Source organism: Hyperolius riggenbachi, chromosome 5 (assembly GCF_040937935.1).
Source record: "Hyperolius riggenbachi isolate aHypRig1 chromosome 5, aHypRig1.pri, whole genome shotgun sequence".
In the NCBI taxonomy this organism is placed as follows: domain Eukaryota; kingdom Metazoa; phylum Chordata; class Amphibia; order Anura; family Hyperoliidae; genus Hyperolius; species Hyperolius riggenbachi.
In genome coordinates this window covers 371,178,657-371,322,835 of record NC_090650.1, presented here as the reverse complement: position 1 = coordinate 371,322,835, position 144,179 = coordinate 371,178,657, and the positions used below count along the sequence as shown (strand labels likewise).

Genomic DNA, 144,179 nt, shown 5'->3' with positions numbered 1-144,179 from the left:
CCTGCCTGCCACGGGCTGGAGGAAGCCCCAGGTAAGTGGAAATTGATTTTTATTTTTTACCCACCCTCCCTGAACCTTCCCTTTAAAGGTTACCTGCCCTTTCATATGACATGATGAGATAAACATAGGTACATACAGTACTAGCTCTACTATGAAATTGTCTGAAGTCCCTATTTGTTCTCCCGTACAGCAAGTGTCAAAAAAACTTGAGTTGTTATCTATGCAAATGAGATTATCAATCAGCTAGTCAAATTTAAGGTAGCCATAAACCTGGCGATTATCGGCAGACAAATTGATCTCTAATCAAATCTGATTAGAGATAAATTTGTCTATTGTCGAAGCTGCCCATGTACTACAGACCGATTCAGCATGAAATCTTCAGGGAATCGTTTGATCCTGCCATGGCTACACCGCCGCTGCCCCAAAGTATAAATGTGCCCCCCCCCAGTGTGTACATTTATACATTTCCTGTCCTGTAGCAGCCTCCACACAGTGACCGTCCATCTAGCCGGTTTGCTGCATACAGGCTAGCGGCGCAGAGCATCTAACGCCGCTAGCGTGTATGAGTGTATGCGGAACCCCGCGAGATGGACGGACACTGCATGGAGGCAGTGGCAGCAGCGGGGGTTTTGTCATTTCGTCGCTTATTCCAAAATCATCCGTACCGCCACACACCTGACCAACTAACATCTTTCAGCATACGCGATCAACAATGCAACCAATTTCCGTCCTGAAATTGGTAGCTTTTTCAGTCGGGCATGCACTTGGCGGTACTGATTTTCATCCAATTCGATTATTATAATCGAATTGGATGGTCAATCGGCCGCCAAGTCGCCTGATGTATAGCCACCTTTAGTCCAGTTTCCTGGAAAGTAAATAAAAGGCAAAAGGCTATTAATCTGGCAGGGAAAAGGCTGATAATAAGGTATTAAGGAAAGTTTTATTACTTCTGTTTGTTTTGCAGCCGAATTAAACAGATTTTGCATCAGACCAGTGATTACTGTACAGACAGGCTTGTTTGGCTCTCTTCTCCGAGCAATCTGTACTATTCCATGGAGGGAAGAAGGAGGGTGTGAAGACCAGGAGCAAAATGCTGCTGGAGGCTACAGTAGAAGTCATAAAAAAAATCCAACTTACAGATTTGTCAACAAAAACGTGGCAAATCTAGACAGATGTTTGCACAGACAAAAGACTGTCACCCATACTGATTACAGAACAGTAGGTGTATAGGTTCACCATAGTGATTGATTTCATAAATCTGCATTTGCAGGTCCCATGAACCCGCATGTTTTCGAACGCTCGCACATGAGTTCATCGTTCGCCCAGTGAACAATGTGGCAAGAAGTTTATCCTTGACACTGCTGGACCTCTGATCCCCAGCTGGCATCTATCTGCTCTTTTCCCTGTTTATTCACTCACCTTACATGGGAGGTGGACTGACGTCACCACCAAGGACATGCTAGCGATGATGGAACAGAGGCTGGATGGGTGGTGTGCAGGAGAGCAGTGCTGTGTTTGAAGAGGGGTGGGCCAAGGTAATCCATGGACCAGAAAAACACATGGGAGACAAAACCCAAAAGCCAGTAGTGCAATATAGTAAAACACCAGAATAACATGTATAAAAAGGGTCATAAAAAGTGCCTCCAGGCCACTGATGTTTATCAAGCACCTCAATCACTAGCCAAGAGGCACGTTGTGATTTTTACTGACCTGATGAAGTGAGAAACATGTTGTCTGACCATATTTTAAGCAATAAAACTCTTGTAATACTCAATTGAGTTGCATTGGCTGCCTTGGCTGCTTTGTCATCTACAGGAGAGAAAAGCCAACTACACCTATCTTTTTTAGACAATTTTTACTTATTTTATATATTTTTGGGTGCCTCCACCCACCAAATGTCAGCCCACTGTTTGGCTGAATTCACTGAGCACATGGCCAACCAGAGGGCTGCTCTCCTCCACACTTCCCTTTCAGCCTTCCTTTCCAGCTCTCGGGTGCTCCTCCCACATGTCCTGGGTGGTGGCATCTTCCCATCTCCCTGTGAGGTGAGTGAGCTGTCAAGGAAAGAAGCAGAGGGATGCTGGCTTGGAATCAGGAGGCCCAACAGCGGTGAATTTGGCGAGCCAGCTGCGAACCACACTGCAAGAAGTTAGACCCATCACTACAAAACAATCATTTTGAGCAGCAAAAGTCTACTATACATAAGTGAATGTAGCATAGAAAACAACTTTACTTACAAAGTAAAGCTATGCTAAATTTCCCCCTGAGCCGCTCCCAACTCTTCCGTGACCTTAAGCACCAGAGGTGAGTCATTTGAAAAATTGGAACCAGGTTTGTTTAGTTCCAGTGCTACCATTCTCTCCAGCCACTAGAGGCACTATTGCATAGAAACCAAACATCTTCTCTAAGGGCCCTTTTCCACTAGCGCGTTTGCGCTGGCCGAATCGTGAAGTCGCAAACCGCTAGCGATTTTACAATCGCTACGGTTTGCTTTTTAACATAGGAATCGCGGTAGGTCATTTCCACTACCGCGATTCGTTTTTGACGGGAACGCGAAGCGGAGCGATATTTGCCGCGATTTTGCTATGCAGTGCATAGCATAGGAAAATTGCGGCCGCAAACGTCGGGAAATCGACGGAATTGCGATTCAGCAATCGCTAGCGTTCAGCGTGAACGCTAGCAACTGCTAGTGGAAAAGGCCCCTAATACTTTCAATGTAGAATCGGTTTACTTCCTTCTACCAAGTAGACCCAGTGGAAATGGTAGTACAGTGTGGAGCTGTATGTACAAAAAGTTGCAGATTTCCAGATTGTTTGTCTATGGGGCAGCTGATGTGGAAAAAGGAACTGGGGGTCTCTGGTGGATTCAGAAGGCTAAAGGGAGCATTTTGAATAACTGTACTCTGTAAGTGCAGTTATTATTTAATGATTATTGACGAACCATGGCACGAAACGCTCTAAAATAGCAAATAAATCAACTTAAAAGCTGTGGTGCTTTAAGATTTTATGCTTTGCAAACTGTGGAAGTAAAAGTCACACTACATAAACTTTAATTAATCTTGTTAGCCCTTTTGCAGTTTTAATCTTGTTTAAAATCCAACTGTCAGATTTAATGCTTAAAATATCAACGAGATTAGGCAATTGAGAAATTATTAAATTAAAAGCTATAATTCTGCAACCTGGTTCATTTAATTAACATGTCATACCTTCATATCAAATAAATAGGTAGCTCTAGACGTTTATGGCACATCCCTGTGGAATATAATATAGCAGAGCATGGTTGGAATACTAATTTAGAGTTATAGTTGCCCTAAAGTTACAGGTAAATTAAGTTAATGTATGATAATCAGTTGGCCAGAGGTCTTAAAATACCACTGGGGACTTTCAGAGGCAAAAATTGACTTTTATACTTGCTAGTACTGTTTTAATCCGACTACACTAGGGAATTTATTTATGGTTGTTTAAAGTTCTGTAGACTGTGGATAACTTTAAAGCAAACAACATCATCCTCATGACCTCCTACATCCACTTATTAGCTTTTAAAAGTACTTCCTATTAATGCATTACTAATATTTAAATTTCATGTTCAGGCACAATTTTTCTATACACTTAAAGTGACACCAAGTCAAAAAAAAGTATGATATAATGAATTGTATGTGTAGTACAGCTAAGAAATAAACCCTTTGTAGCAAAGAAAATGGTCTCATATAATTTTTCAGTACTGGAAGAGTTAAGAAACTTCAGTTGTTATATTCAAAAGAGCTTCCCTGAGCTTTTTCGACCCAACTTGGGTCAAAGACAGTCCTGTTTTCTGATGCACTAATACATCAAATAATCAGTGAGAGGCAGCTTCAGATGACGTTTTACTGCAGGGAAGTTCAAAGGGTCATTAGAGTGTGTAAAAAAGGGGAAACACCGCTCTACCTCTCTACCTCATTGGAGGTGCCGGAAACCAAGATGCTTGAGAACCGTAGTATGGATGAAGTCCTCACACTCCCAGGTTGGAAAAGTCCAAAAAACTTTATTCACGAATCACAAACACAGCATAAAAATGGCTGACATGTTTCGGACCATATTTCCTTACTCATACTCATAGCACTGACATCTTGACAAGGCATATATACTCCATGACACACTCCCTGAGGGCGTGTGCCCAAGAGAAAGATAACAAGCATTTAAAATGTTAAAGTTCATACACCCCTAACCTTATACTTAGCCTAACCATTAAGAGAATTCATACAAAATATTTATTACAATGCATATAACTGTAAAAACTGTAGCTAAAAAGATATCAGTAAATAAAATTTAAGCCCCACCTCGCATTTAAGCCACCTGGATTCCTAGGACCTAGCTGCAAAATCCAAAACGCTTCCCGCATTCGCAGTCTCTTATAAGTGTCGCCTTGTCTAATAGGAGCCATGAACCTCTCAGTCCCCTGAAAGCCAAAGCCCTGCATATCCCAGCAATGCGCCTCCCGATAGTGTTTAGCCACATTGCTAATATTGTCAGTGTTCCACGAGGCACCATTGTACTGTAGGCTGCATCTTGTACAAGTGACTACATAGACAACCAACCTAGGGCTTGATTCACAAAGCGGTGCTAACCTACTTAGCACGTCTAAAGTCTTTAGACGTGCTAACCAGGGTGCTAAGTAGGTTAGCACCAGATTTCTCAATCAGATCGCGCACAAAGTTTTGCGCGCGCAAAGTCCTATGCGCGTGCTAAGTCCCCTAGGCTTTAAAGAGACACTGAAGCGAAAAAAAATATATGATATAGTGAATTGGTTGTGTACTATGAATAATTACCAGAAGATTAGCAGCAAAGAAAATATTCTCATACTTTTATTTTCAGGTATATAGTGTTTTTTCTAACATTGCATCATTCTATAATATGTGCAGATTACACAACACTCTGCATTCAAAATGAGTCTTTCAGAGCAGTCTGTGAAGTAATGACCTCTCCTCTAGCAGAGGAAAAGTAAATAGTCCAGGAACAGTTGAGATAATAAAAGTCAGATAACAGCTCTCTCCACGACTAACTTAGTCGGAGAGCTTAATGGCTTGTTTGCATATAGATAACAACTGGAGTTTCTCAACTCTTCCTGTACTGGAAACAATTACACTGATGTATCTGATCTTAATGTTTTATTTCTTAGCTGTGCTACACATACAAATCATAATATCATCATTTTTTTTTCGCTTCAGTGTCTCTTTAATGGGCACTTCACGTGGAGCGCCCTGCGCTCTGTGCAGTACACGCGTAAAGTTTTACGCGCATAAAGTTTTATGCGCGAAAAGCTCGTTTAGACGTGCTAAGGGGGTTTTCACAGGCGTGCTAACAGTTAGCACCTCTTTGTGAATCAAGCCCCTAGTGTTGCAGTTAATACTTATTAACTGCCATAAAGGAATCGTTTTCTGATTGGCCGTTGAAGTAACATGACAAGAGAAGCAATGACAAAAACAATATTTACATGTTGTGAGACCATATTTATATGAAAGCCACGTAGGCCGTGCATTTCTAGCTGGAGACTGGAAAAGGCTGGGAGAAAGGGTCGCAACCAAGGAGGAAACTTTTTTATATGCAAATTGAGTAATTTTTCATTAGCATACAGAACTGGTATGCTTCTTAAAGGATACGTCCAAGGAGTATAAAATACAAAAATCCACTTACCTGGGGCTTCCTTCAGCCCCTGGCAGCCGCCGCAGCTCCAGTGGCTCCCGGTCTTCTCTGCTGCAGATGCTGACCTCGCCAGGTCTGATTCCAGGTCGGTTTCTTCTGCGCTCCACCATGCTGCTCACGTGGTCGCGCTGACGTCATCAGGACTGTACTGCGCAGGGTGCCAGGGGCTGGAGGAAGGTAAGTGGATTTTTGTCTATTATTTTCCTTGGAGGTATTCTTTAATAATACTGATAACCTGGTCATACTGCTGACTATATGTTGTAATAAAGCTAACTGGTCTAGTTTACAACTGTGATTCAACTTCACTATGTGAGTTCACTCGCAATAGTGCACAGTGGCGTAGTGGTTAGCGCTTTCACCTTGCAGCGCTGGGTCACTGGTTCGAATCCCAGTCAGGTCAACGTCTGCAAGGAGTTTCTAAGTTATCCCTGTGTCTGTGTGGGTGTCCTCCAGGTACTCTGGTTTCCCCCCACATCCCAAAAACATACAGATAAGTTAATTGGCTTCCCCCTAAATTGGCCCTAGACTATGATACATGCACTACACAATATATACATAGACATATGACTATGGTAGGGATTAGATTGTGAGCCCCTCTGAGGGACAATTAGGTGACAATATACTCTGTACATCGCTGCGTAAGATGTCTGCGCTATATAAATACTAAATAACAATAATAATCTCTATCCCTAGACATAGCAACATTATGTGCTCTTAGTAGATGTCTTAAAATAGAGTGTGCTTTATAAACTGTAAATATTTCAATATTTACCCGTCACACACACCTTCTAGGCCTATAGCTAGACCTCCATGCTGGTGCTCACCTCCTGCAGGTACACCACTCCTGCACAACTGCAGTACAATGGCACAAATGGAGAGGGCACACAAATGGCTTTAGTAAAGAACTGTATTGGATAGCATGCAGAGGCACACATACGACATGTTTCGTGTGGAACCCTTCCTCAGTTGTGGTGCACCTGAGGAAGGGCTCCGCCCGAAACATGTCGTATGTGTGCCTCTGCATGCTATCCAATACAGTTCTTTACTGAAGCATACCTCCCAACTTTTTGAAATGAGAAAGAGGGACTCGTAAGCCACGCCCCTGCCACATCCCTGATCACGCCCCCGTCACACCTCTAGTCACGCATAACATAATGATTTCATAAGAAAAATATGTTGTTTTATAATTCAAACCACACTGGTCCTTTGTATACTGGTTAATTTTTTTTTATATTAACATTTTAAAATTAGTAATATATCAATTTAAAGCTAATGGGAACCGGGGTAAAAAAATAAAAAGTCAGATACTCACCTAAGGAGAGGGAAGGCTCGGTCCTAATGAGCCTTCCCTCTCCTCTCCCGGTGCCCGGTCCCGCGCAGGATCCCCCGTAGCAGTATTCGACCGTTTCGGTCAAATACTGTCACTTCCGCCGCTGAAGGGAGGTTTCTGAAGTCGGAAGAGCACTCGGGCTCCCGAAGACGGGCTGCTGCATACTGCGCATGCGCGATTGCCCTCTATGACGCGAAGACTTCCAAAGTCCCCGCAGCGGCGGATTTGCACGGAGGATCCACCGGGCACCGGGAGAGGAGAGGGAAGGCTCATTAGGACTCGGAGCCTTCCCTCTCCTTAGGTGAGTATCTGACTTTTTTTTTTACACTGGGGTTACATTAGCTTTAAAGCATGGGAATAAAGTTTACAGTCAAACACATTTTTTAGTAGAGAAATACGTATATTTACATAGAAAGAGGGACAAAGTCCTAAAAGAGGGGCAAATGGGGAAGAAAGAGGGACAGTGGGACAGGGTTCCCAAAGATGGACTGTCTCTCCAAAAGAGGGACAGTTGGGAGCCATGCTGAAGCCATTTGTGTGCCGTCTCCATTTGTGCTATTAAACTGTAAATATGACAGAATGATGCAATGTTATTTAAAAAAAAAAAGAAAAAAAGCTATATAACTGAAAATAAAAATATGAGACTCTTTTCTTTGCTACTTATGATTAGAGAGAGATCTGTTGGCTGCCCATAGACCACAGGCCGATTCCAGATCAATTTCAGCATGAAAACTCTTGGAAATTGGCCCCAGTGCTGCTCGTAATGGAAAAATCTACGCTTACGGATCATTACGCGTAATTTTACGCTATTACGCATTACGCAATTACGGTTACGGCGTAGGAAATTATCTACGGTACATCACTGTAATTACGCGTAAACTTACGCAATTACGCGTAAGGATACCGTAATGAAGGCGCTTACACTACGATGTTACGCGTAGTGCCGTAATACCCATTAATGCGTATTTTTTGACGCATGCGGACGATATGTACGCAATAGCCGTCAATGTGACAGTTATTGCGTACATATCATTCGTATGCGTCAAAACGTACGCTTATACTGAAGGGCGGGAGAAGATACTATTGGTTGCTTAGGATGTTGACTGATTGGCTACTCTTAGAAAATGGGAGATTTTACGTTAGTAATTACGCGTAAAATTACGCGTAAGTGTTCGTAAAACTACGCATGCCTAGCAATTACGGTAGACAGTGTAATTACGATACCACTTACGGTCTTACGCGTAAATAATTACGCGTAAGACCGTAAGTTACGCGTAACGCTTACGCGTAAATTTACATTGAATTACGATGCGTAATTACGCTCATGCGTAATTTCGGCCCAGCACTGCTTGTGACGCCACCTCCGCTGCCTGGCCACTGTCCGCCCAAATGTTATTGAAGAATGGTCAGTTGGGCTACAAAATCGATCAATGTATGGCAACCTAGTTTTTCCAATAATTTATATTATTTATGAGTTTCCTGAGTTTCCTGAGCAGCACCAAAATATGGTCCTGTTTGCGTCAGTGTTTAAGAAAATATTAAAGACAGGGATGTAAAAGCGAGACAAAAAAACTTTTTATCGAAAGGAAATGTTTCACTTCTTGTTTTCTTTAAGGCACATAAAATCTGATTTACTAAAACAGGTGCAAAGAAAACTGGAGCAGAAGAGGAGCTCCTACTCAGCACCACTTCCGAATCTTCAATTCATTCAAGAGCTGAAAAGTGTTTGGTTGCTTTCAGAATCCACCTCCTCCCTCCAGCTCTAGTCCTCGCATCTCCCAGGCAGCTTCTGACCTGGTCACTAGAGCTCTGAACTCACTGTCATGTGACTGCAATAATCCTGGAGCTCTAGTGGGCAGGTCAGAAGCTGTCAGGGAGACATGTGGATGCAAGCTGGACCACGGACAGGTAGACATGCATAGGGCCCCATTCTTGGTTTATCACCTTCACCCGTGGATAAGCTGACCCCCCTTTCCTTCCGCACTTTACATTCATAATTAAAGTCAGCTCATCTGCGCTGATATTTGGTGAAAATAATAAATGGAGATCTATACATAAGACCAGAAACCAGGAAGGAGTATTTGCTTCAAAAATGTGTGTGTGTGTGTGTGTGTCGGGGGGGGGGGGGGAGGGTTTTTTTTTTTGCTACCTTACTGGCACCCTAATATCCCACATTAACCAATATTTGTATGGGCATGGCACCCAATATTTTTTTTGGGGGGGGGGGGGTGGCGAAGGGATGGTTAAATTATGTGTCAGTGGGGGGTTAAGGTTAGGCATAGAAGGAAGGGTGGTTAAGGTTCGGAGGGGGATGGTTAGGAATAGGCATCGGTAGAGGGAAGGTTCTGTGTGAGAACAGGGTTAGGTTTAGCTATAGTAAAATATTGGTATAATTTACTGATACTTTACTATCAGAATTTGCATTGCAAAATAGTAGAATACTAGTCAATTTTACTAATATATTCTATTAGCAGCTATTTAGAGTGCCCAGATTTCCGGGCGCCCTTTTTACATGTACACATTTTGACCTATGCCTTTATCTCTGCTAAATAACTGACTTTTTCTGCCACATCTCTTGGCTAGTCTTATATGCATGTCGGCACTAAACGTCAACAGAATTCTACAGCACCGATTTTATTTCACCTGACCGGCATTTGAGGTTTATCCGTCCCAGTTGTAAATTTCGGTGGGAAACCGGCATCGGTTTGTCCTTGCTGCAACTTGTTACTCCATAAAGCATTGATATTTTTAGCACCTTGACTCATGGGTACAATATTGATACCACAGCTTTATATAAATTTAAGCAACGCACAAAACAAAATGAATGGCAAGCAGCGGCGATGTCCTAAAAATGTGCGGTATTATGGCTGTAATATATCACAAAACAAGGTGCAATGTCATCCTCTACACCGAACGTAAGATGATAAAAATGCCTTGTTTTATGCCAGTGTTGTAATCATATAAAATATTTAATGCCGGTTTTGTAGCTGGATCGCCCATTCGACCCGTTTGATTTAAAGCCCCACAGTTCAGGTTATACATCTACAATTACGTACTGAATGATTTTTTTTAATATGTTATAAAGTAATATGGCTAATCAAATACAGCTAGAATGAAAAAATCATCTTTTGTGGTTTGCGTTCCTATATTTTATTTATAAAGGAAATAGGCACACATTTATCACGATTCCTTTGCCAAGAAGCCTGGCATGGCGCTTGTGTTTAATTAAATTTCTGCAATTGATTGGTTGTACGTTTTATTTTTAGCATAAGTAGCATTTTGTAAGCATAATAAACTTGCTCCTTATTTTTTTGTGTGCTTTTCTTGAGCTCTTAATATCAGCTACATTTATAGTTGGCTTTGAGATACATATTGGATTCAATATCACAATCCAAAATATGTAATTATGATATAAACTGCAGAGTCTTACCAGTAACTAATTTCATCAGTGCAGAATCTGCATTTTTTTCAACCCAGTTCTGAAATTTGTAAAGTTTATAAATTGAAATTAAAAGAATTGAGGTTATTCAGTTATACAAACTTTAAGATGGATTTTCGTAATGTTTGTGCTTTAGGCTACGTTACCACTAGCTGCTGCTGTCCTACGAGACGCGCGGCGGCACTTCCTGTTGAGCGAGTACGCAGCCGAATCCCGAAAGCCGTGCCATGCATGTCTATAGGATTCACTGCCACTCGCACGTAAACTTGCTGCAATGGCGATAAAAACACTATGGCGAGCAATTTGGACGGCTGATGCATTATCCCCTATGGCAGAGTTTCCCCATGCGGGGCAACTCTGCGGATTTGGCCTGCTTTCGGCACCAGTGGAAACAGGCCCTGAGACTGGTGGTTATATTATGTCTGAAGCTGTGTTTGTAAAGCTGGTCAGTGGGGTGGCACCATTAGAATTGTCTGTTGTCACAATACCAACGTCACTACACCAGTGACAAATGTATCAGGCATTCAAATTACTGATTTAGTTGGATGCTACTGCACTGTAAGGACTTCTTAAAGTGTACCTGAGATGACCTAAAAAAGAAAAGCAGGGGGCTGGAGGAAGCCCCAGGTATGTATACATTTTCTTTTTTAGGTCATCTCAGGTACACTTTAAGAAGTCCTTACAGTGCAGATATTGCTGTAGCAGGCTGATCGGTCCCTCGTCGGCCTCCTCTGCTGCCTCGATCCTCTGCTATGGGTCCTGTTAAGCCCAAGGTATGTATACATTTTCTTTTTTAGGTCGTCTCAGGTTCCCTTTAACTTCCACTTTTGCCTTAAAGAGACTCTGTAACAAAATGTTCAGCCTTATTTCTTCTATCCTATAAGTTCCTATACCTGTTTTAATGTGGTCTGTCTTACTGCAGCCTTTCCTAGTTGCACAGTGGCTGTATTATCTCTGTTATATAGTCTAATCTTCTTTCCTCTGGCGGCTTTGTCGGGCTCAGGCACTCAGGCAGTAATTTGTTGCTTTGCTTGTGATAGGATAGAAGCTATACACACCATCTCCACGCTCCCTGCAGGCTCTGTGTGAGTCACATACTGAGCTCCTCTCAGCCTATCACACTCTGGTTAGCAGCCATGTCTTTTGTTTGTAAAATCTGCCTAAAACTGGCAATTACAAGCCAGGATCGCAGCAGGGAGTGGCAGAAACAGCACAGAGGGGCCCAGGAGAACATAATAAATAGATAGGTATGCTTTTTATTGTAAGAATTTTAGAGTACAGATTCTCTTTAAAACAAACTTGTACTTAAAATGTATCAGATATATCAAAACAAACTTGTACTTAAAAAGAAGTAGGTAATTATTTTATTATTATGTTCCTCATGCCTAGGCAAGCATCTAATGACCATTTATCAGACATTGGCCCATCTTCTATTAACTTTTCTCCTGAGTTTTCTCCAAGGAGATATATTCAATCCTTACCAATAAAATACCTTTAAATCTCCCACTATGCAATAAAATACTCAAAATCCATTTGGTGTTACTTTTTTTTACCAATGTTTTAGTACCTTTTCAATTACTAACCTCGACTCAACTTTGCTAGTTTTCTGCCACTGCCAGCCCTGACCTTTGGCCCGTGACATTGACTCCGCTAATTATCTGCCAGTCCTGACCTTTAGCCCTTGTTCCTGTCTTGTTTCAGTGTCCACCTGTTTGACTTCGCTTCGCAGTATATCCGGTTTTTCTCCGGCACCAGCAGTCACCACCTGAATGACTCTGCATCACAGTATATCCAGTGTTCCTTGGGCACCAGTGGGGCAATCCCTTAGGTCATGACCTGGTTGTCACCAGGCAGCATAGTAGTCCATTGTTCCCTAGGAGTCACAGCCATCATCCCTTGCATGGTGTGTTGTTGCAGATCCATAGGCATATAGACTGCATGTCTTGGAAAAGCCCACACCTACCACTTGTTCTGAGTGGGTCCACAGAGCCTACCCTAATATACCTCATAACAATACCATAATCAAGGCACCCTGCTAGATATACTTTCTTGTGAAAACCTAAAAAACCCAAAGTCAATAATTAGTTCAAATGTTATTTATTATGGAGTTAGAGGAATGCTGGCCATAGCTGGGTCACAAGGTCACAATGTGTAGCTCTGTTTAGATGTTAGAGGCTCAATTTAAGGCTCTATCTCTCATGCAAGTTGTCTACCATTGCTCTAGGTACAATATTTTATATGTTGTCTAAGTTAACCTTAGGTTTACTGTTTGTAACCTGGAAAAGCTAAATCTTCAGCATTTTATGTAGTGGATGATGTGAATTATAATATGCTACTTGGACACAAGATGTCCTCGTAGTCAGTAGCCAAACCAGCAAGCAAAATGTCCATGTTAGAGACAACTACAAACAGGAAGTTGGTGTAGGTTTGTGCTTCCTCTTCAGAAAGTGAGTCAGTCAGTCAGTCCTGGGTGAAAGTGCCTGAGCAAGGATATTTAAAGCTGGAAAGTTAACACATGAAGCTGAGGGAATGTAAGGTGCATCTTCTTCCCTAGGTAGTGGCTTTTGGCTCCGAGTTCATGCTGGGCCAGCTAGACTGAGGCATATTTGGAGTGTCTTCATGACCACTGATGGGGAAACACTGGCCATTGCCCGCCTGCTGAAAGACTACTCTGCTGTGATTTGTGTTGTGGCTGTGTGTAAACACCTTGTGTACATCATCATGGTGGATTAAGGTGTTCCTGTAAGGTTATGAGAGAGGCGTGTGCTTATTTCTTGCATCCATCATGACAATACATATGGGGAGCTTTTGCTCAGTCACCCTGAATGCCGAAGAATACAATAGTGATACTGAAGAATAGACACACTGATATATGCCATTCAGAAATAACAGCATTCACAGGCCTTCATTACAAACTGGAACAGTTTGAATACTTTTCAATCAGCTCTTGAATATGGGGGAGGTTTGACAATGTCAAGCTTGGATCCTTGGTAAGTAGTAATGCCTAGTGTCACTGGAGCTCCGCTTCGGGTCCCTATGATTTGTAGTTACACTCTGGCGGTGACTGATTATAATCATGGGTACAATCAGCAACATGAAGACAACACTTGCTTCATTGTTATTCTAGGTGTGAAGATGTAAGCTAAGCATTCACACTTTGAGGAAGTGATTACTAAATGAGATGTTTAGTGAAGAGCTGTGAAGTGATGCTGTGTACTTGTCAAACACCCAACGATGTGCAGAGGAGAAGTGTCTTTTTTCCAGATCAGTTCTAAGGAACCATCCTCAACCTCCATATTGAATATGTCACTAGATGAGCCAGAATACAAACAATTAAATACCATTTTCGCTTCCTAGAAGCACAGCAATCATGGCTTCTGCAACCAGAGGCTGGCCTGTGGTGTGCCCTGCCCCCCCCCCCCCCCCAACTGCTTCTGCACCCACTCTCCAGCTTCTGCCTCAGTCCCGCCTTGGTGCAGTACGAACAATTTTCAATATATTTCCTGTTAAAATCTATTGAAAATCGATGTGCTGTGTGTGGCAAGAAATGATCACAATCTAATAAGATTCGGATCAGAAAGTGGTCGATCAGTTTGCCATAAAGGGGGGGGGGGGGATTGATGCACAGATGGGCACATTAATTATGAAAACGACAAACAACATTTGTGAAGTGCTTATCTCGTAGGACTCAAAGCGCATAAGCATGGCTCAGACCACTAATTGGTTGATTGGTAAATGTTCTTACATAGGAAGAAGTCCCCAAATGCCAGGCTAAACAGGGGGCTTTTCAGCCTGGATTTGAATAACTCCAGGGATGGGGCTGTCTTTACTGGGTATGATAAGGAATTCCAAAGGGTAGGGGCAGCATGACAGAAAGCTCTTACTCCAAATGTTTTGAGGTGCACTCTGGGAGTGACCAAGTTTATGTATCCTGCTGATTTGAGGTTGGGAGAGATGTGGTGCAGTTTCAGCAAGTCCTTCATGTATCCAGGGACCAAATTGTGCAGGGATTTGAATGTCAACAGTTCAATCTTGAAGAGTGTTCTCCATTTTACAGATAGCCAGTGCAGTGAGCGAAGAATCGGTGTAATGTGACAGGGGTGAGGCTGGTTTGTTAGCAATGTGGTAGCAGCATTCTATACTAATTGCAGTCGATACAGGTCCTTGTTTAGGAGGCCTGCATAGAGGGCATTGCAGTAGTCTAGTCGTATTGTGATGAGGGAGTGAACTAGGGTTGGAATATCTTCTGGGGGAATGAGATGTTTAATTTTTGTGTTCCTCAGATGAAAGTAGAGATATAAGACTACAGCTGAGATTTGGTTTCTGAAGCTTAATTCCCCATCGATTAGTACACCAGAGGCGGAAGTTAAAACTTTTTCTAAACTTGCACATAATGGCTTGATTCACTAAACCGTGATAACGGAAATATCACACCTGATCAAAGATATCACACCTTATCAAAGTTAACATGCCTTATCAGAGTAGCATAGCGAGCACTACGAACCTGCAGGGGCTCAGGGCAGAACAAGTGCCATTGCCAATTAGTTGGCATAAGTTTGTAGCGCTCGCTATGCTACTCTGATAAAGCGTGTTAACTTTGATAAAGTGTGATATCTTTGATAAGGTGTGATATTTGAGTTATCACGGTTTAGTGAATCAAGCCCAACATCTGAAGGCTGCCTTCACTGTTAATAATAAAAACTTGTCATGCAAACATAAGGCAGTATACATCCTGTTTCTTTTCAGTATACTTCCTGTTTCGGCAGCCATCTTTACTGTTTACAAAACAGTTTATAAAACTGTTATTTTATCGCCAATATTCTGCCGGAGAGCGGCAAAAATTTCACAGAGGGGGCTAGGAGATATCCCCAAACAGGCTGATATGTTTATTTATATAACATTTATTCAATACAGATTCTCTTTAAGGAACAGAGACTGCTGGCACCAAACCCTGGTGCTCTTTGACATTACGCCACATGAATTCGCCACTGCCGCGATCACACTGCTCACCCGTCACCCCAGTTCACTCATTCTGCTGTTGCTTTGACCGCAGAGCTCTGTGAGTCGATCAGGAGGGGATTTCATTGGCTCCTGATCCTGTCATCAATGTGAGCCAATGTGATTGGCTCACAGTGATCACGGGGTCAGGAGCCAATAAAATTGGCTCTAATGAAATCGGCTCCTACCTGGCTCACAGATTTCTGCCGTCATACTGACGGCAGAACGTGTGTGCTGCGGCGAGGGATAGAGGGGCGTGATTGGCGGTAGCGGGGAGAGTTGCGAGTGCGGGCGTCGGTGAGTGAAATCGACGCCCTGGCAGGGATAACAGCTGCCAAACAGGGTGTAGATTCCAATTAACGTCGTCCAAAAGCAAGTAAGTTCACTGTTGCATATTTCCCTTTGTAGGGGAGTGGCGATCATAATCTATAAACATTATAAAATCAAGTCCTAGCTTTTTAGTTTTCTTGGTTAGTTTCAGCTGATCCATAATCTCCTCACTCCAGGCTTTCAAATGGAAGTAAGTTTAAGTAATTCAAACTTATTGCACAAATAAACACAATACAATATTTATGTGTTCTTTGTGAAATGCACTTACCAGCAAGTGTAAATAATGCAGTGTATTAAAATGTTCTATTAAACCATCCAAAAGGTATAGCAGAGGTGAACAGCAGAAAGCAGAAACATTTCTGGAATACAAATTCATAACAGGAACTAGACACTGCAAAGGTCTCAATGCCACGTTTTACCCCAAAGGCAATTTACATTTGTGGAATAACTAATTCTAATTCATAAAGCTAGTGGCCTTTGTTATGCTTAGTCAGCGTCTTCAATAGTCATTGAGAATTGGACATTTAAACCTGGATATGGATAGCATGGCTGTTAGTGGTCTTTAGCTCTCATTCTGATTTCTGATGCTGAAATGAGAACTGCCAACTAGATGTTACAGCGAAAATACATTTATTTAGTATTTTTTGTCTAACAACTTTACTATGTCCATTACCAGAAAAAATATCTCCTTTGCTTTTGATTAAATGTTATTTTCATTTTCTAATAATTGGAGTCAGTAAGTAGTGCTCCAAACGACCTCCAAGTCTTTGAGAAAAGCTGCAGTGGTCATATCAGATTATAGAGCACAGTCAGACATGACTATTGGGTACATATTGCGGCGCTGATATTTTACTATACATTTACCAGGCACCCATCCTGACTTCAACCCTCCCATCTCAGTGCCTAAACTTACCTCCCTCCCCCCACCACAGACACAGTGGCGCTTTTGCTGGCTGAGATTTGCTGACAGTTACTCCTATTGATTGCCTGATGAAGCGGGTTAATTCACATGAAACTTGTTGCATTTTTGGAGTTTTTGGTTAAAGAATTTTTCAACTTGTTATTGAAAGTTTGAGTCTCTTTGGGGAGGAAAGTCCACCACTACCTCCCATTTTAAACTGTTTTTAAGGTGTTTTACTCTACTCTGGCGCCTCTGTTCTATAACACACACCTAGTGCCTAACACTAACCTCTCTCTAGTGCCAAAACTACCACTATTGTAGCTGAAAGTCTACAAATAGACGCTCCCCTGTCTTCTGTGTCTGGGAGAGTTTTGCACCTGTGCAGTACAACTGCGCAAGCACAGATCACTTCCGGCAGGGCCGGCTTTAGGGGGGGGGCGAGAGGGGGCAGAGCCCCCTCAAACAGACTCACTGCCCCCTCAAATCAGAGCCGCTCTCGCTATGCCGCTGGCTGCTTCCTGGTCCGTGGTGTGGAGCGCAGAGCGGTCATGTGATCAGTCACATGACCGCTTCTCCCTCGGACGGCTCTCCGAGACGAGTCTCTGGCTCTCTGCTGTGACGCAGGCAGTGGCGACCGTAAGAGCCACCCCGCATAGAGGAGGAGTCGATTCTCTCCAGGCCCGCCATCAGGGGGGGACATCCCCGCCGCGGCCCTGGCGGGTGTCGCCCGGCCGCCGCTCAACCCCCCCTGGCCGGTCGGGTCGCCGCTGATCTTGAGGTCTGACGCTGCTGGCAAGGTAGGGGAAGCAGCGGCGGCGGCTGGGGGGGGGGGGGGCGCCTCCCTGTCACTCACTCACTAGCTAAAGGGGCTCCCTGTCACTCACTCACTAGCTAAAGGGGCTCCCTGTCACTCACTCACTAGCTAAAGGGCCTCCCTGTCACTCACTCACTAGCTAAAGGGGCTCCCTGTCACTCACTCACTAGCTAAAGGGGCTCCCTGTCACTCACTCACTAGCTAAAGGGGCTCCCTGTCACTCACTAGCTAAAGGGGCTCCCTGTCACTCACTCACTAGCTAAAGGGGCTCCCTGTCACTCACTCACTCCCTAAAGGGCCTCCCTGTCACTCACTCACTAGCTAAAGGGGCTCCCTGTCACTCACTCACTCCCTAAAGGGCCTCCCTGTCACTCACTCACTAGCTAAAGGGGCTCCCTGTCACTCACTCACTAGCTAAAGGGGCTCCCTGTCACTCACTCACTAGCTAAAGGGGCTCCCTGTCACTCACTAGCTAAAGGGGCTCCCTGTCACTCACTCACTAGCTATAGGGGCTCCCTGTCACTCACTCACTAGCTAAAGGGGCTCCCTGTCACTCACTCACTCCCTAAAGGGCCTCCCTGTCACTCACTCACTAGCTAAAGGGGCTCCCTGTCACTCACTCACTCCCTAAAGGGCCTCCCTGTCACTCACTAGCTAAAGGGCCTCCCTGTCACTCACTAGCTAAAGGGGCTCCCTGTCACTCACTCACTAGCTAAAGGGGCTCCCTGTCACTCACTAGCTAAAGGGGCTCCCTGTCACTCACTCACTAGCTATAGGGGCTCCCTGTCACTCACTCACTAGCTAAAGGGGCTCCCTGTCACTCACTCACTCCCTAAAGGGCCTCCCTGTCACTCACTCACTAGCTAAAGGGGCTCCCTGTCACTCACTCACTCCCTAAAGGGCCTCCCTGTCACTCACTAGCTAAAGGGCCTCCCTGTCACTCACTAGCTAAAGGGCCTCCCTGTCACTCACTAGCTAAAGGGGCTTCCTGTCACTCACTCACTCCCTAAAGGGGCTCCCTGTCACTCACTCACTCCCTAAAGGGACTCCCTGTCACTCACTCACTACCTAAAGGGGCTCCCTGTCACTCACTCACTACCTAAAAGGGCTCCATGTCACTCACTACCTAACCTGGGGGTCCCTGTCAGAATCCAGGTGAGAGGTGTCTACCATAATAAGGGGTCATTCTGCCTATTTATGTGAAATGCTGTCTATTTATGTGCCTCATGACTGCTGAATTTGTCTTGTTGGGGGCCTCATGATTTGTTGGAGGCCTCATGGTTTGTTGGGGGCCTCATGATTGCTGAATTTGTCTTGTTGGGGGCCTCATGGTTTGTTGGGGGCCTCATGATTGCTGAATTTGTCTTGTTGGGGGTCACATGATTGCTAACTGCGAGACTATGGGAAAAGCTGAATCATTACCATATGAGACAATAGCATTAAACCTACTTTTTTAGCTTTTTTAAACAGAAAATAAAACTGGGAGGTTCTAAAAAAATGATGGAGCACTTCCTCCTTCCGGCTTGAAGGAGGAAGTGCTCGATATCGAGGCTTGCAACGCGTCCATTCGGACACTTGCACCTCGTTGAAATGCTGGGCGGAGAGCGGCGTTCTGGGTAATTAACCCCACTGCATCTAGCCGCTCAGCTGTGGCAATTAGAGCTAACTTGAATCACGAGTATCCACCGTGGTTATTCGTGATTAATTTGTTAGCATTTGAAGAAAATTATTTCTGTGTTACACCTGAGAACATTTTTTTGATAATCTGCAGTGCGCAGAACTGTATTTGTGGTAGAAAAAAACACGCAATATCAGCATATTAGCATTTGACGAAAAATATTTCTGTGTTACACCTGAGAACATTTTTTTCGATAATCTGCAGTGCGCAGAGCTGTATTTGTGCTAAAAAGAGCAGAGCTCAAACTTCCCTGGCAGACCTTTAAAGGACTTCCGAGGCCAAAAAGAAGAAAATGACACTATACCTTTTTATTATCAGAATCCATGGAGGACGTCCAGCGCGTCCTCCGCACCGAAAAGGGCTGCAATGACGGCGGAACGGTGCGGAGGACGCGCTGGACGTCCTCCGTGGATTCAGATATTAAAAAGGTATAGTGTCATTTTCTTGTTTTTGGCCTCGGAAGTCCTTTAACACCACTGTAAGGTCATGACATGTTTATTTGGCCCCACCCATGACCACGCCCACAGTCTGCTGCATGACCACGCCCATTTTTTGGCGCGCCGCGCTACGCGCGGCGCTGGGTTTTTGTATGCCCCCTGCACATTTCTGTCTGCCCCCTCATATGTGCCTGTCTAGAACCGGCCCTGACTTCCGGCGATAGGAGGGAGACAGGAGAGCTTACTCGGCTGGACTGCACCTTTGCCGACTGGCCCCGACGGGACTGGGGCAAATAGCGGGCAAACGAGGAGGCGGAGGATGGAGTGGGAGCGATAACCTGGAGGGGGCTGGAGGAAGCCCCAGGTATGTATATTTTATAAGGACCCCATCTTAGGTACACTTCAATCTGACCACAGATGGGTTCAGAGTTCAAATCCATAACTGGCAAAGTCAATACCTTAGAACAAAATCCCCATAATAAAAAGGGTGACATTATCATGTAAAAACATATTTTACTCAATGCCCACGATACTGTTTACTTTCATTGAGCACAACATACCATGCATATAGCCATACCATGTGCAGTAGTTAATGCAAGAAATACTGTGAAAATATATGTTGAGCAGATGGTCATTTTACTGCAGAAAGCGTATGAAAATTTGTTCTCCAGGACTGCGGTAATTCTAATGCAGATATATACAGTTTTTATGTTCCCATCTGGATACAGCAGTAATAGCCAGATATAAATGTAAGGTGATCCTTTTATTGATGGCAATAACTGCCCTGAAATAAGTACTTTTCTATAAATAGAATAATCTGACACTTACATGATAACCGAAATTGATTATTGTCCCTGACAGATTAACAGATTATTAACACTGTGAATAAGATCTCCCCTTAATAGTCTTTAAGCCAGCTGACCAGAATAATAATTGTTATTAGAAAGACATGATACTTTATCTAAAGAAAAACTGCACTCATACTGAAGACCAGCTGTAAATATACCGGATTTTACAGTGTTATGCTGTGTTCATATTTATAGCACACTGTATATTGAGAAAATCAATAAAATTTGATTAAAAAAAAACTACAGTACAGTGTGTGCTAATATCTGTTTACAAAATTCTCTTAGAAATTGCTCCAACTGATTCTACAGCATCTACATCAGTGATGCTCAGATACCACCAATCACGGATTCTAGTAAGTCTGGCCAAGACAGAATTTAAATCCGGATACGCCGTGATCATGATCCGGATTTCAATCAGCGCTCCGAATTCGACTTGGATTTTAGCCATGATTACATGTAGAATCCGTGATCATGGTCATGATCACGGATTTGACTTTAACGTTGATAGCAAAGCCCCCATACATGCTACAATCACCAAAATTGCATAGATTATAAAAGTGATCAGTGGCTACAACTTAAAAACATCTTTTCAAAAAGACCTTGGAGGAAAAACATTTTAGCCATTTATTTAGGAAAGGGTTCTTTACAGTAAGGGTGATTAAGATGTGGAATGCATTGCCACAGGAAGTAGTTATTGCAAACTCTATACCTGCATTTAATTGTAAGGGTTTTTTCGCCTTCCTTTGGATCAACAGGGATATGTGAGGGAGCAGGCTGGTGGTGTACTTTGTACTGGTTAAACTCGATGGACGTATGTCTTTTTTCAACCAAAATAACTATGTAACTATGTAACCTTATAGTTTTTGAGAAAATCGAATTTTAAAGTTTCAAAGGAAAAAAGTATACATGTAAATGCGGTAAATACATTAACGGTAATTGCTGCATTTAAATGTATACTATTTTCCATTTAAAATTGATTTTCTCAAAAACTATAAGGTCTTTTTGAAAAAATATTTTTCCCCTTGTTGCCACTGTTCTACTTACAATCCTGCAAATTTGGTGTTTATATCATGTAAGGGGGCTTTACTATTAACAGCTAAAGTCGCCAGGTTTTCAGGTTATAGTCATGGCCGAGATAAATCCGTGATCACGAGCCGGATTTGGCCTCGATCCCGAGTGCATTCGGAACTGAATCCACGATCGAGAGGCAATCACAAATTCAGAATCTGACCTCGTGATCAGGAAAAACAGCTTGTGATCACGGGTTACCCCATAATCTCGAGGCCGTGGAGAGCAACACTGTTCTACATTTTTAAGTTTACCCTCTCCACTCATTATCATCCCTTTGCTAAAGTGCTGCTCCTCTCTGTCAAGCTTTTCATTGGCTGCCAATTAACAAGAGGATCCATTTCAAACTCTTAACCTTAACCTACAAAGCTCTCTCCTTACTAGTTTCCAGATACCAACCAAACCACAATCTCAGATCTGCACACAACCCTCTTTTGTCCTCCTCTAGAATCACCTCCTGGCATTCATGTATACAAGACTCTGCACTTGCTTTACCCCTCCTCTGAAATCCTATTCCACAACACAACCGTCACTCTCCAACCTTTGAAATCTTTAAAAGCTCCCTCAAAACTCACTTTTTCTGACACGCATTCTCTCTAACTTCCCCTTTGACCTCTGGCCAAGATGTACTTCTTACTAAATAACCTAAAAACAGACTGCCTCTAGGCTCTCTCACCATTTTGAATCTTGGAAGTTGTTATACATTTTATTAATGTTACTTTTGTCACTGTAATTACCAATTCTGTATTTTGTACCAATTCTATATTTTGTATATTGGTGTATGCCATTGTCTGTATTGTTTTGTACCCATGTTTCTCGGGGTCCGTTAAAAATGGCGCCAGTTATCGTAGTTAAAAAACGGCGCCCCATAGAGAACCATTATCACTAGTTATTTTTCGTTTTTGACAGCTAAAAAATGGCGCCGGCTTTAAAAACGATATTTATCGTTTATATTTATATTGCTCCCAAACGATATTTATCGTTTTAACCCCTGCTTTGCTGCCGTTTGGAAAATATCTGCCCGCCGGCTTTAATGTTTAATAGCAAAGCCCCCTTAAAAGCTAAAAACACCAAATTTGCAGGGAATGTTAAGAAGAATATTGTGAACAAGAGGGGAAAAAAATCTTTCAAAAAGACCTTATAGTTTTTGAGAAAATCGATTTTGAATATTCTTCTTCTGACCGTGGGAAAATTAAACGCCCGCCGACTTTAGCGGTTAATAGCAAAGCCCCTTTAAATGCCAGAAACACCAAATGTGTAGGGAATGTTAAGAAAAATAGTGGGAACACGAAGAAAAAAAAATTGTTCAAAAAGACCTTATAGTTTTTGAGAAAATCGATTTTAAATCTTCAAAGGAAATGTATCCATTTAAATCGCGTACTGACATTTCGTGGAATCTTTTTCCGCCGACTTTAGCAGTTAATAGCAAAGTCCCCTTAAATCCTAGCAACACCAAATTTGCAGGATATGTTAAAAAGATACTGAGAAACAATATTTTTTATATTTTTAAAAAAAAATTGAAAATATATATATATTTTTTTTAATTAAATTTTTTGGGTTATGTTCAGAGCGTGGGAAAGGTTTTGAAAAAAATGACGTGGGGTCCCCCCTCCCGAGCCTCTGTAACCCCTTGTCTCCCATGCAGGCTGGGATAGCCAGAATGCGGAGCCCCGGCCGACTGGGGCTTCGCACCCTGAGCTATACCAGCCCGCATGGTCCATGGTATGGGGGGGGCTTCGGGGGGGAGGGGCGGCCAAGCCTTCCCCTCCCCCCCGGAGCCCTTGTCCAATCCATGGACAAGGGGCTCTTCCCCACCTCCGGTGCCCCAGGAGGAGGTGGGGGCGACGACTCCCTGGGGGGGGGGTTCATGGTGGCATCTGGGAGTCCCCTTTAAGAAGGGGAACCCAGATGCCTGCCCCCCCTCCCAGGAGAAATGAGTATAGGGGTGCAGGAGTACCCCTTACCCATTTCCATAAAGGGTTAAATGAAATAAAAACACAACCACGAGAAAAGTCCTTTAATGTTCTAAATTAACCAGAAATACTTACCTGTACCTTTAAGAAAAAAATCCCACGTCAATTAGGTCCCACGACAGTATCCTCTATCTTGCGACCTTCTGTTACATGTTGATTGAAGATCTCCGCCGCCCCGACGCCACACACGCCGCCTCCGCCACCGCACTGCTCTTAGCTATACTTAGTATAGCTAAGAGCAAAAAGCATCTTTAAATTTTAGCTCCAATGGTCCCCATTGGTTCCTTAACAGACCAATGGGGATCAGGAGGATCCCCATTGGTCGATAAGGAACCAATGGGGAGCCTTGGAGCCAAAATTTAAAGATGCTTTTTGTTCTCAGCTATACTTAGTATAGCTGAGAGTTGCGTCTATGCATCTATACAGACGCGTTAGCGCTAGCTGCCGCTGCCCTCCCTGCCTCCCCCCACCTGTCACCCTCACTCATGCTGGCACCCATGGGTGCATTGGGTGCCAGCATGGGTGAGGGTGACAGGTGGGGGGAGGCAGGGAGGGCAGCGGCAGCTAGCGCTAATGCGTCTGTATAGACGCATAGACGCAACTCTCAGCTATACTTAGTATAGCTGAGAGCAGTGCGGCGGAGGCGGCGTGTGTGGCGTCGGGGCGGCGGAGATCTTCAATCAACATGTATCAGAAGATCGCAAGATAGAGGATACTGTCGTGGGACCTGATTGGCGTGGGATTTTTTTCTTAAAGGTACAGGTAAGTATTTCTGGTTAATTTAGAACATTAAAGGACTTTTCTCGTTGTTGTGTTTTTATTTCATTTAACCCTTTATGGAAATGGGTAAGGGGTACTCCTGCACCCCTATACTCATTTCTCCTGGGAGGGGGGGTGGGCATCTGGGGGACCCCTTTTTAAAGGGGACTCCCAGATGCCACCATGAACCCCCCCCAGGGAGTCGTCGCCCCCACCTCCTCCTGGGGCACTGGAGGTGGGGAAGAGCCCCTTGTCCATGGATTGGACAAGGGCTCCGGGGGGGAGGGGAAGGCTTGGCCGCCCCCCGAAGCCCCCCCATACCATGGACCATGCGGGCTGGTATAGCTCAGGGTGCGAAGCCCCAGTCGGCCGGGGCTCCGAATTCTGGCTATCCCAGCCTGCATGGGAGACAAGGGGTTACAGAGGCTCGGGAGGGGGGACCCCACGTCCTTTTTTTAAAAACTTTTCCCACACTCTGAACATAACCCAAAAAATTTAATTTAAAAAAAAAATAAATAAAATTTTTCAATTTTTTTTTTAAAATATTGTTTCCCAGTATCTTTTTAACATATCCTGCAAATTTGGTGTTGCTAGGATTTAAGGGGACTTTGCTATTAACTGCTAAAGTCGGCGGAAAAAGTTTCCACGAAATGTCAGTACGCGATTTAAATGGATACATTTCCTTTGAAGATTTAAAATCGATTTTCTCAAAAACTATAAGGTCTTTTTGAACAATTTTTTTTTTCGTGTTCCCACTATTTTTCTTAACATTCCCTACACATTTGGTGTTTCTGGCATTTAAAGGGGCTTTGCTATTAACCGCTAAAGTCGGCGGGCGCTTAATTTTCCCACGGTCAGAAGAAGAATATTCAAAATCGATTTTCTCAAAAACTATAAGGTCTTTTTGAAAGATTTTTTTTCCTCTTGTTCACAATTTTCTTCTTAACATTCCCTGCAAATTTGGTGTTTTTAGCTTTTAAGGGGGCTTTGCTATTAAACATTAAAGCCGGCGGGCAGATATTTTCCAAACGGCAGCAAAGCAGGGGTTAAAACGATAAATATCGTTCAGGCAGAAGAAAAAAAAAGTTTTAAAACGATAATTTTCGTTTTTAAAGGTCTGCACTATTTTAACCTTTAAAACGATAAATATCGTTTTAAACATATATCGGGCAGAAGGGGGCGCCATTATTTTGCCGGCGCCATTTTTCACTGGACGCTGTTTCTCTCTTACTTTGTACAGCGTCAAGGAAATATGGTGGTGCTTTCTAAATCAATAATAATAATCACCTAACCCTAACTGAAAATATGAAGTAAATAGAGGCTTATCTCACAACACCGGTCTCATTAACCACCCTGGCGTTCTATTAAGATCGCCAGGGCGGCTGCGGGAGGGTTTTTTTTAAATAAAAAAAAAACTATTTCATGCAGCCAACTGAAAGTTGGCTGCATAAAAGCCCACTAGAGGGCGCTCCGGAGGCGTTCTTCTGATCGCCTCCGGCGGCCAGAAGTAACACGGAAGGCCGCAATGAGCGGCCTTCCGTGTTTTGCTTACTTCGTCGCCATGGCGACGAGCGGAGTGACGTCATGGACGTCAGCCGCCTCCGATCCAGCCCTTAGCGCTGGCCGGAACTATTTGTTCCGGCTGCGCAGGGCTCAGGCGGCTGGGGGGACCCTCTTTCGCCGCTGCTCGCGGCGGATCGCCGCAGAGCGGCGGCAATCAGGCAGCACACGCGGCTGGCAAAGTGCCGGCTGCGTGTGCTGCTTTTTATTTCATCAAAATCGGCCCAGCAGGGCCTGAGCGGCACCCTCTGGCGGTAATGGACGAGCTGAGCTCGTCCATACCGCTAAGGTGGTTAATCCTTCGAGGCTCTCTTTTCGTGGCCAGCGGGAGAGAAGAGTACATTCTGGGCGCTTCAGGTAGTGGGGGATAAGCCAGCTGGTGTTGTCACTACAGCAGATGGAGTGGCTTATGCACCATGCACCCCCCTCTACCTGAAGCATCCAGAACGTACTCTCCTCTCCCGCTGGCCAGTGGCCACAGAAAGAGAACCTCGGAGGATTGATGAGACCGGTGTTGTGAGATAAGCCTCAATTTACCTTTTATTTTTCTAAGCATTACTTGCGCATATTGCATTTTGACATAAAGGTTAATACACTATGGTAGTGCTCCTCTTTCATGTGTTCCAGTGAATATTGCCAAATCCCACTGAGTGAGCTGCATCCGAATGAATGCCTAAAAGTGAACAAAGTACAGAAACTTGAAGACCATTGAAGACTGGGGAGGTAAGTCCACCCCTACCTTCCATTTTTAAACTGTTTTTGGTATATTTTATCTTCCTGGTGCATCTGTCTGGTCTGTGTAAACACAGGATGTTAACAATATCTCTGCTTCCACGGAAGCAGAAAGTAGACACACTGCAGCAGGCTCGGACAGAGCCGCCGAACCACCGACGGTCCCATCGGTGGGCCCCGACCCGACTGCCCCTCCTCCTGACCTGGGGGCCCCTAGAAGGCGTGCGCTGCATGGGAGAGCCGGGGAGGGCAGCCCGACTGGTTTTTTTTTTTTTTTATGTCCCTTAAAAAAAACTATTTTCCCCGGGGGGGCCCCCTCCTATCCTCCCCCTCCCTCACCTCGGAGGGCCCCCCTCCTGTTACGAGCGGCGGCGGTTACAGCAAAGTTCCTGCGAGGTATAGCAGAAGATAGAGGTCCAGCTGCCTCCCAGTCGCTGTCTCCTCTATGCCGCTCGCACTGCTTCCTGGTTTAGTGCGAGCGGCATAGAGGAGACAGCGTAGCCCGGGAGGCAGCTGGACCTCTATCTTCTGCTATACCTCCCCGGAAGTTTGCTGTACCCGCCGGCGCCGCTCGTAACAGGAGGGGGCCCTCCGAGAGTCCGAGGTGAGGGAGGGGGAGGATAGGAGGGGGCCCCCGGGGAAAATAGTTTTTTTTAAGGGAAAAAAACCCCCCAAAAAAACAGTCGGGCTGCCCTCCCCGCGGCTTGTAAGGAGGGGGGACACCCAGGTGAAGGGGAGCATAGGAGTCGGGGCCCCCACTGGCTACCCACCCGGCTACCTAACTGCCTACCCTCCCACCCTTCTGCCTACCCTCCCACTCTTCTGCCTACCCTCCCACTCTTCTGCCTACCCTCCCACCCGGCTACCTAACTGCCCACCCGGCTACCTAACTGCCTACCCTCCCACCCGGCTACCTATCTACCCACCCGGCTACCTAACTGGCTGCCCACCCGGCTACCTATCTACCCACCCAGCTACCTATCTGCCTACCCTCCCACCCGGCTACCTAACTGCCCACCCGGCTACCTAACTGCCTACCCTCCCACCCGGCTACCCTTCTGCCTACCCTCCCACCCGGCTACCTAACTGCCCACCCGGCTACCTAACTGCCTACCCTCCCACCCGGCTACCTATCTGCCCACCCGGCTACCTATCTGCCCACCTGGATACCTATCTACCCACCCAGCTACCTATCTGCCCACCCGGCTACCTAACTGCCTACCCTCCCACCTGGCTACCTAACTGCCCACCCGGCTACCTATCTACCCACCCAGCTACCTATCTGCCTACCCTCCCACCCGGCTACCTATCTGCCCACCCGGCTACCTATCTACCCACCCGGCTACCTATCTACCCACCCAGCTACCTATCTGCCTACCCTCCCACCCGGCTACCTATCTGCCCACCCGGCTACCTATCTACCCACCCAGCTACCTATCTGCCTACCCTCCCACCCGCAAACCTAACTGCCTACCCTCCCACCCGGCTACCTATCTACCCACCCGGCTACCTAACTGGCTGCCCACCCGGCTACCTATCTACCCACCTAGCTACCTATCTGCCTACCCTCCCACCCGGCTACCTAACTGCCTACCCTCCCACCCGGCTACCTAACTGCCTACCCTCCCACCCGGCTACCCTTCTGCCTACCCTCCCACCCGGCTACCTAACTGCCCACCCGGCTACCTAACTGCCCACCCGGCTACCTATCTACCCACCCGGCTACCTATCTACCCACCCAGCTACCTATCTGCCTACCCTCCCACCCGGCTACCTATCTGCCCACCCGGCTACCTATCTACCCACCCAGCTACCTATCTGCCTACCCTCCCACCTGGCTACCTAACTGCCCACCCGGCTACCTAACTGCCTACCCTCCCACCCGGCTACCCTTCTGCCTACCCTCCCACCCGGCTACCTAACTGCCCACCCGGCTACCTAACTGCCCACCCGGCTACCTATCTACCCACCCGGCTACCTATCTACCCACCCAGCTACCTATCTGCCTACCCTCCCACCCGGCTACCTATCTGCCCACCCGGCTACCTATCTACCCACCCAGCTACCTATCTGCCTACCCTCCCACCTGGCTACCTAACTGCCCACCCGGCTACCTAACTGCCCACCCAGCTACCTATCTGCCCACCTGGCTACCTAACTGCCTACCCTCCCACCCGGCTACCTAACTGCCCACCCAGCTACCTATCTGCCTACCCTCCCACCCGGCTACATAACTGCCTACCCGGCTACCTATCTGCCTACCATGCCATGGGCGTCCCTACATAGGGCAAAATGGGGCATGCGCACTCCCCTGGCTAGCTGCTGCCCCCCCTAGCTACCCGGACTTGGCTGGCCCGCCCGCCCTGGGGTGGCAGCGGAGAGAGAAAAGAAGCGGCAGGCACAGCGGCGCTGCCTGCCGCATCACTTAATTCTAAAGGGGGGAGCGAGAGAGGGGGAGCCCCAAGGTGAGGGAAGGGGGAGGGGGAAACGTCCTCCCTTCCCCACCGCTTCTCTTCTCTCTCCGCTGCCACTGAGGACACCTATAGATCTGGCTATTTAAACTGGGGACACCTATAGACCTGTCTATCTATACTGGGGGGCCCTGTCACTACCTAAACTAGGGGCTCCTGTCACTATATACACTGGGGGGGGGGGGTCCCTGTCACTGCATACACTGGGGGGCTCCTGTCATACCTAAACTGGGGGTACCTGTCACTAACTGAACTGGGGGGGCGCCTGTCAATACCTGAACTGGGGGCACCTGTCACTACCTGAACTGGGGGGCACTGTCACTACCTAAACTGGGGGCTCCTGTCACTACATACCCTGGGGGGCACCTGTCACTACAAACACTGGGGGCTCCTGTCACTACATACCCTGGGGGGCACCTGTTACTACCTTAACTGGGGGGCACCTGTCACTACAAACACTGGGGGCTCCTGTCACTACCTAAACTGGGGGGTATCTGTCACTAACTAAACTTGGGGGTCCTGTCACTACCTAAGCTGGGAGGCTCCTGGTGCTACCTAAACTAGGGTGCACCTGTCACTACCTAAACTATCCAGGCCAGCCCAGCATCACCACCAGCCAACCAGCCCAGAATCACTGTCAAAAAGGCCACAGCATCACCACCAACAGTCAGGCCAACATTTACTTCAACCAGCCAAGTACAGCCCAGCATCACCGCCAGGCCGGCCACAGCATCACCGCCAGGCCTTTCAGCCCACACATCATCCCCAATCCAGCCAAAAACAGTATTGCCAGGCACAGCAGCCAGTAGAGGAGAATTCAGAAGCCAGGTGAGAGGTGTCTACCATATTAAGTGGGCATTCTGCCTATTTATGTGAAATGCTGTTTATTTATGTGCCTCATGACTGCTGAATTTGTCTTGTTGGGGGCCTCATGGTTACTGAATTTGTCTTGTTGGGGGCCTCATGGTTACTGAATGTCTTGTTGGGGGCCTCATGATTGCTGAATTTGTCTTGTTGGGGGCCTCAAGATTGCTGAATTTGTCATGTTGTCATATTTGTCATATCTAACCTATGCTGAGGGAAACTATTCTGGCTACCTATATTAGCCCACTGCCTTACTGTTACAGTTACATTACAATTACCCCCCACCCATGTGATGTCATGTCCACACCCATTTTTTTTGTCGCTGCGCGCTTTGCTTTTTGGGGGGGGGGGGGTGTTGGTAAATTATCCGCACCGGGTGTCAAACACCCTAGCTACGCCACTGGAGGGGGGCACAGCTTGGAAGGGGGGGAATTGGGCACAGAGCGGCGGGGAGGGGGGGAAGCGTCCCCCCCTCCCTCACCTAGGGCCCCCCCCCCTTCCGCGCACCCCCCTCCTCCAGAAGTGCAGCCAGCAGCGAGCGGAGAATAGCTACAGAGATGATGCTATCTCCGCTCCGAGTCCGCATGCCGCTGCCCTGCTGGTCTCTGACTGTAGTGTGTGACGCTGTCCAATCACGTTCTCGCAGTACTTCCTGCTAGAGCGTGATTGGACAGCGTCACTACAGGAGACAGAGACCAGCAGGGCAGCAGCGGCATGCGGAGCGGAGATAGCATCATCTGAAGCTGGTAAGCTATACTCCGCTCGCTGCTGGCTGCACTTCTCGAGGAGGGGGCTGCGCGGAAGGGGGGGCCCTAGGTGAGGGAGGGGGGGAGGCTTCCCCGCTGATCTGTGCCCTCTGCCCCCCCTTCCAAGCTGGGGGGGACTTGCATTGTGTGGGGGTATCTCTGCCACCAACCTGATTGCATTGTGTGGGGGTATCTGCAGCCAACCTGATTGCATTGTGTGGGGGTATCTGCAGCCAACCTGATTGCATTGTGTGGGGGTATCTGCAGCCAAACTGATTGCATTTTGTGGGGGTATCTGCAGCCAAACTGATTGCATTTTGTGGGGATATCTGCCGTCAACCTGATTGCATTTTGTGGGGGTATCTGCCGTTAACCTGATTGCATTGTGTGGGGGTATCTGCCGTCAACCTGATTGCATTTTGTGGGGGTATCTGCCACCAACCTGATTGCATTGTGTGGGGGTATCTGCCGTCAACCTGATTGCATTTTGTGGGGGTATCTGCTGCCATTTGACTACTTGATGAATTATCATGAGGCATGTAACTACTTGAATATACAATGTATCTGGTCGGACCTAATCTCTGTGAATAACGCCGCTACTTATTTTGTGTTTTGTATTTTTTTTTTTTAAGTCTGCCCATGACTCATCATGACCACGCCGATGTTCCAGTGCATGGTGACACCCATTTAGTTTCGCATTTAGACATATCCCTATTGGAGACTGTCCTCAGAATTGCTCACAATCTATTCCCTACCATAAAGTCATGCAAAATTTCTAAAGTACATGTGTATGTGAGCCCAAAATGGGGGGGGGGGGGGGGGGAGGGAGGAGGAGGAGAGGGGGGGTGGGCCCCAGGCTGAAACTTCCTTGGTGGGCCCTTGGTGTCCCAGTCCGACCCTGCACTGCAGTTTATTGCAGGATTTGTATCAGCTGTAAGGGCTGGTGCACACCGAGCGGCTTTTTCCGCGTTTTCAGATCCGCTTGCGGCTGCAGATCTGCTTGGTCAATGTATCTCAATGGGGTGGTGCACACCAGAGCGGCAGGCGTTTTGCAGAAACGAAAAATGCCTGGGTGAGGCATTTTTTGGATTTCGGATGCGTTTCTACCCCAATGTTAAGTATAGGAAAAACGCAAACCGCTTTGAAAAACGCCTGTTCAGAGCGGTTTTGCAGGCGTTTTTGTTACAGAAGCTGTTCAGTAACAGCTTTACTGTAACAATATATGAAATCTACTATACTGAAAACCGCAGCAGCAATCCGCAAAACGCTAGCAAAACGCCTCATAAAAATAAAAAAAAGCGTTTAAAAATCTGCTAGCGTTTTGCGAAACTGCTAGCGGGTTTTGGTGTGCACCAGCCCTAACAAAGAAATGTTTTACTTTAAAGGTTATTATGCTGTTGTGTATCTTTTAGAGTAGAGAGGAAGTTCTGAGTTCAGGTCGGCTGTAAACATACTACACTATTGTGGGCTCTCGATTTCCTTTCGTTTTTATAGTTACAGTACAGGAAAGAAAAGAGAAAGCCTGAGAATATCAGCCCAGACATGGTTGCCAAGAGAGCCTCTCTAGATCTTGTCAAACAACTAAGCAGCACTTTGACACACCTCTGAAAATCTTATACGCTTGTCCATTTCTGTTATTCACAAGCTGGCGATGCTTAAAAGCAAATTATTATGTTTAAATTCAAACGGCCAGACAAAAAAGCTAAGATCTGGGCAAAATTTGGTGTTTTCATCTGAAGCATCTGTTGAGTGAAAATGTATTGAAATGCTTCCAGGGCCGGCGAAGTGAAGCTTTGATTCCTCATAATATGCGCCACAATATGTGGTTGATGAATGTACTGCAGACACAGTTGTAAGTCCCAGACAAATACTGGCATCCAGAGCTGGTGCAGGTGGTCTGCTGCTACCTCACATGAAAGGAGAGCTTTCAAAGTTTTATACAGGCCTAATACATAATGATGCACTCATCTAGTGCTACCGCTAAACTGCCTGGGCTATTGATATTTCTAGATTAGATCATGAGAATGGAAGGCTTGGATCCTATGTCATTATATTGTCCTGTCGTAATTTCACAGCTGTATGATCTATAAAGAAGATCAGCGGCAATGGCAAAATTGCCCATTTCAAAGCAAACCTGAAGCGAAAATAAATAAACTTATGAGATGAATTGTATGTGTAGTACAGCTAAGAAATAGAACATTAGTAGCAAAGAAAAGAGTCTCATATTGTTTTCCAGTACAGGAAGGGTTAAAAAAAAACTTCAGTTCTCTATGCAAATAATTAAAAAAAAGCTCCTCTGAGCTATTCGACCCAAATTGGGTCGAAAACAGTCCTGTTTTCTGACGCACTTATACAGCCAAGAAACAGTGAGAGACCGCTTAAGATAAGGTTTTGCTGCAGGAAACCTTTGCTGCTTTGTTTTATAGCTTAAAAGACAAGTTTAAAACTGCAAGTATGACAGTATGATGCAATGTTATAAAAAAAAAGCAATATAATAACTGAAAATAAAAATTGCTAATAATTTTCTATTCTTTATCTGAGCTACGCATACAATTCATTATATCATAATTTATTATTTTTTTTTGCTTAATGGACACGTTTCCATAGGACAAATGTACCCTCCACGAAAGAAGAACCTACAACTAAAACTGACAAAAGTGATTTGAAATCATTGTTTATTCTATATTTAGCAAAATTAAACTTTGTTTTAGGCCTCTTTCACAGTAGGAAGTTGCGTTTCAGTGCGACGTTAAGATCGCACAACTCGGCTCCAATGCAACGCATATAGACTTTAACTTGGACGATTTCTCTATGCATCTCTTGGTGCGCGTTTTGGTCGTACAGTGATGGAACGAAAACGGCACATGCTTACCAATTTTTTTTTTTTATAAAAAAAACATTACTGAGCATGTGCAACACAAATAACGCAGCAGATTCATTGCTAAACGCACAGCATGCAGCACTATCTAATAACACTACACGTTACACACAAACGCAACGTGCGCACTGTGAATGTCGCACAGACTTAGTATTGCTGTGCGTTAGTCTGCATTGAAACATTTGCTAACGTGCGACTTTAACATTGCGCTGTGAAAGAGGCCTTAAGGTAGCCATACACTGGTCGATTTGCCATTAGATCGACCAGCTGACAGATCCCTATCTGATCTGATCAGAGAGGGATCGTATGGCTCTCTTTACTGCAAACAGATTGTGAATCGATTTCAGCCTGAAACCGATCACAATCTGTTGAGCTACTCCTGCCGCTCCCGGGCATCTTCTCCGCGCTGCACGGCTCTGTTCCGGCTCCATCCCGGCGCTTCCTGTGTCACTCCGTGACCAGGAAGTTCAAATAGAGCGCCCTCTATTTGAACTTCCTGGTCACGGAGTGACACAGGAAGCGCCGGGATGGAGCCGGAACAGAGCCGTGCAGCGCGGAGAAGATGCCCGGGAGCCAGCTTCAGGTAATGTATACCTGATCGGATCGTCCGCCACTAGCGACGCGCTCCCTACCCGCGGGCGATCGAGGGTAATTTCCCGCACGGCGCGATCGACGGACCGATCCGATTTCGGGAGGAAATCGGATCGGCGGGTGCGTTTACCGCGAACGATTGGCAGCAGATTCGATCCCAGGATCGAATCTGCTGTCGAAACGGCCGCGAATCGGGCCAGTGTATGGCCACCTTAAGTGTTCTATAGAGTTGGGCCGAACGGTTCGCCGGCGAACGTGGTTCGCGCGAACTTAGGTGGTTCGCGTGCGGGTACCGCACTCGAACGTTTTGCGGAAGAAGTTCGGTTCGCCCCATAATGCACCTGAGGGTCAACTTTGACCCTCTACATCACAGTCAGCAGGCCCAGTGTAGCCAATTAGGCTACACTAGCCCCTGGAGCCCCACCCCCCTTATATAAGGCAGGCAGCGGCGGCCATTACGGCCACTCGTGTGCCTGCATTAGTGAGAGTAGGGCGAGCTGCTGCAGTCTCTCATATAGGGAAAGATTAGTTAGGCTTAACTTCTTCCTGGCTGCATACCTGTTCTGTTCAGTGAGCCCTCAGCCCACTGCATACCTGTACTGTGATCCTGCCACTGCATACCTGTTCAGTGATCCTGCCACTGCATACCTGTTCTGTGAACCCACCCACCACCACTGCATACCTGTTCAGTGATCCTGCCACTGCATACCTGTTCAGTGATCCTGCTGCCACTGCATACCTGTTCTGTGAACCCACCCACCACTGCATACCTGTTCAGTGATCCTGCCAGTGCATACTTGTTCTGTGAACCCACCCACCACCACTGCATACCTGTTCAGTGATCCTGCCACTGCATACCTGTTCTGTGAACCCACCACTGCATACCTGTTCTGTGAACCCACCCACCACTGCATACCTGTTCAGTGATCCTGCTGCCACTGCATACCTGTTCTGTGAACCCACCCACCACTGCATACCTGTTCAGTGATCCTGCTGCCACTGCATACCTGTTCTGTGAACCCACCACTGCATACCTGTTCTGTGAACCCGCCACTGCATACCTGTTCTGTTCAGTGGAGTTTGGTGTGTCAGTGTGAAGCAGTACCTTAATTACACTACCTGATTGATGTATACACATGCAAGATGTTTTAAAGCACTTTAGGCCTGTCATTTAGCATTCAATGTGATTTCTGCCCTTAAAACGCTGCTTTTCGTCAAATCCAGATTTTTCCCGGGGACTTTTGGCATGTATCCCACTCCGCCATGCCCCCCTCCAGGTGTTAGACCCCTTGAAACATCTTTTCCATCACTTTTGTGGCCAGCATAATTATTTTTTTTTTTCAAAGTTCGCATCCCCATTGAAGTCTATTGCGGTTCGCGAACTTTAACGCGAACCGAACCTTCCGCGGAAGTTCGCGAACCTAAAATCGGAGGTTCGGCCCAACTCTAGTGTTCTACACAAAGAGACATCTTTGGCAGAGTCAGAGGTGGAGAAGCCTCGCATCAGCCCTGCTTACCTAAAGCTCACAGCTTTTTGAATTGCATTTAAATAGCATATAAAATCTTTACAGTGTGCATAAAGAAGGAGCTCTGTTCAAATGTATTGTAAAGGTTCTCTCTTATGGTGGCCATACATGGTACAATAAAAACGTTTGATTATCCCGTTTTTTCGATCTAAATGATCGAATCGAATGAAAGTTGAAAATATTTTTTTTTTCGATCAAGATATTCGAACGATTATCCCGTTTTTTCGAGAAAAATCAGATCGGACATGCTGGAAAAATCGTTATATTCGATCTAACTGAATAATCGAACTAAATTATCTAATCGAAAAAAAAATTAAAATTGTACCATGTATGGCCACCATTCTGTTCCGTAATCGCATTCATCACTGGAAGAGGCATCACTTCTCCCTCATTTGCATTGCTCCCCATCCTCCCTTCCTCCAGTCTGATCAGTGGCTAGAATACTGCTATGGGCAGCTATTATCATTATTATTTAGCATTTATATAGCGCCAACATCTTCCCCAGCGCTGTACAGAGTATATACAGTATTGTCTTGTCACTTAGCTGTCGCTCAGAGCACTGATGAGCGAAAAATGCAAAAATTCTTTTCGCCAAATTTTTGCCTAATTTCGTTTCAACAGGCGAATTTTCGATCTAAAATTTTGCGCGTAAATTTTCGCCTAATGTCGTTATTTTTGCGTTACATTTGTAGTTTATCACGTACGTATTTCCGCGTAGTCGTAGTACCGCTATGCGAAGCTTCTCCATGCATGTATTAGCAGATTATTGTGGACATTTTTCCGCATAAGAGCATAAGCGTCCGCATATAGCGACCTTTCTTGCGGATTATTGCGGACATTTTTCCGCATACGGGCATAAGCGTCCGCATACAGCGAAGTTTCATGTGGATTATTGTGGACATTTTTCCGCATAAGGATATAAGTGTCCGCATACAGCGAAATTGCTTGCGGATTATTGCGGACATTTTTCCGCATAAGGACATAAGTGTCCCCATACAGCAAAATTGCTTGCGGATTATTGCGGACATTTTTCCGCATAAGGGCATAAGCGTCCGCAAACTTCAATTTTCGATGCTGGTCGAAAACGCGAATATTTCTGAAGATTACAGAGGGGCTCACACTCTAATCCCTACCATAGTCATATGTCTATGTATGTATCATGTAGTGTATGTATCACATTCTAGGGCCAATTTAGGGGAAAGCCAGTTAACTTTTCTGTATGCTTTTGGGATGTGGAAGGAAACCAGAGTGCATGGAGGAAACCCACACAGACATGGAGATAACATACAAACTCTGTGCAGATAGTGCCCTGGTAGGGATTCGAATCGGGACCCAGCACTGCAAGGCGAGAGCACTAGCCATTACGCCACCATGCTACCCATAACCTATAAGGCACTCTGTTTACTCCACTACATTAAAGGTGTGTACACCTGCTCGAAGAATGTCACCCACAGGGATCAGGATTCAATCCCTTGAGTGATATTTTGGTGATGAGTGCTGTACAGACTCATCGTGACACTACATCATCTCACCTGTCACATGACATCAAATACACACCACTCCTTCCTCTCTCTACATAGCAACATAGTGCATCATCAGCTACACAGCTGACTCCACGTCTGTACAGCCCAGAGCAGCAATGTCGCCCAAGGGATCCCACTCTCTGATGGCCAATATCCTCCATCATAGTTGTGTACACACGCTAAAGCGGGATTGTCAGCCAGAAAATCAAATTCCATTTACCACTGCTCTGTGTTTATTATGCAGCCTACAACCTGCCCCTGCATTGCAAGTATTCCAATATAATCATAAATGTTTCTGCAGTAATACATTTTGCGCCCTATGCAATTACCAAACTCGCCAGCGCTAAGTGCTGGCGAGTTCTTAAACTAGGCGTCAGCAAGGTCGCCTAATGCAACTGCATTTAACACCCTCCAGGGCGGAAAAGAACTCACTTGGGCGATATAATCGCCCAGCAAGTTCATTTTCCCCTATGCAATTGCATTTTGCAACCCCCGGGAAGCGATGCTTCCCGCTAAACATTGATGTTAACTCTTCACCTGCTCTGAGCAGGCGAAAAGACCTATTGCCGGTGTCTGTGGGCTGTTTTTGGCATCTGGGAGCCTCCTTTACTAAGGAAACCCCAGATGCCAGGGATTTAAATAGGTAAAGGAGTCAGTTTTGACTCCTTACCTATTTAAAATGTAACAAAAAAAATACCTCCATCGTTCCGGCTCGCCGCATGTCCCACGCCGCTCCTCCGCTCACCTCTGTCTCTGTTATTCTTGGAGCCTGGCAAAGCATCTTTGAGTCTCCCGCCTGGGCTCCCCATTCGTCCACTAGGTGGCCCAATGAGAATCATCCTGATTCTCATTGGTCCAATTAGAATCAGGATGATTTTAAGTGGGCCACCTAGTGGAGGAATGGGGAGCCCCGGCGGGAGACTCAAAGATGCTTTGCCGGGCTCCAAGAATAACAGAGACAGAGGTGAGCGGAGGAGCGGCGTGGGACATGCGCGAGACGGAACGATGGAGGTATGTTTTTTCAGAATTTCCCAGCAGCGACAAGCGGCAGGAGGCGATGGGCGGCGGATATGAGCCTTGCGACGATGCGCTGGCTCTTGCGACGATGCGCGTGCATCTCCCGGGAAGCGAGGCTGCAGTGGTGTGGTGCTGAAGAGCAGCTCCCCAGCACTAATGCCTCGCTCCACATCGCTGGCCACACCGGAGCATTGCTCAGCGAATACCTAGTATTCGCCTGAGTTATGCTCCTTTACACAAGGACATCGCTCAGGTAAAAATTTGCCGAAAATCCTGAGCGATGTGAGGAGATAAGGAGCTCGCATGTTTTCAGCTTCTTATCTCCTCGAATTGCATATGGCCCTTTATCTCAGTCAGACTTGCTCTGTTTGGTACATTGGTGAGGGAAGGAAGCTTGTTATCTCACTGATTGGCTGAGAGCAGTTTAGTGTGACCCAAGGCTGCAGAAGCTGCTGAAATAAGATCTACGCTGTGCTCACATGTTTACAAAGCAAGCTAGATATGACAGTGCAGTTTCTAGGAGGAAAAAAAAAGTTAAGGTAGAAAATTACATTAGGATTGGCTTCAGTCAGAGGTAGTAAAGATGGAAAATGCCTGGAACCGGTTTCTCTTTATTTACTATATGAAATTAACTGAAATCAAAACGTGTACAGTACAATACATATTTTATGTAAGCAGAACAAGTATCTATCTATCTATCTATCTATCTATCTATCTATCTATCTATCTATCTATCTATCTATCTATATATCCCCTGGGATAGTATAGCTTTCCCTGCTGCTTTAACATTACATACATACATACTTTTTGCTGCCTGATTTTAGTTTTTGCCCAGAGATATAATTTGAACTAAAAGAGAATTAAAAAGTTTACAACTCATAATGGTAGCATTACTTTCTAAAATGAAATGTAACTGTTATATCTATAGCCATCTCCATGGCTGGGTACTGGAATTCAGCGCAACTGAGGTCTAAATTTATGCCTAGCCACAAGTCACACAGCACAGGCCAATGAATAATTGAACAGTCAGGTATGCTTCCATTTTATTTAGTAAACACCAGGACAAAGCTGCAGTCAGATTGTACCCATAAAAATTAAGCTTTCTGTCCTGTATGAATACATTTTTTTAAATGGAAACTATGGTAAGTGGTAACTGATGTTTTTTTCCCTAATAAAGAGGGGAGATGATATGGTATAAGATTATATTGTAAAAACAGAGATGGGTTTGAGGAGCTGACTGGCAAATGATTACATTTGTGATGCTGTTGTGCTTTCTATGTACCAGGCCAATGCGCAGCATGTTATGGAAGCTGGCATCATTGTTATGCTTACCGCCGAAGATGGTGCGTTTGGGTAAAGCTGTGTGCTTGCAAATTTAATTACAGGAGTAGAGGAGATGGAACAAAACCTAGAAGGGGATCTCTCATCCCAGCAAGGACAACTAAAATGGATCAGAATTTAGTAAAGTAATTTCACTTATTAGCTGTTTATTGTAGAAGTCAACACAGGAGTCAAACAGGGGTGCACCCTCTCCCCCACTATATTCCTGATAGTAATGGATCTGGTCATGAGGAAGACATGTCTTGGAAACAGAACTGGACTACAATGGGGGCTGACACAACATATAGAGGATCTCGACTTTGCAGACGATCTTTGCTTACTCTCACAAAGTTTCCAACATATGGAAATAAAGTTAGCCCATCTACTAGAGGAGAGCAAGAGGGTAGGTCTGATGATTAACTGCAAGAAAACTAAAGAGATGAGATTAAACAGCAACGTTGATCCTAAACGAATGTTCCAGGTGTATGGAAAACCTATAGATACTGTGACTGAGTTTCAGTATCTGGGCAGCCTGATGACAATGAATGGTGGTGCCAGTGCGGATGTCAAAAGTCGAATCAAAAAGGCAAACGCAGCCTTCGTACAACTGTACCACATTTGGAGATCCCATGATATTTCCACGAAAACCAAACTGAGAATATTCCAAAGTAATGTGAAGACAGTCCTCCTGTATGGATGTGAGACGGAAGGTGACAGCAGAGATAACAAAAAGACTCCAAACCTTTATAAACCGCTGCCTTCGAAGAATACTAAATATCTGGTGGCCAAATGTAATTTCAAATAAAGAGTTGTGGGAAAGAACCCAAGAACAACAAGTGGACTTGCAGATCAAACGCAGAAAGTGGAGATGGATTGGCCATACTCTTCGCAAGGACAAGTCAATTGAACAAAGAAGCCTTAAACTGGAATCCTCAAGGCAGCAGAAAAAGAGGAAGACCAAAGATAACTTGGAGAAGAAGTGTAGAGGAAGAAATAAAGAAGGCAGGGGCAACATAGACTGAGATAGAAAAAATCACCCAGGACAGAAACCGGTGGCACACATTTGTTGAGGCCCTTTGCTCCAGTGGGAGACACAGGATTAATTAAGTAAGTAAGTAACCTGTTTATTGTATGTAATGCTTGGTACATGTGAAGGTATGCTCTCAAGGCCCCATCAGCCGGGCACAGGCTCACCCTGCTGCCATTGAAATAACAGGCACCTTGAACCCTTTAGCAGCTACCGTAATTTATTTAGAGGCTTGCAAGTGTTCCAGGCCACTTTTAGCACTTTTTTTTAATTTCTTATTTTATTAGATTTCCTAGCTTCTAATTAGTACTGCTGTAATGTGTATTTATGGCCACTTGTCACTAGGGGGCAGAGTGAGACAATAAAAGAGGGCTTCTGCCTTCAATTTCTATATTTTCAACTTGGTGTTATTAAAGAAAGCCAAGAATTTACAGCACGAGTTCTGCAAGCTGAAGTCAAAATCAGTGCATTATCGTAAAGTGAAATAACAGGTTTGTGGCTGTTAACAAGTTAAATACTATTCCCCCTTCAAGTCGTAGCAGCTCAGAGGGAGATGTAATTACAATTACCTGTGCGCGGGATGCTGGCTATAGCATTACTGCTATAGCTGTGCTGCCATTTGGCACTACGCAGCTGGCATCGTGCACCCAGATGACCTGCTTCGTGGTACACACCATGCAATTTCCTGTCAGATAGATGGGTCAAATCGATTATTTCTGACAGGTCCAATCTGATTTCCAATCATTTTTCTGATCGATTTTCCAACCACTTCTATGCACAATTGATCAGAAAACGATCGGAAATCAGATTGGACCTCTTGGAAATAATCGATTGACCCATCTATCTCAGGGGCAAACTAGAGATGTTGCGAACCTCCGATTTTCGGAAGGTTCGGTTTGCGTAAAAGTTCGCGAACCGCAATAGACTTCAATGGGGATGCGAACTTTGAAAAATAGAAAAAATTATGCTGGCCACAAAAGTGATGGAAAAGATGTTTCAAGGGGTCTAACACCTGGAGGGGGGCATGGCGGAGTGGGATACATGCCCAAAGTCCCGGGGAAAAATCTGGATTTGACGCAAAGCAGCGTTTTAAGGGCAGAAATCACATTGAATGCTAAATTGCAGGCCTAAAGTGCTTTTAAACATCTTGCATGTGTATACATCAATCAGGGAGTGTAATTAGTGTACTGCTTCACACTGACACACCAAACTCACTGTGTAACGCACCGCAAACAGCTGTTTGCGTAGTGATGGCCGTGCTGGACTGGTGCGCAACATGGCCAGAGTGCAGGCCGTGGCAGTTTTCCAGCCCATATGGTCGCCGGGCTGTGGTAGCTCAATGATAGAACAGTGACTGTCCAGCTGATCAAATTTGGTCTGTCCACAATGAAGCAACGACCTTATTATCTTCTTATATGTAGGTAGGCATAGGTAGGAGTCCCAGTATAGGTAGGTAGGCATAGGTAGGAGACCCAGTATAGGTAGGTAGGCATAGGTAGGTGCCTCAGTAGTTAGCTAGGCATAGGTAGGAGTCCCAGTATAGGTAGGTAGGCATAGGTAGGAGTCCCAGTATAGGTCGGTAGGCATAGGTAGGTGCCTCAGTAGTTAGCTAGGCATAGGTAGGAGACCCAGTATAGGTAGGTAGGCATAGGTAGGTGCCTCAGTAGTTAGCTAGGTATAGGTAGGAGTCCCAGTATAGGTAGGTAGGCATAGGTAGGAGTCCCAGTATAGGTCGGTAGGCATAGGTAGGTGCCTCAGTAGTTAGCTAGGCATAGGTAGGAGACCCAGTATAGGTAGGTAGGCATAGGTAGGTGCCTCAGTAGTTAGCTAGGTATAGGTAGGAGACCCAGTATAGGTAGGTAGGCATAGGTAGGTGCCTCAGTAATTAGCTAGGTATAGGTAGGAGACCCAGTATAGGTAGGTAGGCATAGGTAGGTGCCTCAGTAGTTAGCTAGGCATAGGTAGGAGTCCCAGTATAGGTAGGTAGGCATAGGTAGGAGTCCCTGTATAGGTCGGTAGGCATAGGTAGGTGCCTCAGTAGTTAGCTAGGCATAGGTAAGAAACCCAGTATAGGTAGGTAGGCATAGGTAGGTGCCTCAGTAGTTAGCTAGGCATAGGTAGGAGACCCAGTATAGGTAGGTAGGCATAGGTAGTAGTCCCAGTATAGGTAGGTAGGCATAGGTAGGTTCCCTAGTATAGGTAGGTAGGTAGGTGTCCCCGTATAGGTAAGTAGGTGCCTCAGTAGTTAGCTAGGCATAGGTAGGTGTCCCAGTATAGATAGTTAGGCAGGGCCTGGCTGGCACAGTAATAACAATTACCAAGGTCCAGCTGCAACAGATAGGGCTGTATAATGTCAGTGTCAGTGACAGTGAGCAACACACAAAAAAAAACACATCAAGGGAACATTAGCTCTCAAAAGAGCTGTTGAGGGGTGCTATTTCAGCAATAACAATCAGCCAGGAGCAAGCCAAGAGCCTAACTAATCTTTCCCTGTCCCCCCCCCCTCCCCCGCCCCGCGTTTGCCTATGTATCTGATGGGAAATTGCATGGTGTGTTCCAGGCATAAAATATGCTTTTGTGTGAAAGATCATTTATAGTCCTTCTCTGGTATACTTCTCTCTCTATCACTTGCTCACTTTCCCTAATAGATGAATATACAGATCTCACACACTCTAATTTGGTACATATCCCTAGAACAGTCCTTGTTTTTGAAGAAAATTGGTCTGCCTTTGCTCCTCAGCTGTCCCTCCTTTAGGTCTTAAAGAAAGCTCAAAGTGGATTGTACCATAAAAAAGATACTTACCTAGGAAGAGGGAAGCATCTGTATCCTCCAGAGGCTTCCCGTGTCCGCCTCCAGACCACTTCTGCTGCCCAGGCCCCCCTTGAAATTTGTGTCTGACCGCACTCCTCTTCATGGACAAGCAGCTCACAGGCACAGTACGTGTGTGTTTGTACACGGTGGGGAGCGCAGCCGTGATAACACATCCGACAATCTCTTGTCAGATATGTTCCCAAGGTCTACGCTCTGCAACAGTGGAGGCGAGAAGGACGTGGGAAGCATCTGGTAAATACAGGGGTTTCCACCTTCCTAGGTAAGTATCCGCTATTTTAAGGTGCATATACTGTCCATGCACAAATACTGTCTCCAGCAGGGTTTGGGACTCAGTGCCTTGGACAACAGTTCAGGGCCGAGTTCTGTACTGATACATTGTTAGCCTAGAAAATGCGAAAGAACGATGTCATTCTCTTTCCTGAAAATACATGACAAATCATTTTAATTAAATTTGCTGGCACCCAGGGGCAGATTTAAAGCTCTGGATCTCTTCTGACAGTTTAAAAGGTCCCTATTTCCAGTTTCCCCATTGGCTACCATGATTTTCATGGAAATTCCACAATTTTACAGAATAATGGCGAATCCCATGGTAATTCTGACAGAGTAGAATTTGCTGTTTCTGCCCATTCCTATTCCCATGGCCGGTTCTCTCATGAAGCAAGGTGAAACATTTGCCTCAGGCAGCAAAAAATCTTGAACTGACCAGTCCTGTCATTCCAGCACACAGCAAGGCTATTAGCTGTGAGCAGGGATGACAGGGCAGGTGCCTGATCAGTACATTGCACAGGAGGAAGAAACAACCAGCAAGCGGGGACACAGCAGTGTAGTACAAATCAGGCACTGGTCCTGTCATCCCAGCACGCAGCAGGGATGACAGGTCAGGTGTCTGATCAGTACAGTAGCATACCATCAGATTCAGCAGAGGAAGAGGCACAGTGACATACCTCCCAACTTTTTGAGATGAGAAAGAGGGACACCTAAGCCACGCCCCTGCCACACCCCTGACCAAACTCTCGCCACACCCCTAGTCATGCATCCCATAAAGATTTCATAAGAAAAATATGTTATTTTAAAATTCAAACCACGCTGTTCCTTTTTATCCTGGTTGATTTTCTTCATATTAACATTTTAAAATTAGTAATATATCAATTTAATGGATGGTAATAAAGTTTAGAGTCAAACACATTTTTAGTAGAGGAATACATATATTTACTTAGAAAGAGGTACAAAGCCCTGAAAGAGCGACAGTTGAGGAGGAAAGAGGGACAGGGTTCCCAAAGACTTAGAAAGAGGGACAACGCCCTGAAAGAGGGACAGTTGAGGAGGAAAGAGGGACAGGGTTCCCAAAGACTTAGAAAGAGGGACAAAGCCCTGAAAGAGCGACAGTTGAGGAGGAAAGAGGGACAGGGTTCCCAAAGACTTAGAAAGAGGGACAAAGCCCTGAAAGAGGGACAATTGAGGAGGAAAGAGGGACAGGGTTCCCAAAGACTGTACCTTCAAAAGAGGGACAGTTGGGAGCTATGCGGTGGGGTAAGCAGGAGGACAAACAGCACAGGAACTCAGGAATTGAAGAGTTATGATGATGTTCCAGAATGTGATGAAATTACTGTATACAAATAAATTAAATGGAAAAAAATAATGATAGAATTCAGAGCTTGGATGATATTCCAAAATGTGATACCGTAACATTTGATTTTGGAGAGTTTTGTGATGTTCCAGAATGTGATATTTGAAATAAATTACAGAATACTGTATTTGTAGTTTGTTGTTCATAGTGTTCATAGAAATATAAGACATCCCCTGAAAATAAGCCCTAGCACATCTTTTGGAGCAAACATTAATATAAGACACTGTCTTATTTTTGGGGAAAACATGGTATATGGGGATTTTTTTCAAATAAAACAGAAGGATAAAGAGTAATAATTGTAATGACTTTTTCAATTATTAATTCCACCAAACCATCAAGTCAGCTACACCAAAAACTTTTATATAATTCCATTAGGCAGCTAATAATAAGAAAGTATTCACTTTCCAGCTGCGTCGCAGTCAGTTTCTAGCTCTGGACGCTGGCTGCTACATAATTAATGCCACGTATGAATCTGAAATATTCTTTCTGAATTTACAAGGTAGAAAATAGTAAATCTTTGTCGCAAAAGCTAAAAAGCAAAAGAACAAAAATGTTATATTATAAGCGATGTCAAATGTGAAAGGGAACACTGACACCATGTGTATGAGTAATGTGCATAGCTGATGAGTAATGTGCATAGCTGATGAGTAATGTACATAGCTGATGAGTTTGTAGCAACCAATCAAAAATACTCAACCACTCATCTGACATCAGTAAAATATAATTTAATAACAGCAGAAAACAAAGCAAGCGCTCACCAACACGGGCCGCATCTGAATGACTCATCACCTCATATGCACCGCTTAAATAGCTCAAATACACACTCAGCAATCAGACAGATGCAAAACATATGCAAAACTAAATACTTACCATGCAAAACAGGATAGCACAATGGGTGCTGCTAGCCTGGTAGTTACAGAACTGTGGAAACAAAATAAAGGTAAAAGGCTGCGCATCCCTGACCCAATACTGTACAATTGAATGGTTAATCGCTGTGGCGCACACCGCCCCCCCTGGACTGAAATGTACGCCCGCATCCAAACAATGCAATACTGGTCTATGGAGAAATTTTAGCTTCCATCATAGTTTTGCATGCAAAAATATAGATATACTGGACATCTGCACCAACGTTGAGGTAAATCTCCAAGGCAGATGTCCTAACACTAAACTGACCTAAGTTAAAAGCAAATGTCATTGCCCTGGCAGCAGCTAACGCTAAAATGTGTAACTTACATTCAATACAGACAGCAGAAAACAAAGCAAGCGCTCACCAACACGGGCCGCATCTGAATGACTCATCACCTCATATGCACCGCTTAAATAGCTCAAAAAGCTAAAATTTCTCCATAGACCAGTATTGCATTGTTTGGATGCGGGCGTACATTTTAGTCCAGGGGGGGCGGTGTGCGCCACAGCGATTAACCATTCAATTGTACAGTATTGGGTCAGGGATGCGTAGCCTTTTACCTTTATATAATTTAATAAGCTGCTATCTTTTTTTTACTGCACTTTACACATTTAACCACTTTACCCCCGGCGGTACGAATTTCTCCGCCCCTTTTTTCCCTCCTAAAAAACCAGGGACGGAGAAATCCCGCCGCTGTCCGCGCTACCGCCGCTCGTGCGCGCGCACCCGTTCGTTGATCTAAGCCCCCGCAATGATCTGCTGCTTCTTTCAGAAACAGCGCGATCATTGTGATTCTCCAGCCTCCTACTGCTTCCTGTAAGCTTCCTTCCGGACGCTTACAGGTCGCATGTAAACAGACTCACTGTGGCCATCTTGTGTCCAAATAGTAAACTACACCCTAATGCATTTTACACATACAAATAAATTGTTTTACATAATAAATTAACTCATTACCTCCCACACTCCCCAATTTTTTTTTTTTTGTAATTAAAAAAATAAATAAATATATACAATAAAAAAAAAAACATAAATAGTTACCTTAGGGACTGAACTTTTTAAATATTTATGTCAAGAGGGTATAACACTGTTACTTTATAAACTACGGGCTTGTAATTAGGGATGGACGCAAAACTGAAAAAAATGCAACTTTATTTTCAAATAAAATATTGGGGCCAAACATTGTGATAGGGACATAATTTAAACGGTTTTATAATCGGGAATAATGGGCAAATAAATTTCATGGGTTTTAATTACAGTAGCATGCATTATTTAAAAACTATAATGGCCGAAAACTGAAAATAATAATTTTTTCCCACATTTTTTCCTATTTTTCCCATTAAAACACATTTAGAATAAAATAATTCTTAGCATAATGTCCCACCTAAAGAAAGCCTAATTGGTGGCGGAAAAAACAAGATATAGTTCATTTCATTGCGATAAGTAATAATAAAGTTATAGACGAATGAATGGACGGAGCGCTGAAAGGTGAAAATTGCTCTGGTGGTCAGGGGGTAAAACCCCTCAGTGGTGAAGTGGTTAACGGATTTTTTTGTTGTTGTAAGAGACACTGAAGCGAAACATTTTTTATGATATTATGATTTGTATGTGTAGCACAGCTAAGAAATAAAACATTAAGATCAGATACATCAGTGTAATTGTTTCCAGTACAGGAAGAGTTAAGAAACTCCAGTTGTTATCTCTATGCAAAAAAGCCATTAATCTCTACGACTTTCAAAGTGGTGGAGAGGGCTGTCTTCTGACTTTTATTATCTCAACTGTAAGTGAACAGTTTTTTTTTATCTGCCAGAGGAGAGGTCATTAGTTCACAGACTGCTCTGAAAGAATCATTTTGAATGCAGAGTGTTGTGTAATCTGCACATATTAGAGAATGATGCAATGTTAGAAAACACACTATATACCTGAAAATAAAAATATGAGAATATTTTCTTTGCTGCTAATCTTCTAGTAATTATTCATAGTACACAACCAATTCATTATATCATTTTTTTTTTTCGCTTCAGTGTCTCTTTAAAGCACCATTATAGTGAAAAATGGTCAATGTAAAACAATATTTTTACTTATGAAGCTACCGGTAATTGCAAGGAAGATTTTTGTCATGTCTGTGTCGCTGATTTGCTAGCTCTGAGTTTTAGGTAACTACTGCAGTAAGCAGGTTAAGTTGGCTGGATATAGCACAGGTGCATGCTAAATGATACATTTTCCAGTAAGGGTGCGGACAGTGCCACTAAATGAAAAATGTACTGGCAGCGATGAGGCTGCGGCTGAATGAAAAATTTAGCAGTGGCGAAGGCATTGATAAATAAAATATGTACATGTGCACAGCAGAGGATGATCATGAAGCACTGATGTTTGGTTACTGTACATCCGAAACACTGGTGCTGAAGGTGAATGGATGGAAAGTACATATGGCACAACATGAACACACCAGAGGACCCTTTCACACTAGGGCAGTGTAGTGCAGTAAATTTACCGCATCACGCCCCCGGGAAATGAAATTCTATGGGGAAGTTCACACTCCCCACGTTGTGGTACGCTGCACCGGAAGTGCCCTATCTAATGCGCTGCCATAACCATGTTACCATGCGGCTCCTGTGGCGATCTGCGGCGGACGGGAAGACTATGTAAGTCTATGGCGACACAGTGTTTTAAAAAAGTTGGCGCTGGCGGTGCAGCATGCATGCGTGGAAGCATATATTTTTACAATACACTTCCATGCACTTCCTTATATTCCCAAAACAGGAAGTAACCGCAAACGAGTGTCACTTCCTGTTTGGATCTCGGCCAGCAGGGGTGCAGCACGCCGCAACGAAAAATGGGCGTGGCCAAAATATGATGTGGGTAGAGCCAAATACTAGCAGTTTCTAGGCTAAATTGCACCCGGCTTAAAATGCGCCCCCAACGGGGAGACAGGTATAGATCCCCGCAGTATAGGTAGCCAGCTATAGGTCCCACCCTAGTATAGGTAGCCCATATAGTTGCCGCCAGTATAGGTTAGATAGGTAGGTGCCCGATATAGGTTAGATAGGTAGGTGCCTCCAATATAGGTAGCCAGTATATTTGCCCCAGTATAGGTTAGATAGGTTTATGCCCCCACTATAGGTTAGATAGGTATATGCCTCCAGTATGTAATGGATTGCGGAGACACTGCCGCGCGGTCTGACAGCGAGGCGGCTGGTTCCGCGTTCAGACCGGCGGTTTCTCCGCAGCAGCATGCGTCTGGTTTGTCTGAGCCTAGTAGTGCACACAGATGGAGAGCTACGCGTGCGCGCGCTAACAGGCAGGCCCTTTATGCCAATAGGAGAGGGATCAGCTGATCAGGACAATCAGCTGATCCCAGCGCAGTAGGTGATTGGCTGAATGGGACTGGGCGGCGCTAAGGAGCGCTCTGCTATATATACTTCTTGCCTGTCAGTTGCTGGTTGTCTGCCGTTGCGAATGCTTATGTGTTAGCACTCAGACCATAGTCAGATCCCTCAGTGTGTTAGAACCAGGTGGACCTGGGAATTCACACTTAGCCAGATTACTGTGTTATTACTGTGTTATTACTGTGTTATACTTTAGACCAGTTCCAGGGTGTTGAGACCACGGACCTCACACCCAAGATTAGGGATACTGTGTCATTGCTGTGTTATTCGTTAGACCAGTTCCAGGGTGTTGAGACCACGGACCTCACACCCAAGATTTGGGATACTGTGTCATTACTGTGTTATTCCTTAGACCAGTTCCTGAGTGTTGAGACCACGGACCTCACACTCTAGACTAGGCCTCTGCTTGATATCTGTTATGACCTATTGCTCTCTTGACCCTTCTCCTGTTCTCTGATTCGGTACCTTCGCATATCTGATTACCTGTTGCCAACCCTGCCTGTCTCTGGTTACCGAATCAGCCTTCTGTCTCTGTACCTTATCTGCTCGTGTGTTGCCGACCCAGCCTGGCCGACCCTTCTACCTGTGACACACCCCCCCCCCCCCCCGGTGGGGTGTCCAGTAGCTGCAGGGACTTCCTGTCCCTCAGAGGGACCTCTCTGCAATTCAGTCAGGGACTCTATCTCATAGGAGTTATTTGACTGCAGTAGAGTCTGACTCCCAGCAGTTCAGCGAATCACTGGCTCTCTGGTTATCTCCAACCTTAACTAGGAGATACTCGTTATACGGCCTAGGGTCACCTGCTCCTCAGGTGGTCCAGGCTCATATACTGTTGCACCAAACACTTACACTTTATCAGGTGTCCAGAGGTTAGTTATACTTGTATTATTGGTGATTCTGCAGATCATCAATAATCAGGTATATATCTGTATTCTTGGTGATACTGCAGATCACCAATAATCAGATTCTCTCTGTGTGCTTTCGCCGATCGTTACACAGCATAGCTTAGATAGGTATATGTCCCCAGTATAGGTTAGATAGGTATATGTCCGCAGTATAGGTTAGACAGGTATATGCCTCCAGAATTGGTTAGATCGTTATGTGCCCCTAGTATAGGTTAGATAGGTATACGCCCCCAGTATAGGTTACATAGGTATATGCCCCCAGTATAGGTTAGATAGGTATATGCCTCCAGTATAGCTTAGATAGGTATATGTCCCCAGTATAGGTTAGATAGGTATATGTCCGCAGTATAGGTTAGATAGGTATATGTCCGCAGTATAGGTTAGATAGGTATATGCCCCCAGTATAGGTTACATAGGTATATGCCCCCAGTATAGGTTAGATAGGTATATGCCTCCAGTATACGTTAGATAGGTATATGCCCCCAGTATAGGTTACATAGGTATATGCCCCCAGTATAGGTTAGATAGGTATATGCCCCCAGTATAGGTTAGATAGGTATATGCCCCCACTGTAGGTTAGATTGGTATATACCCCCAGTATAGGTTAGATAGGTATATGTGCCCAGTATAGGTTAGATAGGTATATGACGGACGTCCTGAATGACGTCACGCTCATGCGCAGAGAGAGCCCGGCAACAGGAGCGTGATCTAGGACGCGCTCCGCCGGGCAGCGCAGGCGTACTACTCCGGGTCAGAGCGACCCGGAAGTAGTAAACCCCCCAGAGATGTTCGCCCGGCGAACTGTTCGCCACATCTCTAATGGTCACGGTGTAAACCCAGCATTACAATGAATACTATATGTTCAGCATGTCATTGTTGTTCCTCCATATAGCATGTGCTCTCATGTAGTAAAATAATACAGCTGTGTGTGTATGTATGTACTGGGAGCAGAGCTGCAACGAGGGACTTGTTGGCTGCAAAGGGCTGGAGGAAGCCCCGGGTAAGTAGATCTGGGGGTAGCATAGATTGCCTGACATTTCCTTTAAGTCTAAGTGTTTTTATCTGCATGGGGAAAACACATTGGTCCTCAGTTTTCCTGTGCAGAAAGCGAGGGGGGTGGGGGGCCCCTTCCAAAGTTTCTCGGGGGGTGGGGGCCCCATCCAAAGTTTCGCAGGGGGCCCAGTGATGTCTACTTACGCCCCTGCTGTTGACGCTGGATAATGGGGGGGGGGTTTCTGCAAATTTAGATGACAGTAAAAACGTTTGGAGTCTATTAAACACCCCTTTCTTTAGAAAATTACATATATTTACATAGATCTGTGTATATCAGTCCTGAAAGAGGGACAAATGAGGTAGAAAGTGGGAGAAAGGGATTTAGTGCCCAAAAAGGGACTGACCCTCTGAAAAGGGGACAGTTGGGAGCTAAGCATATCAGCTGGTGATACAGATCAAATTTTACTGAAGGAGGAATAATTTTGGATTTATCAGTGCAGCTGTTTGCAGTTGTACCCTTAGAGGGTTAAAGGGTGTTTTTGATGGTATGATCTGTCTTGCAATCCTCTTTCCCACTATGGAGAGTGTGTGCATTGAAATGCATATTGCTAATGCCACGCAAGTATTTGTCGTGTGACAGCAGTTCACAGGTGGAGTGCCGCTTTAGAGTTGTAACACTCTGGTAAGGGCGGAGTCATTCAGTTCAGTGGATGTGTATGTTTACATGGCCCGCAAGCAGACAGGCGCAGCCTATGAAGGAACCCGGGCAGGGTCAGAGCGCGTCATGTGACTGGTGACGTCATGACGCATGGGACTCTGTGTTTAGTGCCAGCCCAGCGCCGCTGTTGCCCACTGCTGCTGTAGCCACCTGTGGTGGTGGAGGAGGTAGCCATGGAGCCTCGGAGAGACGTAGCCGGAGCCCAGTGACCGTGCCCCGCAGCCGTGAGTGCCGCTCTTGCCTGTAGGTAGTGATATGGCCGGAGACTCGCTCACTTTCTCTATTGGTGCTGCGCTGTAGCGGTGGAGTTACCTGGAGGTCCTCCCATGTAGGTGCTGTTTGTGCGGGGTCACTCTATGCATGTAGTGGGGGGATGTATACACTCGTGACACGTGTCTACAGGCATCTCTGGTGGGAGTTTGAGGTGAGGCTCTACATTGATCCAAGTGTCCCTGAAGTGAGGGTTTGTGATTGTGGGCCTGAAGATAACTTTATTTGTTTTCCAGTCTGTTACAAGGAGGGTCATAACACCATACAATTTTTTGGCAGATTTACCTGCCAGATTGATTATTTCCAGCATGTCCAATCTGAGGATCGATTTTTTTTTATTTATTTTTTTTTGTGATTTTTCTGATAGATTTCCATAGAAACTAACAGAAATCAATCAGAAAAATGCTCAAAAAATTGATCGATCCTCAGATTGGACATGCTGGAAATAATTGATCTGGCAGGTAAATCTGCTAAAAAAGTTTTATGGTGTGGATTCAGCGTAAAGGTGGCCAAACACTTGGGAATTTTTAATGTCACTATCCAGCTGATTTGATTGAATCTGTTATGCCTGGTACACACAATGCAGTTTCCTGACAGACAGGTTGAAATGTTTGTCTTGACAGGTCTGATCTGATTCCTGATCGCTTTTCTGATTGATTTTGTATAGAAGTGATTGGAAAATTGATCAGAAAAACAATAGGAAACCAGATCGGTCCTGATGGAAATAATCGATTAGACCCGTCTATGTGATGGGAAATTGCTTGGTGTGTACCAGGCATTAGTAATCCGTGCCCCACCATAGACTGGTGTTCGGTGGCAGTGTTGGATTACATCAATACTACAATACTACAGTTAGATTGTGTGTGTGTGTGTATGTGTATATATGTATGTATGTATGTAATAAAACATATGTAAAGGGTTTCGAGAAAAACCTCATACTGTGTCTGCGCAGGATGCTTTCGCTGCCGTGAACACATGCAAGACCACGTAGGCGTAGTGGACTGCCAACTGATCAGTTGGCAGAACTGAAAATGCGCTGTGCCGGGGTAACGGAGGATGGCTGAGGACTGACGTGGGACAGGACAGCGGCGGGGGGGCTGCTGGTAGGTCAGTGAAACTCTTTTTTTTTTCTATGCGACGGTTAAGGTTCCCTTTGAATCAGAAGGAATTTGTGATTATTCAGTTTGTAGTGAGCATATGAGGAGTCTCACAATGCCTCACTGCTGTATATGCAAATCATTCGTTGTTGTTCCTGAAAGCTAAACTCCTCCGGAACCGCTGGGATGCAATCATGAGTCAACTTGTGAATTGTACAGAGCCGCAATAATCCAAAATGCATACAGACTGTTTCAGACTGGCTGGTCCTCATCAATGTATGCCATGAATAAATGTGGCAGCAGTGATGCATTGTAGGAGACCTCATATGCTCACTTTAACCTTCTCTTTTGGCAAATTTCAGTTTTGCCTGCGTTATTTTTAGTAAGAGGGCTTTTTGGTCCTTTTTAGTCCCTTACACACTCGTAGGAATTCTTAAAGTAAACCCAAGACCAAAAGAGAAAGAAAACATACTTACCTGGGGCTTCCTCCAGCCCCCTTCAGGCCATTGTCTCACTCACCATCCTCCGGGCCACCTCAGTCCTCCACTGGCCGTCCAGGTATATCTTCCAATTGCCGCCTTTCGCCACATACTGCAAATGCGTGGCATGGCTGCGTGCGCTTCTGTGACTGGGAGGGCTATGTGTCTGCGCAGCCGCATAGCGCTCCCGTTGTCAGGTGTGCACGTAGCTGTGCCAAGCATGCGCAGTATGTGGTTGACTGGAAAATTTTGCTGGACCGCTAGCAGAGAATCGCGGTGGCGAGGGAGCCAACAGCCTAAAGGGGGCTGGAGGAGGCACCAAGGTATGTATTTTTAAAATCGCTAATCAATCGCAAAACGCTCAGAAAAGAGCTTCTAGTGTGAATGGGCCCTAAATGTGTTTTGGGGTTTTGTCTCAGGTAAAAGTTAAAGCAAAAAATTCTACCATATGTGCAGTATGTGAAGGGTTTTGATCGATTGGACACTTTTGTGCAAGCACTGATGTCTGTCTATTAAAGCTTTACAATCCTGGACTACCATTTCTTATGGGTTGTACAGGTAGTGCCCGGTTAACGAATGAGATGGGGAGTGTAGGTTCATTTATAACCTGAATCTGCCCATAAATCGAAACACTGTGCCATTCGTGTCCCGTTTCCACTCTGTGCCTTCAGTGTCCCCCCATACCCCCCCCCCCCCCCAAGTGCCTTCACTGTCACCTCTGTCCCCCTGCGCCCTAAAAAAAAAAATCACATTTTCAGGTTGTTCATATCAGCAGGTCGTTTGGAAGTCAGGTGTTCGTTGGGGAATACATGTAATGTGTTCTCAGGGAGAGGGGGGGGGGGTATTTGATCATTTGGCTTTAGTACAGTCTATGTGGTAGTAGGAAGTAAAGTTGTTGTATTTATTTGATTGTGCTTCCTGTCCTGTTTGTTTGTCACTGTTGTTTTTTTTAGCTCTTACAACTAGCATGAGTGCATATTGCATTGGGTCTCTTGTCTTTGAACCTAGTAGGCTTGCTGCTGTAAAGAGACATTTTCACTTTTGACGTTATTACATTAAATTCAAAAAACATTTTTTTTCCCTCTTGACTACAATTGGATAGTTGATAAAATAATGAAAGGGTAAATGGCTATCTTTTATGGCTTCAGGAAGCTACTGAAATCCCAGTCTCCCGCTCTCTGAAAAGTCTGCCTATCGTAAACTATTAAAGTGAGTGGTGCAGAAAATCGGATGGAGCCATTACCAGTGCATATGTTTTATACTGTCCTATAAAGATCTTGTGATGTCCACATCTCAAGAAGGTCAGGGAATAAAAGTGTCCTTTATAACAAGGCGGAGATTAGAGGCTATTGGTAAACCAGAGGCAACCCAAAAGTGTGACGTTCCAGCACTCACTTCAGATGCAAGCTTATAGTTAAGAGATGCATCACAAATTGCACCTTTTTTTTGCTCGTAAAGGCCTCTTACCAACATCCACGTTTTTGCTATGTATTTCGCATCGACATTGAAGTGCATAGACTGCGCTGTCTGGTGTCCACATCCATGTGTTTCAATCACCGTGGATTTGCGTTGCATGGTTGTTAACAAATTCCCGCAAACATGGCGATTATAAATGAATGGAAATTGCAACTGCATCGGCCAAAATTGCAACACAAGTGCTGTGTGATACGACAGCACTTGCATTTCCTGCAGTGTGAATATGTGGCAGGGGCCTGAGTGTTTGCAGCCTGTGATGTGCCACCTATTTGCAGTATTATCAGTTTGGACATTTTTTATGATAATGCTGTTTGTTTTCATGCTACATAGACATGCAATAAAAATGCTGAACAGTTGTGTGGCGGTTGGGATAAATGGCTTTTACTGATGGCTGTTCTGTAAACCAGCAGTTTTGTTTGCACAGTTGGCATCATAAAGGGATTAATTGCAGTAATCCACATTCTATTTCAATGTAAGGAGTCCACACCATGTGTTGTGCATGTGTGATGTTACTGATGACGGGCAAATACCTCTAGCTGCCTTTCACCAAATCTACATTGCAGACATTGTTTTTCTTTACCACAAACCTATGACCGATTCAGGATATGGCTAATATATGCTGTAATCCTAAACTATTTTAAAGCACTAATTAAGCCTCACGTTTTTCATTTTTAATGCATGGTAGTAAATATGTAATCATTAGCAACACACAAGGTTTTTGCATTGCACATACTGTATGCAATAATTTTTTTTAAAATACTTAGCTGGCTCAGTCCTCTGGTTACATTTCCTGTTGAGATGACAACAGTACAAATTTATTGGACAGTCAGATGTGCAAACTCCTTCCTCATCCTATCATTACACAGTGGGATAGTCAGGAAGCACGGTAGCTGATGGGGCACTACTACTCAGTCTTTATCTGTGTGCACAGATCCCCTCTTCTCTCTGTAGAGTTATCTCCCTTCCCACAATCTCCCCAGTGGCTTTTTTTTTTTTTAAGGGGAACTGAAGAGAGAGGTATATGGAGGCTGTCATGTTTATTTCCTTTTAATCAATACCAGTTGCCTGGCAGCCCTGCTGGTCTATTTCTCTGCAGTAGTATCTGATTAAAACCAGAAACAAGCATGCAGCTAGTCTTGTCAGATCAGACTTATAAGTCTGAACCACTGAAACACCTGGTCTGCTGCATGCTTGTTCAGGGGCTATGGCTAATAGTATTAGAGGCAGAGGATCAGCAGGGCTGCCAGGCAACTGGTATTGTCTAAAAGGAAATAAACATGACAGCCTCCATATACCTCTCTCTTCAGTTCCCCTTTAAGGGTTAAAGTGGACCTGAACTCTTGCACAAGACAGAAGAAAAATATAGAGAAATGCACCCTGTATGTATTTAGAGAGTTTAGCTTGTCTAATTCCTCTTCATCTGTGATTAATCACAAGTGTAATTTGATCTTTCCAATGTTTCACCTGACTGCTATGGCAGATAAGCCAGGTAATCTCATTTGAAAGCACAGGATGTTAATATGTCTGCTTCCATGAAAGCAGCAAGTAGAAACACTGGAGATTTATTTTAGGATTTGTATCAGTTGTAACAAAGAAATGTTTCTCTTTAAAGAGGAACTGTCGCAAAAATCTTAAAATTTAAAACACATACAAATAAAAAGTACATTTCTCCCAGAGTAAAATAAGCCATAAATTAATTTTCTCCTATGTTGCTGTCACTTGCAGTAAGTAGTAGAAATCTGACATTACGGACAGATTTTGGACTACCCCCATCTTCTCATAGGGGGGTTTTCAGGGTTTTCTTTATTTATAAAAGCACTTAGTGAATGGCAGTTGCTCTGTCCATCTGCCAAAATGGTGTGCAACGAGCAGGGAGCCTGGCCAGCATCTTTATATAAATCTTTTTCAGGAAATGTCTTTATAAAGAATAAAGACCATGCTGAGAATCCCCTATGGAGAGATGGACTAGCCCAAAACCTGTCGGTAATGTCAGATTTCTATTACCTACTGTAAGTGACAGCAACATAGGAGAAAAGTAATTTATGGCTCATTTTACTCTGGGAGAAATGTACTTCTTATTTGTATGTGTTTTTAAATTCTAAGATTTTTGTGAAACTTTCTCTTTAAGGCTGTATTCACAGCGGGATGTTGCGTTTTAACGCAATGGTAAAGTCGCAACGTGTCTGTGTTGAGAGGTAACGCACTGCAAGCAGTGAGTTACCGCAACGCAACATTTTTTAACGCGACTTTAACGTCGCACTGTGAATGGCCCATAGGATTAGCATTGCAGTGTGGTAGCCTGCGTTATAAGACTTTATAACGTGCGACCATAACGTCCCACTGTGAATGCGACCTAAAAGGCTTTCGCATATCTTTTAGAGCAGAGAGATAGAGAGTGATAAATTGCTTCTTATTGCAGGCAAAGGTATGGCTTTTATAAACACCTGAGGAAGGGTGTAGGAAGAGTTATGTTCTTTATTACAAACGGAATAAGGAAGAGCTTAAACTGCAGTGCTGGCCGCAGAGAGTTCATCTATCTTGGCACACAGGATTGTGGGCTAGATCAGGTGATCTGCCCTGTGCTATCGAAGCTCAAGAACCAGCCACCAAATTCTTTAAAAAGGAGCTGTCAGACATACTATTTCAGAAAAAATAAAACAGAAGTAAAATACTTGCTCTACTTTCATGACATAAGTATTGCACTGTCCACGTTTTGATTTTAGTGATTTTTGTACAGTAAAAAAGAGAAAATCCTTCTTAGTGTTTCCCATTTTAAGTGTTGCTATTTTGAAGCCAATCCTGGTTTCATTTCCTCCCTTACTCTCCTCTGCCTGATTGTGTATGCATTGCCCGCCCTTCACTATAGAAAGTGCATCGTCTCAGCATGAGAAATATTGGCCAATCAGAGAGGAACAGAGGTGTGGGAAAAGAAAACAGGAGGGAAAGAGGCTTCAGCCATTAGTTAAAGTGAGTGTTTACCAATTTAAAAATAAAAAGTCAAATACTCACCTAAGGAGAGGGAAGGCTCGGTCCTAATGAGCCTTCCCGGTGCCCGGTCCCGCGCAGGATCCCCCGTGGCAGTATTCGACCAGTTCGGTCAAATACTGCCACTTCCGCATGCCGAAGGGAGCTTTCGGAAGCCTTCGGGAAAACTCGGGCTCCCGAAGACGGGCCGCTCCTTACTACGCATGCGCGAGTGCCCTCTATGACGCACTCGCGCGTGCGTAGTATGGAGCGGCCCGTCTTCGGGAGCCCGAGTGCTCCCGAAGACCTCCGAAGTCCCTGCGGCGGCGGACGCGAACGGAGGAGCCAGCGCAGCACCGAAGGCACCGGGAGAGGAGAGGGAAGGCTCATTAGGACCGAGCCTTCCCTCTCCTTAGGTGAGTATCCAACTTTTTTATTTTTAAACTAGTACCCATTGGCTTTAAGTCTGAGGGGAAATAGAGAAGCAAAAAAGGACAACCCAGCATGCCCTGCTACTTCCTTTTTGTGTACCAAATTTTGTGTGTACCAAAAAAGTCTGGTAAACTGGAGAATGATCATTTATCAACAAGAAAATTAAGTGATTCTAGCTTTTGGATTGCCTGGTCAGCATCCTTATTACTTGTTTTCCCAGATAAAAATAAATAATTGATTTTCGATTGTATGCCCAACAGTTACACTTTAAAGGACTTCTGAACTGAGAGGGATATAGAAACTGCCATATTTATCTACTTTTAAACAATGCATATTGCCTGTCTGTCCTGCTGATTCCCTACCTCTGATACTTTTAGCCGTAGACCCTGAACAAGTATTCAGATTAGGTGCTCTGACTAAATTAGCTGCATGCTTGTTTCAGGTGTGTGATTCAGACATTACTAGAGCCAAAGAGATCAGCAGAACTGGTGGGCAGCTTGTGGTGTTGAAAAGAAAATAAATATGGCAGCCTCCATAGCCCTCTCACTTCAGGTGTCCTTTAAATACATTTATTGCGGAAAAAAAAGCAGTAGTGCAGTGCAAAAATATGATGTGCATTGCTAATTAATGCAGGTTTACTATCATCTGTATATATTAAAAAAAAATAATAATTGGAAAGCAGAAGTAAAAGTATTTTCAACAACTTAAACAAGTGTTACGGAAGGGGAAGGGAGGACCCATTAATTTAATAGAACATTTGACTGGTCAGCACTGAAATCCTGGGACATTTCCAGGGACAAATCTACCAGAGCAGGGGGTGTCTACAAACTTGCTGCTTGAAGCACAGGTTTTCCAGAATCTAAAGGCTTGTACACCTGCAACTTTTCCGACCAACTATCATCCAAACTTGGTCTGTTGGGTGTGTGTACACATGGCAAATGACTAGACGAGTGCCTGACAATAGGAGGTTTGCCTGATCCACCTGGCGGATCAACTCACAGTGTGCAGTTGGCCACGTCGGTACAAGTAATGTTAATGACTTGTACTTGTTTTAAATGTGACCATATCGTGCAGTCCCTCGTTTGCTTGCGTGCAAAGTATGCAAATGAGTTGGTCATTTAGTTGGGTTGTGCAAGGAAAATACAAGTGTTGCAATTGCTTGGTCATGTCCTCAGGTTGGTTGTGCGCTTTTGTTGGATGTGTGTACAGTCTCAAAACCTTGAAAGGATGTTAATTAACTTCAGGCACCCTGTCTTTAAATTACTTATTCAATGGTTGTGTCCTGCTAGACAGAGACCTGCTGGCAAACCTCCCAATCTTTTATTCCCTGTTTTGTTACCTATTGTTCTCTGATGGCTAATTTGATTATTGTTTGTGTCTACCTGTTGGTGTTCCCTGGTGAATAGCCAATTTGATTACTGTGTGTCTTTACCCATTGTGAAATGTCCTCAGGGTGAATAGATCTGAGCTTTGATCAGTTCCTTTATGCTGGGAATACACGGTGCGTCTCCACGGCTCGATTATGTCACTCGATCTATTCCCCGCGGGCGATTCTCTTATCTTCTGCTCGTTTTCCTTAACTTTTCCATTGTCCTCTATGCTGTATTGAGCGCGGAATCAATCGGGTGGGTGATCAGACATGTCGGAAATTATCAATCGAGCTATCTAAATGGCTCAATCGTGTATTCCCAGCATTACATGAAATTCCAGAAGTGAACCGGAGGTGGGGCCCGGAGCATTGGTGAGTGGCTGCGCGGGCGCAGGATGTCTGCGGAGGACATGGAAATAGAGCAGAAAAACGATCAACCAGTAAATCTGCCAAAAAAAACCTCATTCCCAGCATAACTGTGAAAGTGGACCTGAACTCAGAACTTCCTCTCTGCTCTAAAAGATACACAACAGCATAATAACCTTTAAACAAAGAACATTTCTTTGTTACAGCTGATAGAAATCCTAAAATCTGCAGTGTGTTTACTTCCTGATTCATGGAAGCAGACTTATTGTCAAGAGCCTGTGCTTTCAAATGGCCTTATCTGCCATCTCTGCCATGGCAGTTATGTGACACAGGGGAGATATCAGAATACAACGTGTGATTAGACACAAATGAGTGGGAATTAAACATACTTAACTCTCTAAATACATTCAGGGTGCTCTCTCTCTTCCGTATGTCCTGTGCAAGAGTTTAGGTCCACCTGAAGAACTTGTATCTTTCTAACTTCTTGCCGACCGCTCCACACCAATTAGCGTGAACGCGGCGGCAGCCCCAGGACTGCTCCACAGCCTTCTATGAGGCTAGCAGAAGAGCACGCGCACATCTCCGCTTGGAAGGCGATCGCCGCTGGGAGACTGTTAGAAGGCGACACCGCCGTCTAATATACCTGTACTGCGATGCAATCTAAAGCAGCGCTGTACTGGGGACAGCGCTGTGTGACACAGATGTCCCCCTAGGGGACACAGAAGCGATTGGCGGTAATAGGCTAATGCCTATCACGGCCGATCGCAGTGATAGGCTGACTGGGGGAGGGAGGGAAAATAAAAAAATACACATTTTTATTAAAAAAAATAATTAAAATATTTGTAAAAAATAAACATGGGGGTAGCGATCAGACCCCACCAACAGAAAGCTCTGGGGGGGATCACTTGTGTGCTGAGTTGTGCGGCCCTGCAGCGAGCCCTTAAAGGTGCAGTGGCCAATTTATGAAACATGACCTGGTCTTTAGGGGGGTCTAACACTGCGGTCCTTGGGTGCTTATAGTTAGTAATAAATTGAGCATACACTTTTTAGTTTCCTCTGAAACTGGCATCTAAATGAAGTACTGTAGGTTGTCCCTTGTAACTGGTGATTGTGCCAGAAATCCATTAGAACATAAGAGTTGCCTCCACCACAGCCCCTCCAGTGGGAAACTCAGTGGAGATTCTGATGACCCAAACAGTATTTAGAGCTAGTTCACACTAGGTGATTTTTTTCAGCGATTTTGCTGATTACTGGCGATCAGCAAAATGCTGCTGCTATTGCAAGTCAATAGTAGTGTTCACACTGTAGCGATCGCCAGTGATTAGTGATTAGCTGATGGTGCATGCAGCATTTTTGGAGCGATTGCATTTCAATGTTATAGACCAAGACAAGACAAATAACATTTATATTGCGCTTTTCTCCTTGCGGACTCAAAGCGCCAGAGCAGCAGCCACTAGGGCGCGCTCTTTTGGCAGTAGCAGTGTAAGGGAGACTTGCCAAAGGTCTCCTACTGAATTAGTGCTGGCTTACTGAACAGGCAGAGCCGAGATTCGAACCCTGGTCTCCTGTGTCAGAGACAGAGCCCTTAACCATTACACCATCAGAAACCTAAAACGCAATCGCTCCTAAATCGCTTTCTGTACAGTGAAAAAACAGCTTTCTGCTAATCACCAGCGATCAGCAAAACGCTACCAAAGCGCCCAGTGTGAACCTTGCCCTTGGGGTCAAACAAAGCTTTGAGGAGTTCAGGGCTTCCCTCACCCTCTTCTTGTCTCTTTAATGTTGAAAGCCAGGCTCTGAAGTTCCCAGACTGTAAAACCCTGTAAGCTTTACATATATATATATATAAAAAAAAAAAAAAAGCGGCTACACTTGTAGCTATAGATCACAATTGCGTATTGTTATGGGCTCCCATCCACTCATTTAGACAAACCTCTGGCTGCTATGCTGTTTGTGAAGGTGTTCCTTTTCAGCAGAGTTCCAGGTATTTTCCCAGCTGCAGTCACAAGTTCTGTTATGCTAGCTGCAGTACAGAGACAGGTTATCTTTGCGCTTCTGCCAACATTAACAGGTGACATAACAAGGGGGTCACCTTTTATAAAATTGTTTACATTACTCTTAAATTTTGAATTAAAAAAAGTCTAATATATTAAAATTAGTGTAAGGTGTGCCCAGGTTGTTTTGTTTACGTAGTTGGCTGTTCCAGTATTAGTAACATGACTAATGTTTTTGTTGGCATCGTGTGTGACAAGTCACCAGGGTTTGTATAGCTGGCAGCACAGGCAGTCTTGTGGACCCATTGAGCATGGGCAGATGGGAGAATATTTTATCACATGATGTTTCTGGGCACAGCTTGTACACAGTATCTGCTGTAATCGGTGGGAGCCTGAGGATAGAAGTCAGTTTCTATGCAGCGATTTATTTCTCGGCTGTTTTTCGAGGTTGTCTAATACTCTAATGTAATCCTAAAATATGAGTTTTTTGTTTTTCTGCACCTTATCCGGAGTGAGTTATCCCATTACTTCCTTTTTATCTCCTGTTATGTTGCATTGCTATTGAGAACCCCAACAACGCTTGTCGACGGCTCGTGTGTGCGCACATGAGCACAGACCCGCTTGGATTTCAGAGCAAAATGCAGAGCCTGATCAGGGCCATGCTACTGTGCATGCATGAGCTGTCTGTGCCTGTGCAGAAGCACGGACCCTATAGGGCTAATTTTTTTCCACTAAAGCCCAAGCGGGTCCATGCTGCAGCACATGGACATTTCAGCCGTGCTTTCAGTGATCCCGCTTGTGAGCAACTTGGCGGAGGAAGACTGGAAGCTGATTGAGAATCCAGAGGCTTTCCCATACTGAAGTAATTATCTCATTTTTCTACCACTGCAACTCACCGGTTCACTTTAAAATTGAACCTCAAGTAAAAATAAACTTATGAGATAATGAAATGTATTTGTAGCATGCATGATAAATAGAACATTGGTAGTATAGAAAAGTCATATTTTATTTTTAGTTGTGTAACTTTATTTTTACGAGTGCATCAGACTGTCACAGCTGCTTTTCAGAATCCACACAGCTTTGTTTAGCTGAAAAGGATACAGAACTAATGAGCCTTTCAAATTTCCTGCAGTAAAACCTCATTAAAATCCTTATCTCATGGTTTCTCAGCTATTGTGGCTTCTATTCACTGTTCAGGAAACTGGACTGAATTGTACAAGCTGTTTTGCTTAACTCATGTCTGTTTTTTTGTTTGTTTGTTTTGAATCTCCTGCTGTACTGGAAAACAGAAAGGGTCTTCTGATTTCTTACTGGGGATAGTACTTTCTGTTTATATGTTTATCTCATCAGATCACATCACTTCAGGTATGCGGAAACGCAATACGGAAAGATGATTCATTTTTGTTCTATTTTCACAATACACTGTTTACTTTAAGATTGTAGCTTAATATTGTTACATCTAAGTATAACTTTCAACTAGGAAGCTTATTATTTCAGTCATTTTTCATAGTTGTGATTTTTGGAAGAGTCCAGTATTTGACATTCTTTTCTATATGATCTTTTTCCCACTAGATTCTGCATTCTTGAGCAGCCAGAATGCTTTGTTAGATGGGTGGTGTCTTCTGGCACAGTCTAGCAGCTGAGAACGAGCCGGAAAAAATGGCAACCCCTTTTGTACCTGTGCCGATGCCAATAGGAAATTCCTCCGCGGGAAATATGACAACTAGAAGCCAAAGGAGCTCCTCACTAGGAAGCAGCTCAACCAGTTCAAACTCTTCAAAGGAGCCTCAAGAAGATGCCAATTCCAGAGGGCGGAAGAAGCTAAGCGCACCGGACCAACTAAGCTGCACGTCTTCCTCTGTGTGCAGCAGCCCTCTCGTTAGGACTAAGTTTGACTCCTCAGTAGAGTATAATACGCGACCGGCTACACATGAACATACACCTGCTTCAGTGGATCTGGAAGAGAGGCCTTCAACCCCAACCATTCTGGGATATGAAGTTATGGAAGAGCGAGCAAAGTTTACAGTGAGTTTTTATTTACATTTTTTGGAGGGGGTGGGGAATATGAAACAAAGTACTGGAAACTCTACCCGGTTTACTATACAATTAATTTGGGGGGGTAATTATGGATCGCATGCTGCTGTTTTCTACCGCACACATCCACTTCCCCATAGCCACCAACGAGAAGCCGCTTGACTCCGCATCCGGATATCTGGCCAGCGGCCGAAGAACCTACGGGGGATGCGAGGCATCATAAACGCTAGTGGAAACAGGCCCTCAAAGGTTATTATGCAGTTGCTTATCTTTTACAGCGGAGAGGAAGATCTGGGTTTAGGTCAGCTTTAACCACTTCACCACTGAGGGGTTTTACCCCTTGAGCACCAGAGCAATTTTCACCTTTCAGCGCTCCTTCCATTCATTCGTCTATAACTTTATTACTTATCGCAATGAAATTGACTATATCTTGTTTTTTTCGCCACCAATTAGGCTTTCTTTAGGTGGGACATTATGGCAAAAAATGTTATTCTAAATGCGTTTTAATGGGAAAAAAGGAAAAAATGTGGGGAAAAAAATCATTATTTTTCAGTTTTCGGCCATTAACCTCCTTAGCGGTAACCCCGTTCTGGACACTGGGTAAGCCGCGCAGGAGGATTTCTCAGGCCCTGCTGGGCCTAACTGCATAATTTTGTTTTTATACACGCAGCTAGCACTTTGCTAGCTGCGTGTTACTTACGATCGCCGCCGCCCCGCGCCGGTTCGCCGCTACCCGCCACATCAGAGGGTGCCTGCCCCCCCTCCCCCGAGACCCGTGCGCTGCCTGGCCAATCAGTGCCAGGCAGCGCTGAGGGGTGGATTGGGACTCCCTCTGACGTCACGACGTCGGTGACGTCATCGCGCGTGTCGCCATGGTGATGGATGAAGGCCTCATGGAAATGCCGTTAAGAACGGGATTTCTGGATGGGCATACGCGGCGGCGGCGATCGGCGCGTACGGGGGGATGCCGCAGGGAGGGGGGAAGCATGTAGCTAGCGCTAGGCTAGCTACATGCTAAAAAAAAAAACTTAAAACCCTGGCTGCGGGAATCATACCGCCAGGGAGGTTAAATAATGCATGCTACTGTAATTAAAATCCATGAAATGTATTTGCAGATTTGTCCCGGTTATTACACCGTTTAAATTATGTCCCTATCACAATGTTGGGCGCCAATATTTTATTTGGAAATAAAGGTGCATTTTTTTTCAGTTTTGCGTCCATCCCTAATTACAAGCCCATAGTTTATTAAGTAACAGTGTTATACCCTCTTGACATAAATATTTAAAGAGTTCAGTCCCTAAGGTAACTATTTATGTATTTTTTTTTTTTTTATTGTAATTTTTTTTTTTATTACAAAAAAATAAATAAAAAAAAATTGGGGAGTGTGGAAGGTAATGAGTTAATTTATAGTGTAAAACAATGTATTTGTATATGAAAAACGCTTTTGGGTGTGTGTAGTTTTACTATTTGGCCACTAGATGGCCACAGTACTTTTTTTGTTTATGCGACCTGTAAGCGTCGGAAGGACGCTTACAGGAAGTTCAATGAGGCTGGGAAACTTTGTTTTTTTTGTTTTTTGTTTTTTTTTTCACAATGATCGCTGCTTCTCATAGAAGCAGCCGATCATTGCTGGGGGGGCTTAGATCAATGAACGGGAACGTTTTTCCCGTTTATTGATCTCCGGGTGAGCAGCCGGCAGCGTGCACGGGTAGTGGCGGGAGGTGCGGATATTTACGCCCCTGGTGGGGAAGGGGGTGGAAAAAGGGGCGTAGATATCCACACCTGCGGTGGTAAAGAGGTTAGTCAATGGGGCCCCGATTAATTAATTTAAAAACAAAAAAAGTCAGCTACTTGGAGAGGGAAGGCTCAGGGTCCTAATTAGCCTCCCCTCTCCTGGTGCCCTCATCGCAGCGGCAGCTCCTCCGTTCAAATCCACCACTGCGGGGGACTTCGGAAGTCTTCGGAAGCCTAAGTCCTCTCGAAGACAGGCGGCTTCATGCTGCACATACGTGAGAGAGGGCGCTCGCATGTGCGCAGTCTGGAGAGGCCCATCTTTGAGAGCACTCTGGCTCCCGAAGACTGCCGAAGCCTCCCTTTGGCAGCGGAAATAGCAGTATTTGACCAATTTAGTCAAATACTGCTACGGGGGAGCCAGCGCTGGAACGGGCACTGGGAGAAGAGTGAAGGCTCATTAGGACTCTGAGCCTACTCTCTTCTTAGCAAAGTATCTGGCTTTTTTTTTTTTTTTTTTTTATCAATTGGTTCCCATTGACTTTAAGCACTGACAGTAGTTTCCACACAACTCCTGTGGTTTGGTAAGGGAATAACGTGTCCTAGCTGACTGTATCTATCTTTGAGTATTTATTACTTGAAGTCTACCTTGCAGAGAAATTCTAATAGGGCTAAGGGTTACCTTTTTTCTGTTCTCATTCTCCCTTCAGTAAGGTTATTGCATTGATTAGGATTTGTGTAATCATTAGCTCAAGCCATAGAGACATGTCAGTTGTGTCTGAGCACTAAGCAGCATCTAATGCTGGGAATACACCATACGTTTTTTCAGGAGATAGATGGCTCGATAGATAATTTCCGACATGTCCGATCTTATTTTCGTTTTTCTGTTCGATTTCGCATAGAAGTTAATGGAAATAGATAAGAAAAGATAAGGGACTCGAGCAGAAAAACGAATCGAAAATCGATCGGACGGAAAATCGAAAAACACATTGGGCTCTATTCATAAAAAATTTGCGGGAAAAAATATCTTGGAGGGAAAACACAGCATCGATATTTTAGACTTTTGTGTGCTAATTCATAAAAAAAAAGATTACAGTTGCAATAAAAGGTCGGGGAATTCCCGAACTAAACTAGTGGTGCTGTCTGAATTGATACATTTTCTCTGTGCAGAGACAGTTACAATTGGAGGCAGCCCCAACTTCCCTTTAGGGCCCGTTTCCACTATAGCATTGCGGAATCGCCGGCGAATCCCCGCAGGCAAATCGCATGCGGGTGCGATTCCGCATGCGTTTTTTGCCGCGATTTCGCATGCGATTTCGCATAGGTAAGGCTGTATGCGAATTTAACCATGTCACTGCCTGTGTAAATTAACATTAATACCTATGCGAAATCGCGGCAAAAAACGCATGGGGAAAACGCATGCGATTTCCCTATTAAATACATTTAACGCAGGCGAGTTCTGAGGGCCCTACCCTGCAGATTTTTTCTGCACAGAAAAACGTGCGGGGAAACGCACAAGTGGAAACAGTCCCATCCACTTGTACTGACTGTGCGAATCCGCATGCGGGCAACGCATGCGGATTCGCGATAGTGGAAACGGGCCCTTAGATGTGGTGTTTTTTTTTTTTTGTTTTTTTTTAACTGCCTCTCCTTGCCCTGAATCTTCTTTGAATCTGTCTATTAAGGTGGCCATACACTGGTCGATGTGCCATTAGATCGACCAGCTGACAGATCCCTATCTGATCGAATCTGATCAGATAGGGATCGTATGGCTGCCTTTACTGCAAACAGATTGTGAATCGATTTCAGCCTGAAACCGATCACAATCTGTTCAGCTGCTCCTGCCGCCTGTCCCCCCCCCCCCCCCCCCCCCCCCCGTATACATTACCTGAGGCTGGCTCCCGGGCGTCTTCTCCGCACTGCACCGCACCGCTGTTCTTGCTCCATCCCGGCGCTTCCTGTGTTACTCCGTGACCAGGAAGTTCAAATAGAGCGCCCTCTATTTCAACTTCCTGGTCACCGGAGTGACACAGGAAGTATAAGCGTACACTGGGACATGCGGAAATGCGGTGCAGCGAGGAGAAGAGGACCCCGGAGCCAGCTTCAGGTAATGTATACATGCTCGGATCGGGCCCGAATCGTACGCCGCAAGCGACGCGCTCCTACCGCCGGGCGATCAAGGGTAATTTCCCGCACGGCGCGATCGACGGTCCGATCCGATTTCGGGAGGGAATCGGATCGGCGGGTGCGTTTAGCGCAAGCGATTGGCAGCAGATCCGATCCCAGGATCGGATCTGCTGTCGAAACGGCCGTGAATCGAGCCAGTGTATGGCCTGCTTTAGTCTTTCTAAACATCTATTTAATTGCCACAGCTTAGAAGAACTTCAAGAAATGTTACACATGCAGGCTTTCTGATGTGAACTTTATCTGAAAACAGGTTAAAAAATACAGCCTGGGTATTCCTGAAAGCCTTTTTTGTACTGCTCTCACTGCTGCTGCCTGGGAGGTCTGTCTCCATTAATTTAGCCGTTAACCTGCTGGCTTATCGCCTTTTCTAAACAGACGGTATTCTCCGTCCCAATACCGCCTGCTCTAATCTTTATTTATTGACATTTAGTGACATGTGTTGAGATAATCGCCGCACAAGGCAGTAATTTCACGCCCTGCTCAGAAATATAATTGAATCACACTTTGCTAAATTGTCGGTAAAGTCAGCTGTTTTGAGCATTACCGCATGCGGGAATGCTTTATGAATAGACCATCGTGTATTTCCAGCAAAACTCATGCTGGTCATACACATTTGTTGTATATGCGGAAAATGACTGAGTTCTCTCAGATATTGATTGCTTTCCTAATACGTGTTACACGCATTGCAAAACTCAATATTTGATCAGATTCTAGCAGATTCTCACCTAATATTGATGACGCCATAGCAACTTCTAGCTTTGTACTGCTTGGTTTTGTACAAAGCTGTGTGACCACTGATCACGAACCCTTTTGTTCCATGTAGAAATTGTTACAAATGAAAAAGTACACCAATAGTTTCAAATAAAACAAGAGGGTCTTTGGAAGCCATTGTGTCACAACTCTGGCCTACCTGATTATATGGCAGCTCAGTGCTGCCGCTCTTTAGATCTGACCCCTCTGATTATCCTGATGAGCGTTGCCTTAAAGGGCAACTAAAGGGAGAGAGATGTGGAGGCTGCCATATTTATTTACTTTTAAGCAATACCAGTTGCCTGGCTATCTCTAATTGATCCTCTGCCTCTAATACTTTTAGCCATAGCCCCTGAACAAGCATGCAGCAGATCAGAGGCTTCTGACATTATTGTCAGATTTGACAAGATTTGCTGCATGCTTGTTTCGGCTGTGATTCAGACACTATTGTAGCCAAATAGACCATCAGGATAGCCGTACAACTGTATTGTTTAAAAGGAGATAAATATGGCAGCCACCATATCACTCTCCCTTCAGTTCCCCTTTAAAGAGGTTCTGTAGGGGCTTCCTGTGGATAAAAACCGCCACTTACCTGGGGCTTCTATCAGCCCCCTGTAGCTGTTATGTCCCACGCCGTCCTCCTCCGATCACCCGTTCCCCGCCGCCGACACCGGGCATTATTCGTCTGTCATAGCCGAATAATGCGAACTCCCGTTCGCGTCATCGGAAGCTTACTGCGCAGTACGGAGGTTTCTTGTACTGCGCCTGTGCAGTAAGCTTCTGATGACGCGGGCAGGAGCGAGCAGGCCGCGCAGCCGCAGTTGGACGGCCTGCTGCGCTAGACCGGGGCCGGCGGCGAGGAACGGCGGATCGGTGGACGACGGCGTGGGACATAACAGCTGCAGGGGGCTGATAGAAGCCCCAGGTAAGTGGTGGTTTTTATCCACAGTAAGCCCCTACAGAATCCCTTTAAGGAGTGCACAGCCTTAAAGAGACTCCGTAACAAAAATTACATTCTGTTTTTTATCATCCTACAAGTTCCAAAAGCTATTCTAATGTGTTCTGGCTTACTGCAGCACGTTCTACTATCACCATCTCTGTAATAAATCAACTTATCTCTCTCTTGTCAGACTTGTCAGCCTGTCTCTGGAAGGCTGCCAAGTTCTTCAGTGTTGTGGTTCTGTGATGCATCTCCCCCCTCCTGGCCCCTCTATGTACACTGCCTGTGTATAATGATCTCTTGAGATACAAAAGGAAGGATGTATACAGCCTGCTTGTGTATGAATGTATTTTCTATATGTGGACATACTGTACATCAACCTACTTCCTGTTTTGGTGGCCATTTTGTTTGTTTATAAACAAACTTTTTAAAACTGTTTTTAACCACTTTTAATGCGGCGAGGAGCGGCGAAATTGTGACAGAGGGTAATAGATGTCCCCTAACGCACTGGTATGTTTACTTTTCTGCGATTTTAACAATACAGATTCTCTTTAAAGCTACTTACCACAACAGAAAGCAGAATGACACATTCTATATAGCAACTGTATACTTGTCTGACTGGTTGAGGAGTACAGGACATACTAATTTTAAAGACTGTTTTGAGGCTTGTTTGTTTTTGTGTCAAATCTTCCTCTTCAATAGTATAATGTAGATATAAAGACCTACAAATAAAAGTAAATGGGGATGATTCATCAAACTGCGCTGCTCCAGCAACACAAGTTAAAAAACAACTTGCGTGCGCACTATGCAGTGTGCTGCAAAGCATGCGGTCCTTAGTTATGCGCTTTGTTTACTAGGTTACGCGCGATCCTTTAACTGCCACGTGCTGTGAAGTATCGCGACCACGATACTTCACTAGCGCGGCCACTACTACATTAGTGTAGTAGCGGTCACAATACTCCACAGCACGTGGCAGTTAAAGGATCATGCATAACCTAGTAAACCACATGCACAACCAAGTGCACATAGCGCGCACAAGTGTTTTTTCAACTCAGGTAGTTGAAAGGTTTGGTTAGCACACCAGCTTCTCAATAGAGCTTTTACTCTTCGATCATGTATCAAACACCAAAGGACAATTTTTTCGGGGCCACATAGGGTCCCCTTCTTCAAAACAGCGCAGACAAGCCATATGATACACCGTGCTTACAATATATACAAACAAAGTGATCACAGTCCCGCCCATGACATAACCCCTCCCTCATCACATTACATGTAAACACACTGTAATTCTATCAGTCAACTGATGCACATAACAATCCAAGTGTAACAAAGTATCTGATTATACATAACTCATATGGATCACAGAAAACTTACTTGTGATCCATATGAGTTATGTATAATCAGATAGCGATTATTGTATGGGGCAGTTACGCTACATACTTTGTTACACTTGGATTGTTATGGACATCAGTTGACTGATAGAATTAGTGTGTTTACATGTAATGTGATGAGGGAGGGGTTATGTCATGGGCGGGACTGTGATCACTTTGTATATATTGTGTGCATGGTGTATCATGGCTTGTCTGCACTGTTCTGAAAAAGGGGACCCTATGTGGCCCCGAAACAATTGTCATTTGGTGTCACATGATTGAAGAATAAAAGCTCTATTGAGCTCTGGTGTGCTAACCAATCCTTTCAACTACTTGAAGTTCCTGGGATACTGCTTAATGTCCTTGGTTATGCACCCAAACTGATATGGCAACAAACACTTCGTTCCAGCGCAGGCGACTTGGGGGCGCAGCAGTGAGTAAATTCAGCGCCGTCAGAAGACGGAGCAGAAGTTACTTATAGAACACTATAATTCGGCCTCCAGCAATTGCTGGAAGCCGAATTATTTCATTCCCCACTATCCATGGCAGCCTGGAGGGGGAATAGTATTATTACGGGGCTGGGAACTTGTGCAGCAGCAGGATCAGCCATATACCGGCTGTATCTTGCACCCAAGTCTCCTGCGCCAATTCCTCTCGTACGCTACAGCAAGGTGTTCCTCTCCTCACCACCTAACTCTAAGTTTTGGGGGTTTTTTTACTCCTCTGCTAAAGCAGTGCAGTTTGATGAATCAAACCTATCCCTGAAATATTGCAACTAGTTCAGTCATGTGACTTGTGACCAGAGCTGTGGAATCAGTACAAAAATCATCCTACTCCGAGTCCTCATTTTATGAAATCCCCAACTCCAGGTACACAAAAATAACTCAGATTCCTTGACTCCGACTCCACAGCCCTGCTTGTGATGCTGCTCTCTGCTGTAGCTTTGAGAAAAGTCACCTGATCAGTTGGTCAGCCACAGTTGATAGACTCATGCTGCTGTTCAAATTCCATTGACAGGCACAGACTAAATCTCTGAGAATATTTCAGCCTGTAGTAATGACAATCTGAGACACAGGAAGTGGGTAGTGTCAGGTTCTCAGTCAGGTACATTAAAAGGGTTTATTTGACATTCCACTGGACGTAGAATGGAGGTAAGCATCACTATAGAAGGTAGCATTTGGTCTTGTTAGTCATTGCCAGAAAGGATAGAAGTGAAATACTTCTCATATTTAATATGGATCTTCAAGTTTTAGTCATGTGAGCCTCCACACCCAGTGGACCATTTGCACGTATACCATAATCCCTTGTGGTGCGGTCACTGCCTCCTTTCTCCAGGTCACTCAACCATGTATTTACGGGGGGGGGGGGGGGGGGATGAGAAACTAGATGTACCCATAGTCCTCCACAAGTATCTGCTGCAGTCCTTTCCTGCAACAGAGCTCCACAGAGTCCTGCCTGGAATTCTTTTAGAGTATGCTTCACTTTTTTAAATGTTAATAAAGTGGGGTTTTTTTTTTGTACTTGACAATGGTTGAGCTTAAAGGAAAGCCTTGCAAGTAAATGCACTTCATATGACTTCATGATCAAAAGTTTTTATAGAGTTGCTAGGTTACCAGTTGTGAATAGTTTGCTGTATTCTTGTTTCAGGAACACATTGCTTTATTATCTACTTCCCCCTTCTTTTCATCCTTTAAAGTGCATTTTTTGAATGTCTTTTTATAATTGTATGTTTGCTTTTAACTTGTGAGCCTAAATACAGAGCTATCAGGAAGCAGAACACGGCCAGCGGAACAGGCTGGTTATTGTTTGCTTGTGGTTCACCTGACCAGTAAGATGATTGTACCTGGCTGAACATTCACAGAGCCATCCTAGGTGCTTTCCAGGATGGACCACACTGCGGAAATATGCTTGAAGTGATTTTATAGTACACCTGACCAAAGGCAATGCTTTCTGAGGTAAGCACAGAGGTATGGGCATGCTGCATTCACATACCTCTGTGCATTGTCTATTGTTCTCCTTGTCATCTCCACCCCCAATCCCAATCCACGTTTCCCATAATCACTCCTCGAATAATTTGACTTTTTGGCTAAAGTAACATTTTCAGACTGTAATGCAGGAAATGCACGGGTCAATCTGGCGGCCGATTAGCCGCCGGATCGACCTGCTCGTCCGCGCGGATCGATTACCGTTCGTCCCCGCCGGCGCTTCCTTACCAGCGCTCTTTTCCCTGCCATTGTCCGCCGGCGGGGATCGAGCGGCCGGGAGTCGAGCGGCTTGATCAGGCCAGCTGAATATTATCAGCTGGCCAGATCAGCTGGTCGACACACGATACAGAAACGTACCGTGTATCCCCAGCATAAGAGACAGGCTTGCTGCAATGTTCCCTCCCATCACCTTCTTTTTAAGGGGAGTGAATGGCAATATCCCAGAAAGCCTGCCTCTTCCTGTCTGCACATTTTGACTTTAACCAAAATTTTTCAAGCATTGATTACTGGACTGGAGGGAGCAAAGAGAGGAATGGACAATACACAGGTATTTGGATCAAACATAAACATACATTTGTTCTTAGCTTAGGTAGCTTTACCTTAGGTCAGGTGTGCTTTAATCTTGAGTTAAAGGCCTGCACACTTTTATATCTAATTAGAGAAGAATGTGCAGAATCAATCCGCTTAATATAATGGAAAGAGGAATAGTATATAATCTAATGTCCCTAACAGTTAAATGACTTGATTCCAGCACAGTGCAGAACACATTCCTTCCTTGCATTGGGAGTAGGTGTACGGCTAAGTCCATGTATTACAAGGGAACTATTACCGTACTTCCCATAATCCCTAGCAGAAGTGTTATCTTTTGAAAGGTTCAGAGTGGACAGCGGGAGTGCATATCCCAGAGTGCATATTTCTGAGAGTGGTTTAATCGTTCATTGAAAACCATTGTGTGGGATTTGGGTCAAACTGGGAATGCTGCAAGTAGTGTCCACCAAGCTTGTTACAGATAAAACAACGTCCAGCTCTCGTGTATATGCCATCATTGCATTTTCGCTAGCATTCTTCTGATGTCAGCCTCTTACGTCTGAATTTAGATTTACTCGGTCTCCTAAGACTTTTAACCAGGTCAGTCTCTACTGTAGAGGTACGCCATCACGTTATCACAGCATCCCAGCTTCCCATAGTGACCTCTGGTAGGGGTTGTTGAGCTCTCACCCAGGGCTGTGGAGTCGGGAGTCAAGGAGTTGGAGCAGTTTTTGGGTCCCTGGAGTCAGGAGGTTTCATAAACTGAGGAGTCAAATTTGGATGATTTTTCTATCCGACTCTACAGCCCTGCTCTCACCACTGGCCATTTCCCTTTGTCACGGGAGGGGAGGCATGGCTGTTACAGCCACAAACACCCGAATCCCTCCAGTGTGTCAAGTGACAGGGAGCTTTGTCAGTGTATTGTGGCAATGTGATGGAAGGTGGGGAGTGACGTTGATGTACTGCTCGACCCCATACATACAGTAGAAAGGGACTGCAGGTCAAAATGCTTCCAGATTATTTTTTACCTTTATTTTTTTTTACAGCATTGTAGTTCACCACTAGCAGTGTGACTGATGGCCTGTACAAGTTAAGGGGACCCGCTGGCAGGGCAGTGAGGGAATGATGCACAGTGTTATACACAATGCTTTAGTCCTTAAAAGTCACTTTGATTTTGGCTTTGTGGAGCCTGTGTAGTCCAAACAGTTGCACTTATGAGGAGCACTTGTTAATCTCCAGTACAACAGAGTTTTCATTTTACTGGCCTTGCTAATTGGGGAGGAATGAGCATTGACCTCTAGTTGAGGCCTGCAGTTCTTTGGTTCGTATGGAGATGATCTCTAAGTTTCTGGTTGACTTTTCGCTGAACCCTTAGTTATTTTGGCAAGCTAGTTACCCTCAGAAAGATATATCCGTTCTTCTGTTTTCTCTATTTAGAGATAATGGTACTCTGTGGTTTTGGTCCTAAAGCTACAGAAAGGCGTTAGAACATTCTCCAGACTAGTACATTTCACATCCTTTATAGACTCTCTCGTGATGGTCACACAGGGCCTGATTTACTAAGGCTCTGTGTACAAAAGGACATTCTTCTGAAGCCTGAGTGTGATCTGCCAAATTAGTATTCTACAAATCATCTAGCGAAGTGACCATGTGGTAAATATTGAGTGATTACGTACAACACGCTAAGTGGATGTACAGATCATTGATGGGTTTAACAAGAATCTGCTGGAACATACTTGTTGCAAAAGATTTATTGCACTGCTGTTGCTTACATTTATATTATTTTAGCATTTATGACTGATCAGTCTGGGTGATGCGGTGGGATAGGTACTCTGACAGCATCACCCAAAGAATTGTGGACCAGATCTAGTTGGGTGTACAGCCTCCCCGGGGTTTCGTTAAGAGATTCCGCAAGCCAAATAGTCTTGGTGAGTGCATTGATGTCAGCCTTACCACTTCTGTTGGAAGCTGTTCCGCCGTGTGCCTCCCCCTCTATAGCAACTCATCTGTACAACACTTGACCATAAACTGTCTCCTGAGTCATTGAGCTCCAATGCCTGCTGACAACATTCTTTGTGCGTGTATGCACCCTAAGGCTCCTCCCTGCTTGGGGACATTTTATTCTCAGAATCTTCTGACCACCACAGCCATGTGGCACCTAGTAATTTGGGAGCCACCATAGACTGCAACGTTAATTGTTGCTCGAGTGGTACACTAGACTTATAACCAATAGCAGGTAATGCTGTAGGAGGGGGCAGTTAGTGTTAGGCATAGGGTAGGGGGAGGGTTAGGGCTAGGATTAGTGTTAGGGGTAGGGGGAGGGTAAGAGTTTAGTAGTAGGTAGGGAAAGGTTAGTGCGAGAGGTAGAATCACCTAGCTCCAAATATCCTTGTGCCCTTTCTTAATGTATGCCCACAAGAGGCCTCAGATTTTGCAATAGTGGCTCTGGTACCAAAGTGGAAGGAAAAGAGGATACCTGACCAACTTAGCCCATAGTCTGTGCCCTTGTGAGGCAGAAGATGCAGATTTTTTTTTTCCAGCCCAAGAGATAAACATGGGATCTATTCAAATTGGATGAGTATTGCTATTTTCTTTTTACGGTTACAGATAAACAAGGATAAGTGACCTCCATCTTAGTAAGGAGGCTTTTTTTGTCCTTTTATTATTATTATTATTATTATTATTATTATTATTATTTTTTTTTTTAGACCTTACACACTCCTAGGGGTTCCGGTTCACCATGAGCTTGCTGGGTAATCTGTAACCAATCCCCAAATGTAACAGTTACATTAAATTCAGGCCATTGGGTTTTCAAGGGGATTGTTTGAATTTTGCTTACATGTTACAGATGTCGCACAACTGTTCTTTAAGCAGATGGAGTTCATAACTTTGAGATGTGTTATTTCTTTACTTGGGTTTCCTTTGTAATATTGCATAGAAACCATTCATCGTGAAAATGTACAATAAAATCAAGTGGTGGCAAATAGATTTTCCCATTACTGTATACACACAGGAGTGGGGATTCATGTTCTGATGTAGTATCTGTTCTGCTGTGGTGAAAGAGAAAATGCTTTTATCAGAAAGGGAAAGAGACCTGATCTTTCCTCTGCTCAAGGTATTCTTGTTCATAGCTCAGCCACAGGCTGTGGTCTCTGAAGGCCAGTCAGATCAGAGCACTGAATATCCAGCCTCCCTCTAAAGGTTCATACACACCTACCAACTATCTGCCAAACTATCTGCCAAACTTGTCTTTTAAGCCCACACAACTTTTGTTGTGAAACAGCAACAAAAAAAGTATTTTGCTATTGTTCAAACAGCTGTTAAGAAGTCAATCCCACTGCTGGATTGACTTATTTTTAAGTGTTTCAACTTGTTTCACAACAGAACCTGTTTGACAATTGTGCTGCATAAAAGACTCCTGTTGATGCTGTTGAGTGTGTGAATGGGGCTTAACAGACAAGTTTGGCAGATAGTTGGATAGCTAGGTAGATGTGCATGAATCTTAATATGTACCATGCTAAACTAGAAGCTGAGGTTCTTCCAGAGTTTCTTTCTGTCACATTGTTGTCTGAGCAGCTTGGGGTTATATGTAGAATGTCATACCTTTGGTGTTTGTGTGTTTTTGTTTTAAATTTTGGCCTGTTTATTACATTGACAGGTTTACAAAGTTTTGGTTAGAAGAAGCCCAGATGAGAGTTGGGTCGTGTTCAGGAGGTACACAGATTTTTCAAGACTAAATGACAAGGTAAGGAACTTAGAAGAGGTGAACAATTTTTTATTTTTCATTAGGCTACTTACGTGCAAAACAGTGAGTGGCTCATTACAGCAGTATCGGTATTAACATATATAGGTGCATTGACCAGTGCAGTGTTCTCCCCAGGCTCTTTTAGCCGGGTGCTCCGCCCGGCTAGCTTTGGTGAGAACCCGGCTGTCATCAGATCACCTGCTACAGGCAGAGTTGAGCAGAAAAGCACTGGCCCTGCATTCTCTCATCTCACCGCACCTGGCTACTTTTTCATGGCACCCTGTTGGAACAAAAATTCTGGTTAGAACACTGCAGTGCATAAAGAATGGCTTTATCTAGATGTAACAATGGAATATTTTGTGAGGGGAAAAGCAGAAAAAGGCCAACTGTACAGAGACCAGTACCTGCAGGTTATTAGCAGTCAGGTATGACAATCGGGAAGAGAACATGTGAGTAGTGGTGTTGCTTGAATCCGGGTTTCCTTATTTGGAAAGCCAGATAATGCTGCTCAAAGCTCCTCATGCTGTCCAAACCCAGATCTCACAGCACTAATGATGAATACTTGGATAGGTAGTGATAAGTCTTGAAGATCAATTGATTTTACCACCCATTTTTTGTGAGCAAGACCCTAACACTGAGCCCCTGATCCCACGAATGCAGTTGTCTGCTTCTGTACGCATTTCAGCATCTGTAACATTTATGTGTAACTGAAAAGTGGACAACTAAAAGCGTCAGTGGGCTCAGGCCCTGAATATATTTATTTTTAGATCAGGAAAACTGTCAGTATCTCCTGATGTCAACCGTTTCTTGGGTCATCCACTTGTACCACTTAATATTCAGATTCCACTAGGAACCTGACGTAATATCGATTGTGCCACTGCTAACTTATCATTACTCCCTTCAGTACAGCAACTGAACAGATACTACTGCCCTTTGTGCTCCTGACATTGGATCCTGAGAACAGCCTTTCATGACCAATGTTCACAGTAAGGCTGGGTTCACACAGAAAGGAGTTGATTCACTAAGGATAGTGCAGCGTAATGCTGCAAGTTAGCTAGTGTTATGCGCGCTAGTGAATCAGAATGCCTTAATTCTGGCTCCCTGCACGCTACCTCTGTCACTTGACAGACAGCCTATTGGGCTAATCAGGGTATGGGGATCACGTCCTTTAGTGTGACTGGACCCGAAGGGGCTCAGGGTAGGAGGGGTTGAGCGGACCTTAAGCTACTAGCGTTCGCTATGCTGCAATACAGCAGCATAGCATGTGCAGAGTGCCCTCTCCCCTGACTGTGCCTGATTGCGCATGCTATGCTGCCACTAGCGCTCGTAGTATGCAGGGAGCCAGTATTAAGGCTTGCTGATTTACTAGCACGCATAACAGTTGCTAACTCGTACTGTTACGCAGCACTATCCTTAGTGACTCAAGCCCAAAGTGTCCTGTTAGTTTTTGACAGTTGGAATCAGGTTTGTATGTGTTTCTATAGCTGTGTTCACACATAAAAGGTATACATTCCCTGTCCTGTCAGTTTTTGTATCAGTTTTCTATGGGTGTGTTCACACACAAAAGATGTACAGTTCCAATCTTGTCAGGTAAAACCGATAGAAAACAATGCAAAATTGACTGTACCGGAAATGTACAGAGTTTTTTAAACCAATTCTTAGAGAGCCCAAGGTGACATGAAAAAAGAAAAACTACCTGCTCCGCGCTGCTTCTCGGGTCAAACTGCTCTCTGTGGCCCCGCTCATCCTCCGCAGCCAGTGTAACCTCCCATCACTGGTGGAGCAAATCGAAGATGGTTACGACCTGGAAGTACTTCCTGGGTCACGGCTTAAATGCCGAATGGAGGAATCTGGCAGGGAACGAGGTGATGGAGGCGGGGGAGCAAGGCAATGGAGGAGGAGGGGGCTCAGTTGATTGATGGCTGGAAGGGGGAAAAGAAGGCTAGCGACAATCGGCTTGTCGTTAGCCTGTTGCTAGTTTTGGGAGGAACAGCAGAGCTGGCGAGGACTGGCAGCAGCACCATAAGGACACAGAGGCATGTCATTGTGCAGAGAACATGCCTCTGTGTTCTACAATCCTATATAAAATCTAGGCTGACCAGGCGTCCTCTTTTGCCCAGACAGGTCCACTTTTTACGACCTGTCCGGGCCGTCCTCCCGGGTTTTTGAAATGTCCGGGTGAAGAGAGCTGAACAGAGTGAGCAGAGCTGCAGAAGAGCCGCTTTGTTCAGTGTGTGAGTCAGGGCACAGAATGGCCAGGGGGAAGGGGGGCAATCTACCCCCCCCAGGCAGCCTTTCATTCAGTGATTTAGGGCTGGTCTGGTGTATTCATCTTTGTTGATGTAAGGCAAGGTGAAACACTAGGCTAGCTGATAAAAGTGCAATTAGAGGGCAGGCAAGCTTGTAAATATACACAGCATGATGCAGAGCTTGTCTGGAGGGTCTGTGGGCAAATATCTTTCTGGTCTCTCCCCATTGATAATGACTGCATGTGTGGATAAGGCGTTAAAAAAGTTGAAAAGTTTTTGACAGTCCCTAGACTCCAGAAGGGCTGCTTTCTGACGTGTGTGAGAGACTGGCAGGGCCTCCGGTTTTCCTGCACTTCATCACAAACACCTTTGTTAGCTTAAATTAACCCAAAGTGTTCAGTTAAATCACTGAGCTATCCAGCTTTCAGTATGGGCAAATGAATGGCAAAAGGTTCAGTACAGCATGTTTAACTTGTCTTTTCTCAGCAGTTACAGTTTTAGGTTGAACAGCAGACCTACTGTACAGCCATCCAGTTCAGCCAGAATACTAAATCATTGTACTTAACTAGCATGGTTTTTACAGTCTTCTCTGGAGTTCTCACCATGATTGTCATTTGTCACCTGCCTGTGTGATTTTTTTTTTTTTTTGCATTTTGTGGGGAAATCTTCTGCGAATCTGATTGCATTTTGTGGTCGGCCGGCCCTCCACCACAATGTGGTCTGGGAAAAAAAAAACGGCCCTCCATGCCCGCGAAGTTGGACAGCACACTGCCAAGGTCTTACAATACAATACAATACAATAACATTTTGTAAAGCGCTTTTCTCCCATAGGACTCAAAGCGCATAGTTGTGTCTCAGATCAATACAGGGTTGCAGGCTGGGGTGTGTTACAGAGGAGATAGTCCGATGTTCATGAATGCCAGACTGAAGAGGTAGGTTTTCAGTTTAGACTTAAATGCTTCCAGGGGGGTGCTGTCCTGATTGGGTGTGGCAGGGAGTTCCAAAGTGTAGGGGCAGCATGACAAAAGGCTCTGTCTCCAAAGGTTTTTAGGTGAACTCTGGGGGTGACCAAGGTGTTACGTCCTTTTGATCTAAGATTGTGGGGGGGGGGTGTGATGCAGTTGCAACAACTCCTTCAGGTATCCAGGGCCCAGATTGTGCAAGGATTTGAATGGCAGTAAGCCAATCTTAAACAGAATTCTCCATTTTTATCGGTAGCCAGTGGAGTGAGCACAAGGTAGGTGTTATGTGGCAATGGCGGGGTTGGCTCGTTAACAGCCTTGCGGCGGCATTCTGTACTAATTGCAGGCGGCGTAGGTCTTTCTTATGCAGGCCTGTGTAGAGGACATTGCAGTAGTCTAACCTTGATGTGACTAAGGCATGAACTAGGGTTGGAAGATCCTCTGAAGGAAGTAGGTGTTTATACCTTGCAATATTCCTTAGATGAAAGAAGGAAAGTCTCACAACAGCTGAGATTTGATTCCTGAAGCTTAATTTCCCATCAATCAGTACTCCCAGGCTGCGCACACAGTCTGAGTTGTTCAGGTCCGAGCTCCCTATCCTTAGCGGTGTTGGTTGAGACTGGGGCTGCTTTGCTGTTGAGCCCTGACCCTCGATAACATGAACCTCAGTTTTGTCAGCATTAAGTTTTAGGCAATTTATTATTTATCCACTGCTGAAGCTCAGTTAAGCAAGCGTTTATTTGTGGAGTAGGGTCTGTGACGCCAGGATTGAATGACAAATATAGCTGGGTGTCATCAGCATAGCAATGATATGTCAGGCCATGTTTTTGTAGGATTTCTCCCAAGTGGCAGCATGTATATGGTGAAAAGTACATTTGGCCCCACCCATGACCACGCCCACATGCTGTTGTGATTGTCCTCTTTTTTGGAAATCATATGGCCACCCTAATAAAATCCATCTTGGGTACTCCTTTTTAATCACTGGAGAGTGCCTCAATTTGTTGTAAATTTTTGATGGCTATGCTGTACTGTATTGTATGAAATCTGGTCTTATCTATGAAGGATATCATAGTGTTTGTTAGGAGAGAGAGAAACAAATCCTAATGGTAAGACTGGTTAAATGGAGGGTAAAATTGAGGATGCCACAAAGATCCTATAGTCCTGCAGAGAGCTTTATTGATTAACTTTAAACATTTTTGAAATATAATTCTTCTTTTCTTCTGCCATTCCCTGAGGCCTGATCCAAATACTTCTTTGTTCTGGTCAGGCCATGATCCTCTCCTTCACACACTATAGCAGAGTCTGCAGGAGCTGCTCATCTCCACACAGATCCTGTGACCGCTTTGGGATTTTTTATTTGAAAGAAGGCTTTATTAGAGCTTAATGTACTCTGAGCTAACACAGCTGGCTTTGAAGAGAGGCTGCAAATAGGGGGTAACGGTATACATGCTATATTTTTGCCATGGTCTGCTTTAAACTGGCGTGTGTGCGTAGCTTTGCTCACTGCCTTGCAAATGCCTAATGGTGTGTACACACTTGAAAGTTTAATGAAAGATCTTATGCTGGGGTTACACGGTACGTTTCTGTACCGTGTATCGAGCAGCTGATCCGGCCAGCTGATAATCAGCTGGTCCGCTCAAGCTGCTCGACCCCCCCCCCCCCCGGATCGACCCGTGTATTCCCAGCATTAGACCAATTTTACCCCCTTCCATGTAGTATGAGAGCCATACCCAGGGTTCCTTGAGGACTCTGCAGGGGTTCCTTGGCATTTTGCCCCATCGTGGGGGAAGCATAATAGAGCACATTATTAGGGGAGTACGGTAAAAAGCACTAAATTGAGGTTAATAATAATAATGAGCACACTATATAATGAGTGTCCGTGTAATAGGAGGTAGTGAAATTAACAGCCTTGCCTACTTTTAAAGACCATGCCTCCTGAAAAATAAATACAGGGGTTCCTCGAGACCAAAACAGTTTTGCAAGGGTTCCTTGCGATCCAAAAGTTATTTGTAGGGTTCCTCCAAGGTAAGAAGGTTGAGAAAGGTTGGTATATGAGATCTGCAGATCCTCATACACACCTTGTTTAACAGACATTCATCTGCATATCTGACAATCATCTGCAGATCTGAAGATCCATCCTGGTGGATCTGATTTGCAGATGAATGTCTGATAAAATTGGGCTTTGATCTTTCATTAATGTTTTTTCAAGTGTGTACACACCATTAGTCAGTGTTTCTCAAACTTGTCCTCGTGAGTCCCCAACGATGCATATTTTGCAGGCAATCTCACATATGCACAGGTCAGTCAGTGTCTGCTAGGTGGATTTCATGTAGATGAGACACTTATTACCCCACCTAAGCATAGCAGAGGTTGCCTGCAAAACTTGCACCGTTGGAGAATCATGAGGGCAGGTTTGAGAAACACTGGCCTAAGTGGTTTCCTGGCATTAAAGGGAGCCTGAGGTGAGAGGGATATATGGACGCTGGCATATTTACTTCCTTTTTAACAATGCACATTGCCTGGCAGTCCTGCTAACTCACTGCCTCTAATCCTTTTAGCTCTACACCCTGAACACGCATGCCAATCAGATGTTTCTGACTGGATTTGCTGCATGCTTGTATCAGGTGTGTGATTCAGACACTACTGACCAGAAAGATCTGCAGGGCTTGTTTAAAAGGACCGTTAACCCTGGCACCTAAAGAAAGTTTCACTTATCCGGGGCTTCCCCAAGCCACCTGCAGCCGTCCCATGCCCTCGCCGCTCGAGTGTCCTCCGGTCCCTGCTGCGCGTTAGTTTCGTTTTCGGACGACTGGGAATATGCCCCGGCCACGCGTATTCTTTGCCGCCGTCAAGCGTGTCCGACGCAGAGGTACTGCACCTGCGCAGGATGCGTTTCATGGCGGAAAGGGGGAGAAGAATACACGTCGCCGGGGGCCAACTCCTAGTTGGCCGAAAACAAAACTAACACGCAGCAGGGACCAAAGGACACTCGAGCGGCGAGGGCCTGGGACGGCTGCAGGGGGCTTGGGGAAGCCCCGGATTAGTTAAACTTTCTTTAGGTGCCAGGGTTAAGGTTCCCTTTAAAAGTAAATAAATATAGCAGCCTCCATAACCCTCTCACCTCGGGTTCCTTTTCAATAACAATAAGTGTGACCTAAGCAGTGTTCTCTCCAGGTTTTTTTTTTTTTTTTTTTTTTTTTTTTTAGCTGGGTGCTTCACCCAGCTAATTTTGGTGAGCACCCGGCTGTCGTCAGCTCACTTCCTCATCCCCTATGCTGTAAGCAGAGTTGCACCGACCCCATATTCCCCTGTCGTTCCCCACCAGGCTACTTTTCCATGCCACCCGGCTGGGAATAATTTCTGGGGAGAACACTGCTAAGCCTCAGCTGAGTTTGGGTTCTGTAGATCGTTTTAGAGCCTGGATGCTGGCTTCCAGTGATATGCACAATATGTTCACATGCAGTACTGGTAACACGGTGTACTGAGTTTGCATAGGAACCAATCAGAGGGAAACCTTTTGTTGTGATTAATGAGCTGTCATGTAATTAATCATCAGCCTTCTGAATCCGATTAGCTGCATGGAAAGTTACAGCTCAGCCCAGGCGAGTTCAGCTTCCTGTGGCTGGAGGTCTGTAGCTACTAATGCCTGGTACACATCATGATCCATTTTGTATAGAAGTGATTGGAAAATTGATCGGAAATCAGATTGGCCGACATAATAGATTCAACCCGTCTATCTGATGGGTAAATAGCATTGTGTGTACCAGGCATTAAAGGAAAGGTCCGAGGGAAAAAAATCCACTTACCTCGGGCTTCCTCCAGCCCCTGGCAACCAACCGGTGCCCTTGCCGCAGCTCCGGTGGCTCCCGGTCACCTCCGGTGCAGAGGCATCTTTCTCCATCTTCTTGCGTTCCACTGTTCGGCTCATTGAGTCACACTGACGTCATCCGGGCTGCGCAGGCACAGAACTACTGCATCTGTGCAGTACAGTCCGGATGACGTCAGTGCGACTCTTAGAACTGCTCACGCAGGCACAGTCAACCTTTTTTGTCAGAGCAGACACTGGAGCTGTGGAGCGGAGCTGTGGTGTGGGCACAGGCCGGCTGGCAGGGGCCGGAGGAAGCCCGAGGTAAGTGGAATTTTTGTATTCTTAATGCCCTCAGATGTATCCTTTAAGATTACTTTGTGTGTCCCAGCCAGTGTTGCCAACTCATTCCTTTAAATACTGACACATCTAAGTTATACAGGTTCTGGGGCTTCTCACACATAATCAGTGCCTAAACTGCCTCTAACTAGCCACAAGACATGTATAATTCATAAGTGTCCGTATTTAAAGGGATGAGTTGGCAACACTGGTCCCAGCCCTTATCCTGTTATAATTTTGTTGCAGGACACATTACTGTGAAGTAACTAATGCCTGGTACACACCATGCAATGATTATTTCCGACATGTCCAACCGATAATGGGACCTTTTTTTTTTTTTTTTTTTTGTGCATTATTGATTGGGAAATCAATCCTGTTATTGATTGGGTGCTGATCGGAAATGTCACTTCCATCTGCCAGAAAATGGAAGGGTGTGTACCTGGCAGAAGAGCAGCCTATCAGTACTACTAAAATGCTAGATATGATTGTATTGCTTTGTTGGGTGTACAACGCCTTCCATAAACAGATGATGGGTGCTTTTATTACTAAAGATGGTCAGTGAAATACTAAAAATTCTTGCATGCAGATTAAATGCAAATTGTATGCAGCTTGGAAGTGGGCTGTCAAAATGCACTTCCTGATGACTCGTGGCATACAGCTTGTATGCAGGTTGTAATTCTTAGCATCACATTAAAGGGGAACTTCAGCCTAAACAAACATACTGTCATTAAGTTACATTAGTTATGTTAATTAGAATAGATAGGTAATATAATCTCTTACCCACCCTGTTTTAAAAGAACAGGTAAATGTTTGTGATTCATGGGGGCTGCCATCTTTGTCATGGGGGCAGCCATCTTTTTGGTTGAAAGGAGGTGACAAGGAGCAGGAGACACAGTTCCAGCTGTCCTGTGTCCTGATAACCCCTCCCAACTGCACACGCTAGGCTTCAAATGTCAAATTCAAAATGTAAAAAAAAAACAAATTGCACCAAAACCGCAGAACGATAACAACAAAATCAGAAATCCCATCATGCTTTGCACAGCATCAGGGGAAAAAAGCCCGGGCAGTTTTCTTCTGTGCAGCTAAAAATGAGGCTTGTATAAGAGAAACAAAGTTCTGATGCTGTGAAACTGTTAAAGAAACACCAAGCCTTTTAAGTGCTGCTGAGTCGATTTTTAGTCCGGAGGTTCACTTTAACCATCTGTGTTTAGTACGATTTATCACTTCCTGCTGTTTTGTTAGTGTGTGTTTTATGTTTGGTTTTTTTGCAGTTTGCTTTTAAACTGCTTTGAGTAAAACCTGTAAAACCTAAATGTGTGTATTTAAAATCCTCCACAGCTTAAAGAGATGTTTCCTGGCTTCCGGCTCGCTCTCCCGCCTAAGCGATGGTTTAAGGACAATTACGATTTTGATTTTCTGGAGGAACGACAGCTGGGCCTGCAGGCCTTTCTACAGAACCTGGTGGCTCACAAGGATATCGCAAACTGGTATGACAATCTTTCCTCATTGCCTGGAGATAAGTGACAGTTGCCGAGCTGCCTCCAGTATTAGGTTTCCTCCCACCTGTTCAGCGTAAGCTGCAATTTAGTGAAGCGAATGATTAGCACGCTAAGTATTGTTTTATGTTATCGGGATTCAGAGAAAATGGCCTCAGTTCTGGTAGGGTTATCAAACAAATGACCTCATGTGAGTGAATGACATTTAGCAATTCTGGTATGTTTTAGTCATGTTTTACCTCATGAGGTAAATTATGAGGTAATTCATGAGATAATTTACCGAGAATAACTATTCTCATGGAATTAGGGGGCATTTTAGCACATAATTTACCGTCCATTTTAAGACCTGCCTGTACCTGGAGGTAAAGTCCATTTGTATGCATTTTGCAGTTTTTTGTGGCGTTCCTATAGCTGTTTTAGTGTTGTTCCTATTCAGGCTGTGTAATAGAAAAGAATAGTAGAAATAAAATGCCAAATATTTACTAGATTTTTTTTTGCAAGGGATGCCTCAAAAAAAAAAAAAAAAAAAAATCTTCCAAAGACTATCCTAACTTATGGAAGACAATTAAAGACTATCATTTATTTACAGCATGCTTACCGCTGAAATTCCTCATGTTTTACCTCACTTTATGCATTTACCTCATGTTTTACCTCATGTTCGGAAATTGAGAAAGGTCTTTCAGAATTGCTAAAAAGAGGAAAATACCGCATGAGGTATTTTACCTACAAAAAAATATGTACCTCCCATAGCTACCAGAATTAAGGCCAATGGGGATTAGTGAAGAGCTGCAGACTGAAAAGCAATCCATGGTTTTGTTTGTTTTCTAAGAAAACATGTCAATAAAATCATATTGATTTTGTGGGGAATCTATCTTTAGGTTGGATACGTATGTAGATGGAAGGCTTTGGATATGATAGAGCCTTCCTTGTCGTCGGTTCTTCCCATCATTCAAACAATGTCCCCAGTTAAAGCTGCGCGACCGGCTGTGTTTTAGGTGCTCCTCGGCCAGCTTTTGGAAATACTTGCACCCTCTAGTGCTTCTGAAGATGGGGGGCCTTTGTGAGCCCAGACTCAGGTGTGCACAGTATGGATCTGAGCCCAGACTCAGGTGTGCACAGTATGGATGTGAGCCCAGACTCAGGTGTGCACAGTATGGATGTGAGCCCAGACTCAGGTGTGCACAGTATGGATGTGAGCCCAGACTCAGGTGTGCACAGTATGGATGTGAGCCCAGACTCAGGTGTGCACAGTATGGATGTGAGCCCAGACTCAGGTGTGCACAGTATGGATGTGAGCCCAGACTCAGGTGTGCACAGTATGGATGCGCACGTCTTTGGAAGTACACGGTAACGCGTTTACTTTTGATGGCTGCCTGATGAGCGCTGAAAACGAAGAGGCATTCAACCTAGCAGGTTAAATAACTTCAACGGAGGATGGCACAGGAACGACGGGACGGACAGAGGACCGGGAGAGCTCTACGGTATCCATACGTATACATGACATCTGAAATCAGTTTCCTTACTTCGGTTTTGCTTTACATTTTGCAGAGCTTTCAGTTTATCTTCTTAGCTCCAGTGGGGCAGCACGGCGGTGCAGTGGTTAGCACTCTCACTTTGCAGCACGGCGGTGCAGTGGTTAGCACTCTCACTTTGCAGCACTGGGTCCCCGGTTCATATTCCAGCTAGGGCACTATCGGCACAGAATTTGTATGTTCTCCCCGTGTGTGCTTGGGTTTCCTCTGGGCACTTCTGTTTCTTCCCACATCCCAAAAATATACAGATAAGTTGACTTCCCTCTAAACTGGCCCTAGACTACGATACATACATACACTACACAATACATACATAGACATAGGACTATGGTAGGGATTAGATTGTGAGCCCCTCTGAGGGACAGCTAAGTGACGAAACAATATACTCTGTACAGCGCTGCGGAAGATGTCAGCACTATATAATTAATAATTTAGAGAAATACTGTATTTCATGGATGTTCATTGTTCTATCTAATCTGTATTTTTAAAGGAAACATCAAGCAAATTTTCCTGCCCCATGATATACTTACCGGGGGCTTCCTCCAGCCCCTTGAAGCCGACATGTCCCACACCCACATCTCTGCTCCCAGCCTCTGCCCCGGGGTCCCCGCCGGTACAGAGGCCAACCTCGAGGTCGTCCTTACTGCACTTGCGTCAAGTCCACGTTGTCTGCACGTTGTCTCTACGTACCGTAGAGTAGGTCCCTGGGCTGCGAGCGGAGATGCTGCGAGGGAATTGGCTTCAAGGGGCTGGAGGAAGCCCCTGGTAAGTATATCATGGGGCAGGAAAATTTGCTTGATGCTTCCTTTAAACTGTAAACTAATCCATGACAGTAAAATTGCAGAGTTTGCCCCCAATTACCGATAGTTTTGGTAAGTAAGGCAGATCTTAAAGAGACACTGAAGCGGACGAATTTTGCCCATTTTACCTTACAATTCGCTTCAGTGCTCTCATGACAAGTAAACCGCCGCATCTCCGCCGCAAAACGAGGGCTGTAGAGCCCCCAAGTCCCCGGGGGGCAATCCAGCCGGCATTTCCTGGAAGAGGTAGAGCTTTCAGCTTTAGCTCTGCCCCTCCTGATGTCAATCGCGGTGGATCGCTGCCTCTCCCCGCCCCTCTCACTCTTCCTTTATAGAGAGGGGCGTGGAGAGGCGGAGAGCCACACAGCGATTGACGGCAAGAGAGGCAGAGCTACAGCTCATAGCTCTGCCTCTCAGAGCAGCAAAATCTATTTGCAGATGGATTTGGGGGCTCTGCAGCCCTCGTTTTGCAGCGGGGACACGGCGGTTTACTTGTCATGAGAGCACTGAAGCGAATGATAAGGTAAAATAAGGAAAAATTATTTCGCTTCAGTGTCTCTTTAAATTGTAACGAAATATGCACTGTGCTCTAATGGGTTAGTTACTTGCTGTTCAGCTCTCTGCTGACTAGTGTTGTATTTTGTAAAGGTGGAGAGCAGAAAGCAGGAACAAGACCCAGGAAGGTGTCTTTACAATGTACTTGTCTGTTCTTGTTCCCGGGTGGATGTCATGCAACACTTTTATATGTGTTAGAATCTCTGCTGAGATGGCACCCTCTCCAGTGTATGTATGAGGCTTGCGTGTATACTGTAAGGGATGTATTTTACATTCTCCCTACCATATACACCCTCTGAGCTACAAGCAGCCAAGTTGGTCTTGCAGAGTATATAAGGCCTGCAGACACACTAGATCAGAGTTGGCTTAGGGGCTGATAATCTGGCATGTAAACAGCAGCCCTTCTGGCGATTGGCCAGGAGGATCACCCGCTGCATGACGTCACATCTGCACTGCTCCGTCGGCTCTCCACCCCCTTCATTGCAACAGAACGCGTTGTTAGCTTGCAGGCTCGGCCCTCGATGTTGCCTAAGGAATCGGTTCCTTATCCCGGTGGGGCAACATCCATCTGGTGTGTGTACCCTTACACCTAGAGCCTTTACCACAATCTTTTTTTTTTTCAGGGCTTAGACAACTAAATGCAAATTTTAGACACAACAATACTGCATTTTTTTGGTTTGTTTTTTTACACTAAATGGAGAGTTGTCTATTTATTTACTGTACTACCGTTGCAGCAAAACAATTGTTACAGCTTACAGAACTCTTGCAATAAATCTGCAGTGTGTCTACTTCCTGCTTTGATGGAAGCAGACAAAGGGTCCTATGTTTACATATTAGCTGTGTCTGCAGAGACTGACAAACTTCTAGGTTGATACAGCTGAGAGAAAGAATTACACTTGTGATTACTTGAAGATAAGGGGAAATTAGACAGGCTGTTCTCTCTAAAAACACACAGGGTGCATTCCTCTCTGTTTTCCTTCTGTGCTGTGCAAGAATTCAGGTCCACTTACACTATGTAACTGTTTCAGCAAGCAGTAAGTTAAAATCAGTTTTATCTGACTGGGCTGCAAATGTACATCTTTTATGAGTAAACACATACAAAACGGGCAACAGGCAAAAACTAACAGGACTGAACACCTTTTTACATGTGAACCAAGCTTAAAGGGGTTCTTGGTGGTGTTAAAAAAACAAAAACCGACACTTAAGCTGGCCACTAACGGTCCAATTTCTGACGAAAAATCGTTTGAGCGATCAGAAATTCTGATCGGATTGGTTGTAAATTATCTCCATTGGTGGACACAATCGATTATGAACGAGAAAAAAATGTCGCCCGAATGAATTTTCGTCGAACGAAAATTTGGATTTTCTTGGTGGTCGTGATAGATAGGAAGCAATGATTGGTTAGCTGATGGTGTAGTGAACGATTTTTCGCTAGAAATTGGACCGTTAGTGGCCAGCTTTACCCGGAGCTTCTCTCGACCCCCTGCAGCTGACATGCCCCGCACTGTCGTTCTACGATTCTTCGTTCCCAGCTGCCGATTTCCGGTCTAATTACGTGTCTAACTAGACTGCGGCAGCGTGTGCTCGCTCGCAGCCACAGTCTAGCACGCAGAGCCGCAGTCTAGCACGCGGAGCCGCAGTCTAGCACGCGGAGCCGCAGTCTAGCACGCGGAGCCGCAGTCTAGCACGCGGAGCCGCAGTCTAGCACGCGGAGCCGCAGTCTAGCACGCGGAGCCGCAGTCTAGCACGCGGAGCCGCAGTCTAGCACGCGGAGCCGCAGTCTAGCACGCGGAGCCGCAGTCTAGCACGCGGAGCCGCAGTCTAGCACGCGGAGCCGCAGTCTAGCCGCAGTCTAGCACGCGGAGCCGCAGTCTAGCACGCGGAGCCGCAGTCTAGCACGCGGAGCCGCAGTCTAGCACGCGGAGCCGCAGTCTAGCACGCCGAGCCGCAGTCTAGCACGCGGAGCCGCAGTCTAGCACGCGGAGCCGCAGTCTAGCACGCGGAGCCGCAGTCTAGCACGCGGAGCCGCAGTCTAGCACGCGGAGCCGCAGTCTAGCACGCGGAGCCGCAGTCTAGCACGCGGAGCCGCAGTCTAGCACGCGGAGCCGCAGTCTAGCACGCGGAGCCGCAGTCTAGCACGCGGAGCCGCAGTCTAGCACGCGGAGCCGCAGTCTAGCACGCGGAGCCGCAGTCTAGCACGCGGAGCCGCAGTCTAGCACGCGGAGCCGCAGTCTAGCACGCGGAGCCGCAGTCTAGCACGCGGAGCCGCAGTCTAGCACGCGGAGCCGCAGTCTAGCACGCGGAGCCGCAGTCTAGCACGCGGAGCCGCAGTCTAGCACGCGGAGCCGCAGTCTAGCACGCGGAGCCGCAGTCTAATTAGACCGGGACAAGTGACGGGTAGCGGAGGATTGGGGCCGATAAAAGCCCCGGGTAAGTGTCGTGTTTTTTTTTTTTTTTTTTTAACACCACCAAAGAACCCCTTTTAAAGTGGACCTGAACTCTTGCACAGGACAGAAGGAAAACTGAGAGAAATGCACCCTGTATGTATTTCAAGAGTTTAGCCTGTTGAATTCCCCCTCATCTGTGACTAATCAGTGTAATTTGATCTTTTAGCTGTGTCAGCTGGCTGCCTCCGCAGAGCAGCTAATTTGTAAACACAGGATGTTAACCCTATGTCTGCTTCCATGAAAGCAGGAAGTAGATACACTGCAGATTTATAGCAGGATTTGTATCAGCTGTAACAAACAAATGTTTTTCTTTAAAGAAAACCTGTAACAAAAAAAAAACCTCTGGGAGATACTTGCCTTAAAGGGACACTTAAGTCAAACAAAAAAAATAAGTTTTACTCACCTGGGGCTTCCAATAGCCCCCTGCAGCTGTCCGGTGCCCTCACCGTGTCCCTCCGATCCTCCTGGCCCTGCCGGCAGCCACTTCCTGTTTCGGTGACAGGAGCTGACAGGCTGGGGACGCGAGTGAGTCTTCGCGTTCCTGGCCACTATAGCGCCATCTATGCTGCTATAGCATATATCATATACCATATAGCAGCATAGAGGGTGCTAATGTGTCTGGGAACGCGAAGAATCACTCGCGTCCCCAGCCTGTCAGCTCCTGTCACCGAAACAGGAAGTGGTTGCCGGCGGAACCAGGAGGATCGGAGGGAGACGGCGAGGGCACCGGAGAGCTGCAGGGGGCTATTGGAAGCCCTAGGTGAGTAAAACTCATTTTTTTTGTTTGACTTAAGTGTCCCTTTAAGAGGGAGAAGCCTCCCCCATTGTCCTCCATCCCGGCGATCCAGCGCTGCGACCCCCGGACAGCGGCTAAATAAATATTTACCTACCGCAATTCAGCGCAGGCGGAAATAGCCAAGCCCGATTGTATCAGCTTGGCAAGGAAGTTTTGGGGGAGTCGGCACTGGATTCCCCCAGGCTACAGAGGACAAGTAAGCCTCATTGGGATCCGAGGCTTAGCCCTCCCCAGGTAAGTATCCCCCAGAGGAGGATTTTTTTTATTTATTTTTTTTAATGGTTGTTCTTTAACCACTTAAGGACCGCCCCCAGCCGATGGGCGGCGGCAAAGTCCGGGCCCAAACGACCGCAATACGCCCATCGGCGGGGGCGGCTGCGGGAGTGGCTATGCGGCGATCGCGTCATTCGTGACGCGATCAGCCGCCGGGGACTGGCTCTGCCCAAGTGCAGTGTTTACATCTCTTCTCTCCTCTAAACACCCACTAATTACCCATCAATCACCCCCTATCACCACCTGTCACTGTTACCCATCAGATTAGACCCTAATCTGCCCCTTGCGGGCACCCAATCACCCTCAGACCCCAGCCCTGATCACCTCGCTAGTGCATTGCTTGCATCTATTTCCCCCCTCTAATCACACCTTGAGACACCCATCAATCACCTCCTGTCACCCCCTAGCACACCTACCCATCAGATCAGGCCCTAATTTGCCCCGTGTGGGCTCCTGATCACTCGGCCAAACCCTCAGATCCCCCTCAGACCCCCTTCCGATCACCTCCCCAGTGCATTGATTGCATCTATTTTCCCCTCTAACCGCCCCCTGAGACACCCATCAATCACCTCCTGTCACCCCCCTAGCACTCCTATCCATCAGATCAGGCCCAATACAACCTGTCATCTAAGAGGCCACCCTGCTTATGACCGGTTCCACAAAATTTGCCCCCTCATAGACCACCTGTCATCAAAATTTGCAGATGCTTATACCCCTGAACAGTCATTTTGAGAAATTTGGTTTCCAGACTACTCACAGTTTTGGGCCTGTAAAATGCCAGGGCAGTATAGGAACCCCACAAGTGACCCCATTTTAGAAAGAAGACACCCTAAGGTATTCTGTTAGGTGTATGATGAGTTCATAGAAGATTTTATTTTTTGTCAAAAGTTAGCGGAAATTGGATTTTTATTGTTTTTTTTCACAAAGTGTCATTTTTCACTAACTTGTGACAAAAAATAAAATCTTCTATGAACTCACCATACCCCTAACGGAATACCTTGGGGTGTCTTCTTTCTAAAATGGGGTCACTTGTGGGGTTCCTATACTGCAACAAGCAAACTGCAGCGAGTCCCTGTGGAATAGGCCTAGTCAGGTCTATGTTGCCGGTGCACAATCCCTCTGTGGGTCACCACTCCACACACGGTTCAATGTAGTAAATACGAAGGAGGCACTCAATTGGCTTCAAACTTGCGTTTTATCAAATCCCAGTAATACACGACATGTTTCGGGGCATATCCCCTTCATCAGGTGTACATACATTGAATGGCACACAGTGAATAAATACATACTTCTAACCACCACACCCTAAATTGGACCACCTCCATCTTGTCAGCTGACAAGTCAGCTGATCACTGACATCACACAGTCCAAAGTCTTGTTAACCCCTTAGGGCACTGATCAGAGGCATTACTATATCCGTCTACCTCGGTAAACCTGATTAACAAATCAAATTACTGCATCTTAGGTAAACCTAATACAGACAATACTGCGAAAAACTTCTGTTGCAAATACTTGGACCACAGATCCATCTTACCACCCTCCAACCGACACCCCCAACCAATCACGATGGTGTGTGTCCCATTAATACCTGGGGATTGGAGAGAGAGAGAGAAATTAAGTCAGTAACACATAATACAGCATCATAAAAAACATTTCAAGCTGAACATTTCATTCATCCCCTTGGGGTTGATGGACTCCAACTTTCTCATCCACCGGGCCTCCTTCTGTAGGAGAATCCGGTCTCTGTTCCCACCTCTCTGCAGCGGTGGTACGTGGTCCAAAACTAGCCATCTTAACTGTGACACCCTATGTCCGCATTCAAAAAAATGTCGGGCTACTGGGGTGTCACAGCTTTTTTTCTCCTGGCTTATAACCACGAATGTCACCCTTATGCTCCTGAATCCTAGATTTTACTATTCTGGTGGTTTTACCCACATAGAACATCCCACAAGGGCATTTCAAGGCATAAACAACAAACATGCTGTTGCATGTATACATTGAGTTAATCTTTATTCTGACACCAGAGTATGGATGTTCAACATAAGCACCTTTTATAATTGCATGGCAGCAATTGCACTCCAAACGGGGAAAAGTACCCCTTTTCCCTGTCAGATCACCAATACATTGTTTCCTGGTTGACAGATCAACCCTGCTCACCCTGTCACGTATTGTTTTACCTTTCTTGTAGGAGAATAAAGGTGGCTCAGTGAATAACATTCCAAAACTTGGGTCATGCTGAAGTATGGGCCAATACTTCATAACGACCCCCTTAATCATTCCAGACTGTTTACAGAATGTCTGCACGAACGGGATCTTGTTTTTCCTCTGGTTGTTCCCCTGTCTACTACTATTCAATAGGTTATCTCTTGAGATTTGAGCCACCTCCTTCTCCACTTTCTCAAGCTCACCTTTCTTGTACCCCTTCTCTAGAAATCTGTTAGTAATCCGTTCTGCAGCAACTCTGTATCCATGGTCTGTGGATGCGACTCTCCTTGCCCTAAGATATTGCCCCTTAGGGATACCTTTCACCACTGCGGAGTTATGGAAACTGTCCGTTCTTAAAAGATTGTTGCGATCAGTCGGTTTCGTATACAAATCTGTATGTAACCCCTGGGGTGAAACCGAGATCGCCACATCTAGATAGTGGATAACCTCTGTGGAGTGTTCCAACGTAAATTTAATGGTTGGATGCGCATGATTTGCCTCATCCACCATTTCCCTCAGAGTTTCCACTGGACCCTTCCATAAAATTAGAATATCATCCACAAACCGCAGATACCCGTGTATCATGTGACAATATTTGGGATTCTCAATAAACATTGATTTCTCTAGTTTATGCATGAAAAGGTTTGCAAAAGAGGGAGCTACAGGGGACCCCATGCTCGTGCCCTGTTTCTGTAAATAAAAATCATCACAAAATTTAAAGTAATTATTCCTCAGTACTAACTCTAGGCAATCGAGGACAAAGTATATCAGGTGATGGTTCATTGTGGTGGCCAGTAATGCATCTTCTACCACATCCATCCCTTCCTCATGCGGGATTGAGGTGAATAAGCTCTGTACATCAAGTGTGGCTAAAACCAAACCTGACACCTGCCTGAGTGTTCCCAATCTTTGTAGCAAGTCTGTGGTGTCCTTTAAACACACCGGTATTGCCTTTACCAAGTCTTGCAAATACACATCCACAAATTTAGATAGAGTGTAGAGCAATGACCCTATAGCGGAAACAATGGGGCGACCAGGTGGGTTTTCCAGACCTTTATGGATCTTTGGCAATAAGTACAATAAAGGTATTCTAGGAGATTCCACACTCAAAAAGTCAACTGTATTTTTAGTAATGAGACCGTTCAACATTGCATCATTAATCAACATATCAATCTTTTTCTTAATATCCCATGTAGGATCAGCAGCACACTTAACATAGTGACCCTGTATTTGGAGTTGTCTTAGACCTTCTGCAATATAAAGTGCTCTATCCTGAACCACAGTGGCTCCCCCCTTATCTGCTTTCAGGATGATGATTTGATCATTTTGACTTAATGACTGCAGTGCCTTTTGTTCAGATGCACATAGATTCTGGCCTCTCACATCCCCACTTTTGGACCATACTTTTTTAACCTCCTGCATCACCAAGCTCTCAAAGGTTTTTAACGCTGGTGAAGTAATGTCAGGAATCCATGTGCTCTTATTCCTTAAGACCTCAGTCTGCTGCACAGCTACTGTATCTTTAAAGCACATCTTAAGTTGTAAGTTCCTGATAAAGCGATGGAAGTCTATCTCCCAGTCAAAAAAATCAAGATCATATGTTGGGATAAAGCCTAATCCCTTATTCAGTACTGCTAGCTCAGAATCAGTTAATGGGTATGAGGAAATGTTCACTACAAGAGTGCTTACCTCTGTCCCTTGTGCTTGCGATCTCTCTGGGGGATCTGTGGTCCAAGTATTTGCAACAGAAGTTTTTCGCAGTATTGTCTGTATTCGGTTTACCTAAGATGCAGTAATTTGATTTGTTAATCAGGTTTACCGAGGTAGACGGATATAGTAATGCCTCTGATCAGTGCCCTAAGGGGTTAACAAGACTTTGGACTGTGTGATGTCAGTGATCAGCTGACTTGTCAGCTGACAAGATGGAGGTGGTCCAATTTAGGGTGTGGTGGTTAGAAGTATGTATTTATTCACTGTGTGCCATTCAATGTATGTACACCTGATGAAGGGGATATGCCCCGAAACATGTCGTGTATTACTGGGGTTCCTATACTGCCCTGGCATTTTAGGGGCCCTAAACCGTGAGGAGTAGTCTAGAAAACAAATGCCTCAAAATGACCTGTGAATAGGACGTTGGGCCCCTTAGCGCACCTAGGCTGCAAAAAAGTGTCACATGTGGTATCGCCATACTCAGAAGAAGCAGTATAATGTGTTTTGTGGTGTATTTTTACACATACCCATGCTGGGTGGGAGAAATCTCTCTGTAAATGGACAATTGTGTGTAAAAAAAATCAAAAATGTGTCATTTACAGAGATTTCTCCCACCCAGCATGGTTATATGTAAAAATACACCACAAAACACATTATACTACTTCTGAGTACGGCGGTACCACGTGTGGCACTTTTTTGCAGCCTAACTGTGCTAAGGGGCCCAAAGTCCAATGAGTACCTTTAGGATTTCACAGGTCATTTTGCGACATTTGGTTTCAAGACTACTCCTCACGGTTTAGGGCCCCTAAAATGCCAGGGCAGTATAGGAACCCCACAAATGACCCCATTTTAGAAAGAAGACACCCCAAGGTATTCCGTTAGGAGTATGGTGAGTTCATAGAAGATTTTATTTTTTGTCACAAGTTAGCAGAAAATGACACTTTGTGAAAAAAAACAATTAAAATCAATTTCCGCTAACTTGTGACAAAAAAAAAAAAATCTTCTATGAACTCACCATCCTCCTAACGGAATACCTTGGGGTGTCTTCTTTTTAAAATGGGGTAATTTGTGGGGTTCCTATACTGTCCTGGCATTTTAGGGGCCCTAAACCGTGAGAAGTAGTCTTGAAACGAAATTTCTCAAAATGACCTGTGAAATCCTAAAGGTACTCATTGAACTTTGGGCCCCTTAGCGCAGTTAGGGTGCAAAAAAGTGCCACACATGTGGTATCGCCGTACTCAGGAGAAGTAGTATAATGTGTTTTGGGGTGTATTTTTCCACATACCCATGCTGAGTGGGAGAAATATCTCTATAAATAGGCAATTGTGTGTAAAATAAATAAATAAATAAAACAATTGTCATTTACGGAGATATTTCTCCCACCCAGCATGGGTATGTGTAAAAATACACCCCAAAACACATTATACTACTTCTCCTGAGTACGGCAATACCACGTGTGGCACTTTTTTGCAGCCTAACTGCGCTAAGGGGCCCAAAGTCCAATGAGCATCTTTAGGCTTTACAGGGGTGCTTACAATTAGGCACCCCCCAAAATGCCAGGACAGTGAACACACCCCACAAATGACCCCATTTTGGAAAGTAGACACTTCAAGGTATTCAGAGAGGATCATAGTGAGTCCGTGGCAGATTTAATTTTTTTTTTTGTCGCAAGTTAGAAGAAATGGAAACTTTTTTTTTTTGTCAGAAAGTGTCATTTTCCGCTAACTTGTGACAAAAAATAAAATCTTCTATGAACTCACCATGCCTCTCACTGAATACTTTGGGATGTCTTCTTTCCAAAATGGGGTCATTTGGGGGGTATTTGTACTATCCTGGAATTTTAGCTCCTCATGAAACCTGATAGGTGCGCAGAAAAGTCAGAGATGCTTGAAAATGGGAAAATTCACTTTTGGCACCATAGTTTGTAAACGCTATAACTTTTACCCAATCCAATAAATATACACTCAATGTTTTTTTTTTTTTTTATCAAAGACATGTAGCAGAATAACTTTCGCGCTCAAATGTATAGGAAATTTTACTTTTATTTGAAAAATGTCAGCACAGCAAGTTAAAAAAGTCATTTTTTTGCCAAAATTCATGTCTTTTTTGATGAATATAATAAAAACTAAAACTCGCAGCAGCAATCAAATAGCAGCAAAAGAAAGCTGTATTAGTGACAAGAAAAGGAGGTAAAATTCCTTTAGGTGGTAGGTTGTATGACCGAGCAATAAACTGTGAAAGCTGCAGTGGTCTGAATGGAGAAAAAGGCTCTGGTCCTTAAGGGGCGAAAAGACTGTGGTCCTCAAGTGGTTAAAGGGAACCTAAACTAAACTAAGAGGGTTATGGATGTTTCCTTTTAAACAATACCAGTTGCCTGGCAGTCCTGCTGATCTCTTTGGCTGCAGTAGTGGCTGAATCACACACCTGAAACAAGCATTCAGCTAATCCAGTCTGACTTCAGTCACAGCACCTGATCTGCATGCTTGTTCAGGGGCTGTGGCTAACAGTATTAGAGACACAGGATCAGCGGGAGAGTCGGGCAACTGGTATTGCTTCAAAAGGAAAAATCCAGATCCTTCTCAGTTTAGGTTCCCTTTAAAGGTTATTATGCTGTTGCTTATCTTTTAAAGCAGAGAGGGAGTTCTGCGTTCAGGTCCGCCTTAAAGCCTCGTGTAGTACTTAAATTAGATGGCTGTGGAACAACCATAGCTATAAGTGTGGTTTATGTTAGAATAATCTGTTTTTAGCCTCGGTCTACCATTCTCCTTTATAAGTTCTCCTCTCTCACCTCCTTGTTCTTCGGTTTCAGTTTAGACCTTTAAAGCTGTTAAACAGGTTTTAATCTAGATGAATATAATGATCCCAGTAAATGTGATACACAGCGGCATCCTATTCCCTTCATTCTGTGAAGCCAAGCAGTCATTCTGTACAATCCGGTACTTTGGTTGCTAAGTGAGACATTAAAACCTCGGACATTTTCTCATCCGCTATAAATCTCTATAGAGGGAACTATGAAGTTGTTCACGTGAGAATAAAATTGCAAATTGGATAAAATCACTCTGTGTGAAAAGGAGCTTTTATAAGCTATTTATTATGGCTATATGAACATGAGTTATCAAGTGTTCTGAAATCCCTATAATGTGTGCAGGTAAAACCTTTCAAAACAAAAGACTAGCATTACACCCCAGGAGATTAAAGAAACAAGGCTAGAAGCTTCCAATGTGCTTATAATGTAACCGTGGCACTTGCTGTTTGCATAACCTTCCTGAAGTCAGAATGACACTGTTACAGTGGTGACAAGTGCCAAAAGCTGGTGGTTGGTGCAGATCTATTCTGGTGCAGTTTTCTTCTTTTCTCAAGATGATTGAATACTTACAAGTTACAGTATTTACTCCTAAACTAATACACAAACGTGTGGGTTTTCTGACGTGTTTTTTTTTTTTTGCATTAGAGTTTATACAGTATGGTACTTAAAGGACCTCTGTCGCGAATATATGAAAATGTAAAATACATGTTAACATGTACAAATAAGAAGTACGTTTCTTCCGGAGTTAAATGAGCCATAAATTACTTTTCTCCTATGTTGCTGTCCCTTACAGTAAGTAGTAGAAATCTGACGTTACCGACAGATTTTGGACTAGCCCATCTTCTCAGGGCCGGATTTAGGCCAAGGCCGCCTAGGCCATGGCCTAGGGCACCATAGGAACAAGGGCACTAAAGCAGCAGGCTAATGCAGGGAGCTCAGACGAGCGCCTGACCATGGTACTCTGCTGTTAGCTGCCTGTGCAGCAGCCACCTTGCTCTCTGTGCACGTTTGCATTGTGGCCGGCCGGCGGCTATGGATATGGGCAGCATTGGAGACGGAAAGGAAGAGGAAGCTTCTGCACTAGAGAATTGAGTGACACTGATGGCTGTTGCGGTATGAAGGCGAGTTGGCTACCTATACTGAAAGGTGAGGGGGGGGGGGGGGGGGAGTGGGAAAAGGAGGGATTAAGGGAGTCATCTGGCTACCTATATTGGAGGGAAAGGGGGAGGGGTCATCTGGCTACCTATAATGGGGGAGACATCAGGCTACCTATACTAGAGGGAGGGGGGAAGGGGTCATCTGGCTACCTATACTGGAGGGAAAGGGGGGAGGGGTCATCTGGCTACCTATAATGGGGGAGGCATCAGGCTACCTATACTGAAGGGAAAGGGGAGGAGTCCTCTGGCTACCTATACTGGGGGGATCATCAGGCTACCTATACTGAAGGGGGCGGCTGGTGACAGACAGTGGCCTTGGGCGGTAAAGAGTAAAAATCCGGCCCTGTATAGGGGGATTCTCTGAGTTGTCTTTGTTTAAAAGCACTTAGTGAAAACTTTAATAAAAAAAGATATATATAAAAAAAAACACTTAGTGAATCGCAGTTGCTCTGCCCAAAAAAGTGTACAGTGAGCAGGTAGGCTGGCCAGCATCTTTATATAAATCTTTTTCTGGGAATGTCTTTATAAAGAATAAAGGCCATGTTGAGAATTCCCCATGGAGAGATGGACTAACTTCAAATCTGTCGGTAAGATTTCTACTACCTGCTGTGACGGCAACATAGGAGAAAAGTCATTTATGGTTAATTTTACTCTGGAAGAAATATACTTCTTATTTGTATGCATTTTATATTTTTTAAGATTTTCGCCACAGTTCCTTTTTAAAGGCTTTGATTACATCTAAAATCGAATTCCGTTTTTTTTGCACGTTTTTTCCCTTCCACTGCTCGCTACGATTTTGTGTTAAGCGCTTTTTTTTTTTCAAAGCACTTTTGCAGAGTGATTTGTTTTTGACGCAAGTCAGGAAGTGAACTCTGTGACCCGGAAAAGAATAAATACAATGTATTTATTCTTAACAGTGCGAACGTAATCGCATGATAAAGCGATTTGTGAGCATTTTGTGCTTTTCCTATACATTCCATTGTAGCAAAATTGCCCCTAAAATGGTACAGGCAGCGCATTGCTGCATTGCTGAGCAGATCGGAAACAAAACGCTCAGATGCAAACTCTCTCATAGAGAATCATTGCACAAGTTTTTTTAGAAATCGCCAGCGCTTAAAAAAAAAAACGCCCTAGGTGTAAACGAGCCCTCAGTGTACCTGAGATAATTAAATGCAAAGGTTTTATGCATACCTGGGGTTTCCTCCAGCCACCTTCGGCCTGACCGCTCCCTGGATCCTCTGCTACAGTCCTGGCAACTTGGGCCAGTCAGCGCAGGTGCAGTGCGGCCGTGCGCGGTCCCGTTGTGCTCCCAAAGTTACCGGGAGCCATAGCGGAGGAAGGAGGCAACGTAGGAAGACGCTGAGGGACAGATCAGGCCGAAGGGGGCTGGAGGAAGCCCCAGGTATGTATAAAACTTTTGCATTCAATTGTCTCAGGTTTACTTTAAGCTCCTTAGCGCTAACCCAGAGTTCGGCTCAGGCTAGAAATATGCAGCCTAGAGAGGTAGCCCCGACCGTTATTTGTGGTAGCCACTGGGAGGTATGTGCAGAGCCGGCATGCAGCGGGTGCCTGTAACTCGCTTCCCCCAGGATCCAGGCATGGGTAGCCACGTAGGTAGGCTGAACTACATACCAATATATAGCTATAGGAAGTGTTTCTGATGCAGAAACCAGAATATTAAATGTAAAAAAAGTGGGTATCCTGAATAATTTAGTGCATTCTACTGTGTTGCTAGGTTTCCTCTTTTAAAAGGAATTCGAGGGGGAGAGGGATCTGGAGGGTGCCATATTTATTTGTGCCATATTTATTTCCATTTAAACAATACCAGTTGCCTGGCAGTCCTGCTTCTCCTTCTGGTCATTAACCTCTTGAGGACCACAGGTTTATACCCCCCTAGTGACCAGGCCATTTTTTACAACTCAGCACTTCACAGCTTTAATGTTTTCTGCTAAGTCATACAACTTAGCACCCAAATAAATTTTCTCTCTTTTTCTTCCCACTAATACAGATTTCTTTTGGTGGTCTCTGGTTGCTGCTGCTTTCTTTTTTTTTTTTTTTTTTTATATTAATAAAAGATGATTTATTTTTTTTAATTCTTTTTAAACCCTATCTCAGATTGTGGGCCGTTGGGAGGGACAGTTAAGTGACAGGGATGACCTCTGTACAACGCTGCTCTAGATCGCAGCGCTGTACACCTTTATTTTTAAGTTAAATACAGCCTGCCAGCTTCAATCGCGGCTGGCAGGCTGATCTCTGTGCGCCGCTGTGTACAGTGCAGGGAATGCACACTCGAGTGAGCGCTCGTTGGCTGCAAATCTGTTCTCGTGAAGTTATGCCACCTCCCGTGACTGAGCAACAAGAGAGCCTTTCTGCGGCCACCATCCTTCATTAGGCGGTCGCAGAGTAGTTAATGTCTGAATGGCACACCTAAAACAAGCATGCAGGTGATATAGTCTGACTTGAGTCAGAGACATCTGATCTGACATGCTTGTTCAGGGCCTATGGCTAAAAGTATTAGAGGCAGAGGATCAGCAGGACAGCCAGGCAATGTGCATTGTTTAACTGGAAATAAATGTTTGCCTCCATATAGCTCTCATCTTCCCTTTAAGCAGGCCATGCACTCATTGATTTTCCCATTTGATTACTCAAAAATGCCCAAACAATTGATTTTGGTCAGTCTGGGCTGGGACAGAAAAAGCAGTCGATCGGTGGCCCATAGCACATTGCAATGCATTGATTAACACGAGCTGTCACATTTAATGCATTTCTGCATATGGGGAAATGGTGTTCGATTTCATTTAAGTGTGATCCAGGTCTTAAAAGTTAATTTATACTCCCAAAGCTAAAATTTTAGTAACCACTGTTAATTACATAAACCTTTGAAAGCAATCCCCTGTGTTCTCAGTTTGTTAAAATGCATACCTTTTACTGAAGAGATCAGTACAGGATAGCTTATCTCCTTCTCATTGGCGAAGGCAGAAGACACTCTCTGGCTCTGTTTTGGTTCTGCTTCCTCCTCCTTCCCCTACAGACACATCACTCTGGCAATAGCTGAGTCACTTCAGCAGAAAAGGAGGGAGGCAGAGTTGAAGGCACATGCCTCAGAGAGCAAACTTCAAAGAGGGATCAGCACCACACCGATTCATCTTGCCGATCCATCTTTGACGTTTGACTACTGTATGCACCTTGGGACACGGACAGGGATCATGGCACACCACTGTTGTCTTTTGGTGGTGCTCCTCCTTACTACTCTTTCTAGCCTTCAGAGAGCTTCAGACAGCAATGATTACTTTTGCCATTAGCCAGAGATTAGGTATCTTGTACTGTGCTCTGCAGTGAAAGTATATGTTTTACACAGAGAGAATGTGTGGCATTGCTTTCACATGTTCTTTTGTGTAACTAGGAGTAGATACTGAAGTTTTTTAGTTTTGGGAGTATAATCCCACTTGCAGCAGAGATCTAAAGCATAGTCCAAAGGACACTATTTATTTCATTTTGAAAATCTAAACCGTGTTTTCTGGTTTTTCATACACGTGCTCTAGGCACAGCAGAAACATTAGTGTTTGTAGCATTGGCCCTGTCACCTCAGAGCAGGAAAGAGGTCATTTGGAAATATCTGAGCTGGGACCAACGTCACACAGCGGCCCTCATAGTATAATAGGTCTTTACAGTGGGGAAGCACAGGAACAATTGCTCATTCTCCTTTTCAGACTGTTGTGACTACGTGGGCTAGCTTCTCTCTCATAGCTAACAAGGGACTGTGCCATGTGAGCTTGGCAGATTGACAGCTTGTGTTTAGTGATGTATAAAATTTCGGAGATCTGTGGGAATTGCTTAAATGTTACTCGCCATAGAAAATAACTGTACAGTATCCTCTGATGGAACATGCCCTGTGCGTTCCATTTATTCTGAACTCTCAGATCATATTGGTGTATCCGACAAGCTGCAGAGTACTGCGACTTAAGCAGCCTCTGCTGTAATTTATTGCTTCAACTGTTTTGTTTTACATTTAAAGTCTCCTGGAATGTTTACTATTGAGTGATGGCTCGCACTTGTGCGGTAGGGGAAACAGCTGGGCACTGGAGGTTGTGACACAAAGACCACATGAATGTCTAATTTAGGGCTTCAGACAAATCCATTCCCACATTTAAATTGTGTTTGTTAGTTTTTTTTTAGTGCTGGTGCACACCAAGAGTGCTTCTGAGCGCTTTTTAAACCGCTTGTGCTTCAAAAAGCGCTTGGCTAGTGTATTTGAATGGGATGGAGCACACCAGAGCGATGAGCTTTTTTCCCAAATGCAAACGTGGGTCCTGCAGCATTTTTGCGTTTTTCCGAGGCGTTTTTGGCTCAATGTTAAGTATAGGAAAGTGGAAAATCGCTCTCAAAAGCGCTAGATCAGGGCGATTGTCCAGGTGTTTTTGTTACAGATGCTGTTCAGTTACAGCTCTACTGTAACACAATATAAAAAATAGCTACACCAAAACGCTCCAAAAATCGCTAGGCATCCTTAGAAAATCGCTAGGCACATGCCTAGAATGGACTTAAAAATCACTTCAAAAAGCGATAAGTGTTTGCTTTTACGCTAGAGCTTTTTGGTGTGCACTGGCCTCAAGTCGGTTTTACCTAAATTCAAGGTGGCCATACTCGCACAGATTGACATCCAGCATGGCAAAATGATTGATCTCTCTCTGATCTGAATCTGGTCAGAGATGGTTTCATTCCTTCCACACACTGCACATAAAGGTTCAACAGGAAATCTATAAAATATCTGTCAAACTACCGCATTGCAGTGTTACTGAGTACCCACAGCCAGATGGATTGGGGATCTCCGCTAACGAACGATTGTTCCCCCGATTCATCTGGCCAAATCAGCAAGCATTGTTGGCGGCGGAGCAAACTATCATTTACGTGATCACAGCAAAACTTGCTAAAGTGGATGGGGACTGGAATGATCCTCCGCGATTTAATCCAACATGGCGGTCGTTCAAAGAGGAACGATCACCATGGGTGGCGTATGTTGTAAAACATATCATGGGTCTGGTCCTTTAGATACAGTTCAGTGTATGGGTCATCTATCTATCCACCACCGCTCCATCCAATTGATTTATCAAAAATCTAACATTTGTGCTATAGATTCCCAGCAGATTCAATAAAAATGTTTGAATCTGCCAAAGATAGCAGTGGAAAACCAATCTGTGTGTGGCCTGCTTTACTCTATGTAATAGCTAGAAATGGGGTTGGTCAATGAATGCGTTCATACAGGATTATGTAAATTCTGTATGCTAATTTATGCAGCTTGAAAACAGACCAGTGGAATTTTTTTTTAAACTGCATAAATTGGCATACAGAATTTGCATGATCTTGTATGAACCTGGAACAATTTGCATCTCTTATACCATCCCTAGTTAGAAACGTGAAAGCAAGTGGAAGGTTACATTCCCAATTGTGCGTTGCTAAGCAACTTTATGTGGACCGATATTCAGGGTGCATGTGGTGCATTTGCGTTCAATACCCCAATGCATAACACGAGCGTTATAAAAGGCAGTGAAGCATACTTTTCATCAGGGCTGTGGAGTCGGTACAAAAATCATCCGACTCCTCAGTTTATGAAACCACCAACTCCAGGTACCCAAAATGGCTCAGACTCCTCGACTCCGACTCCTTAGTCTAATACTTACTAGGGCTGGGGATTTTGTACAAAAATCATCCGACTCCTCCGTTTATGCAACCACAGACTCCAACTCCAGCTTCCCAAAATTGCTTCAACTCCACAGCCCTGCTTTTCGTTAACTGTATGCTTCAGTGTATCGCATAACTTGCGGTGTGACCTTTTTGTTCAGTTGCGTTTCTGTTTTTACAGGTAATGCAAAGCAGTTTCCACTGTGAACACAGCCTTATAGAGAACCCGAGGTGTGTTTAAAGAGTGTTATCTGCATACAGAATCTGGATTTGCCTATACAGCCCAGCCTCTGTTGCTATCCCAAACCCCACTAAGGTCCCCCTGCACTCTGCAATACCTCATAAATCATAGCCATGCTGTGAGGCTGTGTTTACATCTGTAGTGTCAGTCTCAGCTGCTCCCCCGCCTCCTGCATAGCTCCGGTCCCTGCCCCCGTCCCTTCCCTCCAATCAGCAGGGAGGGAAGGGATGCAGCCGGGGACTGGAGTTCTGCAGGAGGCGGGGAGAGCAGCAGACTGACACTATAGAGCTAAACACAGCCAGCTCTGACAAGCTGTGTGTCAGCAGCAAGGCTGTGATTTATGAGGGATTGCAGAGTGCAGGGGGACCTTAGGGGGGTTTGGGATAGCAACAGAGGCTGGGCTGTATAGGCAGATCCAGCCTCTGTATGCAGATAATAATCTTCAAACCCACCTCGGGTTCTCTTTAAGCTGGGAATACATGGTACGTTTTGCCGCTTGCTTTCGCGCCCGATCGTTTTCTGCACTCTATTTCGTGCCTGATTCTCTTATCTTCCATTTGTTTTCCTTATCTTTTCCCATTGTTCCCTATGCGAAATCGAGCATGGAATCGTTTGGGCGGATGATCGGACATGTCGGAAATTATCAATCGAGCCATCTAAATGGCTCAAACGTACCGTGTATTCCCAGCATAAGGCTGTATAATGTACATAACACTTTACTGTGTCATTCTGCCCCAATAAGAGGCTCAAACAAGTCTCTGAAGTGTCCCCTCTGCTGGGTGTGACTAAAGCCTCATCTACAATGTACAATTTTCCGTCAGATCGGATCTATTAGATTGTTTCCAACTGGTCCAATCATATTACGTTAGATTTTCCAATAGATTTTGGGTACTTATCAAAGCAAAACCTATTGCAAAATTGATCTGAAACAATTTGGACATCTACACACGATGCAATTTCTTATAAGATCCGTCTAATAGATCCATCTAATGCCTAGTACACACCATACAATTTTCTGTTAAGCCCAATCTATACGATTCTTTGTACGATTCGATTACGATTCTATTTACGATCTGATTAAATCCGACATGTTCGATCGGGATTCTATTTAATTCGATTTGTCATTGCAAAACAACGGCAAATAAAATTGAATCGAATTGAATCCCGATCGGACATGTTTGATTTAATCTGCCTAGCAATTAGCCATTGTTCTACTCAGCAGGAGATAACCAAAAGACAATGCAGCAGAGAATGACCATTCTCTACAGAAAATAATCTAATGCTGGGCATACACGGCTCGATTTTGCAGCTCGATTCCACGCCCGATTGTTTTCCACGCCCGATTCTCTTATCTTCTGCTCGTTTTTCTTATTTTTTTCCATTGTCCTCTATGTGGAAACTATCGGGCATGTCGGAAATTATCGAACCATCTAAATGGCTCAAAATCGAGCCGTATATTCCCAGCATAACAGAAAATTGTATAGTGAAATCTAATAGAAAATTGTATGTTGTGTACTAGGCATTATAGATCCATCTATCTGATGAAAAATTGTACAGTGTAGATGAGGTTTAAAGCCTTGTACACACACACTAGATAGAAGTCAGCAAACAATTAACAGATCACCCAATTGTCACAGAAAGACAGTGACTGCAAAATATAATAAGGTTCTGTGGCAATTCAACCAATCTCTCTGGCGGACGCTTCGGGCAGTAATCATTAGTGATCAACAGTGTGTACGGAAATGGTTGGATACATGATGATGTGTCTGCAAACCTCCACTACATGTAAGCCTCAGCCACTAGCAGCATTTAGTGATCTAAATTTCGATCGCTTGCAGATTGCAAAAAAAGCTAGGTTCTTTTAAGCTAATGGAAACCGATTGGGAACATTTTCATTAGATACTCCTGCAATGCGATTTTTGCCTGATTGTATACATTGGGCCTGCTGCTTTTTTCTGTGTGTTTGTGCTCTTGTACAAAGTATAGGAGTGTAAAGGTATAGGAGGAATTGAGGGAGATCATGATCGCTGCAAGATTGCATTTCACAGTAGAAAAACATTGTTAGTTTTAACCAACTAGTGTGTATACAAGGCTTAGGCTGCGGTCATGGCGGGGCGCTTTGTAACATGGCTTTCTGCGGTGCACCACTTCTGTGATTCACAGTGCAGCAGGTGTGGTGTAGCGGTATGCAGTGGGTTACCATGAAACATGCATGTTAACCTGCTGAAGCATACACCCACTGTGTGCGACGCATTGCATGGATAATGTGCAGTGCTACTTTCCCATTCAGTTGCCTTCCTGCACTTACAGGGAAGCAATGCCCACTGTGAACCTAGCCTTTATGCCTGGTACACCCCATGCAATTTCCCATCAGATACATGGGTCAAATTATTTCTGACAGGTCCAAACTGATTTCCGATTTTTTTTTTTTTTTTATTTTATTGATTTTCTCATCACTTCTATACAAAATCGTTCAGAAAAACGATCCAAAATCCGATTGAACCTTAATCGATTCGGCCCATCGGGCGGGAAATTGTATGGTGTGTACCAGGCATAAGCTATCTCAGAGGATGTAGTATATGAGTGGAAAGTCTGTCTGCTCTTCTGGTAGGGCCCTTTTCCACCAGGCTGAATCGCAAAACCGCAAACCGCTAGCGATTTTACAATCGCTACGGTTTGCTTTTTAACATAGGAATCGCGGTAGGTCATTTCCACTACCGCGGTTCGCTTTTGTCGGGAACGCGAACGCGCGGCGGAGCGATAATTGCCGCGATTTTGCTATGCAGTGCATAGCATAGCAAAATCGCGGCCGTAAACGTCGGGGGAATCGCCGGTTTTGCGATTCAGCAATCGCTAGCGTTCAGCGTAAACGCTAGCGATTGCAGGTGGAAAAGGTCTACTGGGACCAGCAGACAGTACAGGACCTGCTGAGGAGAAGTCTAGCGTCTTTATTTTTCCTGACCTGTTTTCACGTGTTCCAGACAGGATCATTCAGATAACAATGCACTGTACCTGCAGTGGCTAACAATAAACACAGTGCTCCTTATCTAATGCTGTGAGGCCACATCCTTGTGTATTGAAGCACAACAGGAAGTTATGTGAGGAAGCTTGGGGGAACTTCTGTTTTTTTTTTTTTTTTTTTAATTATTCCTGGCAAGAGAGAATTACTTTATTCTGCTGACTTGTGTCCCACTTGTTCATTGTTATCTTAATGATCGTCCTGTTGTTTGAAAAAGTTGTAGCAAAAGGTTATGCTTTTTGTACGAGACGTAATGAAGTAATCCTTAATCCGCATCTGTCTACATAAAAAAAAAAGTTATTGCAATCCTATTCCAGTAATTCTTTCTGTTCCCCAGGTGTGGATGTTGTTTTCTTTATCAGCAAGAGGCCTTTATTTCTGCATTTTAACAATGTTTTGATAATTTAATTTGCAAACGATTTTAGAGGGAACCCGAGGTGAGAGGGACATGGAGGCTGCCACGGTTGTCTCCTTTTTAAATAATACACATTGCCTGGCTGTCCTGTTAATCCTCTGGTTCTTGGCCATAGACCCTCAACAAACCTGCAGATCAGGTGTTTGACAGGATTAGCTGCATGCTGGTCACAGGTGTGTGATTCAGACATTACTGACCATAAAGATCAGCCGGGCTGCCAGGCAACTGGTATTGTTTTTAAAAGGAAATAAATATGGCAGTTTCCATAGGTCTCGCACCTCTGATTCCTTTTAACCTCGCTGTAATGTGGTATGGGAAGGTCTTGGGACATCTGAAGTGAGAGGGATATGGACATTTGTTTCATTTAAAACCATGCATATTGCCTGGCTGTCCTGCTGATCCTTTGCCTCTAATACTTGTATCAGGGACACTGAACAAGCAAGCAGATCAGATATTTGACTGATGTGTGACTGTATTAGCCACATACTTGCTTCAGGTGTGAGTCAGACACTACTGCATCCAAAGAGATCAGCAGGGCTGCCAGGCCACAGCCTCCATATATGGATTAGACTGTGAGCTCCTCTGAGAGACAGTTAGTGACATGACAATATACTCTGTACAGTGCTGCACAAGAGGTCAGCATTATATAAATAATAATAATATCCCTCTCACTTCAAGTGTTCTTTAAAATCTTTATTTAAAGCGGAATATAATCCAGAATTTCTTCTTTGCTCTAATAGAATTTTCACAGCATATTATATACAACCAGCATTTTTTTTTTTTTACTAGAACGTCATTCAAAGGGTTAATCACAGGCTTTAGAAGCTCCCCTGCCAGTAGAGCTGCCGCATCGGAATGTTAATGTAATCTTGTGTTTACTTAACCACTTTCCCCCCGCCCGTACGAATTTCTCCGTCCCTTTTTCCATCCTTTAACCCCCAGGGACGGAGAAATCCGTACTTTGCGCACTCCCGCCACTGTCCGCGCTCCCGCTCGTAAACACGCCGCCCGCCGCTAGTAAACACGCCGCCGCCCGCTCGCCCGGAGATCAATGAACGGGAAAATCCATTCCGTTTGTTGATCTAAGCCCCGCAATGATCCGCTGCTCTCCGATGGGCAGCGCGATCATTGTGATCTTACCCAGCCTCCAAGTACTTCCTCCAAGCTTCCGGAAGGACGCTTGGAGGTCGCATTAAAACAAAAAGTTACTGTTGCCATCTTGTGGCCAAATGGTAAACTACACCCTACACATTTTTCACATACAAATAAATTACTTTTACACAAAAAATTAACTCATTACCTCCCATACTCCCAAATTTTTTTTTTTTTTTGTAATTAAAAAAATAAATAAAAAAAATGTACAATAAAAAAAAATACATAGTTACCTTAGGGACTGAACTTTTTAAATTATGTCAGGAGGGTACAACACTGTTACTTTATAAACTATGGGCTTGTAATTAGGGATGGATGCAAAACTGAAAAAAATTCACCTTTTATTTCCAAATAAAATATTGGCGCCAAACATTGTGATAGGGACAATTTTATAACAGTTTTATTACCGGGACAAAAGGGCAAATACATTTCATGGGTTTTAATTACAGTAGCATGCATTAATTAAAAACTATAATGGCCGAAAACTGAAAAATAATTAATTTTTTCCCAGATTTTTCCTATTTTCCCATTAAAACACATTTAGAATAAAATAATTCTTGGCATAATGTCCCACCTAAAGAAAGCCTAATTAGTGGTGGAAAAAACAAGATATAGATCGTTTAATTGTGATAAGTAATGATAAAGTTATAGACGAATGAATGGAAGGAGCGCTGAAAGGTGAAAATTGCTCTGGTGGTCAGGGGGTAAACCCCCTCAGTGGTGAAGTGGTTAAATGTATCAAGTGTGGAATGTGACACATTCTCTGACTGTGCGGGAGCTCCCAGACACAGAGAGAGAGTCAAAGCTTGTCTGCCTGACCTGAATGAATGAATAAAACCAGTTATTAATAAAATGCAAAGTCAGCTCACAAAGCAAAAAAAACTACTTTTGGGAACCTATAACTTATAAATAAATAATACTTATGCACAAATGCAAATATAACTGTATGGCATATAAAAAGTAGGAAAACATGTTTTTATTGAATTTTATGTCAGGGTTTTAAACAGCTTTAAGGCAACATTGCACAAGCAGCTAAGTAGGCTGGCGTCTTCCAGCACATTTAAATATAATGGAGAGAAATTCTTCCAGCGACTCCATTCTCAAGCAGAAAGTATGAAAAGAGCAGATTACCAGCACCACAGCCATGTTGGTATTCTCCAAAGCGAGTCAGCAGTGGTACCTTCTTATGCTCAGTTCAGACTCCGCCTAGTGCCTCTGCCCGTAAGTTTTATACATGTACATCTGACGCTCCAGGCTAACACTGTAGAAACCTAACCAGAGATGGTTAATGAAAGGCTAATACATTTGCATGAGATTTGAATGCTTATCGTTGATCAAATTCATCAGGAAATGAATTTGACTGGCCCAGTTTCAATCGTAATACGCATACGATTTGTATTCGAGTACTTGAAATATAAACTACAGAGCCTGTCATGTCTGGCTCGGTTTTTATTTTCTTCTATGAAGATTTCTTTTTGTATTTTTCTTTTTCAGTGCTCCGGTGAGACTGTTCCTCTGTTTAGATGACCCTCCAGGACCATTTGACAGCTTGGAAGAGAGTAGGGTAAGTAACTGGTACAGTTGTGTTTGGGCATGGTGGAATACCATTAGAATGTAGATTGTTAAAGAGGAGATGTCAGCCATACTATCTCAGAAAAAAAACACATATATAAGTAGATAAATACTTGCTCTAGTTACATAACATGTATTGCACTGTCCACATTTTGATTTTAGTTATTTTTCTACACTAAAAAAAAAGAGAAAATCCCTCTTAGCATTTCCCATTTTAAGTGTGGCTATTTTTAAGCCAATCCTGATGTCATTTCCTCCCTTATTCTCCACTGCCTGATTTGCCCACCTGTCACTGTAGAAAGTGCATTGTCTCAGCATGAGAAATATTGGCCAATTAGAGAGGAGCAGAGGTGTGAGAGGGGAAAACAGGAAGGAAAGAGGCTCCAGCCTATCAGGCTGCATTAGTTAAGTCTGAGGGGACGTAGAGAAGCAGAAAAGGACAACCCAGCATGCCCTGCAACTTCCTTTTTGTGTACCAAATTTTGTGTGTACCAACTAAGAGTTAGGTAAACTGGGGAATGGTCATTTATCAACAAGAAAAGTAGTAGCAGTAGGGTATTGTACCGTGTTAGCCATCAGTAAAAGCAAGAAGTTTTAAATCAGGATGATACCATTTATTGGCTAACTACAAATGAATAAGAATAAACAAGCTTTCGGCCTTGCAGCCTTCGTCAGGTTTACATCCTGTTAGTTTGCAAGCTGGTGGTACAGACAGCTTATATACATGCAACATCCAAAAGGGAAAACAGATATTTTTTTCAAGCATAAATACGTCATTAAGATGCCTTAATACAAACAGACCATCTAAATGTTTACTCCATTGCTCACAGACCTGGTATTAATATTGACCCGGAGGTATCGTAAATTCTTAGTTCACAAGTTCAGCTAGAGTGTCTGAGACAGTTCATATATCATCAATCTCATACCAATATAGAAAGTTGTTGTCCTTATTCAAACCCTTCTGCACAGCTTTGAACCAATTTATAAATTTTGTTTCTGCTATTAATCGGTCATTTGACGTTTTGAAGCCGCCCTTCAGGGCAGTGAGCCGAAGATCATCCATGCTGTGTCCGTTGGACCGAAAGTGTGTAGTAACTGGGAGTCCAGATTTGGTATCATTAATAGTGTGCCTGTGTCCATTCATACGTTTGCGCAGTGTTTGTCCAGTTTCTCCCACGTACATAACATTGGGGTATTTAGTACACATGATCAGATATACCAGATTGGTGGACGCACAGGAAAACTGTCTCAGACACTCTAGCTGAACTTGTGAACTAAGAATTTACGATACCTCTGGGTCAATACTAATACCAGGTCTGTGAGCAATGGAGTAAACAAGGATCCTTATCTTAGCCCATTTAGATGGTCTGTTTGTATTAAAGCATCTTAATGACGTATTTATGCTTGTTTTTTGAAAAGGACAAGGGTTTGAATAAGGACAACAACTTTCTATATTGGTATGAGATTGATGATATATGAACTGTCTCAGACACTCTAGCTGAACTTGTGAACTAAGAATTTACGATACCTCCGGGTCAATATTAATACCAGGTCTGTGAGCAATGGAGTAAACATTTAGATGGTCTGTTTGTATTAAGGCATCTTAATGACGTATTTATGCTTGAAAAAAATATCTGTTTTCCCTTTTAATGTTACATGTATATAAGCTGTCTGTACCACCAGCTTGCAAACTAACAGGGTGTAAACCTGACGAAGGCTGCAAGGCCGAAAGCTTGTTTATTCTTATTCATTTGTAGTTAGCCAATAAATGGTATCATCCTGATTTAAAACTTCTTGCATCAACAAGAAAAGTAATAGTGATTTTAACTTTTGAATTGCCCGTTTAGCATCCTTGGTACTTGTTTACCAGATAAAAATAAATAGATTTTATGCCCCACAGTTACACTTTAAAGATCAGTGAATTAAAGGGGGAGGGGAGGTGATGACGAGAGAGTCAGTGGGCAAGTGGGAGGGAGAGAACAAGTCATTTTTATGCCATCTTAAATAATCATCTGAGAGGGAGAGCGGATGCCGGAGGAGGGTGAGAGGGAGAGCGGATGCCGGAGGAGGGTGAGAGGGAGAGCGGATGCCGGAGGAGGGTGAGAGGGAGAGCGGATGCCGGAGGAGGGTGAGAGGGAGAGCGGATGCCGGAGGAGGGTGAGAGGGAGAGCGGATGCCGGAGGAGGGTGAGAGGGAGAGCGGATGCCGGAGGAGGGTGAGAGGGAGAGCGGATGCCGGAGGAGGGTGAGAGGGAGAGCGGATGCCGGAGGAGGGTGAGAGGGAGAGCGGATGCCGGAGGAGGGTGAGAGGGAGAGCGGATGCCGGAGGAGGGTGAGAGGGAGAGCGGATGCCGGAGGAGGGTGAGAGGGAGAGCGGATGCCGGAGGAGGGTGAGAGGGAGAGCGGATGCCGGAGGAGGGTGAGAGGGAGAGCGGATGCCGGAGGAGGGTGAGAGGGAGAGCGGACGCCGGAGGAGGGTGAGAGGGAGAGCGGACGCCGGAGGAGGGTGAGAGGGAGAGCGGACGCCGGAGGAGGGTGAGAGGGAGAGCGGACGCCGGAGGAGGGTGAGAGGGAGAGCGGACGCCGGAGGAGGGTGAGAGGGAGAGCGGACGCCGGAGGAGGGTGAGAGGGAGAGCGGACGCCGGAGGAGGGTGAGAGGGAGAGCGGACGCCGGAGGAGGGTGAGAGGGAGAGCGGACGCCGGAGGAGGGTGAGGGTGAGAGGGAGAGCGGACGCCGGAGGAGGGTGAGGGTGAGAGGGAGAGCGGACGCCGGAGGAGGGTGAGGGTGAGAGGGAGAGCGGACGCCGGAGGAGGGTGAGGGTGAGAGGGAGAGCGGACGCCGGAGGAGGGTGAGGGTGAGAGGGAGAGCGGACGCCGGAGGAGGGTGAGAGGGAGAGCGGACGCCGGAGGAGGGTGAGAGGGAGAGCGGACGCCGGAGGAGGGTGAGAGGGAGAGCGGACGCCGGAGGAGGGTGAGAGGGAGAGCGGATTCCAAAGGCAGGGGTGGGTGAGAGAGAGGATGTTGGAGAGAAAAATGTATTCTAGAGACGAGTTCGAGAGAGGATGCTAGAGACAGAGGTGGGAGAGACACACAGAACATTTATATCGCGTTTTTCTCCTGGCGGACTCAAAGTGCCAGAGCTGCAGCCACTAGCGCATGCCCTATAGGCAGTAGCAGTGTTAAGGAGACTTGCCTAAGGTCTCCTTACTGAATAGGTGCTGGCTTACTGAACAGGCAGAGCCGAGATTCAAACCCAGGTCTGTGTCAGAGGCAGAGCCCTTAACCAGTACACTATTCAGCCACCATGGACGTGAGGGAAAAGTGGGAGAGAGGACGCTATAGACAGAAGCAGGAGTGAGATTGTGAGTGTGTGTGAATGTGTGTGATTTATTTTTAATTTTTTTTTTGGGGGGGGGGGTTGACAGCTCAGGGTATAACAGAGCCTGCTGGGATATGTAGTCCTGTAATGTCTGGGAAGTCGCAGGCTGCACAAACAAATGCTCTACTTTCCTGCTTAACCGTGCTCCTAAGTCTCCTTTCTTTATTTCCCTCTAAATATGGCTGCACATCTCTCTGTGGGCTCAGGCTTTTTGCGAGACGCTAGAAGAAACCAATTACAGACTTCAAAGGGATCTTGCGGAGAAGCAGAAAGAACTGGAAACCCTGAAGAAGCTGTTAAATGAGAAGCAGCTGCACATACAGGAGCTGGAGAGCCGGATTCAGTGAGTATTTCTCATTAAGCAGCACTGAAGAAATATTTTCCTGTACACAGATTTCCAGCTCCACACGCACTTCACCTGCACAATTATCACAGAATTTCCAATGCTGGAAGCAATCGCCTCTTTCTTTCCTAGTCTTTGGTGCTGTTCTTTTTAAAACTTCCTCTCAGTTATTATTGGTGCCCCCCGCAGGTCACCAGTCAGTAATACATCTGGAAATAAAATTCCCGTTACTCATAGTGGTTTGGAAGTGCTCCTTGGAAATAAGCAGCTGACAGCATTTTTCATGAGTCCCATTACAGTCTTTACATACACCTGTCTTCCTAAAGGAATGGAAGCTGCAAAAGCACAAATCATTACCGCTAACATTACAGCGAGCGTCTGAGGAGCGGCAGCACCGGCAGAATACTGAGCAATTCAGGACTAAAAGCCTTTGTCAGAATTATTTTTAATGTGATGGAAGTCTGCCAGTTTACAAACTACTGTGTGCGTTGTTGGCACTTTGTGATACCAGCGCTGTAGTTTTACACAGCAAATCTAGCTCCAAACAGCTTCAAGTATATGATTATTTCTTCCTGTGATACAATGACAGCAGCCATGTTCTTCTTGTGATAATTACACACAGGCATGCTGCTCTGCATCTCCACCCCACAGCCTATGAAAACTTCACTCTCCTCTCCTCCTCCCTCCTCCTCTCTGCCTCTGAAATCTCTGGCTAGTAACACCTCCCCCTCCTCCTGCTCAGACTGAGCTCCCATAAGCCCTTGGTACATGGGTCTCAGAGTGCCTAAGCTTCGAAGGAGCTGTGGGCGTGGTTTCTTTAGTTTATAGGGAATTAGAGTATTAAACAAAAAAAAAATATTTGGCTTGATGAATGCCCTATAAACTATAGGAAAGGAACACAATTATGCAATGAGTAAAAGTTTCTGGGATCCACTTTAACTGAAAGCAGATGCAAACTCTGTTCGATAAACTTAAAGGTAACCTGAAGTGAAAATAAACTTATGAGATCATTTATTGTATTTGTAGTATTATTTATTATATGTGAGGGTGCCAGAGAGAAAGTTACTAAGTGCTTACTTTTTTTGTATTTATTTTTTTCTGTTTGGACTTGATGGGCTTTTTTTTTTTTTTTTTTTTCAACCAAACTATGTAACTACTACAGGATGTAACTATAAATGGTAAATAGAACATTAGTAGCATAGAACGGAGTCTGATATTTTGTATTTTCAGTTTAACGGCTTAATTTTTAAGGCTACCTTCTAAAAAACAGCCATGACCGTCTTTTATATGATCTGCTTTATTTAGCTGCAAAACAAACAGAAAAATAATGACCCTTTGAACTTTTCAGCTCTAATGCTGGGTACACACTATGAGATTTTTTTGCCCGATTTACTGTCAGATCGATTATTTCCAACATGTTCGGTTTGCTTTCCGATCGATTTCCGAGCATTTTCCGATCGATTTCCTATTAAAGTGCACGGAAATCGATCTGAAAATGCTCGGTAATCGAGCGAAAAGCAAATCGAACATGTTGGAAATAATCGATTGAACAGTAAATCGGACAGAATATCTCAGTGTGTACCCGGCATAGAATGTTATCAGCAGTGCTTTATCACAGGGGTCCCCAACCTTTTCCGGCCCGGGGACCACTTACGGACCAAATTTTTCTCCGGGGCCCGTGGGGTGGGGCGGGGCGGTTATTGCGCGCGCGACCTAGTGGACAGTGTCGTGCACAGCCGGTTACGGGGGGAGGGGCTGGGGTGCGGCGGCATAGCTAGCATAGTTGCCCCAGTATAGGGAGTTTAGTTGCCCCAGTATGGCTAGTATAGTTACCCCAGAGTAGCTAGTATAGTGCCCCAGTATAGCTAGTATTGTGACCAGTATGGGTAGGTAGTGCCCTAGTATAGCGCCCAGTATAGCTAATATAGTGTCCAGTATGGGTAGGTAGTCCCCCAGTATGGCTAGTAAAGTGCCCAGCATGGCTAAGCTAGTATAGTTACCCCAGTATAGCTAGTATAGTGCCCCCGCATGGCTAGTATAGTGCCCCCGCATGGCTAGTATAGTGCCCCAGCATGGCTAGTATAGTGCCCCAGTATGCGTAGGTGGTGCCCCCGCGGCCGCCACTTCTGTTACCTTATAAGCGGGCGGCCGCGTCCGGATTCCCCCAGGCGCCGCTCTCCTTCATGCAGTACTATCTCCTATAACAGCAGCGCGTCTTGCGTCTGCTGTAAGGAGGGAAGGAGGCGGGGTAGCGGCTTCCTGTAGCGCCGATACCATGGGGACCGCTGCCCCGCCTCCTTCCCTCCTTACAGCAGATGCAAGACACGCTGCTGTTATAGGAGGAGATGGTACTGCATGAAGGAGAGCGGCGCCTGGGGGAATCCGGAAGCGGCCGCCCGCTCATAAGGTAACATGATTGGGGGGGGGGCAAAATGACAGACCCGCCGCGGCCCAGCTGGAAACTGCCAACGGACCGGCAGTGGGCCGCATAGATAGCAGCTTTAGTTTTTTTTAACACTTGCTGTGCAGGAAAAAGAGAAAAGGACTTCAGGCAATTTCCTAGTAGGACTAGTACCATATGTACGTATGTTTGTCATCATTTCTGGTATGCTTGTTATTTTTCAAAATGAGGATCTAATCAGTAGAACAGCATACATACGTGATTGTTTTTACAGTTCTATTAACCTCCCTGGTGGTATGGACAAGCCTGACTTGACCAGGGATAAATAACTGTAAACCGTATTGATGAGTTGGGTTCGTCCAGCAGTTTATGGAGGGGTTACATTTTTTTCACGTGCGTTAAAATTTGGGTTCGTATGTAAATACTCTAGAAAAACTGCATTTGAAAATTTGCACATGACCGTGAATTTTAATGTGAAAAAAATGCATAGGAGAAACTGCGAGTTTTCTGCCAAGCTGAAGAGTGAGGAATTTGTGGACTGGCAGAAAGGAAAAATGTATTTTTTGACATGAATCTGTGTTTGATACTTTTATTAAACTCAATGTATACTAGACCCTTGCTTGACACATTTTGCTAAATTACAGGCAAAACTTCATGAAAATTAATTGAGGCTGGTTTCACAGTGGGACGTTACTGGCGCACGTTAGAGCAGCCTGTAACGCACCCCACCGCACAGCAATGAAAAATCAATGGGCTGTTCCCAGTGCCCACGTTGCGTTACACAGTAACGCTGCGCCACAAGACAACGTACTGCATGCAGTACTTTCTAAGCGGCAGAGCCGCGTTAGACTGCTTGCACATGCTCAGTAACGTTGGGGAGGAGCGGAGAGCGGCCAGGCACATGGCTAATTAATATTCACTGCACTCAGTGACGTGCAGTGTTTACTTCCTGGAGCGGCCGCTCTGTGCAGCGATTGGCCGGCGGGACCATGTGATGCCGCATGCGCACAAGAGTACGCATCACGGACGCCAGAGTGAGCTGCACAACGCGGCTCACTCTGACGTCCACCTTAGAGAGCACCAGGCGTTGCGTTAGGGGCACGGTATGCGACCTTAACATCCCCTAAAACGCAACGTCCTGGTGTGAAACTAGCCTGAACCACTTTTTGCACAGAAATTCAGATTCAAAGATTGAATGCCAGGGAGTTTAAAAAGTTTTATATTACAAATCTTATTTGAAGTACTGTAAGGTGCTTTTGACGCTTTTTATTAAAGCAATCCTGTAAGGGAAAAAATTGCTCCTGGGGGTACTTGCCTCGGGAGAGGGAAGCCTCCGCATCCTAATGAGGCTTTCCCCATCCTCTTCAGCCTCAGGTATCCAGCACTGGCAGCGTGGCTATTGTGTGTGGCTAACAGTGTGCCTATTTACCTATCTGTGCTCCTGAACACGCGCAGTACAAGCTTCCCTCAGGTTCCGGTGGAAATAGCCACTCTACTGCGCAGGAGTGCACACAAATGGGTTTGGCTATTTCCATCCATGACAGAGGAGAAGCTTGTACTGCGCAGGAGCGTGGATAGGTAAATATTGCTGTGCGCTGAAGCCCCTCCTGCGCCTGTGTGTGATTTTCATGGGCTGTTAGCACTGGAGGCTGAAGAGGACGGGGGAAGCCTCAGGACCCAGTGGCTTCCCCCTCCTGAGGCAAGTACCCCACAGAGGCACTTTTTTTCCCTTACAGCTTTACTTTAAATAGAAGTAGTCATTCTTGTACCCGCCAAGCATATTTTTGCATTGCACAACGGTCGATGAATTATTCTGGCTCCAGACTTCGTATTAGTGGGTAGCATGACAATAACGGAATAATGCTGCTAAGTTACAGTATTTTAAATAATGAAAAACCTGAATTGTTGTGGCAAAACTGTAATGCTGATTTTGATGATGATGCTGGAATTGTAATCAATGAATGGAAATGTTTGTAGGGAAGGAAGTGCAGGACTCAGCCAGGCCCGCCGACCCTCCAGAGAAGAGAGTGAGTGCAGCGGGGAGGTGGAGTCCTCTGCCATAGAAGCCGATCAGGCCGCTGCTACAGACGACGGGTAAGATGTAACTAACTATCACAAGGTGGCATTGGGGCGTATGTACTGAACTGCATTAAGCAGAATTACGTGCATAAAGTCTTGCGCATAGTGAGTTGAGCATAAAATGCATTGCATATAGTGTATTGCGTTCTGCTCTACTCCTTGTGTGGATAACTGTAATACTGCTTAACACCATTGATTGCATACAGCCCAGTCTGATTGCATATATAAGTTTTAAAGGATCACTTCAGCAAAAAAGAAAAAAAAAAAAAAAAAAGTAAGCAGTTAAAATAAATATAACATAAAGGAAAGGTTCTGGACAAGTCCATCTCCTCATGGGGGATTCTCAGGGTTTTCTTTGTTTTCAAAAGCATTTCCTGAACAGCAGTTGCTAAGTGTAACTGATAAAATAGTGTGCAAGTCAGTAAGGAGGCTGACTGGTATCTTACTTATTTTGTCAGTTAGACTGCCGTTCAGAAAATGATTTTGAAAACAGAAAATCCTGAGAATCTCACATGAGAAGATGGACTAGTTCAAAACAGTTTCTGTCAGATTTTAACTGCTTACTTTTTTCACCGGAGTGGTCCTTTAAGGCAGCGTTCCCCAACCCTGTCCTCAAGGCCCACCAAAAGTGCATGTTTTGCAGAAAACCACAAACATGCACAGGTGGGGTAATTAGTGTCTCAGCAGAGCTGATTAACTACCTCTGCGGATTTCCAAAAAACATGTACTGTTGGTGGGCCTTGAGGACAGGGTTGGGGAACACTGCTTTAAGGTATACCTGTGATTAATGAAAGCAAAAGTTTTTATGCAGCCTCAGTGCTACCACGCCACCCTCCTCCGCTTCCTGGATCCTCCGCTACAGTTTTAGTAGCTTTGGGCAGTTGGTGCAGTGCGGACGCGCGCTCTCCTCTGTTCTGCGTCACTGCGCAGGCAGCGGGGCGCCTGGCCGAGCCACATATGCGCAGTAAGCCCCAGCTCCTGAAGTTACTGGGAGTCATAGCGGAGAGTGAAAACAGAGGCCAGATACATCAGGCTGAAGGGGGCTGGAGGAGGTCCCAGGTATATATAAAACTCTTGCTTTCATTCATCTCCAGTTTACTTTAAGCACTTCTGCTAAGACTACAAGCTTTCTGTTGTTGTACTCATTGGTTTCAAGTCACTAAGGCCTGGAACCCACTAGGAGCACTTTTCTGAGTTCTTTGTGATTTGAAAAGCTGTATTGCTATATGGGTGTGATCACACTAGAGCAATGTGATTTTATAAAAAATCCCCCATAGTAATGCATTAGCAAAAGCTTTTTGAAATAACTAGCGTTTAGAAAAAGCTTTTAGTGAGTTTGAGCCCTGATACCTGTTTGGTAAAAAAAAATATTTTGAATATTCAATAAGATTTTCAAACATATGGTAATAGTTCAGTAATTTACAGAAAAACTGCATGACCATTCACTAAGATTTTTATCCCACGTGGTATTTCCTTCAAAGAACCGTGCAGCAGCGGCAGCATCCAATTTACATTACTATATATTTATAAGGAAATATGTTCTTATTTTTCTTAGTTGTGTCCTTTTTCGGGTTTTTTTTTTTTTTTTTTTTTTTTTTTTTTTTTTTTTACTGCCTAGTTTCTTCCCTTCTACAACCTTCTGAATGGCGTTAATAGAAAACCATCTTACTGCTCTTCTATTTATTTATTTTTTTTAATAAACTGGAGAGGGAATTGGAAGAGTAAATGCTTTAGTAAACACTGAGCAAGGAGGAACTATATGGACACTGATAATATTCTGATCTGTAGGGCTGGCCACAAAGGGTTAGCCTGTACTGTAAAACAGCTCAGGGAAGAGAGCAGCAGGGTCAGCTGGTCAACTTTGTGTTCACAATGAACGACTGGCTGGTGTGGTTTCCTAGCTCTTGCTGGACTACTGCTTGCTAGCGATGATGGCACCCTCCCCACTGGTACTACCCCTGCTCAAGAAACCCTCCCTCGACCCCTCACTACCCTCCAACTGCCGCCCTATCTCCCTCCTCCCCTTTGCCTCAAAACTCCTTGAGCGTCTGGTTCACAAACGCCTGACCCAGTACCTCAATGCCAACTCCCTACTGAACCCATTGCAATCTGGACTTCAACCGAAACAGCTCTCACCAAAGTGGTCAATGACCTCGCCTTAGCTAAAGGCAAATACTCCATTCTTCTCCTCCTTGACCTTTCAGTAGCTTTTGACCAGTGGACACCCCAGCCATCCCTGAATCTCCCAGATGTGCATGTCACTGTTACTACACTACCATTCGCCCTACCTCTCAAGCCCGCTGTCTGGGTGTCACCCTGGACTCCGCACTCTCCTTCACCAACAACATCCAAAACCTCACAAAGTCCTGCAACTTCCACCTCCGTAAGATCTGCAAGATCCACCCTGACCCTCTGTTACCACCAAACTCCTCATCCATGCCCTCATAATTTCCCGCCTTGACTACTGCAATGCCCGCCTGGCTGGTCTCCCTATGACCCGACTTGCCCCACTGCAGTCCATCATGAATGCGGCAGCCAGAATTATCCACTCCTCCCATCGCTCCACCACGGTGGATCCCCTCCTTGAATCCCTCCACTGGCTTCCTATCCAGTCCAGAATCCGATTCAAGATACTGTGTCTGACCTACAAATCTGTACACAAAACCTGTCCAACCTACATTTTCTGATCTTACTCAGAAGTACACACCTAGCCTCTCACTCCACTCCTCCAATGAACTTTGCCTGACTACCTACAGCATCACCCAGTCCCACGCGCAACTCCAGAACTTCTCAAGAGCTGCTCCAACACTATGGAACTCCCTACCTCCTCCCATTATGGTTGCTCCCTCCTTCAACCTTTTCAAGAAGGCCCTCAGAATGCACCTTTTTTACTCTGGCCTACCCCACTCATTGGTGCTCTAAACCCGCAGCTGAACTCTGGTCCCCTACCTTTCGTGTCCCTACCTCTCTCTAGATTGTAAGTCTTCTGCAGGGTTCTCCTCGTTGTGTATCCTACTTGTTCACACACCTCCATTACCGTACACCCATCCTATGGATCTGAGTGAACTCTACTTAATCTCCTTGCTCCATCCAGTGACTGACTAAGCATTACCTGGTACTCATACTTTGCTGCGTGATCTGGTTTTTCTTGTATTCCTGTATTGTCATATTGCTGACTGTATGTCACCCCTAAATATTGCCTGTAACCATAACTAATGTCCAGCGCTGCGTAATATATTGGCGCTTTATAAATACAATAAATGCCTCACAGACCGCAATTTCAGAATGACCAAACTGCAAGCCAGGTAATAAGACCGTGGCACGTGATATGCACTAAATTCTGTGCATTGCAAATCTTGAGGCGTGTGTTTTAATGCCAATTTAGTCTCATATACACATTTAGTTCTTTGTTGTATGTATTCCGCAGCTCTTATAAAGGCAGCCATGAGAACTGTTGGAGTGAAGCACTACATGGAGAAGAGCCTCTGCCAGAGATTGAAGTAGCCGAGGTAGCAGATCCAGATGAAGACATTTAATGTGCCTGCAGTAACACTGAACAAAATGCTGCCCATCTTTCATGTATTCTGTTGCCATCCATTCAGCTAGCAGAGCCCATAACCAGCTAATGCAGGATGTTTACAGGCACAGATAACACTAAGAACAGCGTCTGGGGACTTCGCTGCTACTTGACCTGTCCAGTGATGTTTGCTGTACAGTCTGAGAACCTAAAAGAACGTGCACCCTAAGCAGAGACCCATCTATTGACTCTTGCTCATTGATGATGATTGGTGAATGTCTGTCTAGTGGTGTCTGTGACAATGGCCTTATTTCGTGCACTTTTCTAGTCGTCCACGTTAGTTCATGTGTGCCACACGGGCCTGTTCTGCTTTGCCAAGACTGCTTCTCTTTATTTTCCTGCGCGGCCAATCGAGTTTCCTGCTGTGGATGTTGCCAGTTGCATTATTTTAATCAGTTGTGGCTCAGAATGGAGAATTTCTAGAAACTGAGCAACAACATATTGCCGCAGGTCATTCTATTATTAGACTGGTGTCACTCGTGTAGCTGCAGTCAGCACACCTGACATCAACAACTCCCTGTGAGATTAATTGTAAGCCTCCGTGAAGGCACCAACCCTATGTGTATATTACCGCCTGAGTACGCACATCTATATAAAACACAATACAGACAGCTGCCCCTTAGTTGTGTTAAAGAGGACCTGTTGTAAATGTAGCTAATATGTTTGCTTTAAATTATGATTGAGAATAACTGGTTTTCTGCATCTGTTTGTTGAATATGATCTGATCTTCAGCCATCTGCTCCTCTCTTACTGAGAGCTGTAGAGTTGATTGACTGGAAGTGTTTCTCCCACCTTATAACAAGCAATCATGTGGTCTCCTGGCCTCAGGATCAGGCGGTGGTCTCCTGGCCTCAGGATCAGGCGGTGGTCTCCTGGCCTCAGGATCAGGCGGTGGTCTCCTGGCCTCAGGATCAGGCGGCGGTCTCCTGGCCTCAGGATCAGGCGGCGGTCTCCTGGCCTCAGGATCAGGCGGCGGTCTCCTGGCCTCAGGATCAGGCGGCGGTCTCCTGGCCTCAGGATCAGGCGGCGGTCTCCTGGCCTCAGGATCAGGCGGTGGTCTCCTGGCCTCAGGATCAGGCGGCGGTCTCCTGGCCTCAGGATCAGGCGGCGGTCTCCTGGCCTCAGGATCAGGCGGCGGTCTCCTGGCCTCAGGATCAGACAGGTGTGATGGCACGACTACTGTGTGACGGAAATCACGTCCTGTAGTGTTGTCTCCATTGATGACAGATCCTCTGTGAAGCTGAACTCCAGGCAAAAAAGCCAAGTATACATTTACATGAATTGGTAATGAAATGCTCCTCCTGTATCCACCTGCACAGCTGCTATCATACTGGGGTAAAAAAGGAGCAGCAGCATAGTTGCTGCCATCTAACTCCTGTACTGAGAACCTGAGGTGACCATACACTTATAGATTTTTCCCTCTGATATCCAATTCGATCACACTAATCGAATCTGCTAGAAATCAATGCTACGACCAGCTCAAATGATGATTTGATCGATTGCTCCAGAGGGAAGATTGCTATCGGCGGCAGATTGAATGCCGGTTGTGTTGTACTGCATCGAACAGTACAAAGCTGCAGAGCGATTTTATCGGATTTCTTGCTGAAATAGTGTGGTGCAGTAATAGAGGTTTGATCTGGCAGGGATGTAGGTGATGGTCGCTTCTGGTGGCTATCTATAGGTGTATGGCCAGCTGGGCGGGGGGGGGGGGTGGGATGGGGATTTGTGTGTAGGCTGCAGAGAAAGACAAATGTCATGGCAGGTAGAAGATATCACATTCATATATATACCACAATTTACTGGTGTAACTAGCTGATTTGTTTGGAGTTCAGCTTTCAAGCAGAGCTAATGTCAAGAAAAGAATGCAGCCCAGAATGTACAAGTCACAGTAGTAACCATGTTGGTCTTACCTGCCTTTATTAATATTGCCATAGAGCTGCTGGAAGGACTGTTGTGTCGTGCTTCTGCAGTATGAGGAATCCATATAGAAGGAGATGATGGGTGGTGAGACAATGGCCACACATCTAAGCATTTCAGATGGAGGTTACTAGTTGGAAATGGGAAGTTTGGGCACCAGAGGCACTGTGCAAGTTTAGACGTCCCATAGGCGCTATGATGAGATGAGTCCACTACTTGTATCCACAGATTACATGGGTGCCTATCAGATGGCCAAACTTCTGTGACGTGTATTGCAGTGAAGGTAGAATAGATATTGGTGGATTTGATGGAGGGTGGTGTGGGCTGTTAGGGTTAGGCAGAATGAATGGGGTCGGTTAGGCATCAGGGGTGGGGGGGGGGGGTTGGTTAGGTTTAGGCATCAGGGGTGGGGGGTTTGGTTAGGAATCAGGGGGAGGCGTTGGTTAGGAATCGGGGGGGGGGGGGGGGGATGTCTGTTAGGGTTGGGATCAGTTAGAGTTAGGCATCAGTGGGGGGTCGGTTAGGGTTGAGAATCGAAGGGATCGGTTAGGGTTGGGATTGGTTAGAGTTAGGAATCTGTGGATTTGCTGCAGTGGTAGGCTTTTGGGGTTGGACATGGGTAGGGTCGGTGAGGCATCCGGGGTGAGGGGGGTTGGTTAGGGCTAGACATCAGCAGGAGTGGTCGATTAGGGTTAGGCATTGTGAAGGATCATAGTTAGGGTTAGGTATCGTGGGGGAGGCAGTTAGGGATCAGTAGGTTGGTCGGCTAGGCATCAGTAGAGGGAGGGTTGGTGTGAGAATAGGGTTAGGTTTAGTACAATTTTACTATAGGAGTTACCAATGCCCAATAGTAGAATATCAGTCATTTTACCAATATTCTACTAGCGACAAATTTCCCCAGTACCCATTTTTCTCCATGTACGCTACTTGTTACTGGATTACCACCATTACAGACATGCATTTATCGATATTCATGGATTATAGCTACAAATTGGTATCCTAATAGGTAAGGCATCAAAGCTGAACTCCAGGCACAAATGTTGTTGTAGTCCTGTGTAGTACTCGGCAGCAGGCCTTGCTTTTGCGAATTGGTATCATATCAGCCACTAATAAGGTACTGGCATAGAAGTCCATTTTCTGCACGGTGGCAGGCTGTGATCTCAGAAAGCTCTGAAACCCCTCCCACTTTCTAGTCCATGACCCTGCTGTTAAAGTGGACCTGAACTCTTGCACAAGACAGAAGGGAAAACATAGAGAAATTAACTGCACGCTGTATGTATTTACAGAGTTTAGCCTGTCTAATTCCTCCTCGTCTGTAACTAATCACAAGTTGTAATTTTATCCCTCAGCGATGTCAGCTGGCTGCCACAGCAGAGAGGCTCATTTGAGGATGTTAGCAATATGTCTGCTTCTATGAAAGCAGGAAGTCGACACGCTGCAAATTTATTGCAGGATGTGTATCAGCTGTGACAAAGAAATGTTTTCCTTTAGACGCTATAACGCTGTTGCGTAGTTTATAGAGCAGAGAGGAAGTTCTGAGTTCAGGTCCGCTTTATTTTCGACTATTCTGCTCCAATGACCTTGCATAACAAAAACCAGAAATCTTTGTGCATTCCACTTCCATTATCAGGTTGTGTGTTTAGAGCTGTGACTGGCTGTGGCCTTTATTTAGTGTCGCCGAAGTGACTCTCCAATATGCTGGGCTGCTTTCTTTTGTTAACTTTGAGCAGATTCTTGATCTCTATACGTTTTTAAAATAAATATATATATGTACTGATTTAACAGAGTTATATGAAGCTGTGTAAAATCTAGAAGTACCAAATTCCAAAGTATTTATACATTGAGAGCAAATAGATGCTTGTGTATATATATATTCTATGCATTTTTCTTTTTGTTCTGTTAAACTGTTATTTTTGAATAGAAGCCTATACCTTGGTAACATCATTTGTAACCATCTCTCTCTCTCATGTGGACGAGAAGATTCTGGTGTGAGTTATTGTAAATTGTGTTTCCACGACAACGGAAGATCCGCATTTTCCCATTTCAAGAAGACAAATGTGGGCACTGTATCAAACGAGTTTAACCAATAATGATTTAGAGCAAATACAGGTAGTCCCCGACTTACGAACGCCCGACTTACAAACAACCCGCCGATACGAATGGCATGGCTTCTGTGTTTCCATGGGAATGAGAAAAAAAATGTTTTCAAATTGGACTTGCAGTGTTTGAGAAAATCGATTTTAAAAAAAATTGAAAGAAAAATGGCTTTTAAACTTGTATAAGCAAGGGCAGAGGTGACACAGAGGGAGACACTGGAGGCACAGAAGAGGTACAGGGGACAGAGATGACACAATGTTCAGACTTAAGAACGAACCTACAGTCCCTATCTTATTCGTTAACCGGGGACTACATGTATGCCTAATTCCAACCCTTTTTTGTTTTTTAGTATTGTATAGGGTAATAAGGAGAGAATTTCTTTTGATTCTTATTCCTGTCCGATGTGCCCATCTGTGAGAGTGTCCTTTACTTTAAGTCGGAAAAACTTTTCAAGTGTGAAGGCTTGTACACACATGCAACTATTCTGCCCAACTATTGTCCAAACTTGGTCTGTTTGACGTTAATCAGGCATGTGTACGCATGGCAAACGACTAGACAAGAGTCTGATAACAGGCGGTTTCCTGATCTAACTGGCGTTTCAACTCATACAACTGTTTGTGATATCGTGCAGTTGGCCACGTGTGTACAAGCCATTTGAATGACTTGTACTTGTTTTGAATGCAGCTGTGTCATGCACTCTGTCCCACTTGCGTGCACAGTATGTAAGCTGTGGTCGTTTCGTTAGTTTGGGCAATAAAGTTAGTCAGTCTGGAAATAAAGGTCTTATCAACGGGTTGTCGTGCGGTTGGTCATGTCGTCGGGTTGGTCCTGCGCTTTGTTGGGTGTGTGTATGAGCCTTGACCGAGACTGTACCAAATAAAAATTTTGGAAGCGCTCGTTTTTATACTTCAAAAACACAAAGCTTCGTGGAGGTCCCAGAGGCAGGAAGTCTATCTACTTTGGACACAGACAGCAGTTAAAAATGTTTCTGACCCTTTTCCAGGACTATTCTATGCTAGAATAGTATTTTTTTTAAAGGATACCCGAGGTGACATGTGACATAAGATAGACATGGTTATGTACAGTTGCTAGCACACAAATAACTATGCTGTGTTTCTTTTTTTCTTTCTCTGCCTGAAAGAGTTAAATATCAGATATATAAGTGGCTGACTTAGTCCTGACTCAGACCGGAAGTGACTACAGTTTTGCCCTCACTGATAAGAAATTCCAACCATAAAACACTTTCCTAGCAGAAAATGGCTTCTGAGAGCAGGAAAGCTGTAAAAATGGTCAATAGTTCATAGATTTTAGCTCTGGCGTACTTCAATGAATGTGTCATTGAGCAAAAACAATTAAACAGTTAAAACCTAAAAAGTAGATTTAAACATAAAATAAAACTGCGGAATATCTTAAGTCATTTTTAGGAGAAGGAAGATAGATACAATCGTTTATTTCATTAGTTTATTTTCGCCTTGAGTGTCCTTTAATGCATACAAATGAAGTTAATTTACATGACAGTGTATCTAACGTCAGAATCCTATGTGGTTTTTCACAAAACAAATTGCGATTTTTCTGCGTTTCCATTGATTTCACATTAAATGCAAATTGCACATGGGGAAAAAAAAGCAGAGCAGTGCAAGACGCACAAAAAATAAAAACCACAGGTCGATGTCATTGAAATTGCAAATCAGAGCGAAATGCAAATTCAGATGAGGGCCTATATGTAGAAAGGTATGCCACAACTATGAATTCACATGTGTTATAGCCCTGAAGTGTATTGCTTATAGGAGGAGTCAAGGACATCACTGCAGTTCAGCAAATGCATTGGGGGAATTCGGCATATGATAAAAAGCAAATAGCGGTCTACAGTGAAGGCTGTGAACCAGAATGTTCAGTAGATCCAGAGATACAGGTTGCTGAAGCTAAGAAAAGGTGAAAAAAAGGGTTGGTCTTCGCTTTTCTTTTGCATAAGATGTCGAAATTTGAATACTGTTTCAGCAGCCTGTAACTTTTGAACTTTGTATCAATCTCTGATTTATGTATTTTGTCATAAACTACTTATTATCTGTGCTTGAGTTTTATTTAAAGCAGATCAGAACTATACATAAGGCTTTTTTTAATCCAGTTCAGTCTTTGATGTGAAGGTCAACAGGCACCATCTGGCTGCAGTGTTTGGGACCACACCCTTGTCAGCATTTCACATGTGCTGCGGTTACACAACAGCTAAGTACCACATTGTGTCACGTCTGAATTGTGGCTGCTGCCATGGAATACAAAACTAAAAACAGAGGCGTTAGTCTACTTGAGGGGACCTAGCAGGAAACCTCATATGTAAATTCAGCCAATGTGATTCGGTGGACAGTACCCGATCGATGTTTCCAATAGGTTGTAGTAAACTACGCCCACACTATTTGTTCAATCACAACGCTTCAAGCTGTAGAGGATGCTAGGAGAACTGTTACCTATGAGGTTTCCTGCTGGTTCTCCTAAAGTAGACTAGCGGCGAACAAATACGTAAGTAGCAGGAAGCATCTTAAAGTTCAAGAGGCTTCCTGTGTCCTCCTCTACTGCAACACCAGTGCCTAGGACACTCTTTTAGTACGTACTCCCTTTCTTGCACAAGTGTGGGCGCACAGAACTGCGGGTGCAGACGCACAACGCAGCTAGTGAACGGGCAGGTTTGGCTTAGTGTGTGGGTGTGGCCATACTTACGCAGTAGCTGTGCGTTGTAGGCTCTAGCCTATGTTCAGAGGGTCTGTGCGTAGCACACTTGTGCAAGAAGGGGTCGTGCGTACTAAAAGAGGACCTCGCGCAGAGTCGGTGAGGTTGAGGAGGACCTATGAAGCCTTTGGAACATTTAGAGGCTTCCCGCTACTTAAGCAAGTATCTGTTTTTATTTTTTTTTGTTTTCTAATTCACCTCGGGCTCACTTTTAACTTGAAGAGCAGCAGGTGTCAAACTCAAATACCAAGTTGGCTGAAATCGTACACTGGGACCTAGTCGCGGGCCAACCTCCATGTCTACTGGCCACCTTCCTCCCTTATAAAGTTCCTAAGTATCTAATGGCCCTCCTCCAACCCCTATACAGTTCCCTAGTGTTTAGTGCTTCCCTGGTGTTCTAGGGCTTCATCTCCAATATAGGTTCTCTGGTGGTCTAGAGTGGGCCAAACAATGCAAAGTGGGGAAACCACTTGAGGGCCAAATTGAATGGCTCTGAGGGACAGATTTGGCCCGCGGGCCAGAGTTTGACATGTATGCTCTAGACTAAGATTGCTTTTACGTGTGTAAATGTGTGCATACTCTAGCTATTGGTCATGCTGTGAAATAACACATGCGGTGTGTTGTTACGCGCACATTATGCAGCACATGTTGTGTGAACGTACCCTTACAGACTTCACAGACCACATACAAAACAAAAGCAGTCATGTGGCAAGAGAGCTCTCTAATAAGTATCTTATCTGCAAGATGCATTACTATGTTTGCTTGAAACTCCACTTATGTTGTGTTGCCAATGTTAATTTTACTATTAAACAATCAACAGTCTCACTTGGAGTCTTTTGGGAACTATAGGACCATTCTTTTGAATTTCAGTTCAGTGTACATGGAGAATGGTTGAAAAATACATTTGTTGTTTTTGGAAGAGTGCCTTTTTAGTATATTTATAGCAATACTTGTGTAAAGTTCATTGGCTATGTCTTGTGTTTCTTGTTTTGTTTTCTTTTGGGCAATTTTTGCATTGTTTTGAAATGCAGTTTTTATACTGTAGATTCATTAAAATGTGTACAGAAATATGTTGCAGAGAGCGCACATTAATTCAGCTGCTTGGTTACTGAAGATCACGTTGTTCTGTAGCATACAGTAAAAATGTTTTAAATTATGTATATCATCTGTAATTTATATTCATGAATTCATGCACAATATAGCAAAATAGAAGGTTGAAAATGGTACCTTGTTCTGATTCCTAATCCAGGTTCAGCAGTTGACCTACCAAGTCTGTAACGATGTCTGCTCTTATTCCTCTGCCATCTGAAGCAACCCCCGAAGAGAGGAAAAGTTTTATACTCCGCTGTGGAGAGGAAAAGTTCTGGATCCTGTAGAGCATTGAGTTGATTACCTACCTGTGTGGATTTCCATAAAACATACACTGTTGGTGGGCCTTGAGGACAGAGTTGGAGAACATTGCAGCCTTCCTGGTTCTCTGTCCATGCCCTGGCTCCACTGCTGCCAAACCCCCATCCCTGTTAAGTTGAATATGTTTATGACGTAGCCTTTGGAAGTACTCCCGTACCCAGATAATTCTGTCTACTAGTAGATCTGTACTACGTATGTGTGAGTCCAGGCTCATGCACTATTGATGGGGCTAGTCAATGGAAATACTCAGGAACACAAGTGTTCTGAAGCTTTATATGGATTTCCAGAGGCTCTAAATTTAAATAGGGGACAGCAGTGGAGTGAGGGGACATCGGGAGAACCCAGAAGGCTTTTTGGGATTTAGAGCCTCCCCTTTTACATAGGTCTCTAACATTTTTTTATATTAGCATTTGCATGATTGCAGTTTCACACAGGCACCTACAATGAGAACATTTAATAAACCTAGTATATGCAGTTTCTTATGGATTTATTTAAACTAACCACTTCCCACTTAATACAGAACCCCCACAAAACTCCCCTCTATACTTGCCTCTGAGGAACCTTCTGGTTATGGTGACTGGTCCATCTTGTTGGATATTTTTGGGTAATAACAGTGGGTGATCGTTTGTCAACATAGAAATTGCTAAATGTGCAATATTTTGTTTGTGAACTACACCTTGCTCTAGACCAAAGCTTCCTTAGTCTCACCTCACTCCATTGCCATATTGGGTGGTAATAATCAGGAATGGTCAATGAGATGCAAATAATTACAAGGTGATGCAGATATTATACACATTAAGGGCCCTTTTCCACCAGCTGAATCGCAAAAACGCAAACTGCTAGCGATTTTACAATTGCTACGGTTTGCTTTTTAACATAGGAATCGCGGTAGGTCATTTCCACTACCGCGATTCGCTTTTGACGGGAACGTGAACGCGCGGCGGAGCGATATTTGCCGCGATTTTGCTATGCAGTGCATAGCATAGCAAAATCGCGGCCGCGAACGTCGGGGAATCGCCGGTTTTGCGATTCAGCAATCGCTAGCGTTCAGCGTGAACGCTAGTGACTGCAGGTGGAAAAGGGCCCTTAGGTAGCTTGAAAATGGACCAGTCAAGTCCATTAGTTGGGGAGAACACTACATCTCAGTGGCTATCCGTGGTGATAATGTGACTGCTTGCCTGCCCTGAATTTTAGGGCTCCTTGACCTGGTTGTCCCATTTCTACCCTGCACACACTCCATACTGTAGTGTAGGGAGCTTCATATACTGTGCCATTCGGTGTCCATTTATGCCATGTGCCAACTTGCTGCTTGATCCATTCCTCTCTAGCCATGAAATGTATGAAAATGATCCCACTATGTAGACCATATTCGTGGCAAAAGCACTGGTAGATATCGGAATATGGCGGAAAGATTCTACTCGGCACTTTTCTTTCCCTGGATTTTCACCACAAGAAGTAATTGAATCTGCAACCGTCCAGAACAACTATGCCAGAGACATATGGACACTGCTGGCTAATGGAATACTATTAACCAATAAGCACAATTAAACAATGATTCTCTGATATTTTGAGAAGGTTTACCGAAAAATAAATGGTAGGGGGGAAAAAATAAATCAATACATTTCAAAGTGAGAAGTTAAGCCACAGCGAAAAGAGGTCTGCTCAGGGCTGGTGAAAGCTGCAGCATAGAATCTACGCTGCATCAGAGAGAGAGAGAGACGCAGCGCAGATTCTATCTACTGCACTCTTGAGCCGGATAAGTACAGCAAACAAAAAAGTAATGTATATTTTGTTTATGGACATAATGTTTGTATGTATAAAAAATTGTAACGCGAGTTGTGTGTATGTAGGAGACTGCCTGTAATTGTAGTTGAGGAAATGGAGTGCACAAAGCAAATACCACAGGTCAAAATAGGGGGGCGTAGGATTTAATGTGATATTTGTGCCAGAGTAAATTTTATTAGTGCTTAATACAGCACAGCGATTTTAAGCGTCTTGGCTGCAGATGAATCCATTTCAGCCTGGATGTGCCTTTCCCTTTTATAGAGTGCAGTTTGCTGTAAATAATACAGTTTCAGTTATATGGCATTTACTGTTAATAAGCCATAACATTAGATAGGAGTTTGAGAGGCAAAGTGTTGCCAACTGCGGTGGTGGGTTTATTAGCAGAGCTCGTTTTAATTAAATTTTGTTTTACGTCGGCTAATAAGTTTTAGGAAATCTCAGGCCAGGCTGAGTTTAAACCTGCTTTGCGTGTCGGTGACTTTTTCATTGGAAAATTTCCACTCCTGTTAGCTACATTTTCATAAGAAAACAAACTTTGATTAGAACAAGTATTGCAAGAAAGCATTTTTAATAATTTTACTACAGTGAACATGTTTGTTTTAATGCTCAAATAACCTAACCTGGGGTGTAAGGAAGCGCTAAGCTGCCAACTAATGGCCAGACTGTGTACAAGAAACAACCTACCACTCTACAATTGTAGCAAAATTGGAAAACTTTATTGGCACTCTGTGCCAGGGCTGTGGACCCGATCAATTTTGGGTACCTGGAGTCTGAGCCTGTGCTTTCATAAACTGGGGAGATGGAGTCGGATGATTTTTCTACCGACTCCTATTGTGGTTTACCTTCTTAAAACAGAAAGTATTTGTGATAATTCAGATTTAAGTGTAACTTTAGTTACCCACAATGCCCCACTACTAAATATGTAAATGATCTCTTTATGCCCCTGTAATCAGGCTTACATCCAGAAAAGCTGGTGTTTAGCAAGCCTATAGCTTTACATTTTACAGAGTCACATCAACCTAACATGCAGACAGCCTGTTTCGGACTGTTGGTCCTCCTTAGTGCATGGCAGGGATTGAGATGGCTCTATAGGATAGGGGTTTGGACCAGGACAACAGAATACCTAAGCAGCTCAACCCAAGCAGCTCAGGGTGACCCAAAACCACCAGGAAAGTATAGGGGACCAAATGACCGGAAAGCCCTCCTACTAACGAAGAAATGCTTAGTGTAGTTTGCCTTCTTAAAACAAGGTATTTGCAATAATTCAGATTTAAGTGAGCGACTAGGGTCTCCCACAATGCATCACTGCTGAATATGCATGTTCTCTTTATGCCCCTGCAGCCAGGCTTACATACAGAACCGCTGGTGTATAGCAAGTCTATAACTTTACATTTTACAGAGCCACATTGCTTTTGTAGTAGGAGGGCTTTTCGGTCTCTTTTGGTCCCCTTTACTTTCCTAGCGGTTTTGGGTTACTCCGAGCTGCTTGGGTTTTCTGTTGTACCAACACCACAGCCCTGCTCTGTGCAGGGAGTTTTAGGAGAAAAAGTGAATTGCATATGGGCCACTATGTCTATTGCAGTTCTCACACCTTATAACTAGAGATGGCTTGAACCTCCGATTTTGGATTCGCGAACATCCGCAAAAGTTCGGGTTCGCACAAACTTTTCGAACTGCAATAGACTTCAATGGGCAGGCAAACTTCCAAAGCTTCAAACACTGTTTCTGGCCACTAAAGTGATGGAAAAGATGTTTCAATGGGTCTATCACCTGGAGGGGGTCAGTGACTATAAGAGGAAAAAAACATTTTCAAAAAGACCTTATACTTTTTGAGAAAATTGATTTTAAAAGTTCAAAGAAAAAAAACTTTACATTTAAATGCCAGTAAATGACAGCTCGTGGGAAACAATTCCCGCCGACTTTAGCCGTTATTAGCGAAGACCCCTTACATCCTAGCAACACCAAATTTGCAGGAAATGTTAAAAAGATAGTGGGAAACGATATTTAAAAAAAAATTGTTTTGTTTTTATTTAAGTTTTTTTTTATGTGCTCAGTGTGTGAATTTTCCCCCAAAAAATGACGTGTGGTCTCCCCTGCTGAGCTCTTTGTAACCCCTTGTCTCCCATGCAGGCTGGGATAGCCAGAATGTGGAGCCCTGGCCACGTGGGGCTTCGCACCCTGAGCTATACCAGCTAGCATGATCCATGGAATGGGGGGAGGGGTGGCCAAGCCTTCCCCCTCTCCCCCCGAGCCCTTGTCCAATCCATGGCAAGGGGCTCTTCTCCACCTCCGGTGCCCCAGGAGGAGGTGGGGACAACGACTCCCTGGGGGGGGGGGGGGGGTTCATGGTGGCATCTGGGAGTCCGTTTTAAGAAGGGGACCCCAGATGCCCACCCCCTCCCAGGAGAAATAAGTATAGTGCAAAGTACCCCTTACCCATTTTCGCAAAGGGTTAAACGAAACAAAAACACAACCATTAAAGTCCTTTAATGTTCTTAATTAACCAGAAATACCTGTACCTTTAAAAAAAAAAAAAGTTCCCACGCCAATATCCTCCATCTTGCGATCTTCAATTAAGTTGATTGAAGATCTCCGCCGCCCCCACATAGCTTAGAATGCGTCCTGCAGACGCATAGCGCTGGCTCCCGCTGTCCTCCCCGCCTCCTCCTCACCTGTCACCCTCACCTAGGCTGGCACCTGGTGCAGCCGTGGGTGCACCGGGTAGCAGCCTAGGTGAGGGTGACAGGTGAAGGCAGGTGGGGAGAGATGGTGGCAGCCGGCAGCTACGCGTCCGCACAGGACTTATTCTAAGCTACATTATACTAACCGGTTCATGAATGATCCGGTTCTTTTTAATGAGTTGAATCGAATGAATCGGTTCAGAGCTGATTCATTCAATTCAAGTCATTCATGAACCGGTTAGTATAGCTTAGAATGCGTCCTTTGCGGACGCATAGCTGCCAGCTCACGCTGTCTCTCCCCACCTTCCTTCACCTAGGCTGACCCCAGGTGCCAGCCTAGGTGAGGTGGTGGGGAGGACAGCGGGAGCCGGTGCTATGCGTCTGCAGGACGCATTCTAAGCTATGTGGGCGTGGCTGAGATTTTTAATCAACTTAATTGAAGATCGCAAGATGGAGGATATTGGCGTGGGAACGTTTTTTTTTTTTTTTTTTTAAAGGTACAGGTATTTCTGGTTAATTAAGAACATTAAAGAACCTTTTTTGTGGTTGTTTTTATTTCATTTAACCCTTTGTGTAAATAAATAAATCATTTCTCCTGGGAGGGGGGTGGGAATCAGAGGTCCCCTTCTTAAAGGGGACTCCCAGATGCCACCATGAACACCCCTCCCCCCAGGGAGTCGTTGACCCAACTTCCTCCTGGGGCACTGGAGGTCTCTGGTGTTTGCTGTAAAGTGATTCTACTGTATATGCAACAGTATAACATTAACATTGCGAATCTAGTCATTAACCAGCTGAGCGGTCTGGACGAGCTCAGCTCGTCCAACACCGCCAGCGGCTGCCGCTCAGGCCCTGCTGGGCCGATTTTAATGAAATAAAAAGCAGCACACGCAGCCGGCACTTTGCCAGCCGCGTGTGCTGCCTGATCGCCGCCGCTCTGCGGCGATTCGCCGCGAGCTGCGGCGAAAGAGGGTCCCCCCAGCCGCCTGAGCCCAGCGTAGCCGGAACAAAAAGTTCCGGCCAGCGCTAAGGGCTGGATCGGAGGCGGCTGACGTCAGGACGTCGGCTGACGTCGATGACGTCACTCCGCTCGTCGCTATGGCGACGATATAAGCAAAACAAGGAAGGCCGCTCATTGCGGCCTTCCTTGTTTATTCTGGGCGCCGGAGGCGATCGGAAGATCGCCTCCGGAGCGCCCTCTAGTGGGCTTTCATGCAGCCAACTTTCAGTTGGCTGCATGAAATAGTTTTTTTTTTTATTTAAAAAAAACCCTCCCGCAGCCACCCTGGCGATTTAATCAGAACGCCAGGGTGGTTAAAAGACCATTATCGCGAAAATTATAAAATTTAAAATACATGTAAACACAATACAAATACGAAGTACATTTCCTCCAGAGTAAAATGAGACCTAAATGACTTTTCTTCTATGTTGCTGTCACTTACAGTAGGTAATAGAAATCTTTCAGAACCGACAGGTTTGGACTAGCCCATCTCCTCATGGGGGATTCTCAGGGTTTTCGTTATTTTCAAAAGCACTTAGTGAATGGCAGTTGCTCAGTCCAACTGCCAAAAAAAGTGTGCAGGGAGGCTGGCCAGCATGTTTGTATAAATTATTTTCAGGGGGTGTCTTTATAAAGAGTAAAGGCCATGCTGCGAATACCCCATGAAGAGATGGACTAGCCCAAGACCTGTCGGTTCTGTCCTACTACTAGCTGTAAGTAACAGCAACATAGGAAAAAAAGGTCATTGATGGCTCATTTTACTCTGGAAGAAACTTACTTCTGTATGTGTTAAAAACGTATTTTACATTGTATGATTTTTGTGATAGTGGTCCTTTAAAGGTATTACCTGAGTCTACATTGGTTGGTTTGATATCAGCACATCTATGCCACCACTAGGACTGGACCAAACCTCATTGCTGTATAAGGTTTTGAAATTCTCTGCTGCCTGTAAGCTGAGCTGGAAAGATTCCAGTATCCTTACATTAGGAAAAGACTGATGCTGCATTGATTTATGTTAATGGTATTCTATGACAAATGTGAAATTACCCTTTACATAAGAAAGGTGATTTCACAGGAAAATGTAGAGCAAGCTGTACAACAGAAAGCACCATTAATATACAGAAATAATAGACCGCAGGATATAGCCAGTAACCTACCGAGTGTGCTACCGATTGCTGCATTTTGTTTGGCTTCCATTTGTCATACACAGCAATGCAGCAATTTAAAACAGTCAATTCTGCTGTAAAGTGATCCCGTGGCTCCTACATAGATATATCTATATTGGCACTGTTCTATTGCCCCATTTACGTCTGAATGGACAGACATTGCAGAAATTGATGAGACGTCTGACTCCAGCCTTTGTCCTGTAGGACATCTTAAATGGCAGCTCTGCAAACATTAATCAAACCTATCTGATGTGTATGACAGACCCAAAGTCCTTCCGAACTGAATGCATCTGGATGGCTTGCCTGATAGTAAAGCAGGTTTATTGACAGTGCTCTGTACACATGCTGTTGTGTTAGCGCAGTTTTATTACAATTAAATGACTGAATTCAAATCTTCAAGCTGAAATCCAGGTAAAAGTTAGAAAAAAATATTTTCATTTTAATGTCTTTTAAAAATGAATGTAGCAATTTCTTACTAAAACCATAGTACTTCACCTGCACTTCACCTACGCTGGGAAGGTGTGAACCAAGGCCAGATTTATTCTTTCCATAGGGAATCAAGTGCCTCTTTTTTTCCTGGTTTCTAGCAATAGGATCAGCCATGTTCTCCCCTCCCCTTCTATCTGCCCATTATTTATCCAGGGGAAGGTGTGAAGATAGCATCTGCTACTTCTCTAAACTCTTTAAAGTATAGTCCTAGCTCCTCCACCCTCCCTGCTGATGAAACGTTTTTGTTTGCTCTCTGCTAATGTGTGCAATTAAATAATTACAGCAGTCCTTATCTGCCTGAAATTTCTGCCATGGTGCATGCCACGGAAGTAGGGTACAAGGTCTCTGCTAAACTTTTAAATATAAAAAGAAGGGGTACCTTTTTTTAAGAATAAGCCATGTTATTGGCATGCATTTTTAATGTGCAATTGAGTGCTAAAAATGGTTCTTGTTTCACTTAACCTATTTTGGTTCCTGGACGTAGAAACTACGTCCAGGAACCATGCGCGCTACCGCGGCCAATCGCGCGTGTGCACACGCACTCCCGGCCGCGGATTCGGTAGCCACGGAATCAATGTATCGGGCTATGGTGCCCGATCACTGATTCCTCTCCCCTGCTGAAAAAGCGACAGCTTCTCTCGGAAGCTGTGCTTTTTCTGGCTGTTCCCACCCCGATGCGTCACTCTAAGCGTGTGTTACGCTTAGAGTGACATCATGTAAACAAACTCATGGCGGCCATCTTGTGGCCAAAAAGTAATACTACAACTGAATGTAAAAAAAAAAAAAAAAATTAACACACATTTACATTATAAATCTATTGTTTACCTCCCAAAACTACCCAATAAAAATGTTTACTATAAAAAAAAACATATAAATATTTACCTAAGGATCTAAACTTTTTAAATATCAATGTAAAGATGAAATATCGCTATATTTTTTTTTATTTTAAACTTGTTAATAGTGATAGATGCAAAATGGAAAAAATGCACCTTTATTTCCAAATAAAATATTGTCGCCATACATTGTGATAGGGACATAATTTTAATGGTGTAATAACCCGGACATATGGGCAAATACAATACGTAAGTTTTAATTATGGAGGCATGTATTATTTTAAAACTATAATGGCTGAAAACTGAGAAATAATTAATTTTTCCATTTTTTTCTTATTCTTCCTGTTAAAATGCATTTACAGTAAAGTGGCTCTTAGCAAAATTGTCCCCCCCCAAAGAAAGCCTAATTGGTGGCGGAAAAAACAAGATATAGATAAGTTCATTGTGATAAGTAGTGATAAAGTTATAGGCTAATGAATGGGAGGTGAACATTTCTCACGTGAAAACGACGGAACCTGAATTGGTTAAAGGCTAACTTTTCTTCTAAGGCTCTCCTTTCAGCCTTGTCCCCAACCATGTGCAGTAGCATTTCTTTGTGTTTGTTTAACCTGCTCATGATACATGTCACATGACCTGAATCGAGAGGGGAAGGTATGCCGTAAAGAGCATGTGGCTGCCAGGAAGAACTGCGGAGAACCAATGCAGCACAGGAAAAGGTAAATATTGCACTGCTACTCTGCAGAAGGGGGAGGAGAAGAGGCACCCCCAAACCTCCAGGCCCCTTTGCGGTTGTCAGCTAAACGGGCTAAAGAATAAAGCACAGTGCTCTCAACCTAATAAGATAGGGTTGATTGCAGAAGAAAATAGTAGAACAAACAGAGCCAGTTCTAGATTTTCTCCTGCCTGAAGCAAACTTTGGAGGATGCGCTGCTACTGATCAAGTGCAGTGATTGGCCCAATGGCCAACGGTGCTGTGGTTCGCCTGCAAAACCACCTATACCAGTTAGCCAAAAGAGCAGTGGGTGGCTGTGATTGGCCGACGTGATGCCAAACTGATGGGTCTTGACAGGTGACTCCCACCTTCCAACCAAATCCAACCCAGGTCCCCTGAGACGGTTGCCAGGCTTGATCCAATCCCCCCACTGGCACACATTATCATTAGGTGTCAAACATATGTCCCCTAAAAAAACATTTTTTGGACTCCCATTATTCACCCCCTACTTTTCCTATACAGAGTAAACACACAGCATCCCCACTGTCATGGGTCATCATACCTGGAGGGAGGAGGAGCACCTTGGGGGCCCACACAGGCTCTGGGGACCTGGAGCAATTGCCCCATTTGCCTCTATGGAAGCACCAGCCCTGTTTAAGTCAGAAGAAGATTGCCATCTATTTTGTATATTGGGCCTACAGTGGGGAAGACAAAATGAGTTGCACAGTTTTCATTTGTTTCCCATTCTTTTGGTGTAGTGTTGTTTTCAGTTATGTATATATGATTATTCCAATGTTACTAATGTTTTGGCTATAAATCCATGTTTGTTTCTGCTTATTGTATTTTAATTTTCCCAATGAAACTAACACTTTAAGCAGTATAATCTGAACTTCAGTTTTTGATTTTTTTCATTGACTAGTGGAACGTGGCAAATTACTGTAACAGACCACCAGCATTTTGTGAAGTCTAGCATCCATACAGCTGCCAGTAATGGCCGCTGACGCCAGCACTTGGCAAGCACGCACTCTTGGAAGTTTTATTAATTTCATGATTCAGAAATCGGTGCTGGTATTACCATATGCAGGGCCTGTGAGCCTGCTTCTGCAGGAATGGGCACAATTCATTAACGATTATCGCTATTGTTTATATCAATTGGTATCTCGCCTGGAAACTTTATAAACTGTACCTCATGACTTGTTTACCCTTTATAATATAAAAAAGTGAGAGGGAGAGACATATTAACTGAACTGACTAAGTATGACCTGGGACCCACTAGCAGCTGTTTTCTAAACGCTTGTGATTTGAAAAGCTGTTGCTAATGCATTGCTATGGGGGATTTTTTTTTTTTAAATCGCATCCCTCGGGTGGGTTCACACCCATAGCATTACATTAGCAAGAGCTTTTCAAATCACAAGCACTTAGAAAAGGCTTAGATAAGTGCTGCTAGTGGGTTCCATGCCTTCTAGTGATTGGTTATTGAAATGCTAAAAACTCTGGCTTGTATGCAAATATAAAGCCTTGTACACACCTACAAGGACATCGCTTGCGGAGATCAGGATTCTTTCTCAGGAGATCAGGTGGATGTACAAACAGCATCTGGTGCTATGGGCATAGCCAGCCTTTGACCTGAGCGACCGGAGCGGTCGCTCAGGGCGCCGGCTTCCAAAGGGGCGCCTATAGCTGGTTGCCTATACTGAGGACACCTACTCCTGATTTCCTATACTGGGGGCACCTATAGCTGGCTACCTATACTGGAGGCACCTAAGCCTGGCTACCTATGGGGGCGATGGAGATCTTCAACTGACTTCCTATACTGGGGGCACCTATGCTTCGCAACCTATATTGAGGGCACCTACACATGAGATCCTATACTGGGAGCACCTATACTTGGCTACCTACCTATACTGAGTCTGAGGGCATTTTTGGGGGGGAGGGCGCACTGTGGCTATAACGCATGGTGGAAATTGTAAGTGCTGTGCTATCATTCTAAATGGGGATGGGTTCTAGACTTCATTTTTAAGTGTCTTCAGGATAATGGACTCTTTCTATCCATTCGTGATTATTCATAGTATTTTTTCTATTATACATATGTGACGTGTCACGGAGATCTGAGCATTTGTGTCGCAAAGTCAAAAAGATTGGGAACCACTGTCCTAGGAGATATCTCAGGAGAAAAGGTGAATTACATATGGGCCTGTGTGTGTGTGTGTGTGTGTGTGTGTGTGTGTGTGTGTGTGTGTGTGTGTGTGTGTGTGCATGCATGCATGTGGGAAGAGGATTAAGGGGGGGGTGTCACAAAAATCAGGTTTTGCTCAGGGCGCTGTGGAACCTAAGGCCGGCCCTGGCTATGGGAAGGGGAACACGTGGCACACAATGGAGTGACTTCCAATGGGCTGGTTGAGTAGGTGAATGAACAATGCGCTCTGGGTCAGTTGGCTGTCGGACTTCACTAAACATCTGGCACACTAGATCTTTAGGTGACGTTATGTGGCGCCTTAATCCAATGGGTGTCTTTAAAAGATACATGAGGCCTTGCTACAGATTTGCTTTAAAGCAGCCCTGAACTCAGAATTTCCTCTCTGCTCCAAAAGATACGCCACAGCATAATAACCTTTACGGAAACACATTTCTTTGTTACAGATGATACAAGTCCTGCAATAAATCTGCAGTGTGTCTACTTCCTGCTTTCCTGGAAGCAGACATATTGTTAACATCCTGTGCTTTCAAATGAGCTTATCTGCCTTCAGGTGCCCCAGCTGAGAGATCAAATTAAAACTTTTGATTTGACA

The 144,179-nt window shown here is 44.7% G+C and overlaps 1 protein-coding gene across 5 annotated transcripts; it reads left to right on the top strand.

Moving 5' to 3' along the window:
- The first annotated feature begins 51,974 nt into the window (after window positions 1-51,974).
- Window positions 51,975-133,201, top strand: SNX16 (sorting nexin 16). 5 transcript variants are annotated; one of them, XM_068237566.1, is made up of 9 exons: window positions 51,975-52,101; window positions 63,897-64,349; window positions 77,508-77,594; window positions 86,288-86,436; window positions 112,727-112,796; window positions 116,389-116,525; window positions 120,904-121,020; window positions 124,433-124,514; window positions 132,567-133,201. In XM_068237566.1, the coding sequence occupies exons 2-9, from the start codon at window positions 63,933-63,935 to the stop codon at window positions 132,624-132,626; spliced, it is 1,119 nt and encodes a 372-aa protein (XP_068093667.1). In that variant the 5' UTR covers window positions 51,975-52,101; window positions 63,897-63,932; the 3' UTR covers window positions 132,627-133,201. The 5 variants fall into 5 exon arrangements, with proteins under 5 accessions (XP_068093667.1, XP_068093664.1, XP_068093668.1 ...); XM_068237563.1 differs by having other exon boundaries at window positions 51,975-52,120; XM_068237567.1 differs by having other exon boundaries at window positions 51,975-52,124.
- The last annotated feature ends 10,978 nt before the right edge of the window (window positions 133,202-144,179 follow it).

Excerpts from the sequence above, each read along its gene's own strand:
- SNX16 (XM_068237566.1), top strand. The coding sequence starts at position 63,933 with ATGGGTGGTGTCTTCTGGCACAGTCTAGCAGCTGAGAACGAGCCGGAA. Across the intron at positions 77,595-86,287 it reads TTTCAAGACTAAATGACAAG|CTTAAAGAGATGTTTCCTGG; the intron begins GTAAGGAACTTA and ends AATCCTCCACAG. Across the intron at positions 121,021-124,432 it reads GCCGCTGCTACAGACGACGG|CTCTTATAAAGGCAGCCATG; the intron begins GTAAGATGTAAC and ends TGTATTCCGCAG.